The 117632-nt window shown below is 38.2% G+C and overlaps 8 protein-coding genes across 14 annotated transcripts; 4 read left to right on the top strand and 4 right to left on the bottom strand.

The window, feature by feature from the left end:
- Positions 1-6722: 6722 nt before the first annotated feature.
- On the top strand, positions 6723-13475 carry hnf1a (HNF1 homeobox a). Its single transcript, XM_084727849.1, has 10 exons — positions 6723-7524; positions 10075-10274; positions 10376-10556; positions 10706-10908; positions 11289-11431; positions 11528-11669; positions 11763-11951; positions 12304-12419; positions 12519-12603; positions 12855-13475. Exons 1-10 carry the CDS (start codon positions 7220-7222, stop codon positions 12986-12988), a joined length of 1698 nt encoding a protein of 565 aa, XP_084583975.1. The 5' UTR covers positions 6723-7219; the 3' UTR covers positions 12989-13475.
- On the bottom strand, positions 13232-16927 carry c10h12orf43 (chromosome 10 C12orf43 homolog). The gene is made up of 6 exons (XM_084727850.1): positions 16772-16927; positions 15341-15371; positions 15067-15165; positions 14917-14987; positions 13981-14068; positions 13232-13892 (listed from the first exon to the last, which is right to left on the bottom strand). The coding sequence occupies exons 1-6, from the start codon at positions 16890-16892 to the stop codon at positions 13541-13543; spliced, it is 762 nt and encodes a 253-aa protein (XP_084583976.1). The 5' UTR covers positions 16893-16927; the 3' UTR covers positions 13232-13540.
- A 3551-nt stretch (positions 16928-20478) lies between these two features.
- Positions 20479-28373, bottom strand: unc119b (unc-119 lipid binding chaperone B). Its single transcript, XM_084727848.1, has 5 exons — positions 27951-28373; positions 24868-24981; positions 23454-23562; positions 23161-23333; positions 20479-21879 (listed from the first exon to the last, which is right to left on the bottom strand). Exons 1-5 carry the CDS (start codon positions 28150-28152, stop codon positions 21767-21769), a joined length of 711 nt encoding a protein of 236 aa, XP_084583974.1. The 5' UTR covers positions 28153-28373; the 3' UTR covers positions 20479-21766.
- A 479-nt stretch (positions 28374-28852) lies between these two features.
- LOC146319800 (uncharacterized) lies at positions 28853-32865 on the top strand. Of its 2 annotated transcripts, none has more exons than XM_084729422.1 (7): positions 28853-29277; positions 30287-30461; positions 30580-30650; positions 31120-31275; positions 31367-31464; positions 32515-32586; positions 32679-32865. In XM_084729422.1, the coding sequence occupies exons 1-7, from the start codon at positions 29262-29264 to the stop codon at positions 32820-32822; spliced, it is 732 nt and encodes a 243-aa protein (XP_084585548.1). In that variant the 5' UTR covers positions 28853-29261; the 3' UTR covers positions 32823-32865. The 2 variants fall into 2 exon arrangements, with proteins under 2 accessions (XP_084585548.1, XP_084585547.1); XM_084729421.1 differs by having other exon boundaries at positions 28857-29310.
- Positions 32866-37776: 4911 nt separating this feature from the next.
- On the top strand, positions 37777-66560 carry hps4 (HPS4 biogenesis of lysosomal organelles complex 3 subunit 2). Of its 2 annotated transcripts, XM_084727846.1 has the most exons (12): positions 37777-38106; positions 50375-50465; positions 50934-51077; positions 51180-51287; positions 52606-52722; positions 53129-53223; positions 54774-54846; positions 55789-55916; positions 56655-57294; positions 58439-58565; positions 58891-59002; positions 59873-60118. In XM_084727846.1, the coding sequence occupies exons 1-12, from the start codon at positions 38075-38077 to the stop codon at positions 60042-60044; spliced, it is 1839 nt and encodes a 612-aa protein (XP_084583972.1). In that variant the 5' UTR covers positions 37777-38074; the 3' UTR covers positions 60045-60118. The 2 variants fall into 2 exon arrangements, with proteins under 2 accessions (XP_084583972.1, XP_084583971.1); XM_084727845.1 differs by lacking the exons at positions 37777-38106; positions 50375-50465; positions 50934-51077 and adding an exon at positions 66429-66560 and having other exon boundaries at positions 51132-51287; positions 59873-60086.
- Positions 63669-67661, top strand: LOC146319798 (uncharacterized). The gene is made up of 3 exons (XM_084727847.1): positions 63669-64504; positions 66429-66573; positions 67245-67661. Exons 1-3 carry the CDS (start codon positions 64087-64089, stop codon positions 67591-67593), a joined length of 912 nt encoding a protein of 303 aa, XP_084583973.1. The 5' UTR covers positions 63669-64086; the 3' UTR covers positions 67594-67661.
- Positions 67662-75164: 7503 nt separating this feature from the next.
- On the bottom strand, positions 75165-87846 carry mlec (malectin). Of its 2 annotated transcripts, none has more exons than XM_084729418.1 (6): positions 87474-87846; positions 86360-86580; positions 82414-82592; positions 80305-80481; positions 77003-77060; positions 75165-76011 (listed from the first exon to the last, which is right to left on the bottom strand). In XM_084729418.1, the coding sequence occupies exons 2-6, from the start codon at positions 86559-86561 to the stop codon at positions 75767-75769; spliced, it is 861 nt and encodes a 286-aa protein (XP_084585544.1). In that variant the 5' UTR covers positions 86562-86580; positions 87474-87846; the 3' UTR covers positions 75165-75766. The 2 variants fall into 2 exon arrangements, with proteins under 2 accessions (XP_084585544.1, XP_084585546.1); XM_084729420.1 differs by lacking the exon at positions 87474-87846 and adding an exon at positions 86935-87074.
- Positions 87847-93576: 5730 nt separating this feature from the next.
- On the bottom strand, positions 93577-109518 carry cabp1a (calcium binding protein 1a). Of its 4 annotated transcripts, XM_084729417.1 has the most exons (8): positions 108651-109518; positions 99883-100068; positions 96976-97006; positions 95650-95793; positions 95433-95542; positions 95255-95329; positions 94540-94612; positions 93577-94452 (listed from the first exon to the last, which is right to left on the bottom strand). In XM_084729417.1, the coding sequence occupies exons 1-8, from the start codon at positions 109404-109406 to the stop codon at positions 94427-94429; spliced, it is 1401 nt and encodes a 466-aa protein (XP_084585543.1). In that variant the 5' UTR covers positions 109407-109518; the 3' UTR covers positions 93577-94426. The 4 variants fall into 4 exon arrangements, with proteins under 4 accessions (XP_084585543.1, XP_084585540.1, XP_084585541.1 ...); XM_084729414.1 differs by lacking the exon at positions 99883-100068; XM_084729415.1 differs by lacking the exons at positions 99883-100068; positions 108651-109518 and adding an exon at positions 101843-102066.
- Between the last annotated feature and the right edge of the window lie 8114 nt (positions 109519-117632).

Here is a 117632-nt window from a genome sequence, read left to right as displayed (position 1 = left end):
TATATATATATATATATATATATATATATATATATATATATATATACACACACATATATATATACATATGTATATGTGTGTACAAAAATTACATTTACATTATTTGTTATTTTCATTGTTAATAACATTTGCTTTTTCATTTATTTCTGTGAAATTTCTGTGTAAAATTTTTATAAATGCTCATAACTACACTTTTTAACTATTATTTGTCTTTGTATTTCCACATTTATTTCTCTTTCATTTGTCTTTTTCTCTCCAGAAGTATAGAAGTAATATTCTTTAGTATCAACAAAATGTTATGATAATATATCATGAAAAAAAGTAGCTTTTTATATACATTAAAAACATACTTTAAAAAGATTTTGTGTTATATTATGAACTTTTTTCTATTCTAAACATGTACAATCCAGCTTTCCACCCCAGTGTAGGGTACACACAACACAAAGAGCTTTACTTGGATGGAAACATAAGTAATTTAAAACTGAATTTGACATCAAAGTAATTTAAAACTGAATTTGAGAGCAAGTTTTTTTCCTGACAAATATTAACCTTTTATTGTGAAGGCAAAATCTCAGAACTTCCTGTCATATTCTGGTTCATTTCGACTAACTTGACATGATTTCCGCCCGACAGTAGTTGAGATAAAGCGTAAGAGTCACAATTTACAGTAACAAGAACTAACCTTCAATCTGTGTCTATTAAACTGTTTAAATCTCAGCTGTAACAGGTGATCACAGTGAAATCTATGACACACTGTGACCACATGTACATGCAAATTATTTTTTTTAATCAGGATAATATCAATCAATCAGATTTTATTTTAAAAAAGTCATATTTCAGTCATAGCAGGCTGTGTTGAGAGCAGCCTGCTGTACAGATGATGTGTTGTCCTCACAGAAAAGTCACAAAATGAATCAGTTTCATAACTGCTGGCCGGTTCAGAGTAAAGAAATTAGTCATCAATCCTGATTCCCAGGGGCCAGTTTAAATAACACAATACAATGCTTCTACAAGTTAGTGGTGGAAAGTAACTAAGTACAGTTACTCAAGTATTTAAATATAAATTTGAAGTATCATTACTTAAGTTTTTCCACAGTGTATGCCTCTACACCATATTTCAGACAGAAATATTTTACCTTTACTCCATTACATTTATCCGACAGCTACAGTTACGAGTAACTTTACAAATTAAGACTTGACATAACCCATAACATACATAACACACGAAGAACTTTTAAAATATGATGTAAAAAATTTTATTTATATGAAATTTTACCTAACAGAACAGGCTGTGCTTTCAGACTGTTGGTTGGAAAAAAATAAAACAAGATTTGAAGGCATCGCTTTTACGTCACCTATACACCAGTAATTTTGTAAGTATTAAGGAGGTGTTCTTAATTTAATTTAATTTAATTCAATTTAATTTTAATTTTAATTTTAATTTTAATTTTAGAGTTTGTCATTTCCTGGAAAATTATTAAAAACACTTGATGATTCATCCTGCATTCAGGGATGTGCACTAAATGCATCTGCTAACTGGAGCAGACTGAAGTGTTTCTTTATAACTTCATGCACTGACTTATGGGAAACTAGATCATATTGTTTATGGATAAACTATTTCCTGGTTTTCCCCTCTGATGTCATTCAGCTGCTCAGCTTCAGAGGTGAGAAGTAGCTAAATACAAATATTTGGTTGCTATACTTTAGCAGAGTTTTCAGTTAACTGTACTTTTAATTGTTCAATTATTTTTTCTAATGTTTTACTTTTACTCCCTACATTTTAAAACAATATCTGTACTTTCTACTCCTTACATTTTAAAACAGGCTCATTACTTTATGTTTAATGTATTTCAGGGGAATTACTGATTATTTTTCATTTGCATCATTGTACATCGCCTTCCAAACATCAAGACTCATTTCACCCTAAATGGACGGATTGATAACGCATAGAAGAGACGATTCTGTGACAGACACACTGTGTTCATCAGTGCGTATCATCGACAACAGACTAGATGAAAATGACTCAACAAGACAAAAGAGAAGTAACACAATGACAAATGTCTAACAAGATAAAAAAAAACTATGTGCAAAGGCGAAAATGATGTAAAAGATCTAACAAGCACAAAACGAAACAAGACGTAACAAAACAAAAAGACATAAGATGAAAAACAATCTAAAAGTGTATGTAGCTAACATTAGCGGTTGTATTGTGTAGCTAACGTCAGCTGTTGGTCGTCCCTGTAAATATTTCAATCAGATGTTGAGTATGTAATCACGTTACATGAAATCTATTACTCACCCAGTCTGCTAGTAATAGACTTCTTTACATTGTGCTATTAATATTTACTAAAGGGTCTGAATATTTCCTCCAGCACAGCTCACACCACTCCTTTAATACACCCACTCATTCTGACTCTCTGTGTGTGAGATGCTTACATGACAACTTATGTTTTGTAACATAACTCCTCTGTTATGTTCGAGTCTTTGTTCGAGTCACTAATATTAACTAAACTTAGTACCAGCTCTGAATATCTGCATCAGTGTGTGTCTGTCTGTCTTCATACACCGTCTTTACTGCAGGCCAGCTTATGCAGTGCGTTATAACAGGAGGTTTGTGTGCTGTGTGCTCATTCATTGCTGGGGTTTAAGTATTTAATTAGTACCAAAGCCAGCTCCAGCTAATCTTCTCAACACTGACTCAACATGTGACCTGCTGCTAACCAATGTGACGGCCAATCAGCAGCCTGAGACACTCGGAGACAACGACAGCTCTGACTTACGCCGGGCGGGTGGGAAACGGATGCATGCTGGAGTTTGGTGCAAAGTTAAGTGCAAATGAACTTAAAATTGACAGCACCTGCCTAATGATCAGTGATTTCCTCTAATATAAAGCAGCACAGATGAGAGTTTACTCTGCAATATTCAAGGACCAAAAGAGAAAATCAAACTTTTTATAAGACAACATCAAGACAAGACCTGAATCATTAACAATAATTAGGGTAGGAACTAATAAAAATGGGTCAAACGGTGAATTTTAGAGAAATAAAGGTGAACGTGAACGATGTTCATTCAACTTTGTTTCACTCTTTATTTCTTCTTTCTCTTCCTGCAGTGGTTCTCCGCCCCCCCAGGGGGCCTCGCCCCGCAGTTTGGGAACCACTGAACTAAATATTGTCCTGTAGATGTGTTTAGGCTGGGTATCTTATCAATCACGTGAAGTTAAGGGCGGATTTGACCATGAAGGAGAAAGTTTCAACAACTTCCTGTGTTATGACGAAACAGCGCAAAACAATTTGTTGAAACATTACAATCTTTGAAATACAGAATTATGAAGGTGTTTTCGGCTTTTCTGCCCTGATCTGACCTTGATATGATCGACCTGCTGGGAGCAGAACTTCAAAGTCTAAGACATGTAATTTCCTGTTGCCAGTAGGTGGCGCTATGACTGATGGGACAGGTAAGTTGTAAAGTCGATGTGTTCAGGCTGGGACTCTTATCAAATACGTGAAGTTTAGTACAAATTGGACCATTTTCACTAAAGTTCTAGCATCCTGTTTCATGCCATGTAACGGCAGCTGAATATAGCTAAATGTTTTATAAACTTTTACAGAGGAGGATCTTTCCTCTCTCTTCTTTTCAGTTAAAATGAAGTAAACTAATAACACACTTGAATAAACTTCTTTTCTGTAAAGTTAAGTTCAAACAAATACTTTATTTTTACTGTGTGTCTCTCAAACTGAGATGACTTCTACATCAAAGTGAGGTTTTATAAATAACTACATGAACACGAGTTACACATAGTTTTCTCTGCAAGTCAAAATTTATCATAAGTCCATTTTAAAAGTGTCTCACACATATGTGCAGCTGAGTGCTGCAGTCGCTCAGAGGCCTGCACTCTGTCCTCGAGATGAACAGATGAAGCTCTGGAAGAGGGACAGGGGCTATTTGGACAGGAATTAAGGGGTGTGTTAAATTTCTGCATGCATGATCAATGGGGTTGAATGGCGGGGATGGGGATGTGGTGGAGGGGGGGGTGTGGTGGTGGTGGAGGCAGTAGGCAGAGACAGAGAGCGAGCGAGCGAGCGGCGAGAACACAGACAGAAGCAGCCAGCAATGGCTCACTAATGAGAGATGGACAGTGTGGACTGTATCTCATTACCAATCAACAGAGCTTTGAGTCCTCTGGAGACGCAAAATGTGCTGCTGCATGTGGTCCATTTTGATAAACCAGCCTGTGTGGTGGAGCATTCGTCACAGCGGTATCTGAACACACACACTCAGACACACACACACACACACACACACACACACACACACACTCTGCCCTGTGTCCGTTTTGGTGAGGACTTTTCTCTGAATGGTACAATGGGACTTAATTACAGGTCAGTGGCATGTCTCAGGGAGATAGAGGGAGCTCTGTTACCCTTCCAAATACAGTATAATGCCATCTTCCCAGGGGTGGGGTGGGGTAACAAGAGCTCCACACAAAAAGGTGCTGATAGGCTGAACCTGAGAGCCGTATAAGGTGATCCAGGCACAGAAAGTGAGCGTTTTACACTGAAAGAGAGAGAAAAGATAAAGGACTACATTAACTCTCAAAGGTTTTCTCCCATTCAGGTTGCCCTCTTTCCTTCTCCAGTCGGCCTCCAACTTTTATCATTCCAAACGCAGAAAAACAAGAGGAGGGCGGAGCAAAGGCAAAGAAACACTGAATTTGGAAAGCAAATAAATCACATTCGACACAGAGAAGTTTAAAGAGTTAGAAAAGTTAGAAAACTTAAGAGTTTAATACCACCTGTGGAGACGGTTGAGAAAAACAGCTTTTTACTTAAAAGAATTAAGTCAGACAGACACTGGGCCTCATTCACCAACGTGAGTAGAAATGTTCTTACTGTGCGCACAAAATGAGTTCCCATGCAAAGTCACCGACACCTGTAATAACTCCTTGGGCGGCAATAACCAAAGCGGTGCATGTTGTGTTGTGTCCAATGAGTTACATCTTTTTCAGAGACGTCCCTGCTTATTTCATCAAGACAATGCCAGGACACACTGTGGACATGTTCCAACAGTGTGTCTTCATAGTAAGAGTTCAGGTACTAGACTGAGCTGCCTGCAGTCCAGACCTGTCTCCCATTGAAAATGTGTGGTGCTTTATGAAGCACAAAATACGACAACAGAGACTGTGGACTGTTGAACAGCTGAAGTCGAATATCAAGAAAGAATGAGGAAGATTTTTACTTTGAAAAGTTGTCAAATGAAAAGCTGATGCATCACAGTGGTAAACATGTTCCCTCCCAACAAAATGACTTACAAAAAACAATAAAGTTTATCAATTTGAACATTAAATATCTTGTCTTTGTTCCGTATTCTATTGAATATAGGTCAAAAAGTTTTTACAAATCATTGCATTCTGTTTTTATTTACATTTTACAGTGTCCCATTTTTTTAAATCAGGGTTGTAATAGAGCCTCAGGAACCAAAAATGGTTCTCCTATGGAGACAAGCTGAAGAACCCTATATGGTTCTAGTTAGCAGCTTTATTTCTAAGGGTGTATCTAACGCTGTCAGAGAACATGTTGATGTGAAATCAAACTTTGATTGAGGGGAAAAATGTATTGCTTTGTTTAGTAAATGCAACATTTTTAAGATTTTAAGTATGATTAATTGATCGTTAATTTTACCAATGATCGATTAAGGAAAAAGCTGTCAATTTGCAGCCCTAGTTCAGGGACACGTCCTGAAACTGGGCCATTCAGATGTGAGTGGACGGCGCCCTCTGGTGGCGGACACATCAAGCACGTTTCTGCTCACTTCATCTGATGTGGCTCCGAGTCTTTATTTTTCACGACATGCTACAACATTAAGGTTTGGTACATCTATAATTCAAACACACGAGGAAGAAATCAGAACAGAGGCGGGAGTTTCAACATCTGTACTTTCTGCTGCCCTTAGTTTTAACACATCTGAGGTAGACATGCAATAATCAATTAGTCGTCAAATATTAAACTAATCACCAGCTGTTTTGATAATTGATTAATTGGTTTGAGAAGTTTTTAGAAAAGTCCAAGTTCTATGATTTCAGCCTCTTAAATGTGAATATTTTCTGGTTTCTTTACTCCTCCCTGACATCTTGAGGAAACACTGATCAACATTTTTCACCATTTTCTGACATTTTATGGAGCAAACAACTAATCGATTACTCGAGAAAACAATCGGCAGGTTAATCGGCAGTGAAAATAATTGTCAGTTGCATAATATGTTAATTTAAAGGGAATTATTAATTATATTTATTTTGCAACATTGTGCGCCGCCAAGACACAGATTCAACCTCATGTCATAAAAAATGAAGAAATCTGTAAAACAATAAGAGAATAACTGTGGAAATATAAAGAGAAATAAATCAAAGAATAAAGAGATGTCAAAATATTTGCATATAAAATTTAAATAAACACACAATGTAAAACAAAATTAAAGTCCATCTAATTACTATTTTATGTTCATCTTTCTTTTTTTATTTAGTTCTCTTTATATCTCCACATATTCATATTAAAATAAATAGATAAAATAAGTAGAATGGATGCTGTCTGTCCGACCCGAGGCTCAGAGTTTGATGAAAAGTTTTAGGAGAGCGACATTAGAGATGCCTTTAAGAGAAAAACTTTTTTACTTTTACACTTTGAGGACATTTCAGAGCCTGTACTTCTTCACTTTTACTGCAGTAAATAAGTTGAATCAGTAAATAAGTTGAACCAGAGTGTTTTTTTACACAAATATCTGTACTTCTACTGCAGTAAAGAACATGTGGACTGCTCTAAAATATCTAAACACACAGGACAACGTCTCTGTTCTGTTTTCTTTCCTTGTCTACACTGAGAGGTGATCTCCTGCTCTGTAAGGTCCCCTGACTTTTATTTATTGTTTTTAAACTGTACTTTGGTCAGGGTTGGGGACTGAGGGAGTGGGGACAAAGTTCACAGGGCGCATGTAAGGAGGAGGGGGTGAAGAGGAGGAAGGTTAAAAAAAAAAGAAAATTGACCTTTGAAAGCAAAACAGCAGGTGGAGAGCTAAAACCAGGCAGCTCGGGACACATCGGAGAGAATTCAACACGGGGAAAATGAAAGTATACGCTGTGTTGAACTGAGGAAGGACTGCAGGTAATAATGAGGCCCGGCGCTGTTTGACTGAGAGCAGTGTTTGTTTGAGGTAAGCCATCAGAGTCATGGAGGACAGGACAGAGGAGAGGGCCGGGGCCGACAAGGCGAGGCCGAGCCGTCTCACCGCCCTCCAGGAGCAGCTCATCTGGGCCCTGCTGGGGTCCGGACTGTCCAGGGATGTCCTGGTCCAGGCCATCGGGGAGCTGGAGCGGGACAGGGCGGGCGCCGGCGCCGAGAAGGCAGAGAGGGGGGATGGAGAGAGCTCCGAGGAGGGAGAGATGGATTTCCCACCGCCTATATTCAGAGAGCTGGAGAAGCTTACACCGGAGGAAGCAGCCAAGCTGAGGGCTGAAGTCGACCAGCTCCTGCAGTGAGTAAAACCTCTCTGGAAGCTCCGCGAAAACAGAAAGATCACTTTAACCTCTAAATACCTGCTACTCTCGCCTCTCCTGATCTGACCTGATTAGTTAAAATTAGAAAATGCCTGTTTTTTAACCCCACTCTTACCTTTTCCCTGAAAACTTTAACATTGATTTTAAGAGCAGTTTTACCTGTGAACATTATTCTCCTCTCTTAATTCCTCCCTCCTTCTCTCCTTCTGCGTCTCTGTCTGTCTCTCTCTCTGCAATCTGGTTCCTGAGGCGAATTTAAAGAGGGTTCCTCCTTTGCTAGTTACTAATTACCCACCCCCATCATTCATTATTCTCTGACCATTTCTTAATAAATAAGCTACATGCATACTGTAGGTGAAGATTAATGGAGTCATGTGAGGCTGTGTTTACATAACGCATGAGTGAGATTTCCACATGCATTTTTAGGCCTCTTTTCTCATATTTAGAAGCCACTGTGCACGATTTATCAAACACTTTACTGAGTTAATAGTATTAAAACGTGAAGCAGCTGTTTAAAAATATATTTAATGTAAATTTATGGTTGAAACAGTATAAAATCTGAATTTATTCTGATAAAATCAAGGGTTTTTTAAAGTGTGTGTGTTTTACGTGCTGCTGAACTGACAGTTAGAAAGCGTTAAATTAGGCTTCATAAACCTTTTACACGTTTTTCCCCTCCACTGACCTGAGCAGGTTGGACTTTGCTCCTGTGTGCTCTCCCTTATCTCTCTCTGTCAATAAGCCTCTCTTTACTTCCCTCTGAGTGGACACACTTTATGTCGCATGCTGGGACAGACTGTATCTCTCATAAGCACTCTTATAGAAAGAGTTTAAAGGACCAGTGTGTCAGATTTAGGGGGCTGTATTAGCAGAATATATCAGAAATGAAGTATGGTTTTCATCAGTGTGTTTTCATTAATGTGTAATCACCTACAAACAAGACTTGTTGTGTTTTTGTTAGCTTAGAATGAGCTCTTATCTTTATATCAACTGTGCAGGTCCATTTTGTTCTGCCGAGTCCTGGCCTACTGTGCTGTGATTGGCTACTACTACTGAGCTCCAATTGGCTGTAAGATTTCAGCAGTTTGGAGAAATTTAGCAAGGTGGTTGAATGGATCAGACACAGGACTCTCGGCAGAGGCTTGGAGAGGAGAGCTGTCAAAATCGCACAATTTATACACAGGGGTTCCTCAAGGGTCAGTGCTCGGCCCTCTTCTCTTCTCAATATACACCACCCTGCTGGGCGCAACAACCCACTCCCATGGTTTCTCATACCACTGCTATGCCGACGATACCCAGCTCTTCCTGTCATTCCTTCTGGGAGACCACATAGTTTCACATCTCGTCATGCCTAGCCGATGTCTCAACATGGATGAAAGAACGTCCTGTCAGACCTGATCTTTGCTAAGTGGCACTTACTCATGTTGTTCTCTTCTGACTAGATCCTTGCCTGTGTTGTATCAGCTCTCAGACGTGCGCTCTCGTTCTCCCGAGTGTTTAAAATGGTCAAAACATCAGAATCACTTGCACCCAGCAGAGGCTGAAAAAACAGTCGACTTTGGGTTTTTGAAGACGTCGTGCAAAAGGGGAACCCTGATCTGAAGCTAATGCAATCTGGAGGGCCTCTGTATGGAGATTATTGAGAGAATTACTCTCAGTTTGCAATTGCAGTTTGGTTAGGTCCGGGCACAAAAACAATTTGGGTCGGATTAGGAATAAAAAAATCAAGATTAATAGACCCTTGGTTTTGAAAGGCTGTGTTGTCAAGGCAGTGAGTACCAGCACAGCAGTGGTAGCCAATCACAGCTCAGTAAGGTGGAACTAGATGGAAAAGGTTACCATGTTGCACCGCTATACACTGGTTCTACATTCAGCCTTTAGTGCTTTGTGCAAGTTTTGCAGCCACCATAGGTTCTCCTACACCAGGCTAATTCAACAAGCGGCCCGTGGGCCAGATGTGGCCCCTTTGAATTATTCTATGGCCGCAGAAGGCTGCCTTCAAATTAGGCTGGAATAAATCCTAAAAATGTGTCGCTCAAAGCTGAAGAGACAAAAAGTCGAATGTGAAAATCACCAATTCCAGAGCAAATGTACTGAAAATATTTATTTACTTTGCCAGCTGCAGCGAGTAATAAACTGGTTGTGTTTATTGTGCGACGTGATGTGATGAAAGAATACAGTGTGAAGAAGCACAAGTCAGATCATGGCTCATTTTCTGCCAGGTTTCCTGACGGCTCACAGGACTACATTAACATTCTACTGTCAGTTATTTTGAGTATTCAGTATTCTGTGTGTCCCACAAATGATTCTTCCTGTTTGGCCCACTTGCTATTGAAGCTGAGTATCCCTGTCCTGTATGCTTGGAAAGGGAGGGAGAGATAAGCTCACTAAATTCTTCACACTGGCCCTTTAACTGTTAAAATAAACTGATAGGGGAAATAAAAAGGGTTAGACGTCTGTCATAGGAAGAAATACACAAGAGTATGGCGGAGTCAAGTAAACACAAACATGCTGTCTTTGTCTGACAGGGGCGACCCATGGCATGTTGCAAAAATGGTGAAAAGCTACATGCAGCAGCACAACCTGCCCCAGAGGGAGGTGGTGGAGTCCACAGGACTGAACCAGTCCCACCTCTCCCAGCACCTCAACAAAGGAACGCCCATGAAGAACCAGAAGAGAGCTGCTCTGTACACCTGGTACGTCAAGAAGCAGTGCGAGATCAGCCAGCGTGAGTACACCAGCCGCTCATTTCTGCTCTCAAACAGGCATCGAATATCAGCTCTACTGAAAGAGAGAGAGGAAAATAAAAACATTACCTTTCCCTATCAGAATTCACCAACGCCAAACACGGCCTCACAGCTGCAGAGGAGCCAGGAGAGGACACCAGGAAGGGACGGAGGAACAGGTTCAAATGGGGTCCAGCGTCCCTGCAGATCCTGTTCCACGCCTACGAGCGACAGAAGAACCCCAGCAAGGAGGAGAGAGAGGGCTTAGTGGAGGAGTGCAACAGGTGAGACACACAGTGATGGCACCAGGACAGAACAATCTTATTTCTACAGATTCACTGTGTCACTCTGACCCAACCAGACCCAAATCATGGGCTGGATTACTGAAGTCAACCTGTCAACCGTGTCTAATTTGTGACTCTTCTTCCTTCAGGGCAGAGTGTATCCAGAGGGGGGTGTCTCCCTCCCAGCTCGCCGGCCTGGGCTCCAACCTGGTTACTGAGGTCCGGGTCTACAACTGGTTCGCCAACCGGCGCAAAGAGGAGGCCTTCCGCCACAAACTGGCTCTGGACACACCTTTCACCAACCAGTCTGCCTCCTCTTCCCACCCCACCCTCCCACCCAGTCCTGAGCACAGTAAGACAAGCCTGAAGACAGTGAAATCGAAACAGCCTCTTAAAATAGGGAGTGTTGAGACAGAGTTGGATCCGTGCTGGATCGGGTATCACTAGTATGAGTCATCCTGAAAATTATTTGCTACTTCTCAGGAGCATCCCATACGGCAAATTTGTTAAGGCTCAGTTATGCCCCCTTCACATTAGAAAATAGGCACGTCTGTTTCAAAAACTGCAGCGGAAACTAGGGATGATAATTAATCGATGATCAATTAATCAGTTGTTAAGAATCTGCTTGTGTAAAATTTGTCTTCCAGTTTGGGAACCACTGGTGTGAGGTATGAAGCCTGTTAGTATTGTGAGGCCTGATTTGTTGTTGTTGTTGTTGTTGTTGTTGTTCAGGTGTGAAATACAGCCAGCAGATTCTGTGTGAAACCATGAGCTCAGCCAGAGGGAGCGGAGGGGAGCGAGTGGGACGTCTTGTGGCCAGTCCGATCCAGCTGGAGCCCAGTCACACACTCCTCGAGACACAAAACCCCAAACAGGTGAGAGGTCATGTCATGGTCCCTCCATAGTTTATATACTGTAAGGCTACTTGCATGTACTGCTGCCATCATGACCATGTTGTCCTCTGGTCTCAGGCGTCCAGCGGCGGCCCACTGCCACCAGTAAGCACTCTGACCTCTCTGCACAGCCTGTCCGCCTCCCCCGCCTCCTCACAGAGCCTCATCATGGCGTCACTGCCCAGTGTCATGAGCCTGGGCGAGTCCTCGCTTCTCATTGGTAACGTCGGCTCTGTAGTTCCCTGTCTTTTTTTTTTTTACGTAAGAATAAAAAGAAGCAAATTCAGAGAACAATAATGTGTTTGATTGACAGGTTTGGCCTCCACGCAGCCTCAGACTGTGCCTGTTATCAATAACGTGGGGGGAGGGTTCACCACTCTCCAGCCAATCTCATTCCAGCAGCAGCTTCACGCCTCTCCACAACAGCCAATAGCACAGCAGCTCCAGGGTCACATGGGTGCCAGTCCCTTCATGGCGACCATGGCCCAGCTGCCATGTCACAGTAAGACTATAGCATGAGTTCAACATCTTACATGGAAACTGCTTGTTATTAATGACACCAGTCATCGTCCTGAGCATCAGACAAAACAGCGAGGTGACAAACACGAAACATGAACACTAGAGAATAAATTACAATCATATTTAGAATTAAAAAGACACTCAGAGAGCACAGACCTTCGTCAAGGACAAATTACCCATCTCATAATAAATAAAATGAAAAATATTTGTGCATCCACTCTGGAGTTCAGATCTGCTCCCAAATTTAATGGTTGCCTGTTGTATGTTAATTACTTCACATTCTTACATATTTGACCTTTAAGTTGAGTAAACGTTAATTCATTTCCTCACTGCAGTGTACAACAAGTCGGATTCACCACAGTACCATTCGTCCAGTCTGCTGTCTCAGGCCATGGTGATCGCTGACAGCAGCAGTCTGGGGACACTGACCAGCCTCGCTGCCGTCAGACAGGTAACTGAATCTGATGGGTGGGTTGGTCTGTTCGTAACACGATGAATAAAACTATTTTTTTTTTTTAGAAGAACTGTTCTTGATTTTTATTTTGTTTAGATTCTAACAGCAGATCCTGATGAGCAGACAGACTCGCCTTTACAAGACGACTCTCTACACCTGCAGCCACACACACCTGTGCCAGGTACACCGCTGAAAATACACCACAGCTTTACAGGCAATATATCCCATGCACGTATCATCAAATGATCAAAGCCAGGTTAGGAACCAATGCATTAGGGTGTTCAGTGAGCCCCTGAAACAACGCAAACTGCACCCATAGATACTGGTAACGGTACTGGAACAACCCCGCTGAAACTCCTACTACACACTACATACATTAACTATTGTTCTCGGCAAAATAATGAAGTCTAAACTCTGTTTTTGTGTCGACAGCTTCTTCTGAGAGCCTCGAGCTGTATCCTGCTTCTTCCCAGACAACAGACAGTCACCAGTCTCACCTCCTCTCACCTTCACCCACAGACATGAGCCCCTACATCCCTTCACAGATGGTGTCAACTGCTCAGTAACAGTTTCTCCTCACCTTCACCTGGACTGTGTTGGATTGACAGCTACCTCTGGTGTAAAAGACTTGCAGGAGTCTGCAGGAATCTACAGGAGTCTGCAGGAATCTACAGGAGTCTGCAGGAATCTACAGGGGGCTACGGGGACGAATCAGCTCTGAAGTTTCAAAGACTCTCTGAAACTCTGAACCGCTGAAACATGAACAAGAATCCACATTAGAGAAGATTCACTTTTATACAACAATCAACTGAAAATCAACACCAAAATGTATTTTTATTATTAAAATGTTTAAAAATATACATAAATTGTGTATTAAGTTGAAACATGTAAACTGCATGTTACCTGCCTTTTTTTTATATCACATCCTTGGAATTGTTTTTTTTTTTCACACTCTGAATGAGAAGCTTTCATGACAAACTAAAGACTATTTCTGGATCTGTTGTGTATTTGCTGTATTTTCATTTTAAAATATACTCAAAATGTTTTGGAAAATGGCGTTCAATCATTTAAAATTTGTGACAGACTGGAGAAAAGACAAACATCCCATAATGAAAGATTCAGTTCTCTTCTTCTTCTTCCTCTGTGTTTCCTTCTCGCTTCTTTTTCTTTTTCCGTTTGACTTTGGCCTGTGTGTGTTCCTGCTCCGAGACGTTCCCTCCGTTCTTTTGGGCATTTACAGGTGAACCTGCAGAGTCATTGTCTTCTTTATTCTGTTTCCTCTTTTTCTTCTTCTTAACAACACAGCTGTCCTCTCCTTCTGCCGCTGTCTTCTTTTTCTTTTTCTTGATTTTCTCGGAGCAGGGAGGCTCTGCGGAGGGAGCGGAGACCGTAGAGCACGATGAAGGTAAGAGATCTTTGACGGACACCGCTGCCTCCCGCAGCCTCATTTCCATGTCACTGTCGCTGTCACTGTCAACAAAATACAAGCGCATCTTGTTAAAATTAAGAGACACACAAACTAATCAAGTTCTTGTTAACAACTCGAAAGAAGTGAAACCTTGAACTGGGAACAGGTCGACGCCTCACAGGAGCTGGAGGATCATCAGCTGTCTGTCCAGGGACCGACGTGGAAAACAGACGAAATCCTGAAAAAGAACAAGAAAAATGGAGAAGATTTAAACTGTTAATTGTTGGTATTATCGTGTGACTTCAGTGAAACCTATGGAATCATGTAACTAAACCAGAAAAAGAAAAAGTTCACAAAGAAGCAAACCCCTTTTGTCGATAACAATGATAAACCAAAACAAAATAAACAGAAATAAAGAAATAAAATAAAAATAAAACAAAGGCCGAGTCTTTTCATTGAGAAGTACATCTATGATTTTAGCGTGGGGGACTGCTGTGATTGCTGGAACTCGCCGGAAACAACGATTGATAAAATTTGCAGAAAAGTTGCAAGGTTGTGCAGAATTCACAAGGATTGGTTGAATGTGCATTAATTGTTGCGATCAGAACTTCCTGGACGGACTGTACTTCACTTCTGGCCGGAGAGGAGAGGGGACACTGAGATTTACTGGGAATTCTGGGTTGTCCGTTTAACTTTTCCTCTCTGGTCGACGCAGGGTGCTAAAATAATCCATTGATGGGCTGAAATCTCATGTTTTTAGTAAGATACAGTCACTTTGTTCACATTTAATCAACCTGCCTGCACTCTGTCTCAATAAGAAAATAATAAATGGAAACGCTCGCCTGAAAGTCTGAGCTCACATGTCAATTTATCAGATAATATATTATTATTAAGATAATATTACAGCGATCATGATGCTAATTTCTGTTAGCGCATTAATGGGAATTCCACAGGAAAAAAAAAATCAATTCAGCGGGAAAAAAATTGATTCAGAAATTTAAAAAATCTGAATTATTTATTAATTAAAGAGCAGACAGCAGAATCCTCATGAAAACATCTGGGTTCCAAAATAAAGAGAAACTTTACCTTCATCATCATCATCACATTCTGCTGATCCCATACAGGATAAAGATCCAGTCTGTGTCTCTGCAATACAACTGACAGGAACAGACAGCTGTTATTAGTACACGTTTTCTTCTTCACATTAAAACACTAAACCTGTCTGCAGAAACTCACCTGTCGAGGAAACTCCCTAACTTTTTAGCGACGTGTGTTCGAAACCCCTCGCTGACCTGCAGCTCGTTGCCGTCATGTTCGTGGGCAGCGACGACAACACTGCGACGCAGCGAGACAAAATTCAAACATTTCTGATTCATCTTCACTGCAGCACCATTTATTTATTATACAGCTGTAACTGGGATACATGCACAGACACGCTGTACAAAGCTGAAAAATAAACGACAGCGTGGAGATACAGAAACTATTTTACACTCTCTTCCCTTCCTCTTACCGTTTTGACTGCTGCACACTGGAGTCTCCATCTACAACACACAAAGACAGCAGACAGTCATCAACAGGCAAAATGCATTTAATAAAATATGAAACTGAAGTTAGCCTCCCTTCGCTAAGCCCCGCCCTCTTTAGTTACAGCTGCTACACCTGCCAAGTTTTCCACTCTGCTGCATTTATGCAGGTTACGTTGATAAAAGTTGAAAATTTAACATCAATATTGGGAGTGACTGTTGGAACACGAGGTCCGTGATTCTTTATAGATGGAAATAAAGCAGCTTCTCATTTGTATAAATTTTTTGTTTGTAAAATTGTTGTGGTGCTGCAGAGACGTGCACGTCAGATTCTACAGACTGAAGAAAACATCTTTGTCAAGCTGCAACTGACGATTATTTTCATCATCACCTAATCTGTCAATCACTTTTAGGATTAACTGATTAGTTGTTCGGTCCATAAAATGTCAGAAAATGTTGATCAGTGTTTTCCAAAGTCCAAGATGATGTCATCAAATGTCTTGATTTGTTCAAAATGTTCAGATCACTGTCAGAGAGAAGTAAAGAAACCAGAAAATATTCACATTTAAGAAGATGGAATCAGAGAAGTTTGACATTTTTCTTAAAAAAAAAAAAAAAGATCCAAACTGATTAATCGATTACCAAAAAAGCTACCAAGTAATTTAACAACAACAAATCATTGCAACAATCATAATGTAAAAAATACCATTCTCTCTAATATTCCAAATCAAATTGCAACTGCATTATCAGTAAAAATAAATGCACTTTTAAAATGTGAGGACCTAAAATTAAAGTTTCACACGTGTCATAAACCAGTGGTCCCCACATTTTCTGGCTCTTCAAAGCCTGAAAAAGGTTCAAACCAAACAACTCAGATTTTTTTTTTTTAAATCAATCATTAAAGAGCTACAACAATTAATCGATTATGAACTGACTACTAAATTACTCAGTTACTTTGATTATCAATTAATCGTTTTGTGTTTTTCTTTAAGAAAACTGTCAAAGTTCTCTGATTTCAGCTTCTTCAGTGTGAATATTTCCTGGTTTCTTTACTCCTCTCTGACAGTGATCTGAACATTTTGGACAAATCAAGACATTTGATGACGTCATCTTGGACACTGATCAACATTTTTCACCGTTTTCTGACATTTTAGTTTCTTCAGTTTCCCGAAGTTAAACTCGGCAGGAGATCAAAACGAACCACTGAGCTCTGAGGTCCAGTACTGAGGACAGACCTGAAACACGTGCAGCTGTTTGTGTGTCATTAACTTTAACTAAAGTTTCATTACAGTCACTTTCTGTGTGCGTGAATGAGACGCTGCGCAGGTGAACCTCTGCACAGGCTCGTGCGTTTCTGCTGCGGTTTGTGTGTCTGTGCAGAAATATTAATCATCACCAGCTGAACAGAAAATCTTCACCTTTCTTGTTTCTGTCGCTTCGTGTCTCCCAAACAGCCTCCTGACATCTTCTCAGCGCTTCATCATCACTGCTGGAGGAGTCTTCACCAGCGACGAGCATCTTTACACCGGGGGCCGCCATGATGGAACACGTGCTGCTGGTGTTGATGTCTGTTTGCAGCTGAGGATTCTGGGTAATGTAGTCTGTTCAGTCAAATGCAACTTCTTTTACTAAATTTTGAAGAATGAACAGGCACTATAAGAAATAAACATTTATACAGACAGTAGAATATGAAAAAAGTGAAAAAATAAATTACCTACAGCGCACTTCTCCAAGTGTCGAACTGAGAAAAATGACTTAAGTTTTCTTGTTGTCGAGCCAAAATAGTTGCAGGCAGATAATTGTGTATGTGTCAGTTTTACTTTTTTATATCAGGTTATTGTTTCTACATATAAATCCTGACCTCTGATTTGACCTTTGACCTTATTTGGAAGTTCCTGGATTCTGCCTTTGCAGAACGTATTAAAAAATATTGGGTCATACCAAAGCAAAAGGCAGAAACTTCCATTTTACCTGATCACTTTAGCTTTAAAAAGCAAAATAATGACAAATATGATCAAATCCTCAGTCTGATAATGGTTATTCTTTACATTATTTAGTTACATTTATTATAATGGTATTATATAAAATCAAATATTTAAATGTTTTTTTGTTTTAGACACCATTAAAAATTGATATCAGTTTAAGAGTGCACTATTTTTAGAATATTTTCACCACTTTACCTTGCTGTCAGACACTTTTCTGAAAGGGAAAGGGAAACTGGACTCATATAATGGTGGTTTCCTGTCAAAAAAAGGTGGTCTGACAATGAAATAGAGCGGTGAAAATATTCTGCAGGTAGATCATTCACTGATAAATAACTCATGCAATCACATGTAAAATAAATGTTACTATTCCTTTAAGTATGTTGGTGAAATTGTTTTCTAATAATATATTTTTGACAGATTTAGATTTGATTAATTCTGCAGATATTCTGTATGGACAGAAACAGGCTCTTTACTCAGATATGTGCTTTTATTCATCACTGTCTTCATACAGTGTTGAGAGACAAACTGAACAAATCAAAAACAAAGTCAAAATCAAAGAGGTTTTAGGTAGTTCTAATAAATCCTGACTGTTCTTACAGAGGAAGTCAAAAGATCTTGAAAAACAAGAGCTGTGCAAAAATATTGTTCCTTAAAAAAAGTAAAATCAATGTCACAGATTTAGACTTCCTGTTTTACATTTCAAACACAGAGCAGTGGAGATCAGAATTAAATGGAAATGTAAAAACCAAACAAACCTGATGCCACATTCATGCATATCAAAAATATTCAGCTCGAAACAACTTGTGGGTTTAAGATCACCTGCTGTTTTAATAATTAACTAATTAAAATAAAAAAAAAAATACAGAAAATCCCTGATGATCTGCTTTTAATGAGCACCAGGTCTACAACGACAATGTTTTGCAGACATTTTTATTATTTACAATAAATCTGATACGACATGAATGCATCATTTGTAAAATCAGTCAATATGAAAAGGAGTCCAAACAACAGGTCACAGAAAGGATCCAGACATTTTCTGGGCTTGCTGTCGTGTTTTTGTGCAGAAGTAAAAGCGTTGAAGGCATTTTGATAATGAGATTTTAAGATAACAGACCACTGACTGATATCGTCTGTACGCCCAAACAGCGTACAGTCTCCCCAGCTACTACAACACCAGCAGAAACTACTGAGACACATCGATCAAGTCCAAAAACATGAGGTTTTAGAAGGTGATGGAGCAAAGCCTACAGCTGTCCAAGTGTGTGTGTCTGATATCAAACTTGTTGAGGTTCTTAAGAAGCTACAGAATGAGTCCGAACTTTAAAAATGACAAATTTTATAAGAGTACATAAACACCCCCATCACACAAGGCAGCACTGCATGATGTTATTATATGCAACATGTGAGGGGGTTTCCAGCAGTTCCTCTTACAGTCGAGTAAATCCTCTAATGAAAACAAGAAAACAGTGAAAGCTTGGATATATTAAGGCACCTGGAGTCCATGTTACAATGTACAGTAAAAGGAAGCTCAGATCATGTGTGTAGAAAAAACTATTTAGACTATTCCAGTGGCTTTGCACGATTTAAATGCTAATTACATACAGAGGCAGGAAGTAACTAAGTACAAATAATTTGTTACTTTCCTGAAAACTTTTTACTTTTACTTCCTACATTTGAAAACAGACGTCTCTTCTGTCTCGTCCGTACATTTTCAAAACAGGCTCGTCACTTTAATTTTAATGCATTTGAGGGGAAATTACTGATTTTTATTTTGCATCCTCATGCGCCGCCTTTCCAAAACCAACAAGATGAAAAGGATGTAACAAGAAAAAAAAATGGTACAAATGAAAACGACATAATAGACAGGAAGTAACAAGATGAGAAAATACAGACATGACAGAAACAACGTAACGAGACATAAGACACAAGATGAAAATGATTTCAGCTTCAATGGATGGAACAATAACACACAGAAAAGATGATTCTTTGGTGTGTCCTTCAGTGCATATCACACACAAGCATGACTAGACGATGAAAGATGTAACTAACAGAAAATGACATAAGACGAAAAAGACAAAATATGTAACAAGATGAAAATGACAGAAGTGTTAAGAAGATGGAGGGACAAAAATATTATTGATTTTGGAGCGCGCAGTCCCTTTAAATAAATGTTACTGATTGTCCTGATGAGATCCAGGACAGGCGGAAATCAGTCTGAAATGGACAGCGGCCAGATGTTTCTGTCACAGCAAATGAAACTGGAGTTTGCAGATTCATCTGGTTTCCAGGCTACAGTTGTACCCAACAGACCAATTAAAACTTTACACAATTTGTATTGCATGGGTTAAAATATGCAAAACCACCAGTATAGTCCTTAAAACAGGTCTTCCATGAACAGAGAAAGAACATCTGTATCTTCTCCACTGCCTCATTAAAGATGAGATCAAATGAAAAATAAAATTTTTAACCTGTTTAGACCACAGGCCATACTGTGCACCTATTTAAAGGACCATTGTGTAGGATTTAGTGGCATCTAGCGGTGAGCTCGCCAAGCTCACAGAAAACAGGGTCTTATAGTGCCTTAAATGGTCTTAAAAAGTCTTAAATGAAGGGGTGATGAACAGGTCAAACACACGACTTTAAACCTGGAGTCTAGGATTCATGTCAGTTTAACTTGCTGAAACACTGGATTAACCCTTTAAAACACAAGATAACAGACTGAGGTGGCGGCTGACCAGCAACTCCCGTGTTCTGTGAGGTAAAATGAAATGGAGTTTGGTCAAGATTCCCAAGATGACATCCTAAAACGTCTTATTTTGTCCACAACTCATGATAGGGTTAATTGATTAATCATTGCATCTCCAGTACAGACAACAGCTGGGTTACAAACCAGTAATAATAGAAAATCAATTAATCATTTCAAATCAATTTTCTGGTCTGATATCTATTCATAAAATCCAGAATTGATCTTTTAATATATGTCTTTTCTCCTGCAGATTTGTGGTACAGCCTGCAGTTTTAACCCTGTCAGTTTAGCATGACCAGCCTTTGGCACGAGATCTTGTAGTGAAAGATCTTGTGGTGTGAGATTTCACTTATTTTACCGTGTTGTTCAAGCCATGTTTGATAAAAATACATGATCAATGTTACTGGTTTGGGGTCAATTCTTAATGTAAACATTAATATTTTTAACAATGCAGCAGGTTAGAAGGTTCCTTGTACAATTTACAGCATTAGTTCTCTGAGAATCTCTTTCATATCCAAGCAAAATTGGTATTGTAACTGAAAGAACCCCAACCAAACTGACATCGAATTACATCGACTTGAATCAGGACCTTCTGAGTTGTATCAAATCGATTTGGGAAATCTGAATCGATGCCCAGCCCCAGTGCAGTTTCAATCCTGGTTTTTTTTCCCAGTGAAAATGAAAATTGTGATGTAAAAATGATGAAATATTTGAACCACTTGGTGCCAAAGTGTAATGGTATGTTGCCGACAAAGTATTGGGCTAAATCCCAGAAAATGATGCCCGACACTTGTTGTGAGGCGCTTTAAGTCAAATTCGGTTTGGAGAAAAAGTTATTTGACTAACAGAGGTTTTCAGTCAGAAAAGTCTGTCTGACAGCAAGGTAAAGTGGTGATAAAGTTCTAGTTTACACTTGAACTGTGACTGACCTTTTTGGTTGTCTAAAATACATTTTGCTGCTGACCCTGTCCACAGCAGTGCTCCTGCTGCTTCTCCAAACGAGGGGCGTGTCGACCGCCATCAACTGTAGATAACACACTGACTGTGGGTAAGTACCTCATACAACCACACTTCAAAAAAACCTGAACTATCCCTTTAAGTATCTGACACAAACAGCCCCAATGACTCACAACTGACAATAGATATTTACGGAAGAATGAAACTCAAACAACTTGTGCTACATGATCATCTATGACTAACAATACTGTAAAACGTCTAGTTAATGCTCGCTTTTCCAAACAGGAAACACAATTGTCGACTGCAGAAGGTAGTTCAAACAAACATCAACTGATAAACTCAATGAAAGAAGTTATGACTAACAGTCTATGAGAGGTCTGTGACTCAATGTGTCCCTTTCCAGCAGAGACGGCAAGAAAATTTAAGGCAAAAGTGTTCGAGCAGTAACATGAAACTCATCTAACAAACAGAGAGACAGAACCAAAAGGTTTCAGTCACATTTAACAGAAATATTCAAGCGAACGTTCCTCTGAGTCCCAGGAACTGAGCTCTGTGAGGTCCTGATAAATGGATCCAAGGCAGACATGGTCGCAGGTTCTGAAGAATTTTGTGACGTTTGTAGGAATGTCGAATACTTCTGTCCCCCAGAAAGAAGCTTCTGGATGGTTATAAACCAGGAAGTCAGTCTCCTGTGGAAGTACTGCACTCATTCTTCCCTTCAGGCGTTACAGGCCGCCGTTGTAGGCGTAGTCTGCCTTGTTGTGCATGATGAGTTTGTTGTCCACAAAGTAGAAACTGTCTGATCTGGTCTCATACGGGTGAGCCACCATTTGGCGAACTGGAAGAGGAGACGGAGGGAAGAATGGACAGATGAGACATAAAGGAAACAAAGAAGAAGATGTGAATTATTGTGTGAAAATAGGACCAGACTTTAAAAGGCAACTTTGGTGTTTTTCAACCTGGAGCCTGTGCAGCTACTCAAACCATAACCTGCCCAGGCCGTGTATTAATGGGCATATAGACTGCAAAGACAAGTAATTTTGAAATTGATAGACGTGTGCTTGCATTCAAATTTGTATCCTGAGCAAATAATTGAGAAGAAAACCTTCCCAACTGGTTGGGTTTCCTCTCCTCCCACTCATCAAAGCTATAATTGATCACCTGTGTTTTCCTGTCCTTTACAGCAGCTAGCTAACCAGTGACACGTGAAGTGAGACAGCCGTTGTGATGGATACAAGCCCTGTTAAGTGACTCAGACAAACCCTGGCTGCACCAAACCGGTGTGGACAAAGTGGCTGAGTGGAGTGACAACAACGCTCTCGAGATAAACACAAAGGAAACGGAAGAGATTGTATTTGTCTCACCATCTGACTCTCAGAAAGCTCTGATTGTTATCCATCATGAAAAAAAATAAGCAGATATTTTCATACAAATACTCAGGTGTCATGATCGATCATCAGTTATCATGGAAAGATCACACTGAGCTTGTCTGAAAAAAGACAAAACAAAGAATGTATTTTCTCTGCAGCCTCAGGTCTTTTGGGGCGAGTAAATGAATACTGTTTTTTTTCCGGCTCCAGAGAAGTCGCATTAAAACTTACTGCTGATTAAAACATTTCCTGATTTGCTGCTTCATAATAAAAGCTTTTAGATAACAAACAGGAAATATGAGCGCTTCATCACTAAAGCACACACCTTCAAGCTGCTGCAAACTGTGCTGTGTTGGGCTGCAGGACCGAGTCAAACTGAGTCAAGCAGCACAAGTGAATGAAAAAAAGAGTAAAAGAGGTGCAAGGCCTTCATCGTCTCTGCTGAATCAGGCTGGAAACAGTGTGTTCACAAGGACCCAGATGATAAATACCCGTGTCTACAACAGAGTCATCTGACCCAGGACTGAAGGCCAACTCTACCCTTTCCCATGAAGAAAAAAGCCGAGTGTTAAGAGCGTGTTAGTGGTTATTTGTCCCCCGCCCCTCCATTATTATTAGCATTAGCATAATAAGTCTCCTTTAAGACAGGACAAGCACTTAGGAAGGTTTTCTGTGATGAGGCCCAGGGTGGAAAAATACCAAAATTGCCCTTTAACATTAGTGGTTGACCAAACTAGACTAGAACTCACTGAGGTCGTCTGGAAGCTGTGGAAACTCATAAATGTGTTCACATGTGTTGCGGCTGTTGGGGATGCAGAAACCGAAGTCAAAGTCAAAGTTCTTGAGAAGACGTCCCTGGAAGTAATGTCGCTCGATCATACGGAAACTGTTAATGGGCCGGTCGCCAACCGTGAACTCCACTCTGAGGGTCAGAAGCAGGAACAACATTTACAAGTCAGTTGTAACAAAAAGTTAAACAACAAATTACATTTTTTATCCTTATGCTCTCATACAGTTTCAGACTACTGGTCTGTTTACTTACGTTGCACCAACAGTACACAGTTTTAGGAAGGCTGGTGTGAACTGATATCGCACAAAACGCCCCGCACTGGAGTCTACATCTCCACTCTCCTCTTCACCCTCCACAGGACCTGACACACAAAACATGTCCAATATTCACAGGACAGGCACTCATTATACTTATTAGCAGCATTTTCATTTGTTAAAATAAAAGGTGTAAGCAGTCTGAAAAGTTTATTAATGTGTTTTCATGTTTTTCTTTTCAAAGAAAAATTTAAGATGATTATTTAGCAGATTTTTTATTTTTTTTTTAAAGCTGCAATTAAACCGAATGCATTCATAAGGATGTTTTGTATGTGCATGTGATATGAGTACCATGCACAAATTCACAATGCCTACAACAACATAAGCACATGAATCAACATGTTCATGCATTCTCACACACACAGCCTCACAAACACTAAAAAACACATGTTCCTACCATAAAACACCTGTTTTTACAATGGAGTTTGGTTCAGCAGCACCAAATCAGCAAGGTAAAGTCTTAATGATCCAAAAAAGTGACAATGTCTGAAATACACCATGTGAAGATTCAGTAAGGTTCCTGTACATCAGGTTGGTCCACTGTGATGGAGACAGACTAAAAGGACTCCTACTTCTTTCATTTTGTTCTAAGTAACAACGCCAATTATTGGCAAAGACATTACATATTTGCTCACCTGACTGGCCAGAGGATTTGGGCTCCTAATAGCGAAACAGTGATATGGTTTTCTTATTTTATATGTTTAAACTGGCCTCAGAATTTGTACTGACCACCAGTCAAATCAGAGTGACTGTTTTTCGCCAAACAGGGGTGGGGGCATGACACAAGAGCAAAGTACCCAGGTGGCAGGTACACCTTCACAAATGCAGACACCTGACCTCCATTTCAGCAACTGTGGCCACCAAAGAGTGGGAAAATTTTTATCAACCACCCAACAGACCAAAGTGAGCTATGAACTGCTGATCACAGCTAACAAAGCGCTGCTTCAAAGTGCGGAACTTTCTGTTCTCTTGTACACATATTTCTGGAGAGATGGAGTATATGACAATGAGATGAGAGATACACACAGAACCTCTCTGGTAAAGACTGCTGATCTCATGTTTGATGATACTGAGCTTTGCAGACTGTACAAGACCTGAGGGTTATCACTAAACATCATCTCTGTGTCTGTATATATGCATCTTCAAGGTTTAGCTTTCCAGTGAAAACACAGACAGAACAGTCAGTCAGGCCGCAAAAGTGTAAGCTGGTAACTTCACAGAAAATTGACTCAACAAGAAAACATGTCATGTTGAATGAAATCATTTTTTAAAGAAAAACTTAATCATTTTAACATTGAATCTGCTCTATATGTTAAAGTTATTGGAGTGACCAAAGCTAATCTGTCACTTACCGCTATTTGGAGGTTTGGCGATTTCAAACAGAACTGTTCCCGTCTCCAGATCTCTGATTTTGAAACGTGTGAAGTCGATGTTGTAGATGTTGTCCTCAGGTTTGCAGAGATAGTCTGGAATGTGACACAACAGTGAGAGTTTATGTGAAGACAAACACTAACATGTGACATGGCAGCCATTAGCAAACAGAGATCCTTCTGTCCAATTCACAGAAAATAAGTCTTTGATATTTAATTAGATTTTCCAACACCTCACAGAATAATTAGTCTCAGCTGTACTTATAGAACTAAGATGGCACATCAATGACTGACTGGGGTTTGTTTCAGTGTGTGTTTTCTGGCTCCTGCACCTTGCAGTAATGCTGCAGCTTGCAGCTTTTCACCAGAGAGTAGTGTGAGAGAAGGGAAGTAACACCATTGTTGTCTGCTCCGGGAAAAGACCAGAAACAATGGGGGGCATTAAGCATTAGCTGCTACTATGGTAGACTCAGACTGGGTGTCTGATGACAGAGCCCGGGGTTTGACTCACAGCACAGGATTCAAACAGAGCAGCTACAAACAGTCGGGTAGAAAGAAGGGATAATTTCAGAGGACCAAAGGGAAAGAGGATAGAAATCAAATTAAATTACTTAAAACTACACTAACATCAGTTTTAACACTAACATATGGATCAAATGACTCTGTGTAATTTGAAAGGAGACACTTATAGTAACAAATCCTCAGAGAATCACCTGACTCTGCAGCCCTCTCTCAGTACTAGGGGTGTCACAATTTCAATACTCAGTCAAATACTGATCAAAATCAAAAGGCAGAATCTAAATTCTGCCAGTGTTTTTTTTTTCTCTATCCACTTCTGCTTTCTAACAGCATTTGACAACACTTCAAAGACAACACAGCATAGCTTACCAATCATTATATATATACCATATTGATATTTTTAATGAAGAATTTGAAAATGAAAATGACAGTTGTCATGGCATAAAACCAACAATCGATCGTTGATCTTTACAAATCAAGACTCAATAGTAGTTTTCCAGCTCAGTGTTCTGCTCCTATCCACCTCATTTCCAGCAGCAGCTAAAGCTGTTCAGAGAATAAGCTCTGATAAACCCACTGATAACATTTGGAAAGTCAAGAGGAGCCACGCAATTAAATCATTTTATGCCAAGTCAAGTTAGCGGAGAGCTAAAATGAAGTCAGAAGGCAGTCTCTACTGCACTTACTCTATGGGCTGCATAATGTGCAAGCTTCAGCATGGAAATAGGCTTCATCCATGGCCTACGCAAGCTTCGAGGCTGCCAGATGACTTGCAGCTTCTTCTATAGTCTATGACTCACAGTACCATTTTAGACAGCTTAGCTTTCTTTAATATTGAGCACCGAGTTTAGCTCTTTGTCAGAAAATATTTTGCAAAAAAAATGTGGTTTTCAACATTGTCGGGAATAACTCAGAAATATGAAATATAATATAAATGCCAAAATACTTGAGTGAGACTTTAATGGAGCGTTTCATTTACCACAGAGGTCAGAACCCAGAGCTGAGAATGATATCACACCCACGTTAACTGAATTCCAGTCAGAGACCTACAGTAGAACGAGACAGGACATTGCTGCTCAGTCTCGCTGCCAATTTTTCCCAGTGGCCGCTCACAGCATTGCAGCAAAAAAAATCCACTCTGGCCCAAAAAACATTTTCCCCCATAAGCCACCATTATTCAAGAGACGTCTGTAAAACTGTTGAACTGCAAACAAGCTCAGTTATGACTCTTTGTTATGATTTTTTTTTTTTATCCATAGGGGTTTTATATTTTTAAAATTTTCCTTGAGCCGAAAAAGGCAATCTAAAAATCTGTGACAACGTCATCACAGTGTAAAGCCTGTTTCACATATTCAGTGAGCGAAATAACCAGGAAGTAAACCTGGAAGCTAGAAAACTTTTTTTGGGTTATGAGCCAATCAAGCAACTCTCAGTGAACTGAGTGGGCGTGATCTTAGCATTCACTCACTAGTTCCTAACAATACATCTATGGTTCCACTATAACACGTCTTTCTGACTTGTTAATGACATATTATGATGTATTTTGCAAATAAAAACACTGTGGCACAAGGTCTACAATACTATAACTGAGACACAATAAACTATGACAACCCTTGCTATGAATACCATGACCTGGATAACTGAGAATCTTCACAGACAAGAAACAAAAAGCTTTCACTACGATTGATGCACGGAGCAGATTTTGAGTTCGGGGTTGGTGATTTTACTCCAACATTCGGACATCCCAGTTGAAATGGAACGCACCATAATAGTGCATCCATGTGATCCTAGTGTCTGAGATGGGAAATCGTTATTCCGACTTTGGTGAGTTCTTTTATGTCATAAACTGAAAAATACATGGATGCTACTTTGAATAGAGGTTACTAAGAGTAGAGTAGGGGACTTGTTATCAGGATTCATGGTGATGCATAACATTTCTGATTAAGCTTGGTCAATCCATGTTGACAGCAATTAACTTTACACTATATAACAAATTAAATGTGAGCAAAAATGCTCTTCAATACCTGAATTAATAAGAAGTTATCAACAAAATATTTACTCTCATCCAACATGTTTCTGCATATCTATAAACAACTCTGCAACTTGTGTAGACAAAATTATCTCAGGTTATAAATTGATGTTCTGACATGAAGGGCGCTCACATAAATATTTACCTGTCAATCATTTTTCCAACATCACATGAAAGCACTATAAGGAAGGGGGGGTGGCTGTCTGTCTGGGTGGCCCAAATTTCTCGCTACACCCCTGGGTACATCCTCCTCCTCAAGTTAAAGCCAAATAATTAAAGATGTAGGACTAAAGATTGAGATATACACTATAACGTTTAGTATACCAGCATAGCTTCCAGTTTGCACACTTTAACACAGTTACTCGGTGATTTAATTACAATTAATGCACTTATTGGTGAACCGCTCTAATAACTCGTCACTTAGCCACCGTTAGCATACCCGTTAGAGTCAACGGTGCCCGTCAAACGGAGATATTTACCGACTCGAACAAAGACCGTTAACGTTACCGTGACTCACCCTCAGTGACAGCCCGCAGACCGAGGACATGGTCCGGGGTGATATCTGCTCCCAGAGCCCGGAGCTCATCCTCGGTGACCGCAGGCCACTTCTCCGTCTGACTGCGCCTCGACTTCAGCTTCTTCAGCATCCCTCCTCCGGTCCTTCTCTCCCGGTAGTTCGTGTCCGTGTCCGGCTGAGCTTTGTTCCGTGAACCGTTCATACCAGACAGACACTGTGGTGATAACGACGACTGTTGTTGTGTTTCTGAATTCAGCAGCGACTGTTAATAAACTGCGGGTGTAATTTCAAGATGGCGTACAACGTGCGTGAGAGACGGAAAAGTCCCACTGTGATTGGCTGAGAACGATGGAGTTGTCATAGTTACCGAAGGGGTACGAATGGTTTTAATCCCAGGCCTTCCCGTTTACTCTTCAACTGAGTGTACCGTGTTCCTTCTAATGGGAGTGACTATTTCTCCAGTCCTCCATCCCGTCTAGGTTCAGTAAATGTTTGGTGTATGAAGCTTGACATTCAGTACAAAATAAAATAAATGAATAACTTTAGTTGATATGTATCAAGTATTTTGTTGCTCTTCTGGCTTTCAGCTTGAACAGAGTTGTGTCATTATTGGTTAAATTACAAAAAAGTCTAAGTCTAAGGTGATGCCTTTAAATGTCTCGTTTCATCAGTGCAAAATCCAAAGATATTTAGTTTGATGTTGGTAATAAATGGGGGGAAAAAAGCAGTAAATCTCAGTTTCTGAGAGCCTGAAAACAGCATTTTTTGCCATTTTGCATGAAAATTACTTTAACAATGAATCTATTATCAAAATATTTTAGTAGTTTGATTCTCTTGCAGATTATCTGGACTTTACTTAATCAATCATTGGGAATAATAACAATCAATTAATCGATTAATGGTTTTATATATGTAGTTGTGTCATTAACTGTTTATTTTTTTTCTCTCCCTTATTTCTTATAAAGAACTTACATGTTCACGTGACTCTTTGTTCCAGACTCCGCCTCTGTCACGTGAACGCGCCTTAAGCCGAATTAGTAAATCCAGGGTTAACAAAGCTGCTGATATTCTGCGTTAAAACACTGGATATCTTCAGTCGGTTCACGTCGCGCGCACAGTTATCGATCACCTGACACGTGCCGTAACTACCGGTCCGATCGATTAACGCTCGTCTTCGTTCCGTCTCGCGGCTGAATGTTACGATTTGATTAGTAAATCTAGCATTGAAACATCTCGGATAACTGCGCGCTCCCGCTCCCACACAAAGGGGAAAGTAATCGAACTCCGAAACCCGGATCGTCATCAGAGTCCATGAATCCCGACAGAGGTGAGGAGACCATGTTCAAGATCCACACACAGGGTTTGTACAAAGTCTTTAAGTTTGGAAAATGTTTAATTTTAACAGTTATGCTCTCAAGGTCAGAATTATGTTTAATTTTGAATAAAATCTTTTAAAGTGATTTATTTTTTAACATAATCTGGTGTTTCATTCAGTGTTTCCCAACCTGTTTAATTTAAGGAGCCCTTTTCTATCATTGAGTAAAGTGACAACCTGTGACCTTTAACATTGACAGAGTGAACAGCAGGAAGTTTGTGTCAAACTAGTGATTTGGATTTAATTTGAGCAGATTTCCTGTGAATGTTGCATCATAGTTTTACTGTACAACATTTTATACAATTAGTACTTAAAAGTCAGTCCCTCCAGGATTTTGCAGACTCTTCTGGGGATTGTTGTGGCTCAAAATGTCTGATCTTGCAGTAGCTTTTCTAAAAAAAAAAAAAAAAAAAAAAAAGCAATGTTTTCAGGTTTTCCTCTGAGTGTAAGTAAACTCACCAAAAAGGTTCAGGATTACAAAAAAGTGCATCTGGAGATATTCCACAAAGAAAGCAAATTATAAAATATAAAAGTGCGAGTGGGTTCACTGGGATGTACATGTATGATGTTTGCGCAGATGACTGCTATGATCGGTGGAACTCGCAGGAAGCTATGATGATTGGTCAAAGTTGCGGAGAAGTTGTGGAGTTTGGACAGAAGTGCAAGGTTGCACAGAATTCATTGGGATTGGTTGAATTTGCGTGCAACTGTTGCGGTCATCACAACTTCCTGGAGGGACTGACTTTGACAGTGTGGTATTAGTACTTTCATAAGTAAAGGACCTCCATACTTCCTCCACCTCTACATTTATAGTAACAATTTAGAAAGACTTAAAGGGAGACAAAGACTTGAATTTAACTTTTATTAAAAAGTTGTTTGTATCCTGAAAACATTTTCTTGTATGTTTTTTTTTTCCTTTTGACTCATTCATTTACAGCTCCTTTGTTTTATGTTTTTCTAGATTTCCAGATGATGAAAAAAAATGAGCGGGCTCATTTTTTTAGCTCTAAAGAGCAGGAGCTCATTTTGAAACTGTATGAAGAAGAGAGAGAGATCCTGACGGCCAAATCCAACACGACCAGCGCCTCAAAACTCAGAGAGGAGGCCTGGCAGAGGATCGCTGATAAAATCAACGCGTAAGTAGACGACTCAGTCACAATGATCTTCATTTAAAATATTGTTACCCCAGTATTTGGACTTGAACTTTACAATAATGTCACCACAAAAGTATTAACATTTGTCATGTCTTGTCAGGGTGTCGGACAGCGGATACAAACGAACGTGGCAGCAGGTGAAAGTCAAACATAAAAACATTGTGCAAACAGGTAATTTTATTATAGTAAATCTACATTCTCAATTAGATAATCAGGGTTTCTGATGAGATGTAATAAATGAAAGTTGTTGTTGTAAAATTGTCCACGTTCAGTGAGATCTGGCTTGAGAACAGGACATTTCTTGCTTAGATCAAGACAAGGAAAAATGACAAAGTTGAAGTGGAAATTAGGAACTTTGGTGTTAATGCATTAGAGTCTTATCAGAAGTCAGAAGAAAGATAAAAAGCAGATGAAAAAACATCAGCTGTATGCAGCCACCACGCAGTGATCCACTCTGCACTCACAGTGTTCTGGGACTCTGATTTTCATGCATATCCTTCATACATTTTTTTGCCAGCGTGGACATGAAACAGGTCTTAAATTGCATTCATAATGGTCTTAAAAAGTCACGTTGAAACCTGCAGAAACCTTGCATAATGCCCAGTTGAGTGTTTAACCTCTCAGATTTATCCTCTTGCAGCTAAAAGAAGAAGAGCAGAGGTGATGAGGAATGAGGGGGGGTCAGCTACTCCGTCTCTGACCTCTGCAGAGGAAGACACCCGGCTGAGGGTGGAGGTCCTCCCCGGAGGCGCCTGTATCGAGCCCCTGACCGGACCGGACAGCTCGTTCATTAGTGGTAGGTGGTCTAAATCTCTGGCTCAGACCAGACCAGGTCAGGAGCTTCACATGATCTAATTTAATGTTGGAACCCCACCCACCCCCTCCAGTGTCAGGCCATCCTGTCCTCCTGCTGCCAGTAACAAAGACAGAACCAGAGAGTCTGAGCAGTGATGAGACGGACGTCAGTGACACTCAGTTTGAAGGGGTAAGTGTGTCCGAAAACTAAAACTAAACTAACATTAAAGCCTCTGCAAACTCGGCTTGAAATAGTTAAAATGCATATATTATATACAAGTTTAGTTTCTCATTAAGCATCTGCAAATATTTGAATTAGAATAAATGTTCATGACTATTAGAAAACCTGGATTAGGAGAAAATGAAATGGAGTTTTGTGGCTGTGATGAGAGCACAGACGGCGGCTTCAGTTCACCGTCAGTAAAAGCTGCCTAACAGATAAGTAAAGTGGAGAAAATGTTCAGAATTTAGCGTACCCTTCAAATCACTGTTTGTTTTTTAAAGAAGTGATATAACAGCTTCAGCTCATGTTTGAGTTAGCTCAAGGCAAGTTGAAAAGAAGTGAGGCTGCACAATATCGTAAAAAAAAAAAAAAAAAAGTGATTTCTTGACTGATATTGCGATTGTGATATGCAAAACAATTGGTGGGAATGGTCATTTTTGCACAAACATGTTTTCTTTCATCTGGAGAACGATTCTTAGATCAGTACCTTATTATAATGCTGTTTTCTCACATTTCTGCTTTTTCAAAAAAATTCGATTTGGTTCTGATTGTGTGATTTTGTATTGGAGTTCGTATTTATTTTTAAATGTATTTCTTGTCTGACAGCATCCAATCAAGTTGCAGGAGAGAACCATGAAGAACTGATGTTGCTTTGGACCTGCATGTTCTTCATACTGCAATTCTTTTTTTTTTTTTTTACCACCTCATAGTTTTTGTATGCAAATGTAACACAACATCAGTTCTTCATGGTATTTGCATACAAAAACTATGAGGTGGTAAAAAAAAAAAAATTGCAGTAAGAAAAACATGCAGGTCCAAATTTACATATTAACTTCATTCAGTATTTGAAGTTGCACAAAGAACAGTAAGTTGAGGCTGTGTTGTTAAAATAGCATTAGGTGAAGAGACATTATGACTTGGGACTAAGTGCAAAGTCTAGTAAAACAATGACTCGTCCCACCTCTAATCTTTGAGGAATTTGTCTCTAAATACTAAACATGTGGATTTTTATTGCAGGACGTGCACAGCAGCAGCTTCCAGGACAGGACCAACTCAGCTTGTGCTCCGTCTGGCATCAGAAGTGCAGAGGTGAGCTTCATGTGTCGGCAGCGAGCTGCATGTTGATGACACAGAATAAGAACGATGTGAACGTGTGACGTGTTGTTGGATTTGTTCCCCAGAGGCAGACGGACGACATCAGAGCTCTTTACTGCAGCTACCTCAGAAAGGAGATCGAGAACCGTGAGCAGCAGATGGCCTTCAGAGCTCTGAAGATGAAGAAGCTGGAGAAAGAAATCTTATTACTTGATAAACAGCTGATGTGACTGTGAAAAGAAAACGTTTTTATTATAATAGGTTCAGACAATATTTGATTTATTTAAGGTCACATAATTCAGTCAGATAAACTCATGTTGCCTTTACTGCAGCACACATGGAGAGATGCGCGTGTGTCGGAAAGTTAACTGCAATGCTGGGCAGCGATTGACCCTCCACTAAGCCCCGCCCTCCTACGCCTGCCAAACCAGTAATGACTCCCAGGCAGATTTTATAAGTGTAGCTGGGTGATGTAAGCTAACTCGACTTGAGTCAGCTGAGAAGTCTGCAGCTGACGTTTTAATGTTTCCATCTGACACATTTTAAAACGAGGATCCTGTGAAAGTGTTTTTGTAAAGTTAGCTAACAGCTGCACACATGATGTAACATTAATGCTATAAGACTGAGGCTAAAGCTAGCTTACACCTCAGCAAACACTGGTCGATGGTGAAATAGCGAGCCAGAACGAGACGCACTGTCATCGATCCACACTGATTCTTCATCAGCCCACATCCTCCTCCTCAAACCCCAGAGAAAAGCTTGACAGGCCTTGTTACGGTTGCTGTTCTGTTATTGGACAGGTACTGTTCAGAGGTTGGGATTAGAAAAGGGTCAGTTCTGAGGTTGGTCACGTTTGCTCCGGTACGTGTCGGACCCTTTCTTATTGTTGCAGTGTTGCACAACGCAACTCTGCACTTGCATCATTTACTGCAGTCCTCAGACTTGTCTTCAGTTGCCCCAAAGGTCATTTCAGTCATTTCATTGTATCTGGAAGAGACGCTCCAAACGGAGCTCGAGGGTTCAGAGTAGGATGGTGATGAAGACGGAGCCCCTGCGGAGCTGCTGCGTAACCCCGTTGCCTCAGGTGGATTCCATTATCACATGAGTTACAGTGCAGAGTCACACTTGAACACTGGAATCAATGAATGAAACAGTTGATGTATGTTTTAGTCTGAAGGCACTTAAATCCACATCAGATGAGTTGTAAAAGATTGAAGCTCTTTTATACTTCTGCACTTGTATGAAGTGAATATCTTTGGGTTGTGAGTAAAACGCAACATTTAAGGACGTCATCTGAGGTTTTGGGAAACACTGATCGACATTTTTCACCATTTTCTGATATTTTAAATCAAACAACTGTTCATTGATTAATTGAGAAAATACTCATTAGTTGCAGCCCTAATATGGACCGAGGAAGCTGAGTTCTTCTGCTGCAAAATCTGTTGTTCTTCCTGCATCCAGTGATGTCACAGTGATGTCACTGGTGTTCAGGAAGAACTACAGACTGTTTCAGTTTGGATTTCTAGTCTCCTCCTCTGGGTAACTAGGAGGCTCTTTATCACCTAATGCTGTGATTCAGCCAACAAAGTGACAGCTGAGGCTTACCCACAATGCATCCTGGTACATCTAGGCCAGGGGTCTGCAACCTGCGGCTCTGGAGCCACATACGGTGGCTTTGGCAAAAAAAAAAAAAAAAGGAAATGAATGGTTTCTTTTTACATTTTAATTTTCATTTGTCAAAAAAGTTGAAAAAACTTAAAACAGGTTTTTGAGTTTTGAGCCCAACTTGAAATGAAAAAGTTTTACCAACTATTGATCTTTTGTTGAGATCATTTACTTTTCTTCTTTAGGTAAACTTGAATCTTCGAGTTTTAGAAACCCCAAAAATTGTATTTAAAAAAATACTGAGTAAATGCATTGAAGTGTAAGTGGATAATGTTTAAAAATTCAAGTTTATCTAAAGAAGAAAAGTAAATCATCAAACTAAAGATCAAAGGTTGGTTAAACTTTTTGAAGTTTATTTCAAAAGTCAAAAAGTTTGAGTTATGATTGAAACTTTTTGCAGTATGTGGCCTTAAAATTTTGAGTTGTCTCAACTTTTTTTTCTTGCAGTGTAAAGTGATTCTTACTTTCTCCAACTGTAAACATACGTATCTTATACGCCAAATGTTTAGAAAAGTTTTAATATTTTGTCAACTAAAATGTGTCATAGCTTATTTCGATGGCTCGGTGCCTGGTTTTCTTGACTTTCTATGGATGCCAAATAAAAAAAATGTTTGGCTAAAAATGTTTCTTTTGATCATACAGGTTGCAGATCCCTGATCTAGGTTCTGCTGTCACGACTCCATGAACTGTCACTGAAACTGACTGCATTTAGCATCAACACTGACTGGACATTCACATGAAAAAGTGCAGAATTTTCCTTTTAATATTGTCCCTGTCCATGCTGCTGCCATCTTCACTTCCTGCTTATGTTGGATGCTTTTTCGTGGAGTTGAAACATTCAGGTTGGCTTGTCAGCAGCACTTTTTGGTTTCCTTGTGTGTGAGATTCGGACACACTGTGGAGTCACAGTTTAAACTGAATTCTGCCACCAGCAGCAGCAGCAGAGGCGACTTTATTCTCTGTATTAGAAATGTAATTATTGCTCTGAGTTCTGACACCAGACTACCTGCACATTTACTACATTTACACTGTGGAAGGTCTTCCTATAATTACGTCTCTCCATGTCATATTTATTTTTAAATGTATTCATTTTAATTATCTCTTTTTTCTAAATGTTTTCAACTGTGTCATAGTTTTATTTTAGTTTAAATGTATCGTCCAAAAACAGCCTTTTGTCATGTTTGTTAAATTGTTTTTTGTTTGTTTGTTTGTTTGTTTCATTCTTATATTTTATTTATTTTTGTATGTATCCAGATCCAGCAGGCTACATGATCATTTGTGGGATGTAAAACAAGATAATATCTCAAAGTTCTCAAACTTCCAGAACACTACGATGATAATAATAATAATAAAAAAATATATATTACTAATTATTCTTGTACTTGAGTATTTCTACTTTTTACTTCTTCTCCACTACATTTCACTCTACTCTGTTACATTTATTTGACATTTATTGCTACTTTTCTCAACAATAAAAAAGGATATGCTTATATGATGACACAGTACTGTAATCTATCCAATGGTATACAAAATTATCTAAAGTTACATAATAGTAATAATAGGATAACAGAATATTCTATAATAACACCACACTTCTAAAGGTGCCATTTTTCATTGTTCATAGTTTAAGTACATTTTGCTAATAGTTTTATAGTTTATAAAAACTAAAAACTCCTGATCTTGCAGCCATGATAAATTCTTGTATGCTAGCTGGCAACATTAGCATAGTTTATTGTTAATAATGTTAATTTTTAACCAATAACCTCAAAATAAAAGTTTAAACTCACAGCCATTTAACCTTGAAACAACAGAAGAAACACACTGAACATCCAAAAAGTAACTTTCATACCTGAAAATCATATTTTTATTGAAACAATCAAAGTGAAATGATCCAATCCTGTTCCACAGAGAGAGTCCTACTGAGCATGTGCAGACTGGGTCATCACTCTACCTTGTTTCTGATTCGAAAGAACTGACTGTGTTACAACTGTCCCCAGTCTCCCCTACACTTTGCTAATAATACCACTGTAACATTTTAAATTCAGGATTTTTGTTTTAGAGAATAGCAGGTCTATTTCCGCTTTAAAAAAAAAAAAATATATATATATATATATATTTTCAGTAAGTATTTATTAAGTCATTTCAGTAATTCCTCTGCCACTGGTTGATTTTAAGAACATTTTAAGAATTGTTGACTTTTTATCCAAATATTCAGGGTATTAAACTGTTCTTTCTGGTCAGACTATTAGAAAAAGTCGCCTGTGTTGTTGTAAACAGACAAACACGGGTTTAATCCGTCAGTGTTCACAGCTGCTGCTCGGCTCATGAACGGAGCTTCGGACAAAATCAAGATGGCGGATCTGTCAGGGTCTCATCGGGAACAGTCCTCCTCCGCCGGTTCACACTCGACCTGGGACAGAATTAACTTTAATCCCGACTTGATAACAGGTGAGACATGTCCTCATGTCTGCTCCTGTCGGAGGGTTCATTCATCTCCGATCATCGAGTTTTAATCCCACCGTTGGTTGACAGAGCCGCGCGCGCTCACGGTCCTCTTCTCCAGACAGCCTCAGTCGAGCGAAGAAAACAGGATTCATCGCCGCTTCAAAGGGACTGAACAGTTACGGTAAAGATGAATTATTAACGCAGCCCAATGCTCATTAATGGTGACATATGTAGGTAATTAAGCACATGACACATTCACTGAACGTGACATGGTTGCCTGTGCGTCCTTTTCTGTTGGAATAGTTTAAATTAATCTCATTTAATCTCTATTTGAAGCAAAAATAATATCTAAAAACAGAATTTAACAATCTAGATTATTCTAGTTTTTTTTTTTTCTGTTCAGGGTTTTTTGCCTTTATTCCCATTTGTTTTTATATGGTTACATTTTTATTTTGTTGCTTTGTTTTTATTTGCTACAATGTTGTGTTTTTGCTATATTCTTCTTCTTCTTCTTCTTCTTCTTCTTCTTCTTCTTCTTCTCCTCATTATTATTATTATTATTATTATTATTATTATTATTATTATTATTACAGTTCACATACATACATTGCCAAAGCAAGTATAAAATAAAACAACAACAAAAAGTAGATGAATAGAAGAAATACATACATAAATAAATATGTGGGCCATACAAATAAGTAAAAGTAAAATAAAAGTAGAAAATGTAGATTTAAGGCTGAAAAAGGAAAAACTATCAAAAACTTGCACTTCTACTCCACTTCATTTCAAAAACATTTTGCTTTTTACTAAATGTTGTTGTTTTTGTTGCACTTTGAATATTTTTATAATTCGTCCTTTATTTCTCTTTAGGTACAAATCCTAACTGAAATATCAGTCGGTCCGTGGGGACATACAATGACATCATTTTTTAAATTTATTTTTTTTTAACATTTCCCCAAAACCGTTGAATTACTGGGCAGTCTCAAACGGTATGCGCGTGGATTAAAAATGATCAGCACTAGTTTGTCCCTGTGAACTTGCCGTACTTTCACATGACTTTTGCTGCGTGTGACTGATCCGCATTCCTCCAGTGAGTCTGCAGCCTGTCAGACTGGAGGAAACAAACAGAGACTTAAACTTCGTGCTGTGATATTTATCATGTATAAAACAGACTCCGTGTTTTTATGATGTGTCCTTCCGTGTGCTGCTGCGGTGTCCTGGATGATTTTTGACACATCTGTCTCCGAGTCTAAACTGAACTCTTCAGTTCTTCTTTCTGTCCTCAGTCTGCCTGCTTGAATTAATCCGCGGACAGACAGAAGACAGCTGATGACTGACGGACACTCTGCTGTCTGTGGGCTTCGTGTCGGTGATGGCTGAACTTCTGCCGCCAGACTCCAGGAGGTAAGACCCAGAGCTGCAAAGGATAAGATGTTTCCTTAATCAATCATGAGTAAAAACCAATTATCAATGAATCGATTAATCATGCTTACAAAATCTTTAAAAAATGCATTTACCAAACAATACTAAAAGCTGCAGCGTGTTGCACGTTCTCTGACGGCATTGTAGGAGAACCCTTCTCGGTTCTTGTTAAAAGCTTTTGGAACCCTTTCATAGAGTTCTGCCTAGAACACAACAGAGAGGGTCATACCCAGAACCATCTGTGAAAGGTTTCACCTAGAACCCCCTGTGAGAGGTTCTACAGGGAACACTTTTATGGTGCAGCGGCTCCACTTAGAACCCTCTCTAGGGGTTCTATCCAGAAACTTTCTACCTCTCTAAGGGTGCTAACAAGCACCCAACCAGGAGGTTCTACTGAGAATCATTTTGACCCTCTATGGTACACATTATGATGCCAGTGAGGGAAAAAATGTTTGGAGTGTTTTTATGTCTCAAAATAGACTAAATAAACATAATCTGAAGAAATTTTATTTTTATTTTTATTTTTGGAAGTTTTTGGGGTTCGTTGCCTGTAGGCAACATTGTACCATAATGGTGCATAAGTGAAAAAGAATGTTCCTTTTCCAATTTGAACATTGTTTATTTCATAAACATATGCAAAAATATTCAATAACATCAAGAAGTCACAATTCATTTTAAATTTTAAATTAAAAAGAATTATGAAAAGAATTTAAATATATATGTATGTATGTATGTATGGTCATATGTATGTATGTATGGTCATATGTATGTATGTATGCTCATATGTATGTATGCATGGTCATATGTATGTATGTATTCTCATATGTATGTATGTATGTATGGTCATATGTATGTATGTATGTATATATGCTCATATGTATGTATTCTCATATGTATGTATGTATGTATGTATGGTCACATGTATGTATGTATGCATGGTCATATGTATGTATGTATGTATGCATGTATGCTCATATGTATGTATGCATGGTCATATGTATGACAATATGTATGTATGTATGTGTGTATGTATGTATGGTTATATGAATGTATGCATGGTCATATGTATGTATGGTCATATGTATGTATGTATGTATGTATGTATGTATGTATATATGTATGGTCATATGTATGTATGTATGTATGCATGGTCATATGTATGTATGTATGTATGTATGTATGTATGTATGTATGGTCATATGTATGTATGTTTGTATGCATGGTCATATGTTTGGCCATATGTATGAATGTATGCTCATATATATATATGCTCATATGTATGTACGTATGTATGTATGTATGCTCATATGTATGTATGTATGTGTGCTCATGTGTATGTATGTATGTATGTATGTATGTGTATGTATGTATGGTCATATGTATGTATGTATGTATGTATGGTCATATCCCTCTATGGTACACATTATGATGCCAGTGAGGGAAATGTGTTTTTATGTCTCAAAATAGACTAAATAAACATAATCTGAAGAAATTTTATTTTTATTTTTGGAAGTTTTTGGAAGTTTTTGGGGTTCATTACCTGTAGGCAACATTGTACCATAATGGTGCATAAGTGAAAAAGAACGTTCCTTTTCCAATTTGAACATTGTTTATTTCATAAACATATGCAAAAATATTCAATAACATCAAGAAGTCACAATTCATTTTAAATGTTAAATTAAAAAGAATTATTAAAAGAATTTATATATATATGTATGTATGTATATATGTATGTATGTATGGTCATATATATGTATGTATGTATGTATGTATGTATGTATGTATGCTCATATGTGTGTATGTATGCTCATATGTATGTATGCATGGTCATATGTATGTATGTATGCTCATATGTATGTATGCATGGTCAGATGTATGTATGTATTCTCATGTATGTATGTATGTATGTATGTATGTATGTATGCATGGTCATATGTATATATGTATGTATGTATGTATGCTCATATGTATGTATGTATGTATGTATGCATGGTCATATGTATGACCATATGTATGTATGTATGTATGTGTGTATGTATGTATGGTCATATGAATGTATGCATGGTCATATGTATGTATGGTCATATGTATATATGTATGTATATATGTATGGTCGTATGTATGCGTGTATGGTCATAAGTATGTATGTATGTATGTATGTATGTATGGTCATATGTATGTATATATGCATGTATGGTCATATCCCTCTATGGTACACATTATGATGCCAGTGAGGGAAATGTGTTTTTATGTCTCAAAATAGACTAAATAAACATAATCTGAAGAAATTTTATTTTTATTTTTATTTTTGGAAGTTTTTGGGGTTCGTTGCCTGTAGGCAACATTGTACCATAATGGTGCATAAGTGAAAAAGAATGTTCCTTTTCCAATTTGAACATTGTTTATTTCATAAACATATGCAAAAATATTCAATAACATCAAGAAGTCACAATTCATTTTAAATTTTAAATTAAAAAGAATTATGAAAAGAATTTAAATATATATGTATGTATGTATGTATGGTAATATGTATGTATGTATGTATGTATGTATGTATGGTCATATGTATGTATGTATGCTCATATGTATGTATGTATGCTCATATGTATGTATGCATGGTCATATGTATGTATGTATTCTCATATGTATGTATGTATGCTCATATGTATGTATGCATGGTCATATGTATGTATGTATTCTCATGTGTATGTATGTATGTATGTATGTATGGTCACATGTATGTATGTATGCATGGTCATATGTATGTATGTATGTATGCATGTATGCTCATATGTATGTATGGTCATATGTATGTATGTATGTATGGTTATATGAATGTATGCATGGTCATATGTATGTATGGTCATATGTATGTATGTATGTATGTATGTATGTATATATGTATGGTCATATGTATGTATGGTCATATGTATGTATGTATGTATGTATGTATGTATGTATGTATGTATGTATGGTCATATGTATGTATGTTTGTATGCATGGTCATATGTTTGGCCATATGTATGAATGTATGCTCATATATATATATGCTCATATGTATGTACGTATGTATGTATGTATGCTCATATGTATGTATGTATGCTCATATGTATGTATGTATGTATGTATGTATGTATGTATATATGTATGCTCATATGTATGTATGTATGCTCATATGTATGTATGCATGGTCATATGTATGTATGTATTCTCATATGTATGTATGTATGTATGGTCATATGTATGTATGTATGTATATATGCTCATATGTATGTATGCTCATATGTATGTATGTATGTATGTATGCATGTATGCTCATATGTATGTATGCATGGTCATATGTATGACCATATGTATGTATGGTTATATGAATGTATGCATGGTCATATGTATGTATGGTCATATGTATGTATGTATGTATGTATGTATGTATATATGTATGGTCATATGTATGTATGTATGCATGGTCATATGTATGTATGGTCATATGTATGTATGTATGTATGTATGTATGTATGTATGTATGTATGGTCATATGTATGTATGTTTGTATGCATGGTCATATGTTTGGCCATATGTATGAATGTATGCTCATATATATATATGCTCATATGTATGTACGTATGTATGTATGTATGCTCATATGTATGTATGTATGTATGTATGTATGTATGTATGCTCATATGTATGTATGTATGTATGTATGTATGTATGTATGTATGCATGCATGCATGTATGGTCATATGTATGTATGTATGTATGCTCATATGTATGTATGTATGTATGTATGTGTATGTATGTATGGTCATATGTATGTATGTATGTATGTATGTGTGTATGTATGTATGGTCATATGAATGTATGCATGGTCATATGTATGTATGGTCATATGTATATATGTATGTATATATGTATGGTCGTATGTATGCATGTTTGGTCATAAGTATGTATGTATGTATGTATGTATGTATGGTCCTATGTATGTATGTATGTATGTATGTATGTATGTATGCATACATGCATGTATGGTCATATGTATGTATGTATGTATGCTCATATGTATGTATGTATGTATATATGCATGGTCATATGTATGACCATATGTATGTATGTATGTATGTGTGTATGTATGTATGGTCATATGAATGTATGCATGGTCATATGTATGTATGGTCATATGTATATATGTATGTATATATGTATGGTCGTATGTATGCGTGTATGGTCATAAGTATGTATGTATGTATGTATGTATGTATGGTCATATGTATGTATGTATGCATGTATGGTCATATCCCTCTATGGTACACATTATGATGCCAGTGAGGGAAATGTGTTTTTATGTCTCAAAATAGACTAAATAAACATAATCTGAAGAAATTTTATTTTTATTTTTATTTTTGGAAGTTTTTGGGGTTCGTTGCCTGTAGGCAACATTGTACCATAATGGTGCGTAAGTGAAAAAGAACGTTCCTTTTCCAATTTGAACATTGTTTATTTCATAAACATATGCAAAAATATTCAATAACATCAAGAAGTCACAATTCATTTTAAATTTTAAATTAAAAAGAATTATAAAAAAGAATTTATATATATATGTATGTATGTATGTATGGTCATATATATGTATGTATGTATGGTCATATGTATGTATGTATGTATGTATAGTCATATGTATGTATGTATGCTCATATGTATGTATGCATGGTGATATATATGTATGTATGCTCATATGTATGTGTGCATGGTCATATGTATGTATGTATTCTCATATGTATGTATGTATGTGTGTATGTATGTATGTATGTATGTATGTATGTATGGTCACATGTATCTATGTATGCATGGTCATATGTATGTATGTATGCATGTATGGTCATATGTATGTATGTATGTATGTATGTATGCATGGTCATATGTATGACCATATGTATGTATGTATGTGTGTATGTATGTATGGTCATATGAATGTATGCATGGTCATATGTATGTATGGTCATATGTATGTATGTATGTGTGTATGGTCATATGTATGTATGTATGTATGTATATATGGTCATATCCCTCTATGGTACACATTATGATGCCAGTGAGCGAAATGTGTTTTTATGTCTCAAAATAGACTAAATAAACATAATCTGAAGAAATTTTATTTATTTTTATTTTTATTTTTTGAAGTTTTTGGGGTTCATTGCCTGTAGGCAACATTGTACCATAATGGTGCATAAGTGAAAAAGAATGTTCCTTTTCCAATTTGAACATTGTTTATTTCAGAAACATATGCAAAAATATTCAATAACATCAAGAAGTCACAATTCATTTTAAATGTTAACTTAAAAATAATTATAAAAAGAATTCATATATATATCTGTATGTATGTATGTATGTATGTATGTATGGTCATATATATGTATGTATGTATGTATGTATGTATGTATGGTCATATGTATGTATGTATGCTCATATGTATGTATGTATGCTCATATGTATGTATGCATGGTCATATGTATGTATGTATGCTCATATGTATGTATGCATGGTCATATGTATGTATGTATTCTCATATGTATGTATGTATGTATGTATGGTCATATGGATGTATACATACATATGTATACATCCATATGACTGTTTATTTAGTCTATTATGAGACATAAAAACACATTTCCCTCACTGGCATCATAATGTGTACCATAGAGGGATATGACCATACATACATACATACATACATACATACATACATACATATGACCATACATACATATGACCATGCATACATTCATATGACCATACATACATACACACATACATACATACATACATATGGTCCTACATGTGACCATGCATACATACATACATACATACATACATATGAGCATACATGCATACATACATAATATGACCATGCATACATAGATACATGTGACCATACATACATACATACATACATACATACATATGACCATACATACATACATACACACATACATACATACATACATATGAGAATACATACATACATATGACCATACATATGATCATGCATACATACATATGAGCATACATACATACATATGACCATGCATACATACATATGAGTATACATACATACATATATATGACCATACTTACATACATACATATATATATATAAATTCTTTTTATAATTCTTTTTAATTTAAAATTTAAAATGAATTGTGACTTCTTGATGTATGTAATATGTATGTATGTATGTATGTATGTATGTATGTATGTATGTATGTATGGTCGTATGTATGTATGCATGGTCATATGTATGTATGGTCTTATGTATGTATGTATGTATGTATGTATGTATGTATGCATGGTCATATGTATGTATGGTCATATGTATGTATGTATGTATGGTCATATGTATGTATGTATGTATGTATGTATGTATGTATGTATGCTCATATGTATGTATGTATGGTCACATGTATGTATGTATGTATGCATGTATGGTCATATGTATGTATGTATGTATGTATGTATATATGGTCATATCCCTCTATGGTACACATTATGATGCCAGTGGGGGAAATGTGTTTTTATGTCTCAAAATAGACTAAATAAACATAATCTGAAGAAATTTTATTTTTATTTTTATTTTTGGAAGTTTTGGGGTTCGTTGCCTGTAGGCAACATTGTACCATAATGGTGCATAAGTGAAAAAGAATGTTCCTTTTCCAATTTGAACATTGTTTATTTCATAAACATATGCAAAAATATTCAATAACATCAAGAAGTCACAATTCATTTTAAATTTTCAATTAAAAAGAATTATAAAAATAATTTATATATATATATGTATATATCTATGTATGTATGTATGGTCATATATATGTATGTATGTATGTATGGTCATATGTATGTATGTATGTATGTATGTATGTATGGTCATATGTATGTATGTTTGTATGCATGGTCATATGTATGTATGGTCATATGTATGTGTGCATGGTCATATGTATGTATGTATGTATGCATGGTCATATGTTTGGCCATATGTATGAATGTATGGTCATATGTATGTATGCTCATATGTATGTACGTATGTATGTTTGTATGCTCATATGTATGTATGCTCATATGTATGTATGCTCATATGTATGTATGTATGTATACTCATATGCATATGCAAAAATATTTAATAACATCAAGAAGTCACAATTCATTTTAAATTTTAAATTAAAAAGAATTATAAAAAGAATTTATATATATGTATGTATGTATGTATGTATGTATGGTCATATGTATGTATGTATGTATGTATGTATGTATGTATGTATGTATGTATGTATGTATGGTCATATGTATGTATGTATGTATGTATGCTCATATGTATGTATGCATAGTCATATGTATGTATGTATGCTCATATGTATGTATGCATGGTCATATGTATGACCATTTGTATGTATGTATGTATGTGTGTATGTATGTATGGTAATTTGAATGTATGCATGGTCATATGTATGTATGGTCATATGTATGTATGTATGTATGTATGTATGTATGTATGTATGGTCGTATGTATGTATGGTCATATGTATGCATGTATGGTCATAAGTATGTATGTATGTATGTATGTACGTATGTATGTATGTATGCTCATATGTATGTATGTATGTATGTATTTATGTATGTATGTATGGTCATATGTATGTATGTTTGTATGCATGGTCATATGTTTGGCCATATGTATGAATGTATGCTCATATGTATGTATGCTTATATGTATGTACGTATGTATGTATGTATGCTCATATGTATGTATGTATGTATGCTCATATGTATGTATGTATGTATTTATGCTCATATGTATGTATGTATTTATGCTCATATGTATGTATGTATGTATGCTCATATGTATATATGTATGTATGTATGCATGTATGGTCATATGTATGTATGCTCATATGTATGTATGTGTATGTATGTATGTACGGTCATATGTATGTATGTATGTATGTATGTATGTATGTATGTATGTATGTATGGTCATATCCCTCTATGGTACACATTATGATGCCAGTGAGGGAAATGTGTTTTTATGTCTCAAAATAGACTAAATAGTCATAATCTGAAGAAATTTTATTTTCATTTTTATTTTTATTTTTGGAAGTTTTTGGGGTTTGTTGCCTGTAGGCAACATTGTACCATAATGGTGCATAAGTGAAAAAGAACGTTCCTTTTCCAATTTGAACATTGTTTATTTCATAAACATATGCAAAAATATTCAATAACATCAAGAAGTCACAATTCATTTTAAATTTTAAATTAAAAAGAATTATAAAAATAATTTATATATATATGTATGTATGTATGTATGTATGTATGGTCATATGTTTGTATGTATGTATGTATGTATGTATGTATCGTCATATGTATGTATGTATGGTCATATGTATGTATGCATAGTCATATGTATGTATGTATGGTCATATGTATGTATGCATGGTCATATGTATGTATGTATTCTCATATGTATGTATGTATGTATGTATGGTCATATGTATGTATGTATATATGCTCATATGTATGTATGCTCATATGTATGTATGTATGTATGCATGGTCATATGTATGTATGTATGTATGCATGTATGCTCATATGTATGTATGTATGTATGTATGTATGCATGGTCATATGTATGACCATATGTATGTATGTATGTGTGTATGTATGTATGGTCATATGAATGTATGCATGGTCATATGTATGTATGGTCATATGTATGTATGTATGTATGGTCATATGTATGTATGTATGGTTATATGTATGCATGTATGGTCATAAGTATGTATTATGTATGTATGTATGCATGGTCATATGTATGTATGTTTGTATGCATGGTCATATGTATGTATGTTTGTATGCATGGTCATATGTTTGGCCATATGTATGAATGTATGCTCATATGTATGTATGCTCATATGTATGTACGTATGTATGTATGTATGCTCATATGTATGTATGCATAGTCATATGTATGTATGTATGGTCATATGTATGTATGCATGGTCATATGTATGTATGTATTCTCATATGTATGTATGTATGTATGTATGTATGTATGTATGTATGAATGGTCATATGTATGTATGTTTGTATGCATGGTCATATGTTTGGCCATATGTATGAATGTATGCTCATATGTATGTACGCTCATATGTATGTACGTATGTATGTATGTATGCTCATATGTATGTATGTATGTATGTATGTATGCTCATATGTATGTATGTATTTATGCTCATATGTATGTATGTATGTATTTATGCTCATATGTATGTATGCATGTATGGTCATATGTATGTATGTATGTATGCTCATATGTATGTATGTGTATGTATGTATGTACGGTCATATGTATGTATGTATGTATGTATGTATGTATGTATGTATGGTCATATCCCTCTATGGTACACATTATGATGCCCGTGAGGGAAATGTGTTTTTATGTCTCAAAATAGACTAAATAAACATAATCTGAAGAAATTTTATTTTTATTTTTATTTTTATTTTTGGAAGTTTTTGGGGTTTGTTGCCTGTAGGCAACATTGTACCATAATGGTGCGTAAGTGAAAAAGAACGTTCCTTTTCCAATTTGAACATTGTTTATTTCATAAACATATGCAAAAATATTCAGTAACATCAAGAAGTCACAATTCATTTTAAATTTTAAATTAAAAAGAATTATAAAAATAATTTATATATATATGTATGTATGTATGTATGTATGGTCATATGTTTGTATGTATGTATGTATGTATGTATGTATGGTCATATGTATGTATGTATGCATGTATGGTCATATGTATGTATGTATGCTCATATGTATGTATGCATAGTCATATGTATGTATGTATGGTCATATGTATGTATGCATGGTCATATGTATGTATGTATTCTCATATGTATGTATGTATGTATGTATGTATGTATGGTCATATGTATGTATGTATGTATGTATGTATATATGCTCATATGTATGTATGCTCATATGTATGTATGTATGTATGTATGTATGTATGTATGGTCACATGTATGTATGCATGCATGGTCATATGTATGTATGTATGTATGCATGTATGCTCATATGTATGTATGTATGTATGCATGTATGCTCATATGTATGTATGTATGTATGTATGTATGTATGTATGTATGTATGCATGGTCATATGTATGACCATATGTATGTATGTATGTGTGTATGTATGTATGGTCATATGAATGTATGCATGGTCATATGTATGTATGGTCATATGTATGTATGTATGTATGTATGTATGTATGTATGTATGGTCATATGTATGCATGTATGGTCATAAGTATGTATGTATGTATGTATGGTCATATGTATGTATGTATGTATGTATGCATGGTCATATGTATGTATGGTCATATGTATGTATGTATGTATGTATGTATGGTCATATGTATGTATGTATGTATGCATGGTCATATGTTTGGCCATATGTATGAATGTATGCTCATATGTATGTATGCTCATATGTATGTATGTACGTATGTATGTATGTATGCTCATATGTATGTATGTATGTATGCTCATATGTATGTATGTATGTATTTATGCTCATATGTATGTATGTATGTATGTATGCTCATATGTATGTATGTACCATAATGGTGCATAAGTGAAAAAGAATGTTCCTTTTCCAATTTGAACATTGTTTTTTTCATAAACATATGCAAAAATATTCAATAACATCAAGAAGTCACAATTCATTTTAAATTTTAAATTAAAAAGAATTTTAAAAAGAATTTAAAAAGTTTCTTGGCTAAATGTTGCCTGTAGGCAACATTGTACTATTTAGGAACAACCCATTGAAATAAATGTGTAAAGTATAAAACTTTAAACTACTTAAATCAACAAAGATAACCATTACCATAACCATTTGAAAAACAAAAACAACAAATTCCAGTGTTTGATCATCACTGCTTCATTTCAGTGCATGTTTTGTGTCAGTCCCCTGTGTCTTTCCTGACATGTGTTGCCATCACTTGTGGTGTTGCTGCTCAGTGCTTATGGAACTCCATGAAGCAGTTTTTTTCAGGAGTGAAGCACAGGCAGGTGACACATTTTGTGCACTGTGATTTCACTATACCCTTACATCCAGGGTATCTGCATCTGCCCTTTTTCCCACCCAAATAGGCCAGTGGTCAGTGTTGTGTTTGCTATAGTGATTCCATAATGGTTCACTGCTGCAGGCAACATTGCAACTTTCCATGATGGCACGTTGTTGCCTCAGGGCAACAGCTGCATTACCAAGAGCCTTTTTATATTAAAAGGGTTTGCGCTGGGTTCTAGCTAAAACCCTTGGAGTATAAAAAGGTTCTCGCTCAGGGGGTTCTACTGAGAGCCTTTTTAAAATTCATAGGTTTTATCTAGAACCACAGAACTCTTTTATATTATGATACAAAGAACCCTTGTTGGAGGAACTATTCCTTTTGAAAAAAGTTCTTTGGATAAAAAGAGTTCTTAACAGAAACCTTATACCTAGAAAGAACCCTTGACAAACCCTCTCTTCCAAAAAGGGTTCCTCAGTAGCAGATTGTTCTGGAACCCCTTTGGAACCCTTATTTCTAAAAGTGTAGCCTATGAAACATATAAAGGTTCTACATATTAAACACATATCAGGTAACATGCAGAGTGCAGCCATAAAAATAATCTCCAATGTTTTTCAGATGTTTATTTGATGACAAATTGATTAAATTTGACACGATCGATCAAATTCTTAACGCGACAAAACCAAACAAGACGTTTGAGGACGTTATCTTGAACTTTGGGAAACACTGATCAATATTTTCTGACATTTTAAAGACCAAACAACACAGATTTATCAACAATGAAAATAATCATTAGTTGCAGCCATAGTGCAGTATGATGGTTATTTAAATGAAGGAGCTGCACACTTTAAAGCAGGAATGTGGAAAATATTGTCCAGAGATTGTGCAAAGTTTACAGTGTTAATGTGCAAAATAGAGTCAAAGATGTGCATTAATGCAATGTGTTTCATAAACCAAACATGTATTTATTTTTGCATGAAACCTGACATCATGCACATTACAGTAAACAGGCTGCCAGTCACATGTTCAGATGTTTCTGTTACAGCTGGAGCATCATCTGTGCAGCTGCAGCATCACAACAGCAGCTGAAATACACACATTTAGACATGTCTCTGTGTGTGTTTATGTCGCAGGTGCACTTATTTCTTCCTGTACGATGGGTCAAAGGTCAAAGGAGAGGGCGACCCGACAAGAGAGGGGATCTGCTACTTCTACCCTGAAGAGGTCTGACTCTCACAAACTGCAGCATGTTACAAGTTTGGTTATATTATATTAAACTGATGCATCGGGTTGTCAGGGTGCTGAACTCTCTCCCCTTGTCCTCCAAAAAGTCACTCAGTAAATATTTAAATGTATTTTTCTCAGTGCTTCTGTAGTATTTAGTATTTACTTTGTAGTTTTAGTACTTGTATGTACACCAACACCAGAGTCTGAGAGAAACAGCATCTCATTCCTCTGTGGTTTGCAGGAAAAAACCCAGAGGTCCTTGGCACTCTGCTGAATCTGCTTTCAGATTTATTGATTTAAATGATTTTTTTTTTGGTTGGAGCTGGCTCTCTCTGCAGGGACGTACACAAGCGAACCTGTGGACGTGTAGCTCAGTTAGTAGAACTTGAACCTGTGCTGTATGTGTCCTGTACATGTGACAGAATTGACTTTGAGTTTGGTTTTATTTGTGTGTGTTTGTGTCAGACCCCTTTAGACAGACAGGAGCTGATCTGTGGTCAGCTGGCCGGAGTTGGTCGCTGCGTCTCTGAACTGTCCTTCTCTCCCGTTCGTATACTGAGGCTGAGACGCAACAAGTTCGCCATCCACATGAAAGACGACTTCTTCTGGGTGAGTCAGAGCACAGCTGGTCAACATGTTTCTGACTTCGTTTTTTTCCTGGCAGTTCTTTTTGTTTAATATATGAATATATATGTTTGTTTTGTCTCTCAGGCCCTGGGTTGCTCAGTGGACGTCCCCACCGTCAGCGTCTGTGAGCTCCTCGATCAGCTGATTAACCTCTTCTGTTTCTACAACGGCTCCGTCAGACAGAGCTACCAGGTGAGTCTGCAGCTGTCCAGTAGTCTTACATTGTTGTACTGTTGTGTCTTTGATGGACAGTTCACCCCAAAGTCAAAAATGCATTTGAAAAACTCAAGACATGATTTGGCACATCTGGCCAAGCTGCAGTACACGATATTTTCATCACCTGATGAAGGTCTGAGGGCCAAAACATTGTGTATCTTTACTTGCTATAAGCTTTATTAAAAGTGTGCAGGAGTTCTCTCTTCTCTTGCCCATAGATTTTGAACATATTTGTCATTGTTATTGACATCAATTAATTAATTATTTAATTAAGTTTGAGCTCCAGAAAAGTTCTGCTTCTTTGTGGAATGCTCCGCTGGTGCACTTCTTCATTTACAAATAAAGCGAATTTTTATATTTTTTTGTTATTCTGAGCCTTTTTGATATAAGGCTAGTTAGAACACTCAGAGCAGAGTGCAGTTTTGTTGTCCATGGAACAAGTTGTCTTCAATATGTAATGAGTTATACCAAGAAAATTGCAATTTTCCTTTGCAGTTTTCATTCGCTTAAAAGCATCACAACATGCATCACCATTTTTTGGACAAACATGAAGTCAGGCATTTTAGGCTGCAAAAAAAGTCTTGAGTTAGTCAGGTTACTCAGCATCAGTGTTACCAGATGTACGATAACTGTATGATATACGATCAGTAATCCCAAAAAAGGTCAGTTGTACAATAATCTTGACATTTTTATAAAACTGCAACAAGACCGTGCAACCAATCACATCAGCGCTGCACTGATCAAGCAGCTGGTAGAGCAGTGACACAGTCTGGGGCTTTTATTTTGACGGGTAAGAGCAGAGTGATTGTGTGATGAGCTGCGGTCGATTCTTTGTGAAGTGGTAAACTTGTTGCTGACTTGTTCAGGTGACGGAGCCTCCCTGTAATACGGGGCACATGGGATAGTTTTGCCATTCGGTGGAGCATCCTGACCCCTTCCCAGGTTGTTTCTGTGTGTGCGATAATTTTTGTTAAAATATGATAAATTCAAAGCAGCACAGAGTCACCCTTCTGTAGAATTCTTTCATCAATCATAATATGTCACGATAACCCCTGACTTAATGTGAGGAAAAAGGGAATGAGTGCATATACAGTATGTATGTAAAAATGTAATTTACCACAGCTGTGAAGGTGCTGGAAAAACTGTGCTTGAATTCAACATTGAAACAAGGTGGAGGAACCCTCTATCAAACCAGAAGGGGATTCGGTTCAGTTTTTGTCATTTTAAGGGGAATTGATTCTAAATTTTAGTTGCATCCTGTCATTTGAGCTTCGTTTCTGGTCTGTTTTTGTAGCTGAACACTCAGGAAATGTTGGCAGCTCGCTGGGCTCAGTACCTCTCACACCTGCAGTCAGGATCCTCTGAGCTTCATCACATCTTCAGCTGCCTGAAAACCATCGACTCCACTAACGTACGTACAACATGCCGTGAAGAGTTCATCTGTTCACCTGGAGCAGCTTCTCTGACGCTGCTGCACAGGCAGACAGGATGTGAGTGTGTCACAATGTCCTATGGTGTTGTGTAAGACTCCTTACAAACACTCAACAGGGAAGTTTCTGCACATTTATTGTAGCTGTGCACAAGCTGCCAACCAAACAGCAGTAAAACCTGGATGATTCTGTCCTCATACTGGGAGCTGCCAGCTCGGTCACATGACACAATATATAACATGCTAAAAACATGAAATTCAAACATGAACACAAGTGTCTTTATGTAACATTTGAACGGATAAAGATATGATCTTATAAACTGTACATTTATCACCACTCAGTTTATGTGTGTGTGTGTGTAACAGCTGTAATTCTTCTTATCTTCAGGTTGACCCACTTCTGCTTCTCAAAGCTGCCCTCATTCTGCAGGCGTGTCAGCGCTGCCCTCTGGTGTTGGCAGGCTGTATTCTCTTCAGAGGACGGTGAGCGGCTGACATGTTGACAACCTCCAGGGGCCATTATTCCAGAACCTTTTAATCTGGATCATTGCAGTTTTGCTGCTGGGGAAAAAATGTTCTTGTAGGTTTTGTCCCGGTTATTCAAAGGTTTTTCAGATTCCACAAGATCAGGATTACACAGTCTAGTTTTGCAGTGTTTGGATCGGCCACCATCTGTTGGTCGGAATAACGTTTCATTAACACAGACACGTGAAAATGTTGGGAGGTACGTTATCATTGTTAATTAAATGTCTCGCTGAATAAAGAAAAACTGTAAAACACAAAGCCCTGACTGGTTTTATCGGTCAGAAGACCCTCAGTAAAATAATGTCAGGGCTTCCAGCACAGCGAGCAGCGCTGCGTCATTTAGTGATGTTATCAAACACGATGCAGGTCAGAATTATTTTGCACTTTTGGAGGATGAAATGTGAAATTCTTGTTTTTGTACCTCCCCATTTTTACATGACAACTTGAGTTTTCTGGTGTTCTAACTGAAAATATTGGTTTATTGGTCAGTTGTTTACTTTAGACTGGATATAGTCTTGACTACAGCTGCATTGATCATTGGTAAAATTAACAATCAATTATTATAATATCAATTATTATTATTAAGTTTTATTTCCATGGCAACATGTTGCACGTTCTCTGACAGCATCATAGGAGAAACATTTTTGGTTCCAGTTAGAGCTAGAACTAGAAAAGTTCACTTGGAACCCTTTCAGAGAGTTCTGCCTAGAACCCAACATAAAGAGTTATACCCAGAACCATCTGTTCCACAGAGAACCCTTTTGTGGTGCAGTGGTTCACCAAGAATCCACTCAGGGGGTTCTACCAGGACTCACTTTAATATGCCAAGTATTTTAGCTAGAACCCAGCCAGGGGGTTCTACCAAGAACCTTCTTATATGTCATGGGTTTTACCCAGAACCCTTTTATATTATGGTTGATGAAAGAACTTGTTCTTTCTAGAATAAAAATGTTCTTAGCAGAAACCTTAGTCTAACAAAGAGTCCTTGACAAACCCTTTCTCTCAAAAGCGGGTTCTTCAGAAGGAAATTGTTTTGGAACCCTTGTGGAACCCTTATTTCTAAGAGTGAACTAACTTATGAAACATATAAAGTCTCTATATATTAAACATATGTAAGATAACATGCAGAGTGCACTCATAAAAATAATCAAATATATTTCAGATGTTTTTTTTGAGAGCAGATTTATTACATTTACATGATTGATCAAATTCTTAACAGCTGATTAGTCAATCATCAATTAATTGTTATCACCCCTAGTTCTGACATGTTCTGTGTTATTTTATTATGCAAGAAATGAATAAAATAACATCCTCCTTTATGTGTCTCTACATCCACCTTGAATCTGTGCTGAATCGCCCTGATTTTTAGAATTAAAACTAATCTGCAGAGTTTTGAAGTAACCAAATTTGAGATTTAATCCTGTCTGGATAATTCTGATCTGGATTAAGAGTTTTGAAAAGACTGACCCCAGCTGTCTGTAACTTTTTGGCCTTTTTTTCCTCCACAGGATTGTGAGCACGCAGATGTTTCCAGAACTCACCATGAAGGTGATGGTTCACGAGAGTGAAACGTACACAAAGGTAGGACGCGATGCCGTCTGTCCTAAAGCACTAATCGCCGATCACCGAAATTCAGTTCATTCTGTTCATTTTGACCGGTCAGGATAGATTTCAGATTTCTAAAATTACATTTATGATATGATAGTTCATATCTACATCTGACATCTTCACAGGTACGATTTGAGTTGTAGGCATCTTTAATTAGATTTTCAAATAGTCAACATTACATTACTGATATGTGACCTTACATTAAAACTGAATTTTAGATGAATGTAAGTCAGTGGTAACAGTTGACTACAGATATCTCAAATTAATTGTTGATATCAGTCAAAATTACATGATGGATATATTGACCTGTAATTCTTAATAAGGCTGCAAATAACGATTATTTTCATTATCGATTAATCTGTTGATTATTTTCTCAATTAATTAATTAGTTGTTTGGTCCATAAAATCTCATAGTATGTGACATTCATCATATGAATATGGTGAAAAAATGTTTAATTTGTTTTCCAAATCTCAAGATGACGTCTTCAGATGTTTTGTTTTGTCCAGAACACAGTTCGCTGTCAGAGAGGAACAAAGAAACCAGAAAATGTTCACATTTAAGAAGCTGAAATCAGACAATTTGGACATTTGACTCAGAGTGATTAATCAATTATCAAAATAGGTGGTGATTAATTTATTGGTCGATCAATAATTGATTAATTGTCGCAGCTCTAATTCTAATCAGTCAAAAAGCAAGTGTTGATATATACAAATACTCTTACTGCCGCTGATTAAATGTTAAAAGTGTTGGCGTTGTTTCCTTTGGATAACACCAGGCTAACTGCTCCCTGTTTTATGCTAAGCTAAGATAACTGACTGCGGGCTCCAGAGACACACTCACAATGCAGACATGACAGTGGTGTCTACTCCTTTATGAGAAAGAAATGGAAAGTCAGAGTTTTGATTCTGATTTAGGTCCAGCAGGGGACAAATGGACCGAGTACCTCCAGTCCGTTCGGCGGTGCTGTCAGCTCCACGACTGTGTTCCTCACCCTGTCTGAACTCCAGTACCTGCAGTCCGTCCCCGTCGACAAAGACTTCAGGTAACATCTTCTCTTACTGAGTGACCTGAGTGATTCCCAAAAGATATTTAACATACACAAGCTTCTTAAAGGGACACTTCATGTTGTTTTTGAAGTGTGGTTTTGAAATGAGGCACATTTATCTAAGGTAGATGGTGGTCGACATGCAGGAAGCTACACAAAGACCTGCTGTGGACCGGAGCAGCAGCAAAATGTACTTTAGACACTTAAAAAAAATCAATCTCAGTTTAAGTGTACGGTATATTTAGAATATTTTCTTGATGACAAACGACAAAAAAGAACATAACAGGAGAAAAAGATGAAACAATAAAGAATGGATGTAACAAGACAAAAAAAAGACATGATGAGATGAGATGTGAGAAGACAATAAAAACATAAAAGACATAAATGAGAAGACAGAGAGAGACTCTGGTGGAGAAAAGTTGAGGTTCAGTTTGCTTTGAACAGAAACCGTCAGTAGAAATGTCCTCCAGAGGACGACTTTTTACTTTTATACTTTGAGGACATTTCAGAGCCTGTAGTTTTTCACTTTTACTGCAGTAAACAAGTTGAATCAGTACTTCTACTTTTACCAGAGTCTTTTTTTTTTACTCACTTATCTGCAGTAAAGAATGTGTGGACCACTGACTGACCATGGATAAGTACCTCATACAACCACACTTGAAAAAATTTGAACTATCCCTTTAAAGCAGCAGATTTGTATTCTGAGTGTCTCAGACGGTTTCTTCTTCCCTCCAGTTCTCACTCCACTCCTCACAAAGACACTCCTCCAGTGAAGACCCGTCTGTCGCGGACGTTGTCTGACATGCCGTCCACTGAGTCGGATCAGTCTGATCCGGGTTCCTGTCAGTCTCCTCAGAACGCGTCCTTCAGTCCTCACCTGTCCGACGTGTTCAGTCCGAGTCCGTCACAGAGCGCCGAGCCCCCGACTCCGTCCCTCCACCCTCCTGTCTCCAACGGACGACATGAAGCAGAGGAGGAGGTGCTGGACGAGTCCTATTATCACAGTTTCCATAGCAACGGAGGAGGAGACAGTCAGATGCATCATGAAGGAGACTCCTCGGTGTTTGAAGAGGACTCCCATCTAAATGGAGGCGGAGGAGACCCGGCCTGTGGGACAGTATTTGACTTCAGAGGGGCGGAGTCCGGGAACGACGAATCACATGACAGCAGAGGTGGCTGTGGGAGCGCCGGAGGTCACAGGGTCACAGAGACACAACACCTTCCTCTTCCTCCTCCTCCTCCTGGTGCGTTTGACAGTCCAGAGGAGTCTCCTCTGATCCCCATGTCTCTTTACCTGCACCGGGTCAAAGGTCTCGTCCTCGCTCTGCTGGTGGAGCCGCACTTCCTGAGCGACACGGCGTCCATGGAGGAAGTGGTGAGAAACAACAACTGAGATTTATCTCTTTTCTGTCACATTATAATATTTTTAAAATCTGTGAGCACAAAACTAAACCTTAACATAGAGTGTCATAAAAAAAGAATTTAAATTTAAAATGTTTAAAATATAAAAGAGAAACAAATAAGATAATAAATCAGTGTGGAAGTCTATTAAAACAAATAACAAAATATATTAGAATAATTATAAACATTTTCATTAATTTTCACATTTATTTGTTCATATATTCCTATAAATATTTATTTCTATATTTTTTAAAAATATGGCATATAAATTACTGTACCTGTATATTAAAAAGATATTTTTTACATCATGTCATTAATTTTTTATCCCTTTACGTTTCCTCCTCCTGAGGTATTTATTCTTTTTGCAATAAATAAATACATAAATCTGTATTTTTATATATAAAGAAATGAATATGAAATGAGATTAAAAATATTATTTTATATTATTATTTTTTCACATTTGTTATATTTATTATTATTGGTTTTTATTTATTTCTCTGTATATTATAGATATTTGCTCTATTATTATTACAGATTTATTTTTCTTTATGGATGTCCTATGACTATATATAATAGAGATGCCATAAAAAAGAATAATTTTCACATGTATTTGTTCTTATATTAAAAATATATATTTAAAATATATTATAGAAATATTTTTTAAAATGATAAGTACTTCTGTACAGAAATAAATGAAGAAATAAATGTGAAAATAAGTGAAAATGTTTAAAATAATTCTTTTATATTTTGTTACTTCTTATGGAAGCCTATCGGTGCCGCATCAATAAAAGAAAAACGGATCAGTATCACATTATAGTGTGAAAAAGTTTATTATTATATCGTGATAACTTCATAATGTTAAGATGTGACGTTATAGGTTATAATGTTAAAACATGAATGTGATATGTTTGTTTGAAAATATCTTATTATGTGAAACATTTTGTTTTATAACAATAAACTTTTCACTTTCTATAATAATACTGATCCTTTTCTTCCTGTTGTTACAGAAATATGCTGCCATTCTTAATATTTCCACATTTATTTCTTTATTTCTCTTTATATGTCATCAACCTTTAGAGATTTTTTTTACACTGACATGTGAACTGATTTGTGTCCAGTATCACAGCAGCCTGGCGTCACTCAACGGACTGGAGGCCCATTTGAGGACCATCTCTCCGGGGCCCCCGGGTGCTCCGGGCCCCTACATGTTTGCCCATTTTGACTGCATTCAGAGCACGCTGACGAGTGAGACTCCCAGAATCCTCCTCTCACACCCTGTTTCTCCTCCTCCTCACGCTCGCTCTGACTCTGTGCGTGTTCGCTCTGCAGCTTGTTTCTCTTCTCTCTGGTGATTCTGTCTTTTCCGGTTTTCACTCTTCTTCTGCAGTGAGTATAAACTCTCCTGCTGTCCATCTCTACCTGGGGAGGGGGGTGGGTTGTTGGTTTATATTTGTCTTTGCATGAGCTAACGGCTAATTAGTGTAACTGTGATCAGCCTTCCTTTGTGCAGCGTGTCCAGGTTGACGTGCCGCTGTGGGACTCAGGCTCTTCTCATTGTGTGTCTCTGCAGCCAACCTGTCTGCTCGACCAGTTGGAGCCCCGGAGCGGCCTTTTGTCAGAGCCACATCGCTGCTTCACTCGCATTTCTGTAACACTGAGACTCTGCAGGAGGCTATTATCAGGTCAGTACGGCAGTGACCTGGAGGAGCTGGAGGTGGGAGGAGGGGGGTTCACGGACTTTTCATGGCTCCTCAGGTCGGGGGTGGGGGTCAGATCTGTCAGTTCATCGTGTTTATCATCAAGTTTAGCCAAATCTCAAACTTAACGGTCGACCACAGAAACCGTGCCACCTGCTGCATTCTGTTGTTAGGATGTAAAATGTTTCCCTAACTCGACTGTCCTCCTCATATTATAAAAAATAATGACCGATAAGGGTTCATGCATATTTACATCACAAAAAAATAATAAAACCACAAAATCAGCCATTTATATTAGACATTTTTTAATTAAACTTATTTTTTTCTCTAAAAACACATGATGGAATCTTATGGCGGTCCAACTTTGGCCCACAGGCCTCACTTTGGGCAGCCCTTATTTAGACTAGTATTACTTTTGTTATTGCAATAACCTGATGATTATTTTCTGATTTAATTGATTAATCGTTTGGCCCATCAAATGTCAGAAAATATTGAACAAAGTCCATCTCAGTTCTCCAAAGTCTTCAGATACCTTAGTTTGTTTGACGGCTGTTCAAAATCCAAAGATTTTCAAATTAATATCAAAGAAAAGCTGAAGTATTTTTCAATTAAATTGATTATTGCAAATACATTTTATGACTAGATTCTAGAAAATATGACAGTTTCATGGTCTCAGTGTATTACACAACCATTATTATCTGTTAATTAATTTAATGTTCTTCCTCCACGTGCATAAAACATGTTCCACAGAAGAAAACATGTTTTATTGTTTTATTTCTTTATTATTGCTGTCTTCTGTTGCGTGTCTTCATACCAGATGTTGAGATGTAAATGTGAGGACGTTTTCTCCCGCAGGAGTGCCGGAGCTGCCGTGTACGGGACCCGCAGCGTGGCTCAGGAGACGTACTTCCAGCAGCACGGGGGATCGCTGAGGAACTCGGGCATCCCGAACCACCAGGACAGCGCGTTCTCGCTGCCCAGCAAGGCCCGACACAGACTGCTGAAACACGGAGTGAACCTGCTCTGACAGGACGCAGTCAGGAGGAGGAGTTAATCAAAGAACTGTTCTGTGAGTGACCTTCAGATCAACAGAGAACATGTGAGGATTGTAGCATAAGAAACGTTATATACGTCATATTCCCAGAAGAGTTTAGTTTGTTTTAAATTTGTGTCAAACTTTGAATTTTCTATGACAGAGAGGATGGCTGGTTAAGTTTACAAAGAGATTTTAATTTCCATGTTTTCATGTCTGATTGTCCGCATTTCTGTTAAATGTGCTAAAACACACAACTTTTTTATATCCAGAGCTTCAGTTACCGTGCACACATGAGGGGAGACGCTAGAGGTGAACAGAAGGAACGATAACAAATAATCAATTAATCGATCTACTATCAAATAAACATGCAGCTCTTTATATGTTTCACAGGCTACACTCTTAGAAATAATGGTTCCAGAAGGGTTTTTCCTGAAGGGCTGTGGTTCTACCTAGAACAATTTGCTTCTGAGGAACCGTTTTTGGAAGAAAGGGTTTGTCAAGGGTTCTTTGTATCGTAATATAAAACGGTTCATGATAGAACCCCCTGGGTTTAGATTAAACTCTTAGAGTATAAAAATGTTCTCGGTAGAACCTCTTGGTTGGATTCTTGTTAGCATGCTTAAAAAGACAGCAGATAGAACCTCCAGAGAGGGCTCTAAGTGGAACCACAGTGCTGTAAAAGGGGTTCTCTGTAGATATCTCTGTAGGTATAACCTTTTGTGTTTGTTTCTCAGTAGAACTCTTTGAAAGGGTTCCAATTGAACTTTCATAAATAGTTCTGATAGGAACCCAAAGTAGTTCTCCTATGGGGACAAGCTGTAGAACCCTATATGGTTCTAGTTAGCAGCTTTGTTTCTAAGGGTGTTGCTGTGGAAATAAAACTCCGATTGAGGAGACAAATCATTTAATTGATCGTTAATTTTTACCAATGATCGATTAAGGAAAGAGGGAATTCTGGATATCTCTGTTTTTTTAAATCATTCCAAATCAGAAAATACTGTCAACATCCATCAATAAATCCGTAGTTCTATAAAGGTTATATAAATGAAGATATGAATGATATGAACAGACGCCTTTGTAAAAAGAGGAATGAAACTGGACAGTTTTGTGTTAAGAGCTGTTGAAGCGAGAAAACAGACGAGTTCTAGAAAATCCCAGCAGACTCTACAGGTGAACTCAGTTAGTTACGAAACTTCTCCAGCTGAATACAATACAACATAAATATTTTTTGTTTTCTGACATTTTATGTTGAAATATGGAAATGATCAGTTATTATTAAAACTAATGTTTGATGCATTTTAGAGAAATCTTCAGACAAAAATAAGTGCAGTTAAAGAAACACCTAAATGTACATTTGGGACATTTTCTTTCCTCTTGAAATGAAATAAGACGAGATGTTATTAAGATGTTATTTTTGCCTTTAGTGTCTCACCTGTACATGTAATTCTGTTCAGTCACATCCTGAATGCAGCAAATGCAATAACTCCTTTTATTTGTATTCATTTAGTAGAAAAGAGAAAATCTAGAGAAAAAAATCTTTATATTACTTAGTATATTTGTACAGAATCATGTTTTTCTTGCTGCACATGCTGTGAAACTGTTGGTTTATTACACAAATTTCTAAAATAGATTTTATATTAAAAAAAGGTCTATTTATTTCAAATCAGCTCAAAAAAGTCTTATTTAACTGTTCAGCTGTCGGTTCTGCTGTCGAAGCGAAGTGTCATTTGTAGGGCTGCAAGTAAACAATTATTGTCGTCATCGTTTAATCTGACGATTATTTTCTTGATTAATCGATTAGTTGTCAGAAAATCGTGAAAAATGTCATCAATCAGTGTTTCCCAAAACCTGAGGTGGCGTCTGGTTTTACCCACAACCCAAACATTTTCAGTTTTACTGTCAGAGAGGAGTAAAGAAACCAGAAAATATTCACATTTAAAGGGACAGTTCAACCCAAAATGAAAAAAAAACATATTTTTCCTCTTATCTGTAGTGCTCTTTATACCGATATATATCTAGATGGTATGTTTTCATTCTTTCTGCAGAAAAATCTACCGGAAATACTTTTGTTCTGCTAGACAGAAAATAGTTCCTATGTGTAACTGCTCACAACAAGGTCTGTGGATTATCTTGAATAACCAGGTCATGATTTTTTTTTTTGAGTTTTTCAAATGTATTTTTCTAGCACATTGAGTACAATCAAGTTCAATTATATTAGAGAGAAGGCAGACATCTCTACAGCTGATATCTCCATAACTCTGCAACTCACACCAGAAACTGTCTAGGTGGACAAACAGAACTACAGGTGAGAGGAAAAATATGCATTTTTGATTTCAGGTGAACTGTCCCTTTAGGAAACTTGAATCGGAGAATTCTGACCTTTTTTTTTTTGGTTAAGAAAACAAAAACCGCTGATCTATTTTCAAAACAAATTGAGATTAATGTAATAGTTGACAGCTAACTGGTTAATCGTTGCAGCTCTACTCATTTGTAAAAAAAAAAGTTTGTATTTGAAGTTGTTTTGTGTTTTATTAGTTGAAATTAAATGAATATCTGATCCTGTCAGTGTCGAGTCTTGTGTGAGTGACTTTTCTAAATGCTGGTTTAAACCACAGGAGCCACACAGCCTGATAACAGCACTCAAATAGTAAAAAAATGGAAGTTGATGGAAATCTGGGACACCACTTTAAAAGGACAGTCTTTTCATTAAAAAATGTGTGTGTAACCAGTAGATACTGTTAGTTTGTGATTTTGGAGGCTTTTAAAACATTTTCTGTCTGAGGTTGTGAATTCTTGGCTGCTTTCTGGCACAGAGCAAGTTTAGAAATTTAAAAAAATCAATGCAAACCAAAAATTTCATAATTTAAGAGCTCGTTAAAGTCCACACATTTTGTACTCAAGTAGAGTCAACTTGTTTACTGCAGTAAAAGTGAAAAAGCACAGGCTCCAAAATGTTCTCTAAGTATAAAAGTAAAAAATAGCTGTTTTACGTTGCTTTTCATCTTTTTTTGTCTTGTTCCATCTTTTACATTGTTTAGTCTCCTTACGTCTCCCTGGACTTCTGTCTTTAATGTTGTTTTTCATCTTGTTTGGTTATTTTTTAGTTTTATGACATCTTTTTCGTGTTTACATCTTTTATGACATTTTATGTTTTGTTATGTAATTTTTGCCGTTATGTTTTTCTAAGTCTCGTTATGTCTGTCTTGGTTTAAGTCTTTTATGTTTTGTTTGTTATTTTAGTTTTATCACATCTTTTATGTGTTGTTACGTCTTTTTCTCTTTGTCTCGATGTTGGAAAATCCAACAATGAGCCAGTTTTGAAAATGCAAGGAGTAGAAAGTACAGACACTTTGTGTTCAAATGTTTGGAGTGAGAGTAGAAAGTTGTCAGAAAAACAAATACTAAACAAGTCGAGCACAGATACTTGAAAAATCTATGTACACACAATAATGAAGTATTTGTACTTAGTTACTTCCTACCTGTGCATAAATTACATATATTGGATAAGAATACATTTTGACCAAATTTGGAGTTAGAGTGGTGTTTTGAATGTTTTGTAGCCATGATTTGTTCCAGTTGTCCTGACTGGGTGAGAGCCGGTGAGACCTGCAGTCTCCGCCTCGGGCTCCAGCTGCCGGGGGGACGTGTGCAGGCAGTATGTAAAACCAAACATGCTCATATAAAATGTGATTATTCTTGTTGTGACTGTGTGAACGTTTCTGCGCTGTGCGTGCTGTAAATAATCTGCTTCTTGATGATCCGAACACGGAGTGATTAGAGCGATTAGCTGAGGACTGAATGTGAATGGACGGGGGTCGCCGCTCCTCGGGGCGCCTCATTATGCACGCGCATTAAAAGAAAGCAGCGGGGGGGTAAATGGGTGGTTAAAACAAAAAGAGGGGCAGGGTCTGAGAGGAGGGCCAGGATTCAAATTCTAAGAGGTTAGAGGTGTCTATTGTCAGAGGGGTTTATAGCAGGAGGGTCGGGGAGCTGGAGCACAGAGGAGCTGCTGAAGATCCCAAAAAACACCACCATGTTCTCCTCGTTCTCCATCCGGATTGTTCTGTTTGTCCTCGCGGTGGTGACACGTGACACTGGAGTATCTGGTCGCGCGGTAGGCACGCGGGGATTTCTGTTTAAATCCGCGCATGAATCCTCCGGAGAGGTTTTACGCACGGGCGCGTTGAGGCGGTGGAGGCGCGGGGTGGCGGAGACGCACCGGGAGCGGTGCGCGGAGCTGGCGGCGCCCTGGCAGGAGAACTCACAACAAGCTCCCGGGGATGATACGACCCTGCTGCAGCTCCGGATCCGGCCCTTCACACAGGGAGCCTCTCAGGGCCTGGTGTTCCCCGGAAAGTCTCTGTTCAGCTTCGTGCGGCGGGTTTATCACTGCTGTCAGGAGGGACTGGACTGCAGGAGCGTCAAAGGAATACAAGGCCGCCTTAGAGGAGGTGAGACAGATCCAGATAAAACATCTTTTATCACAGTGATAGCAGGGAGCAAAATTTGCTTTTCTTGTCCCCAGGTCAAATGTCCAGTCAATGTTGATTTTTAACATTGTTTTTTTGGCTGCTGAGTGAAGACAATCAAGCAGCCACTTGAATATTTTAGCAGCATTTGGTGGGTGGATGGTGCTAATTTTGTGCCCTTGCTTGTGGGCATTAAAGGGACCCCTGATGGGCCGTAGAGCACCACGAGAACAACTGAAGATCGGATTTATTTTCCACTAAATGTTAAGGAGCCCTATGTGTTATTTTTATTTTATTTTGTCTTGAACGCACAAGTTATTCTCTAATTAAAGTGTTGAACCTTTTGACAAAATTGACCATCTAAGCTCTGTTCTGATGTATTTAAACGCAAATGAGTGTCTTTTCACAGGAATAATATTTTTTTATGACTGTCAGTGGCTGTTTAAAAGACTTAAATGTCCTAGACTTGTAAATAGGCCTAACAATATAATTAACTTCAGGTAAAAAGGCTATTTTGTGTGCACAAGATCCATATTTTGTCCACAATGGATGGTAACTTATGACCAAAAGAATTTTAAAAAAGCATCTTTTCTGAATATGTAGCTCACTGTAACACATAAAAGAAGCTGTTATAAGGGCAGGAGCTGGTGACTCTCTGTAGGCCTCAACCAAACCTGTTCACTGTTCATTTACATTTACTTTTTATACATTTTATATTTTTGTGTTACTGTAATTTTGGAGCAAGATTTTTTTATTATTTTAGATGACTTTTTTTGGCTTGTATGTGAGCTGTGATCAACCAGCCACTTCCATAATTTACCAACGTTTGGCTGCTAACCTTCTGTCCTGCGCTCACAGGGCCAGCCCCAAACGCAGTTTTTGTTTGTGGCCCCAAAACTCTCCCAGCGCAACCACCAACTCACACACACGCTTGGTCTGTTAGCTACGTTACCTGCCAATGTTTTCTTGCAACATTAAAAGGTTCTTGCATCTTTTATGTTGGTTTTTGTCTTATTACATTTTTTTCATCTTAAGTTGTTTTTAGTCTCCTTATGTCTGTCTTTACTTGTTATGTCTTTTATGTTGTTTTTCATCTTGTTTTGTTATTTTTAGTTTTAGTCTTATTACATTTTTTTGTGTTTACATCTTTTACACCTTTTGTTGTCTTGATCTGCAATTTTTTACTTTTTTTTAGTCAAAATTCACTTTTTTTGTCCACTGGCCAAATGGCATATGTTTGTTCAGATTTTACCAGCCATTACTACTTTGTTGGCTTAATTTAGTACTTAACTACTTCTGCTGTTACTCTCAGGCACTGTTTCTTTGCATTTACTTTGTAAACTCTGCAATGTTTTCTTGCAGCGGTAAAGTTGTGCTTTCATTCTGAATTAATTAAATTAAAGTAAGCCACAATCATTTTAATCTGGCTTGGAAGTAAGGATTAAATTATTAGTTTCATGGTTTCTTGCAATTTGCTTGCCTGCTAACCTACATTATCACAGCTTCACACTGAGTTGTTAAAGTCATCAAGTCAGTTTAGCTCTGAACAAAGTGCCTGCATCAGGTAGCGATAAAGTTGCCTGATAAACAGCTTTCAGCAGCCACATGAAAACACACCTGATGTAGAAAGAGTGACACTGTGCAGGAGCTGGAGGAGTGAGAGCTGATGTGCCTGAGCAGCAGTTAATGGCTCGATTAATGCAGATGTATAGAGAAGCATGTTATCTGCATACAAATGAGCCTCAGATGGCTTAATGTGCCCTCCAACAATGGTCGTGAAGTCCTGCTGACAGATTAACGAGGTATTAGGAGTGAAAACATCACCTCTGTGGAGGAGATCCTCCTCTGATCCCTGACATGACTGTGTTCTCTGCTCGGTTTTAAACTCACCTCCTCTCCTCCTCAGATGCAGATGTGGAGTTTCTCCTCACCGGGGACATTTTCTCATTGACAGTCATGAGAGCCGAGCTTCACCTCCAACTTTCAAACCCTCAACATCTGGACATCCATCCTGTGCTCTCATCTATGGCAAAGCGGGGCCTCCCTACAAGGTAAAAACTCACAAAAACACTTCATTTCAGTCAACAGCCTGAGAGTATGGACGCACATTTCTGCCAACGTGATGAAAAAAGCATCCTGTAAGTTATTAGAATGAGAAACTTTCAAAATAAGAGCTTAGCATCTCAAAATAATGAGAAAGGATCTCGAAATAATGAGGAATTTTCAAAATAATGGCTTAGTATCTCAAAATAATGAGGAACCTTCAAAATAAAGACTTAGCATTTCAAAATAATGAGGAACTTTCAAAATAAAGACTTAGCATTTCAAAATAATGAGAAACGTTCTCAAAATAATGAGGATTTTTCAAAATAATGGCTTAGCATCTCCAAATAATAAGGACCTTTCTCAGAAATATTAAGCAACTTTCAAAGAAAAGGCTTAGTATCTCAAAATAAGGAGAAACTTTGAAAGGCTTAACATCTCAAAATAATGAGCAACTTATTATCAATTTAGATATTAAAACGTAATTTGAAATATTAAGTCATTATTTTGAGATATGATGTACTTCAGTTTCTCTCATTGTAATCACATAGAGAATCGTTTTCCCATCACAGTGGCAGTGATGGTCTTCCATATAAAAGCCACAAACTGATTGTTGGACTTGTGTCCTCTGTGATTTTTTGGCCTGATTGTAATCCTGTTTGTCTCTCACCTCCTTCAGGTACAGTCTGTGGTCGCGGGGCAACACGGTGGAGCTGAGAGTGGATCTGCTGTTCCTCCTCCAGAGTCTGCAGGAGGCAGCAGGTGGTGCCAGAGGGGGTCACAGCCTGGTGAACATCCGGCGGGTGGCGTTTTCTTCCTGGGGGGATCCACCGGGAGAAAAGCCCACTTCAGGGGCTCCGCAGGACACTGATGGAGATGTTGTGTGGGGGGATGGGGTCACCGACACGCTGCCTGCCCTGGAGCTGGGCCTCGTCCTGGGCTGCAGTCAGAGTGGATCCAGGATGTCCTGTGGAGGAGGCGGTGTTCACCTCTCACACACACCTTTCATGGCCGTGTACTACAGATGAAGACAGACTGAGACCGGACTGTGCTCTGCATGGACACATTCAACATCTGGTGGATAACACAACTGCTTCAAAGCAGTACACAGTGCACAAAGTTATACACACACATTTACAGGAAACTACACAGTAGAGATAAATTATTTCCACAATTCAAATATAATAATCAAGAGCAGATTGTCTGAAGAGTCAAAAAGCAATGAAAGGATCTAAAAGTGAACTGAGCAGGTAGGAAGAAGGACAGTTGAAGAAAATGCATTTAAAAATAAAGTTCAACAAGTGAAAATGTCTTCCAGCTTAAAAGGAAATTATGCACTTCAGTGTTAAATCTATTAATTTATAAATGTTTTGTGAATATATATGTAAATAGTGAATATGATATACTTAATTTTATGGAGCCTTTTTTTTTTTTTTTGGTTATTAAAGCTCAATCTAAGTGTGTGGCCACTTCAGTTTACTTTGTTCAGCTGTGTCTTCCTGTGTGCTTCTATTTAAAGATGTTTTCACAGTTGGTGGGAAAAGGTGGAGAAAACAACACCTAGACAAGCAAAGGGACTATACATATATACATATATATATATGTACTGTGACCCTGCTGAACTTAGCTCTCTTGAAGGGTAACGTTGGTATTTTTCACCCTGGACCATATTCTCCCATGTTTGTGTGTCTAAGTGAGTAATGGCGACAACAGTTTTTGAAATTTGGTCCAGTGTTGAGTGAGATCACTGCAGCTGTCAGCTGTGAAACGGGCTGCAGCGTAACGGACAACTGTGCAGAGTGCATCCAGCAGAAGTGCTAATTTTTATCACTAATGGACTCAGATTGTAATTCTGTGTCTGAAAACATGGAAATGTTAGAGATTTTTGTTAGAGTAAACTTTCAAAATAAAGGCTTAGCATCTCAAAATAATGAGGAATTTTCTCAAACTATTGAGGAACTTCAGCTAGTTATTAAAACAGTTACAACCACATGTGGAAAAGTGTTATCCTTAAGTTAGGGAGTTTAAGAATTTGTGAAGTTTGGAGGCTTGTTTAATACACAATTCTTATCTTAAGTTAGAATGAGAACATTAACAAAGAACTGTTCATCTGCAATGGCTTTTCCACCCTAAATTAAAACCTTCCTCTTAAGCAGCAAAGATAAGTTGTGCTAGTTAGGAAGTTTGTGTAATACGGCCCCTGGAGACGTATCACAGAATATTAAAAAAAAAAAAAAAAAAAAAAATTAAAAAGGGTGGAAAAAATCCAAGTTACTGTAATATAGCTCTCGTACCTACATTATCCATTTTTTCCAGGAAATATTGTTAGACTTTCACATTCAAGTTTTAAGGTATTTGGGCATTAACAAATGTTGCATAATTCCTTAATGTTTCACACGTTAGATGTGGATTATCAAGCACAGGAGACTCCTGTTAAAATACCAAACAACCTCACAAAAGCCTCAACTGCACATCAGGGATGTCTGGTGGAAAAACAGCAGCAACACATTCTGATAAAATAGCACATTTATTAAAAAGAGACAGCATTTATCAGCATTTCCCATTTTGCAGATATATGCCACATCTGAGTCAGATCAGGGGTCTCAAATACATTTCTCAGTCCACCTGCTGCTGCTGCCTACGGCCCTCAGAGGAGCATTTATTTATCCGACACATGTATATCTGTACAGTAGGACTCATTTAAGCGTGCACACACATGTGCACACACACACACACGTGGACACGCACACACACTCACGCTGTGTGACCGGTGGCAGACCTCTGTGGATGTGGTCTGCTGCCTGGACGATGTTTTGCTGTTCAAATTTGTCTCAGTTTAAATTCATCTCACATGTTTTTCAGTTGCATCGAAAATGAGAAATGAGGAAAAAAAAAGGAGCAACATGCAGAAAAAAAAAGATCATCTCAAACAAATTTACATTAATTACAGAGAAATTAAAATCACTCTTTTAGGATGAGATTGGGAGTCATGGCAGGGGAATAATTAATTAGTGGTGACGATAAATTTGATGACCTCGTCTGGTTTATTCTCTGCTTCACCAGGCGAGACATTAAAAAAGGAAGAGATAAATGAAGAACCTTGAGCGTCATGTTAAGACACCGCGTTTAAGAATTTGGATGGAATGACGAGAATTCTTTGGTTCTCATGTGAAAAAAAAAAAACAACAGAGCAGATCTTCATTCCACTCCAGGTCATTTAACTGTGAGACGACGTGACTTAAACAGGTCTGAAAAAATGTTGGTGAGGTGCTTTTGTGTTGCTATTTTTCCGTTACCAGTGTCGGAAATTTCTTGGACACTGCCTTAAATTATGGATCAGGTATCCGAGTATTGGAGGAAATATCTGATACTGGTATCAGTCTCAGAACAACCCCAATCAGAACCTCTCTAGATAGGGTTGTTCCAATACCTGAACCTCGCATATCAGCTAATACCAAGTACTAATCCAAAACTTATGCCTTAAAAAGTCATATACATTATTATTAAACGGCTGTATACTATGAGTCAGGTTAAAAGAATTTGCCTCACGGGACGCTGTAATCGTACAGAACACAGCTGTTAAAATATATTTTAATTCACTGGTATCGGATTGGCTCTGACTAATACACAATGTTCAGGTATCGAAGATCGATAAAGAAAAAAATATCGGAACATCTGTAGTTGCTAAAAACCTAAGGGATAATTTTTTAACAGGTGCTGGATATATACATTTCACACAGTTCTCTTAATAACCTTGTTTTCTGTTTTTGATTGGCTTTGCTCCTAGAAAAGTTGAGGTTAACGACAGACTCGAAAATAAATTACATCAACTGACAGATGTCCGTTTCTCCTAATTTGTGGGGAATGAAAATCTGAGCCTGTAAAATGTGTTTAACAGAGATGAGAAGGGGGAAAAAAGGAGGCGAGTGTGCCAACAAAAGAGCGACCTCAAGGCAAATGATGATAAAGCACAATGTATTCAATAATTCAAGGCAACAAAGACAAACACACAAACAAAAAAAAAATGACAGGATTTTAAAATACATGAGGCAGTGCAAAATGTCACACCAATAAAATATCACGTTTTAAAAACTCAAAACAAAACAGATCCTGAGGAAAAAATTCAAACATACAAATCCAAGCGTATTATAAAATATCTCCAGATCAGCCCCACTCTGATTTAAATTATATAGAATAGAATGGAAGATCCCACATTTTCAGACAATCTCATTTATTTGACTTCCTGACAGTCAGTTCACCCGGCTGCCTATTAAAATTTATTACTCTATACTCTGTACCAACAGCCATTCGTCCCCAGAAGAAAGGCCACAAAGTCTTCCTCAGGAGAAAATTAAAAGAACCCCGAACACCTCAGCTAGAACACAAAAGTGATGAGAACAAAACTGTCACCACACGATAAAACATGTGATCTTGTACCTTATATACACACGCAGCTGTGTAGACTTGCAGAGGAACAGAACACGGTGACTTTGGTGCTGAATCAAATGAACTTTTTGCAACTTTTCAGAGGAAAGAAAGGTGCCTATATGGTCTTAAATATAAGATTAAAAAAAAAATTAAAAAAGAAAAACAACAAAACCCCCAAAACCACCAACGACTGACCAAATATTTTCTGGCACTATACTTCTTGCCCACCAATCAATCAAAATGGGAGGGAGAATCGAAGAGTGAGGAAGGATCCACAGCACCTGAATTTTTAACCATTTCTTCTTCAAGTACTGCATATGGCAACAGCAATACTGGCAGGGAGGGGACAGGGGACACTTAAGACGCATTAGTGAAACAGGCAAAGTTACAAAAATCGTCCTCGGAGTAGAGCTAAGCACTTAAGGGAGGTAACTAGATACATAAATAGGAGGGTTCACAACACAACGCCACACAAAATGAAGAACAAAGCTGCTTTTCAGTCCACATGGAAAGCAAAAAAAAGAGAGGATATCATGACTAAAACACAGTCCAGGTGGACGCTGATCATGTGGCAATGCAGAAAGAAAAAAAAAAAGCTCAAAGATGAAATTTCGTTCCCAGTTTGCACCATCAGCTCAAAGACCAGAACAAGAAGCAGAACTGCACTCCAAGTCCACATGAAAAGGTTTTAAGACAACAGACTGGAAAAGGCTCAGTGAAGAAATGTGGAAAATGCAACAAATGTAGATTCATAAACATCTAGTAAACATTTGATTTTCTGCTGATGTTGTGCTTTTTCATCTCTTACTGCAGGTAGATGAACTGTGGTTAGGGCTGGGTATCGGTACAAAGTAACACTGAAACTTCACCAGTCAAATGATACCTGCATTAGATCCTATTTGTGCTCAGATGTACAAAAAAAAACCACTATCTGTACGGTTTTGCTCGCAGCCAATCACTGCAAGTTTTCAGTTTAACGTGACGTTTAATTGGCCCACTACTGCAGCAGCTACGACACATGAGAGTCTGTGGTGTGGTGAAGTTGAGCAGCGTGTTTCAGTTCAACGTGCCAGAATGCCAACAAAAGTTTCAGAAGTCTGGCTTTACTACACACCTGGGCTGTCTGTTACAAAATAAGCGCACACACACACACACACACACACACACACACACACACACACACACACACACACACACACACACACACACACACACACACACACACACACACACACACACACACACACACACACACACACACACACACACACACAAACATGGTAAATCATAATTATGAGCTAAAAAAAAAATCTGAAATGAAAAGCTGAAATTATGAGATAAAGTCATAATTATGTAATAATTTCACATTTTTATCTCAGGATTTTTTTTTTATCTTATAAGAATTTTTATGTCCTAATTCTGACTTTCTAATCTCAATTTTGACTTTTGAACCTCATAATTATGATTTTTAATCATAATTTTAAAAAAATTAACCCACAAGGACACAGTCTTGTTTCAGTTCAAGCACTGAATTTTCAACCGTTTGGAGCATTTCCACCCAAATTTAATTGGGTTGAAACCTGAAAATTTGGTTCCCAGCTGGAAACCAAAAAATGTCAGGTCTTCCTCAGGAACCAAAGTCTTATTCTATAGGTTGTTGTGTATCATGCAGCGCCTGTTGATGACATCATTGATTACAAGGCTTCGGCTCAAAACTGGTGGAAATGCGGGCTGGTTCACTTGACAGCATCAAGGTTCCAAGGATCTTAAACAGAACTGGTCCAAGACTCTGGTCCTTACTTGGTGAAAAAAAGGCCCTATTAGACCTTTTTGAACCAAAATTTTGAACCATTCTGAGCAATTCCACAAAGAGTCAACTGGTTTGAAACCCGTAAGTTCCCAGCTAGAACCAAAAAATTGCAGGTTTTCCTTGAGGACCAAAGTGGGCATGTCTTATTCTAGAGCTTGCAGCGCCCTCTGTTGATGACATCTTTGATTACAATGGCTCCAAAACAAGCGACTTGTTCACTAGATGGCACCAAGGTTCAGAGAATCTTGAAAGGAAAGAATTATTTGGCGGAAAAGGGCCTTGTACTGTTATCGGTACTTGTATCATTACTTTTTAAATGATACCCAGCCCTAATTGTGGTACTTAGAGAACAACTTTGGGGACAAAATTATTAGCCCCCCCAAAATTAAATGTAAAGTTTTTTTCAAAAAATTCCCAAGTGCTTTTTTAACAGAGCAAGGAATTTTCAACACAGCGTTTCTAAACATACTAGTTTTCTTTAGAAAGCATAAATTATTTCTATTTGCACACAATAACAGAATTATTTACCAAAAAAAACTAAAATTACCAGGGTCAACATTATTAGCCCCCTTAAGAACTGACCTTTTTATTGAGCCATAGCACAAACCACTGCTGAGCAATGATGTGCTTTAACTTTGTAATACCTGTGTGCAAAGTAAAATAATGTAAGCATCCAAAATAAAACTAGGATGTTTGGAAAAGCTGTGTTAAAAATTCCTTGCTCTGTTTAACAGCACTTGGGAAATACTTTCTAAAAAAAAAAATTTTTTTCATAGTGGGGCTAATAATTTCATCCTCATCTGTACTATCATGGAGGACTTCTGCTTAGTGTCAAATCAGCATTCGGTTTTAAATCAAAAACACACAAATTCGTGACAAAATAGTGAAGGTACTGTAGGTCCAAACACACCTAATTTGCCACAGAAGCATCACAGAATTGTATTTTGTGAATCATTTGTCAAATTAAACAGACCACCAAATTCTACTCTTCTAACAACATAAAAAAGACATTCTTTGGTGAAACAAAAAAGGCAGGCATGCATAATGAGTGAGTGAATAGAAAAGGCAAAGATCACAGAAAATACAGTGATGTAAAGATCCTGACTCACTTGAGCTGAAGCGTTTCACAGCATAAACTTTGCCTCCCACTAAATGCAACTGTGGTGTCTCTTATTGAAAGAAACTGTTAAAGGTTCAACATTCTCATCTGAGTTTTGAGTTTAAGGGCCTTTTCACACCTGAAGGTCTGAACCAAAGTTTGTGTGTTTGTTGATACAGTTAGTTTTTGTTTCACAATGCAACTACGTGATGACACTAAAGAAGTACAGACGACATACTGACATCCTGTCATCATCACTCGGGGGTTGGGCCAATGGACGATGCCATAGAGTTGTTGCTGAAGTTACATTTCAGAGACATGGGAGAGAAAATAAAAGGAAGCTGTTGCTGCTGGTCATTGCACTACGTCTCCATGTCCCCTTTATTTATTTGTTTTTTGTTTTAAAACAACTAAGTTACAGACACGTGAAGCAGAAATGAAGACCCCTATAAAGCCAGCAACAGCTTCATCTTCCACCACAACTGCATGTTTCATGGTTGACGTCATCTGCCAATTCAGCAGACATCGCCCAGACCTGATCATCACCTACATGAGCTGCGTCTCTCTACACTGCAGCTGATTGGTTTGTTGGCAGGCCCAAGTGTGACGGTGGCATGTTATCAGTTCAGTTCCCCCTCTCTTTCATTCTCTCAGAAAATTAAAAAGTGTGAAAAAGTGTTGGTGAGTTTCTTCCAACTGACTCTTTATAAAATCACCATGGGTGACTACAGCTGATGATGACTGGCCTGTACTTCCTCTGTTTGGTCCAAGAGTTGGGCTATCCAAAAAAAATAAAAAATAAAAAATAAAAAATTTACTCTAGGAACACACAAAACCCTGGTTTAATTTGATATGAACCAAGACCACCTCTTTTCGTTGGACCGAAGTTTGGCTGTTTGGTCTGGAGGAGGTGTCAGGGCCGCAATTTTTTTTGTCCAGATCAAAGTGAAAAGTCTGGAAGTCCGGACCGAAAGGAGGACGGTGTGAAAGGGCCCTTAAAATGGATCCATCCTTGAAAAAAAAAGAAACTGAATATTTGATCGCTGTTGAAGACACTTTTCATGGCTCCAAAACAGTAAAAAGCCAAAGAAGTCTATTATGCATCACCTATCACCTATGTTTATGAAAAGGCAAACTGACTTTGACAGCGAATAATCCCGCCATCTGGTTCAAGAACAATTATTTTCTTCTTTCAACAACTTGCAGCAGGTAGATGATGGCACGTCAACAATGGACTAACGAGATGTGAGTGGAAAGACACAAAAATGTGAGAAGTTGAGAAAAATGGAGCCTCTCAAATGGCAACTGTCTGACTCCTGGTTTCTAATCTATTTAACCATCATTTCCAATTTGCAGGTAACATGTCTGACCAGACGCTGAGCAGGAGTGTTAAACAGAGTGTGCTTCCTGGCTACACCCAGTACAAAACAATGCTTTTAGTTTAAAAAAACGGGCCCAGACCGATCACTCCTGAGCACCCTCAGCTGCTGAAATGTGGTTACAAACCATGAAGACTGGCATTTGTAAAACCCTGCCCAGTCTCTGAGTGGAAATGACTAACATTGTTCAACAGGGTCAGCAGAGGTGGATGCGAAACACATTCACAAAGAAGCGCACAGCACTCACGTCCTACAGCTCCTCCCCCTCCTCTCCTCAGAACGGTAGAATCTGACAGCAGCGTTCGCTTCACCTCTCAGTGGCTTTCCGAAAAGTTCTTGTCTCTTTTTGTCCTCCGAGCTCTCTCCGGTGAACGTATGCTTTTTACCTGTGCTGCTGTTGTCACCCTGACCCCTCCTACCCCTCCTCCCCCCCTTCCCTCCCCCTCTCTTCATAAGTCTCACGTCCGTCTCGTCTGTGTGAGGTCTCACAGCCGACAGAGGCAGAACAGTGTGGGGATGAACACCCCGAACGCCACCAGGATGGGAAACATTAGGCTGCTGTTGTCGGCTGCGTATGGGTTTGGTGTTCGGGGGCCCGACTGGACCCTGTACTTGGAACCTGCTGGGACCTTTTTCTTCCCACCTTCCTCGCCTCCCTCACTGTCCTCTTCTTCTTCCTCCTCTTCCTCAGGCTTCTCCAAGCCAGGGTGAGGCTGAAGCTTTGGCACATCTGTCAAATTAGAAAGTGTGAGTTCAGTCTAAATCTCACAGTCTGGATGTATTGAGAGACTTGGGTAAAAAGCTGCTCCAACTTGGGCCTTGTTCACACCTGGTACTAACATGAGTCTTGGGCACAGACCATATATTAATGGGCGACTACATTTCATTTGTGGGTTTTTGAGGTTTTCATATCATTCTGTAGCTTCCCAGTTATAATCCTCGTGTATTCAATGCCCCTGAAACATTCAGATTTTGATAGAAATACAGACGTTTTTGGGTTAGAATGCTATTTTTCCAAGCAATTCTATAAACCTTTTCCCACATGACATGACGTAGATTTCTGTAGGATGATGGTGCTATATAAACCACTCCCTCTAGGATTTCTTGCGCTGTCTTTGAGATAGTTGCCGCCTACAATGTCACTTTTCTAAAACAATTGCGATGCATGTTGCAATGTTATTAGGCTTTTTTTTCTGCAAGTAAATTGTGCGAGAAAGTGAAAATTGCAAAAGAAAGTTGTTTTTTTTGTGTGTAATTCATTAAAAGTTTTAAGTAACCTCACCAAAAAGGCTCATGATTACAAAAACTCGAACAAAATCTGTTTTATTTACAGATGAAGATGTGCACCTGGGGGTGTATTCCACAAAAAGGCAAAATCTTTCTGGAGTTCAACTCAGTTAAAACAACAAAGCACAAAATTATAAAATAAAAGTGGACGGTGCATTGATTAATGTATAGCAGATGTTTCTATTTGATTTCACATTTGAACTAGTAACCACAATATCCCCAGCTGAAATTTGCTTAATTTTGAGAGTCAAAAGTGAGATCTGATCACAAGTGGTCACTGGAGACACATTCTAATGCCAGATGTAAACAGGCTTCAAGTCTACAACTACTGTACTAATGTGCTTATATCTAGTTGAGCAAACATTGTAATCTATACAATACTGTGGGTGCAAATGCAAAACACTCAAGGTAATGTTTGCAGTGTGAGGACTCACCTTCTAATGTCCCCTTCATTACATAGAGAGCACAAACCTTCGGGTTGTCGTAATAACCCTGAAAAACAGAACACATGAGTAAAAAAGCAACAGCAATGATTCATAATCTTTCATGCATTAAGGAGACATCTTATTAATGGCTGCAGCACCTTTATCTTAGTATGATGCTCAGCTTGACACAAACACAACCATTAACAAAATCCTTCTTTGTTTTCATTCTAAAATTATCACACCAACTGTGTGATACTGAAAAAAGAAAGAACAAACATTCGGTGCAGGTGGCTTTCTGCTGGACAGGCAGAGAGTGCAAAACAAAAATGCTCGTGTTAGGGAGATTTTGTCATTTCATTGTTTGAATAGTTTTAACATTGCAAAAAGAGTGAACAGCGTGTCCCACTTTTATCTGCAGATTTAAATGCAGACAGGGCCAGTGTTACACAAAAAATACAAAGAAAGAGGTCACTGCAGAAAAAGACTTCTGGAGTATGCCACCCAACAGACACATGGTCTACAAACCCACTGCCAAAATCTTTCATTCATTAGAGCCAAGGTCTTAAGGGAATACTAATCATGTTAGAAGGGAAAAAACATCTCTACAGCCTTTAGCAACCTCATCAGTATTTGTGAGAAACTACAGAATCAAAGCTGATCTCTGTGACGTCCTGCACTACTGAAGTACTGCAGTGATGCAAATGCGAGCTAATTAAACAAGTAGATGTTCAACAAATGTTGACAAGATGATTCCAAGTGAAAGTCATTCTGTGGCAAAAACTACACTTAAATCTGGACTCAGACTTATAAGATCCTGACTGATTAGAGCCAGGTGCCACAGTTGTTGACCACTTGTTTTCAAGTTCCTGGCTATCACCTGAACAACGAGCTGGCAGGCTCTGATTGGCTCTTAATTTCATATAAAATACTAATTTTCAGTGTAATTGTAATATTTAATGCTAGATATATTAGTCTTACGTTGTGCAATGATCTCTTCTATTTAAACTTCTATCAGCGATCGAGAACACACTTTATCTCTTCAGCTATGAACGTGGTCTGCAGACTACAGGTAGCCAACAGGTGATCTACCAGTTAATGTTAGTGTCATTTCCTGTTTCTGCTGGAAACTGGCCGATTTGACTGCAGCTTTTTGTCACCGCCTCCTGCTGCGGCCGCTTGATCTCGTCTACTTTGAAAAGCACAATTCATCTCAAACAAGCCTATTGTGGCATGAATTTTCATTTTTGGGTGAACTATCCCTTTAATAACACATTTCAGTTCAGTTTTAAATTATTTTTGAATATAGTTATGGGCATTCTTGCTAAGCTCTGCAGCAGCAGATTGAATTTGACCAACACAGATACACAAACATTCCACCATTTGACAAGCCTCTCCTCACAACAACGTTTAGCCTGTCAGTCAATAAAAAGTTATGACTTCAGATGAGAAGTGAACTGCAATACATGAGGTTGTACGAAGTGTGAAGGGGAGACACTCAAACCAAATTACCAAACACTACTGCTGCTGCCAGCCTATGGCAGGAAATGACTGATATATGACCAGACAGTAAAATATGACGAGAGGTGGCAGAGTTACTAACCTCATCAGAGACAGCGAGCAATAAGAGTCCATTTTTATTGGTGATGAATTCATGGTCCTCATAACTTTATTTAGAGGCAGACTACAGACTCCAGAGTCATCCAGGCTTAACAGCACAACTGTGTATATGACCCACAACAGCTTTTTGTATTGTAATGACTTTTTCTAAATCACAGTAAGCAGCTGTTTTATCTCTGAGAAGTGAAAATGAAACTAACTTGAGTTAAAGGAGGACAAACTGGAGTTGAACTAGTGAGTAAAATTAATCACTGCGCTCTGCGATGACAGGTATACAAATATGATGAAGGCAGAACAGATGTTGGCCTGTTGTCAGTTATTTGCATGACACACACACACTCCAACTGGCTCCTTTCAAACATGTTCATGATGCAAATTTGCTGATTTTACATATCGGTCTCATATTTGAATGAGTCCAAAGTGTCACGTTCCAATATAAGTTACGATGACGGCAATATTCCACAAGGCTCAGGTCTGAAATGAATTCTGTCATTTTAAAGGAACAGTTCAACATTTTGGTAAATACTTGTATTAACTTTATTATATCTTGTTTGTTTCATATACAAAAGCCAAACTATAAAAAACTAAACTTTTTTTACACAGAATAAACTTAAATTAACTTGCATCAGTACAGTTGTATCATCAGAGTTAATTTACTTAAATGTAATGACATTTTCAATGATAAAGTAACTTATATTTATAACATTTCTTTAAGGGAATCAGCTGTTGTGCGTCATGGTGGCCCTTGTAGGCAAACGTTCTGCACTTTACTGCCTTTCCAATATGGTGGTGTTTACACACACGCTGTTGTTGATTGGGCACCATGCACCAAATGAGAGAAAACATATCTCAAAGCCTGTTGCACACCACAGCTCACTGTTTTGAGCAGGGATGATAACAATTAATCGATGATCAATTCATCAGTTGTTATGAATTTGATCGATCATGTAAAATTTAATTTAAAAAAATAAAAATAATTTAATTTAATAATACTATCGGACTATGTAGCCCTTTATATTATGTTTTATAGGCTACATTCTTGGAAATAAGGGTTCTTCCTGAAGGGCTGTAGTTCTACCCAGAGCAATGTGCTTCTGAGGAACACTTTTTGGAACAAAAGGTTTGTCAAGGGTTCTTTGTCAGACTAAGGTTTCCAATAATAGTGCTACTAGCACTGCAAACGTTAGCCACGTTCGGCAAACCAATATGACATCATTTATGGAGTGTTTTCTTATTTTGAGACTAGTCGACTGTCTAAATTTAATGTTTAATTGACAGGGAAATTACTCATTACAACATCCCTGAAATGAATAAATTACATAAATAACTCAGACACCACTTTAACACATGTTGGGAAGAATAAACAGTGCGATACAAAAAATTATATAATGCTCATCTGTCATCTTCAGAACTCTTAACACTTGAATATCTCCACCAGTGTGACCATCACAGTTAACATAGATAAGAGCAAACAGCCTGTTAATAACACTGCAATAGTATATATATATTTTCACATAATCTGTTCCTGCATTATGTTTAACCTCAACCTGTTTCAACAAGCTTGACAAATCAAAGAGAAAGCTGTCAAAATCTTAGTAAGTGTTGTGGTAAAATATGTACACTGACACTCCCCTCTAGCAGACAATAATATCCAGAAACATCTCAGATAATTCTAATTAAAAAGAGCTTCTCACCTTTACAAACTCCACAGTGAGCTTGCCGTTGAAAGTCGACACCTCTCCCTGCACGCTCAGCTTCCCACGTCGAATAGAGAAGGGGACAATCTCATCATGAGCGGTGCTGTGACCCACTCGATCAAAGATGTCCAGGTCCTTCACCACCACATGGCCATTTAGACGGACGTCAAACACCTGGAAAAACATCAAATCAGTGATGATGAACAGCCTAACACACACCTCTGTTGAGGACCACAGTGCACATGCTTCAAATTCACACCCATACTGAAGCTCTAAACTACACCAGCTCTGGTTTTTCAGAAATGGTCACTGTTTGTGATCTTTTCCTAAACCAAACCAAGTAGTTTTGTTGCCTAAACTGCAACAGAAAGTTGCAAATAAGTAGCTAAGTCTGAAACTAAAAAGGCAACTTGACTTTTGGTTTCACATGAGACATAAACCCCAGGCTCCACCATAACATCCTCCCTGACATCCAAAATCCTGTGCTGAATCAATGTGAGAGTTTCACAAATCTAGGGTTACCATCTAGACACGACCCAAAGCTTTAGTTGATCTTGTTGGCAATGATAATCCCACCCCCAGCCAGACAGTTCTTTGTTCTAGACCAGCAAAGTCTTGGTGCTGCTCTATAACCAGTTTTCCTTGTTCTTTGGCTGTCAAAACAGGAAGAACCAGGCCAAGATTAGGCCCTCGAACCGCCCTGGTGGAAAAGGGGCAACACACACACACACACACACACACACCGCCTAGTAGTCGTAGTGCAGTCAATCAATCAAAACAGCCATATTGGTAGGTAGAATAGTTGGGACTCTGTAAAATGTAAATAACAACAGAATGCCACCATTTTCAACTTGTATAAAAGTGAACATGATAAAATGACAAGTTACTTAATGTTCAAACTCATTAACTTAATTGTTTTTGTAAATATACACTCATATTGAATTTGATGTCTGCAACTCAATTCAAAGTTAGAATGGGAGCAACAAAAGACTGAGAGCTGTGAAATGCTTAAAAAACATGTTTAGAACATCCCATAGATAAACAGGTGAATTAATAACAGGTGACAGTATCACGATCAGGTATTAAAGGGGTGTGCTTGAAAGGCTCAGTCATTCACAAGCATGTGTGAGGTTAACTACTTTGTGAAAAACTGTGTGCAACAGTTGAAGAACATTTGTCAACACAAAACTGCAGGAATTTAGAGATTTTACCATCTCTGGACCCGAACTCATCTGAGACGGACTGACGCAAAGTGGGAAAGTGGTCTGTGGTCTGACGAGTCCACATTTCAGATTGTTTTCACAAATCATGGACATCGTGTCCTCTGGGCTAAAGAGGAAAAGGACCATGCAGATTGTTACCAGCACCAACTTCATAAAACAGCAACATATGCTGCCATCCAGACATCTTTTTCAGAGATGTCACTGCTTATTTCAGCGAGATGATGTCAGGACACATTGTGGGCGTGTTCCAATAGTGTGTCTTCATAGTAAAAGTTCAGGTACTAGACTGACCTGCCTGCAATCCAGACCTGTCTCCCAGTGAAAATGTGTGGTGCATTACGAAGCACAAAATACGACAGAGACCACGGACTGTTAAGCAGCTGAACTCGTATATCAAGCAAGAATGAGAAAAAATTTCACTTTCAAAACTTCAACAAAAACTGACTGAGTGTCATTAAATGAAAAGCTCATGCATCACAGTGATAAACACGATCCTGTGTGTAGTGTGTATTTACAAAAAACAATAAAGTTTCAGACTTTGAACATTAAATATCTTGTCTTTATACTGTATTTAAGTTAATATAGGTAGAAAAGTATCTGCATTCTGTTTTTATTTATGTTTTACACAGAGTCTCAACTTTTCTGGAATCAGGGTTATAATAGGGTAAACAGATTTTATCAATTATACTAATTAAGGTGCTGTTTCATTTAGCGTAGTCTTTCTAGTGAGCCAACATGCACAATAGCAGCATCCAGACTCTGTTGGATTTGAATGGAGCCTTGATTAGTAACATTTATAAAACTTTTGTTTACCCTAATATTTCATGTCAATATGGCTTCTGTGAAAAAGATAGTTAAAGTTAAAGTCAGTTAACTGACGTACCTTTTGCTGTGACTGGGCGAAGTAAACTTCTGCATACTTCATGACTAGTATATAGTCTCCTTCCTCTCGAATGGGAATATCATATCCAAAGGTGTCCTCATTGTAGCGCTCTGTCTGATAGAGGATCTGGTCCTCTGGACTGGAGCGCAGGATTGGCAGACGCACCCCATAATCAGATGCTGCAACGAAGAACACAGCGTAAGGTTCAGTGTGTTCACAAGACCACATTAACAGCTGCATTACTGGAAAACTGATCAGGTTTTACGTGAAGCAAAGCACCAAACTGCAAGCTGCACAAGCACTGACCTTTCCCTGCACTCAGCGAAACACAGAACTCTTCTGTCTCAAATGGCATGTTACCACACTGTGTTCACTCCAACTTGCAATTACAGTATCTTTAACCCCTTTCAAATATGCAGTTTATTTCTTAAATGTCCAGGAACATTTTCTACATGGGGTCAGCCTCTTTCACACACACTTCCTGGTAAATTACTGCGATGACCTTTCAGGCACTGCTAGTGGTTTTCACTGGTCACACATGCAGCTACAGTCAAGCACATTTTCTTCTTACAGAGGCAGGAATAAGTCACAAGCAAGCCTGAAGGCTCAACCTTCAAGTTTCAAACAAGTCCCAAGTTATCAAGAAAGTTTAGTCAAGTCCCTACTATAATGGTGCATTCCATTTTAACTGGGAAGTCAGAATATCTGAGTTCCCAGTTGGGAATTTCAACTGGAAAACCCCTGATTCAGATGATTCAAAAAGTCGAAGGAACCTCACCAATCCCGCCCTCAAAATCTAATATGGCTTCTCCACACATCAACAATAGTGAAAACTCTTTGTCAGCACTTGTGTCTCATTAAATCAGTTGTACTCACAGTTCTGTCCTTGGACATGTTGCCACAGTGTTTTTATTCACAAACTACAGCAGAATGCGTTCCTATCAAGGACAATCAGGTTTTTTTCCCCTGACTTGTTGTATTTGAATGTACCATAAGTCAAGTACGTCACGAGTCATATGAAATTCTGATCTCTTCTAGTTTCCACATTTACATCAGTTACAAAACAGTGGCCATGAAAAGTTTAATTTTCAACGTTAATGAAAACTATTGCAGCCTGATTACACTTATAAATCTGACTAATATTTGACATTGCGTGGGGATCAGTAAAAAAGGACTGTGAGACTTTTACAGAAACAATATGCATGAGCATGCAACTGTGTTAGCTAGTAACATGTCTGCATAGTTTAACTGGTTATCAATCACATTTCAAAAACAAAATATAACTTCCGAATATCTAGAATAATGCAAATATTTGTTGTTTTTTTTTTAAAAATCAAGTATTTTTGAGTCGTCTACCTAAAGTCAAGTCTCAAGTCACAAATATAGAGTCAAAGTCACATTCAGTCTTATCAGTCAGTCAAATCTCGAGTCCTCACCTTTGCGACTTAAGCCTGACTCGAGTCAAGTCATGTGACTCAAGACCCCGACCTCACACATGTCACGGCAATGCTAGAATGCATGGGGTAAGAGACAGTCCAGTAGATGGCAGAAATGCAACACCTATGGATGGTAACTGCTAAATTGGGCGATATGTTAAAAATTTCCAATTGGCAATCAGCACATCAATTGGCCCCCTCCCACCTCCTCCTGAATCTCAGCTGGGAGATGTGTGCAAGCAGTGAACTCACTACATTACATACATTCACTATGTCCACTAAACAAAATAAACTCATTAAGTGTCAAGAAATTAAACATTCTTAGACATATTTTCCACATGAAATACAACCATGCAACTTCTGAATTCAAGCTTCTCTCTTTCACTGATAAAAGACGAGCTTAATTGGCTCGTTAACGCCTCATAAAACACACTTCATTCAAACTTGACAGAAAAAACATGGAAACTCACCCAAACTATCTTTGTTAGTCTTTACACTGTCCCAACAACCACCAACTCTGATTTGGTTATTATAAATCCTTAACTCACAGTGTTGGATGTTTTTAAGGGTCTGGCTCTGCAGGCTATTTTCGTCTCACTCCTCACTCAGCTCAGTGCACTTGACAACGCCAGTAACTGCTATAAAACTAAGATGTAGAGGATGGGGCAAAGTTGGATGTACATGTACGCGATAGAATATGTCTCTTATAACTGCCAGGAACATGGCAGTCAAAGAACTGTTTATGTAATCATTAATCTATGTCACAATGCAGGAACAACATACACAAAGACAAGAGTTTCGCAAATCAAGAGTTCCCTTCCAGACATGACAGAGGAAAAGTGTTTCAGGGTTTGCCAAACTCTTTGAGATTTGTGAAGCATATAGTTTATGAACTTAGCTAAATCCAGTGCTACAGTGATCTAAGGCAATTGTGTACCAGGCTGTAAAGATGCAGTGGTTGTAGCACTGTGCTTTGTCTCTAAGGGACCCACCTTGCAGTGAGTCCAAGACAAATTTCTTATCATGTGGAGGTTCCTTATTCACAATCGTAGCTGCAGCGCTTTATATGAACTTTATAGTGAAAGAGCAGCTTAATTAGTCATCATCGAAGGCTCTATATAGTAGGAAGTGGCACTTTATGGTGAAGATGTTCCAATACCAGTTGTCCTTCTCGTGACCTGAATGAATCAGCTGATACAGAGTACCAATCTGACACCTGTACATTAAAGTCTCAAGAGGTCAATCAACTTGGTACAGAGTCCATTTTATTTTCCCCACAACCCCAAAACAGTTCAGTCCAATCCAATTTACAATCACAAAATAAAGGCAGTTCAAAAAGTCAGCACCTGTCCGCACCAAACCAAATTAAATCAAATTAGCAACTAAAGATTGAAATCAGCATCCATATTTGCAGTTGACTAACATAGATTATGTACAATATTGTCTATGCATTGGGTTATGGTACCGTTAATCAGTTAGTCACGTTTGCAGCGTCTGCCACAACTCTGCTTAAAGACTGGCAACTCCTGGAGAAACTCTGACTAGGCAACACACAATCCACCAGATTATTCTTTCTCCTAACCCAGACTCCAGAGACCTTCTAAATAACACAAACTGGCTGCAATAAAACAGAATTTGCAGTACTGAGGTAACACTGCCATTTCTCTCCTCCACTGTCCAGAAAATTTGGTGAAAAAGACACTGCTGCAGGAAGTAGCAAGGTCCTGTTTCAGGGCCAGTATATTATATGGTATCGGACTGGTGCATAAACTACCTGACTATACCCAATGCCGCATTTTACGCTGTATCGGTGGCATTTTCCAATACTCAAATCGGAACAACCCTTCTTTCAGGTGCTAATGAAGTGAAAATTTTCTTTTCCCCTTGTTTGCCACTAATTTTGCACTACCACTTTTAAACATAACTAGATGCCCATGATTTCAATCATCTGCTAGACTGTCCTTTGCCCAGCAGTGAAAAGGTGCAAGACTGAAATGTTCCTGACAGGGTGGGAAATTAACTTTGTAAAATGCAAGACAGATAAATGTTCAAATTCACCAGCCACTCAATAGTAAATGATTTATTTTGTGTCTGATTTCTACCAGCCACTTTCATATTTCACCAGCATTTGGCTGGAGGCTGTTGTAAATTTCCCATAACAGTTCCTGAATGAAGTTGCATGTGTGAATAGTGAAAACCACCAGCGGTGCTGAAAGATTATCCCCGTAATTTACTGGAGACTGTGTGAAAAAGGCTTCTGTCTCACAACTGGAGCCAAGAATGACTCTGTACAGTTAATCTGATCATATCACACCTGCTTCCTCTTCATGCTGACAGGGGCGGAGCTGTGCTCCTCTATGCTGACTCCTCATTAGTTTGTGGTTACATGCGGAAGCCAGATCATGCAGAGGTTTGTGCTCTAAATGTCTGCAGCTTCTACCTTCATAATGTCACTCATAGCAGGTGAAGCCCACACAGACTAATATTAGCAGTTGATAACATGCACTCACCTTTGCCAACCTTCCCTTCCAACGGGTCCTTTTTGAAGTGAATACCGTGCACGTCTACATGTGCTTCACCCCCGGCATTCACAGCCCAGATTACCCGTTCAGCGAGGCTGGGGCCCCCGCCGTCCGCCCAGCACTGCTCGGCCAGCAGCGACAGCACCGCTGCGAGCAGCCCGACGACGAGCCGCGCCGTGACCCGCTGCATCTCCACACACAGCCCGGTCCTATACCCAGAAATACAGACAGACATACAGACAGACAAGAGCACGGACTCGGTCACTGTGCGGCTGTAACATTAACCACATAAGGTTAGCTGGACCGAGGAGCTAGCCAGCCTGTCTTCATGACATGCAACATGATATCTGAGAGTTAGCCTGTATGCTAATGGTACAGCACCAATACCGGCAGTAGCATTAGCATAAAAGCACACACAGAGCCAGAATATGACACCGAAATTATAAAACTATCCTAGTTTAACAATTTCATGACATACAACCTGTGTAATAATCAGGCAAACGCTTAAATATGACAAGAAATTTCCAAAGAGTAATGTTAGAGACGCTAGCTAGCTAACCTACCTGTCTAACCAGAAATACTGGTCGTGTCTACAAGGGAACTCTTAATTTGTGACGCTCTCGCGAGACTTGTACGTGATATCGCTTCGTTGTACAAACTAATAGTTCTACAACGTGATTATATTGTGGTGAAAAACTTATTAATGTCGGAAACAACATCCATTTAGGTACGGTTAGGAAAAGGTTGTGTTTTGGGTTAAAATAGTAACTCTCGCGAGATCTTTCGAGGGTCTGGGGTTCCCTTCTAGACACGACCTGAAATACTTGGTCTATGGGAGCCCGGCTAGGTCGTATCAACAAGGGAACGCCAGAGCCGCGATAGATCTCGCGAGAGTGATCATTTTAATCCAGAAAATGATCTTTTATTAAACCTAACGAAGTATTTTTTGTCTCTACACTTAATGGGATCTTAACCACAGTGTTGATAAACTATAACACGTAATTATTGTACAAACAAGAGACAATACCTACAAATCTCACGAGAGTTTCTGAAATCTAGGGTTCCCACTTAGACAGAGCCCAGCTAACGTGAATTCTCTTACCTTCCTCTTCCACAAATGTCTCCAACCCGTCCTTTCCCGAAGTGTGAGCTCGTCCCTGCTGGTTCAGCCTCACCAGGTGCCTTCACACTGCCAGATACCTTCACCAAGGGCGAATATTATGAGCTGCTGGTGGTCACAGCCAGCTGCTACTCTGACTTTCATTCAATGTGTGCATCAAACTAACATTTGCGATGCTGCTGCTGCTGCTAGCTGCTCCTATAGCCGCTGCCTGGCAGTTTGCAGGAGGCGGAGCAGAGCTACCTAACCTTAGATCTCCATTGGCCAGTGAGTGACAGACACTCTGTCGAATCTCACCCTCCTGTTAAAGGTTCCCTCAAACATCAAACATCATCTGTGACTCAGAGCCAATCACATCATACTTTGTTATAACACTGAACAAATGACAATCACATAATAAGTCACGTCTATTGAGGGCTGAAAAGAATTTGTGTTCATATTTAGCCTTGATTGACAGAAACGAGAGGACGGAAGCCCTGTGACTTTTTTCCACGTCAAGTCAAGTGAGATGTAAAATGATTTTGTTCCCTGAGTTTTGCCTGTCAGGCAGCAGGCTCAGTTTGTGAACACACCCCATACTTTATAATGTCAGACCTAATATTAATAAGCCAACCATAAAAAATAACATCTGTATTGCAGAGCTGGTTCAGTTTTAACGGGATGGGGGTTTTTTTTGGCGCTTTGGAGCAACACAAGCATCTCTAAAGCTGATATTTCCAAAACCTGACAACTCACACCAAAACAAACTGGATAGGTAAACAGGCCTAGCACTACAGGCCAGAGGAGATATATGCATTTTTGATTTCAGGGTGAAGTGTCTTTTTAAGTTAAAGGACCAGTGGATTTAACAACATTAATTAATGATTAATGACTGAATTAATTACATTTGGTGGGTGTGCCAATCAGCAGCAATATATATATATATATATATAAACCCAACGGTATTAAAAAAGGTGTTGCAGTGCAGTGCGCTTGTGTACACAACAGGGTGTTCAACACACCACCGTTTCTGTTTTGTATGTTTTGTCAAGGCTGAACACAACCATCGTCTCATTCTCCCCTTCCTAGAGTATAGGACTTGGGTCTTCAACAGGGGGGTCCGCGACTAAAAGGGGCACCATCTTTGCTGACTGTATCCAGTTCATTATATCATCTATGATTTGTCCATTCCCAGCTATGATAAAAACATGGCCGCTGCATAGGATTTGCTACCTCTGTAAATATCTGTATATATCCACAGAGGTAACAAATCCTATTCTGTCCTGTCCATCCTATATACATGTATATATATATATATATATATATATATATATATATATATATATATATATATATATATATATATATATATATGGAACCCTAAAACAATGAAACGCTAATAGGCTACAGAAAGAGAAGTTTACAGTGTTAAAAACGACAATTTCACTTCTATTTATTATTCTTATTTATAATTTTCTTTACATTGTTGTTATAAAATGATTTTCCTTTGCCCTCCAGTTTAATCAGTGACAACACCAAACATACAAGAGAGGATTTGTATTAGTGACTAGGGTCAAGTGCACACAACCACATATGACACTAAAATGTGTTTCTTGTAGTCAATATAGGACACGTGTTCTTTAAGAAAGCTCCCCGCCCCCCTCCTTCCGGTATGGTATGGCCCGAGTCTCGTCCAATCAGGAGAGTCCAACGCAGCGCGCACACGGTGCGTTCGAGAGTCGACCGAGAGGAATGAATGGAGATAGTTGCTATGGCAACAGCAATACCTCTACGGCTGACAGGTGTTTTATTAAGGTGTGTTTTTTTATACTTAACCCAGCGCTGGAGAACATACGCTGAAGTATCCTTAAAATGAAGCACACATACACACTCGTGTCGTTAGAGGAGATGGATCCTGGTGGTGTAGGTTTGTCAGTATTTGTAATAATTATTTTTTACAGTAATCTCGTACACACTCATAATGTTTCCACTGTACGCTCTCCACAAGCACATGTTCAAACATTTGTTGTGTTTGTGCAGCAGACACGTGGCCCAGAGGCAGCATGTGATCGTGTAGTTGTCTCGTGGGTGTTGCTGAGCCTGCCTGCAAAAATCTCCTCCATTCTGTCCAGATGAAATAAAACTCTTCTACTGAACATGTTATTGTTTTTACAGATGTGCACATGTTACCAAGTAGTTTCTCTGCAGCGACAGTGAAATAAAGTGACTACAGCTGCTCGGTATCCCTGTTTTTATGTTTATTCTGTCTGTGTATGATGTGCAGATGCATTCTTATCAGCTCTTAATCAATGACTGGTAAAATTTACAATCAATTCATAAATTAATCATATTTACAAAATCTTAAAAATTTTGCATATATCAAACACTACCACCACATGTTCCACATTCTATGACAGCGTTACATACACCCTTAGAAATAAAGCTGCTAACTAGAACCATATAGGGTTCTTCAGCAAGAATCATTTTTGGTTCCTGTTTGAACCTTTTATAAAAGTTCCCTTGGAGCCCTTCCAAAGAGTTCTACTGAGAACCCAACATAAAGGGTTATACCTAGAACCATCTATGAAAGGTTTCATGAAGAACACAGAGCTTCTACAGAGAACCCGTTTAGGGTGCAACGGTTCCACTTAGAACTCTTTCAGGAGGTTCTATCTGGAACTATTCTACCTTTCTAAGGGTGCTAACAAGAATCCAACCAGGGTGTTCTACCAAGAACATCTTTATATTCTTTATATCCTTGAAGAACTCTTTCTTCTAAAAAAGAAAAAGAAAGTTTCTTTTGATGAAAAAGGTTCTTATAACCTTAGTCTGACAAAGAACTTTTGACACACCCTTTCTTCCAAAAAGGGTTCCTCAGAAGCAAATCGTTCTGGGTAGAACCACAGCCCTTCAGGAAGAACCCTTTTGGAACCCTTATTTCTAAGAGTGTAACCTGTGAAACATATGAAGAGCTGCATGTTTATTTGATAGTAGATCGATTAAATTTTACATGATCAATCAAATATATTATCTTTTAATATGTTATTATTATTTTGAGTCATTTTTTCAGATAAAAAGTCAAAATTCTCAGATTTCAGTAAATGTGAATATTTTGTAGTTCTCAGTGAACTGAATGTCTGAGCTGTGGACGTCATCTTGGACTTTGATCAACATTTTTCACCGTTTTCTGATATTTAGTGGGCCAAACAACTAATTGATTAATTGAGGAAATAATCAACCAATTAACTGATGGTGAAAATAATCATTAGTTGCAGCCCTAAACACACTATGCCAGGCTGAACAAACTGATATGTCTTCAGTAATTTATGTTTGTAGAATAAATCAGAGCAGTAAGTCAAAGGTCACACAGTGATTTACAGATCTGATGATTTGCAGTGATGGTTCAGTTCTGCAGGGTTGCTGCAGGTGAAGTTCTTCCCGCAGCCTCAGACACGTATGAATAATAGATATCATGAGGAGGTTTGTCCTCGAGACATGCAGTGACAGCAGGCAGAGCTACGCTAATACACTGATAATAACATGTTGACACAGGCCTCACAGGCAAACAGTAAAGACTACAACTGCAACAAATAATTCATCGCCAACTATTTGTAATTTTTTTTTAAAAAAGCAAAAATTCTTTCATTTCAGCTTCTCAGATGTGAATGTTTTTTTGTTTCTTTGCTCCTTTTTGACAGTATCATTTTGTGGGCAAAATGAGAGATTTGAGGATAATTTTCAACATTTTCTTACCAAACAACTAATCAATTAACAGAGAACATAACTGACAGGTTAATTGACAATAAAAGTTATCGCAAGTTGCAGCCTGAATAAAGATTAGGAAGCATAGCATTCAATGTTTTGTTCCCTGTACGAGGTGTGGTGCAGGACAGATACAGTACAGGTATGTGTAATAACTAATGTTTGTGTTAACTGCTGAATTACAAACTGCCGTCAGTGTTTTCTTTGGTAACATCACCACAGTAAAAAAAAAACAAAAAAAAACAAAAAAAAAAACAGCTCAAATGTAAACTCCTTTTATTTTTTTTTTCTACATTATAACTTGGCGAAATATTTTGTTGACTTTGTTAGACAAAAGAATGCAAATGTGCATACTGAATTTAATAAATTTCTCTCTTTGGCATGCATAAAAATTGCTTCGACAACACAGATGTGTGGAACTTTACCACAACTACAATCATAGTGACACTGACATACAGTACAGGTACAACAAAATCACAACAGGTCACATGTGTCACTCCTACTGTGATGAACTCAGGCAGGCTAAAGACTCTGGGAAATCAAACCTGTGAGCATTAGAAGACAGTCTGGAGATGCTTCATTAACACAGTTTCTGTAAACCACAGCAGGCCAGTGTCAGTGTGTACTTTGGTTCTCTGGTTTTAAGCTTTAAAAGATAACTACGGAAGCCCTGACAGACAAAAAAGATCAGTTTTCTGAGTCTGATCTAAATAATTTTCTCTCTGTTTTTATGACTCAAAGTGTCTGTCAGAGACTGTAGTAGGCTAGTTAGCTCACTTGCTGGTATCATGTAAAACTTAAAGACCACTGGTGTCAAACATGTCATGCTAGCTTGTTTTAAAGTTGGTTAAATAATGCTCCAGAGTTAAACTAAAGCTCAAGATAACTGACATGCCCCCTTGACTCTAATCCCACGCAGTATACCTCAAAACCCATGCAGTTATTTGCATGCAGTAAAAATGTGTTATTTTGCCTAATATTTCCACATACCAGGGTCCTTAAACAGTGTCGAATATCATAGATTGGGTCTGACTGGAAAGAAGAGACTCTTGTGGATTTAATAATCATTGGTTTTAAATTTGATCTCTCTGTGGAAAATGACCTGTAGTGACCTCTACGACAATCAAAGCCTCATGAAACTTCACAGCCACAAATTAGAGACCTGCAGGATGGATTTTGTACATATAGTGACAATAAGGAATCTCCAGAACAGAAGCGCACGCCATCCGATCGGCAAAAAGTGCAATTCTTGCAGAAATCTCCAAATGTCAAAAGTTTTTGAAATCAAGTCTTTCTATGGCGTTCCTAAAGGTCTTGGTGTCTTCATGTGGTATTTTGGATGAATTTTTAACCATTTTATCAATTCTCCAGTGGTCAAAAAATGTTGCGCTGAATCTGTGTAATAAATTATATCAACCCCAAAAACTGCTGCAACAAGAGACATGGCCAGGGCTGTTATTTACTTACTTTTTGGGGGGGCCTATTTTTTGCAACTATATTGAGGGGAATTCCAAACCCTCTAAAGTGGTCTATGGCCATGCATTTAACATTTAAGTGGAGCACTGACTTATGCAGAGGTTGCATAAAGTAAGTGCATGTGCAGGTAAAAACACATGTGTGTATATGCATCACATTAGCATTCTTTTTTTTAATTAATTAATTTACATTTCTCATGCTTAACAATTCAGTATTATTCAGGTTCCTATATTCCTGGGTTTAAAATATTTAATTAAAAGATAAATAGTCCTTAGCACCTTACAAATATGATATAAAGCTTCCATACTTAAGTCCTCAAAAATAAATTATATCTCCATTGTACCTCTTTCCTCAGCATTCTACAATGAAAAATAGTTTTATTTTTATAATTCGTTTTTTTTTTAACCATTTGTGGTAAATATTTTTTTTGTGAGCACCAAAGGGATCTACAACATTTTATTGTACAATCCTGTTGTAAAATGATCCATAATTTTAATTAATCTTATATTAAAAAAAATTAAACAGGCTACATACAAAAGAAAACAAAGCACATTTATAAATACACAGTCGGTTCAAACTGAGGTCCCGCCTCTCACTGGACAAATAGCCAATCATAGTTGAGTATAAGGGGGTGGCACACAAATTAGTGTGTCCACCTGGGCTTCATGTTTCTGTCACTGCACACTGCAGCTGGAGACGATAAAACCTCCAACTACTGCAGAGTCATTTCACCCGGGAGTGACTGTTGATTGCACCCTTTGCCACTAAAGACAGATGTCAGTGGGTTTTCTTTGTCCAACATTTTTTTTTATCTGTGAAACAGGTGGGGAAAAGTTTTCAATTTATTAATTTAGAAACTTAGCAAATATTTTTTTAACCTTTTCCTAAGTCAGTAGAGAAAACATTTTAGATCAGAAAATTAGAGCATTGATCACCAGTATTTCTTTTTTCTTACTTGTCTCTCAGGGTTTCCACAGATAGCTGTGCATCTTTGTAAATAATGTTGAACTGCCCTTCATCTAAGACTGTAGTGAATGACATATATGAAATGTATTCAGAGTGCTGTTTCTCATTAATATCAGAGATCTGCTTCTTCGTCTTCTTCTTCTTTGTTACATGTCAGACTGTGACGCTTTTATAGGACTGGACCGGCACAGTGAAACATCACAGATGGTCACACAGTTACAATACAGGTGTTATATTGCCACACGGGCTCCTGGGTGGAGCACCAAAGTCACACAGAGGACGTTCCACTGACAGTTTCTAATATAACACAGACCGCGTGAAAACATTCAACACTGCACTGACCTCTAACATCGTCTCTACAGGAAGTCACGCTCTCATCCTGACTCTGTTGTACATCAAAGGCGACATTTTGCAAGACACTTATTTTAACCACGTAGAGTTTAAGACGAGACACCGACGACCTATCCACACAGGAAGTTATTTAGTGAGAATTAAAGTGCAAAAACATAAGTTGGACAATCATCAGCTAGGCTACAGCAAGTTCTGCCTCAGTTGAACTGGAGACGTTTTCAGGAAGAACACTTATTGATTGAAAGTGTGAGGTGACTCCTCGCTCCATAACATTCAAGGAGGTTTGATTCCAGTGTCATTCAGATTCAGGTGGCTCAGAGATCTCGGCGCGTCCTCTGCTGTACTCTGTCGAGTGTGGACGAAGACACGGCTTCACATTCAGGACTGATCATTTGATGATCTTAGCGAGACATCATCCGTACAAACTCTGTGAGACAAGAGGAGAACGATGACAGAACGCATAAAACTCTACAAACTCTGCCTTTAAATAACTGCTTTGTATCAGGTGATTTACCTTCAAAGTCTACCAGCCCGTCACCGTTTAAGTCAACATCCCTCAGGATGTCTTCTACTTCCTTCAGACCAACCTGAGAACAAAAGGTTAACATGAGTTTTTCGCACAAGAATGGTTTATGCTGTGTTCAGACTACGAGATATTTTTGTTAGTTTTGATCATCACTGTCTTGTGATGCTGTTGAATATCTTGAATATTCCCTGAGATTGTAAAATTGTAAATTTCGAGACAAAAAAACCCCAGAAATCCTTTGAGATTTAAGGGGTAAATTCAAAAGAAAAATGTGGATATTCTCTGAGATAAAACTGGAATGTTAATGAGAAAAAAAACTCAGAAAACTGTGTTGTTGTTTTCACTTTGATTTTAAAGCATCTCAGCTAAGAGACAGGACAGACTGCATGTTGCTTTCTGACCGGTCTGTGCTTGCCGTCCCTGTCAAACACTGTTGTCACTTTGAACTTATAATACATTATGTCCGCCACTTATAACACTTTGCAATAAGTTACACTGCATGATTATAAACATTTAAAAAGTGTTTTACAAAGCGTTCTAATGTCTTATAAATGTGCTTATAAAGCATTATATTGATGACCTCCACAGAACGTGGTACCAAAGATTCTAAGATGGTAGTCTTTTTGTGAGGATGTACCAGATGTGGGGTCGGTTGTCATTCATTATGACAAAAGATCTGACTGTCTCTGATATGAATTCTTACCTGTTGGCCCAACAGTTTCCTCATTGCATCTCGGAGCTCAGACGTGCTTATGGCTCCGTCTCCATTAGTATCAAACTGAGAACAGAAAGCAAAAGAACAACTTTAAACTGTAAAAATCTTACGACAAGACCGGAGCAACAGAAACCAATCACCTACATGCGAACCCAGAGATTCTCACCTCTCTGAACGCGTCTTTTAGCTCCTTTATTCCGATCATGTCTGCAGTTTCGGCGAGGAGTTTTGGGCCCATCAACTCTACAAAATCCTCAAAATCAACATGACCTCCCACTTAAGAAAAAGAGATTTTGGCACAAAGTTTCAAACCAAAATAAACACACACAGGATACAGATATATGTCATGACATGTAGATGCACGAGAGAGTTAAAATCCTTACAGTTCATGTTTATCTGCTGACTCAGTTCAATCAGCTCCATCTCAGTGGGCATGTATCCCATCGTCCTCATACAGTTTCCAAGGTCTTTACAGCTGATGAAACCGTCCTTGTCCTTGTCAAACTCTTTGAAAGCGTCCCGCAACTCTGTAGAGCAAAAACAGAAATAGCGTAATTTAGTTTGACTCCTTAAAGGGACAGTTCAGATTATTTGAAGTGTTGTTCTATGAGGTACTTATCCATCATCAGTGTATTAACTGCAGTAGATGGTGGTTGACAGGCTGTATGTGTACGTTACATTTAGAATATTTTCACCACTTTACATTGCTGTCAGACATAACATGTAATTTAGATTACATAATTACAAGTCTGTCAAGGATTACTTTATTACATTTTTGATTATCTTTATAATACTTATCTTTAAAATATGGAAATTCTGAAATTATGAAAACGTTATTCATGAGAAATAATGCTTTGTTATCTCATGAAAACCAAGTCTGACACAAAAGAAAAAGGACTCTTTGCAAAAATGCATTTTATTTGCACAGAATATGTTCGGAAATGTTTAAATAAAAACTGAATTTACTCATATATTTGTGGCTGCGTCCAGTTTATTAATATAAGGTGCAATATTTTGTATTGTTTTGAAGTAGTTCAGAAGTACTAAAATTAGTTTATATTGCTTTGTAATCCAATTGATTTTGTTACTAATAACAAAAGTTGTGACGTATTAACTACATTTTAATGTAATCTGACCCAACCTTGCTGATTAGAACCACTATTTTATAAACCAAATATCGCTCTCTCCAAAGCCACCAGACTCCATTGGAAAAATCTCACAGAACACAGCAGTTGCTGGTCTGCAGCTGCTTTGAGCTTTTTTGTTTATTTGTGATGTTGAGTGACTCTGTGAATCCTAACCAACCCTTTAAAACACTGAAGTCACACAATAAAGCAAACAAACTAACAGATCAAGGAAGCAGAAGACCAGCAGCTCCTCTGTTCTGTGAGGTAAAATGACTGATTTTGTCAATGGAGTTTGGTTGGTTTGGAGAGAGTGATACTTCTCTTATATAATGGCTGTTTCCCATCAGAAAAGTCTGTCTGACAGCAAGACAAAGAGGTGAAAATACTCGAAATATAACACACTCAAACTGATTTTTTTTTTTTTTTTAGGTTCATTACTTAGCTTCCTACGCTGGTACTCCTGCTGCTTCTCCAAACTGGGGGTGTGTCGACCATCATCTACTGTAGATAACACACTGACACATTGACTGTGGAGAAGATCTGAACTGTGCCTTTAACTTCAGTAAAGAAAGAGGAACTTACCGTCCATCTCTTCTGGTCGCAGCTCTCTGTCCTGTTAAGAGAAAACATTTATTCATCAGTCAGTACTAATTCAGGATACATGAAAAAAGCATCATCACGCATCATAACAAACACACCTCTGACAGCGCTGTGAGTCGAACAATGCCCAAACTTAAATCAGAGACCTTCTCCATCATAATCCTTTGACTGAACGAACAGTGAAAGATGTTCACAGACTGAAACTATCTCACATCTTCATGACAAAACCTCCCTCTATAAATAGTCTGATTCCTATCAAAGCCTGACTGGGAACCATAACCGCAGAGTTCACAGAAGAATGTGGCTGTTTCTATTTTTTTCAAGCGCTCGCTTACAATGAATGCAACCTTTAAAGGGCAGAGAGAGAGAGGCAGACATATCCCAGAACCCTCAGGGGTTAACAGCAGGAGCAGCGAGAAGTCTAAACACAACAGAGTGTTGACGTCAGGCCCCCGAGAACTGAGGCGTCTGACCGGAACCGCTGACATGAAGAACACGGGATGAACATGATGAGCCCAAGGACACGTAACGATCAGCGCTTCACCCTGTCCGTCCATCACTGTCAGTTCATCAAACATCATCATCTGCATCACTGACGTGTCACAGAACTCATCAGTTCACTCGTAATCCTCCATCACAGTAAACTCCACAGTGCAGACATGGAGCGGACTGTGCAGACAGGGTTGTACCTGAGTGATGGAAGTTCTTCTTAAAGGAATAGTTTGGGAAAAACATTCACTTTCCACTACCACTTGCCTCTCTTGTCTGCATGGTGAAGATGAAGCTACAGCTAGCAGTCTGTTAGCTTAGTTTAGCACAAAGAGTGGAAACCAATACCCCTTTTCCGCACACAAGTGCTGGCTTGGCTCAGCCCAGCATCTCCACCACAACAGGGCGTCTCGTATGGAGGTGTGTCTTAAAACCGTGGATAAACACTTCATTTCCTTCTTAACAATAAAAGTCCCCCATTATTTTATAATTGAAAAGCTTTTATTATGAAGCAGCAAAACCAGGAAATGCAGTAAGTTAACATGACTCTTATTAGCTGAAAGTGAACATGAAACAGTAAAATAAAGCAGATTCCTGATTTGAAAGTTCAAAGCTGAACACACAAACACTCATTTCTCTCTGCTCTTCTGCACACACTGCGGTGGCTGTGGTGGACAAGACGTTGTGAAAGAAGCTGCTGTAAAACTGAGCATCACAGTGACGATGAAATGACTCATTTCAATATCAGGATTCTGTCCAAAAACATTTGGAAAGTCCAGAAGAGTTGCAGAGTTAAATCTTTTTATCTTTATTCAAGTGAAGGTTAGGCGCTCTGCCAAAGGAAGTTTCTCACGCGCTTGTTCTCTTGCTGCAAGATATGGAAGCATATGCAGAAGATCCAGGTAGTTTTATACCTGAATTTGGGTTAACGCACCACTGCAGCTCTCACAGAAATGAATGGAGGCTGTCCTGTACTGAACTGTAGCCAGTTCTCCTTAATACACCCAGGGAGGAAGCAGGGGGAAACACCTGCCCTGACTCTTTCAGGTAGCAGCGCTGTGCAGCGTGCTCGTGTTTTGGTGAAAGTATCTGTTTGCAACTAATGAACGTGAACATGAGTGTTGCTAACATGCACTTTGTTTTACTGCACCTGGCATGTCATAACTGACAATGAGTAGGTTACAGACTACAGCCAAAAAAATCACACGCTTTCAGGAAAATTACGAACATCAGCCACATCTGCAAAGAATTTGCAACAACACATCAAATTAAAGCATCTGACCAGTCTCCTCAGAAAATATCTGCATGTCAATAATGAGGGGTCAGACCACGAGCAAACAGCCACAGAGTTCCTCCAGGCAAGTCAAAAGGTCCAGTTACCTTTGTTTCCCAACAAGCAGTCAGATTTGTACTCAACTATATTGTTGGAGACAATGGAAGAAAGGAACGTGAACTAGTTTATTTTATTCTCTGTGAACTGAACCTTGAGCTAGCTTACATTTGGAGTTACCTTTGCCCTTATTTCTAGTCTTGGCGCTAAGCTAACCAGCTGCATGTTCAGCTGACAGACATGAGAGCAATATCAATCCTCTCCTCTAACTCTTGGCAAGGAAGCAAACAACTGTATTTCCCAAAGTGTCTAAATATTCCTTTCATATTTTTTGCATCCACTGTACAAAATGCAGATATGCAGACGTGTGAGAGGCAGAACAAAGCAGAGCTGCAGGTAGCGACACCTGTCTCACCCTGGACCTTTATTAGCGCGAGTGGTTGGAAACTGGTGCTCTGAAGTGAACGACAAAATGTAATGGAAGTTGTTGTATTCATAAGAAGTGCAGATATGAGTAAGCTCCAAACACTCTTGTAGAGCTGCAATGATTAGTTGATTAATCGATTAAAACAAAATTGACAACTATTTTGATGATCAAGTCATTTTTCATTCAGATTTGTCAAACATTGTCTGATTCCAGCTTTTTAAATGTGAGGATTTTCTGCTTTTCTTTGTCCTTTATAACAGATGAATAAATGAATTCAATTTGAAGAAGCCACTTTGGGATCTGGGAAGTTGTGATGAGCATATTTTAACATATATAGACTAAATGATTAATCAATTAATCGTGAAAATAATTGGCAGATTAATTGATGATGAAAATAAGCGTTTGTTGCAGCTGGTCATTTTCCAAACCTGTGTGTTCCCTGCAGACAGCTGGCGACAGAACAGTCAAAAGCAGCAGGAGTGGAAATATTAAAATATTAAGATAGAAAGTAATTGAAAGAGTCTGAACAGCTGAGCGGTGGTTGAAGCTGTGGCAGCTTGTTTGATGCTGATAGAACTCCTTAATCCTGATATAGATGCTGACAGATGTAAATAAAGACAGATGTTTGTGCAGACTTACGTACAGCCTGCCTGCACGTGGCCATGCCTTTACTCAGGAAGACACAGGTTTGTCCCAGTATGTTGCTCACGAGAACGCAGTTTTGTGTCACGGAAACAATGGACTCCTGATACGGCCTCAGATACCCCGCCCGGCCCCCCTCCTCACAGGACAGCACCCCTCTGAACCTCCTCTCAGCATCCTGGAGCATCTTTCGGAGGGGTGCAGAGACAGCAGACAAACAGGCAGCAGATTAGACTGAACTGTTCCTCTCTGTGGAGGTATTATGTAACTGTGCCTGTGTGTTGTGTGTATGTGTGTGTGTGTGTGTGTGTGTGTGTGTGTGTGTGTGTGTGTACATGAGACAGAAACAATGTTGGAAATATGAAAACATGGCAGAAAGGTAAACGCATCAATAAAACAGCATGTTGCCAACTTTCCACTCATCCTTCATAACAGTTTACTTGTCACGTTGTAGGGACTGGCACCTCACTCCTATACACTGTCACAGGAACAGTAAACATATACAGGAGCAGAGAAAAGATGAGTGAACGCACCAGAGAACAGGATGGATGCATGTGATCACAAAAGACATTATCCTCTAAAGACACTGGGAACACATTTTCTTCATGCTGAAGTTTTTAGTTTCTGATGTTCTGCAGGTGATCCAACAATCCTTCCCATTAACTTCTGTTGATATCAGATGCGTTCAAACACCATGCATAAAAAATAAAAAATGTCAGGTGGTGTAGAATAAAGTCTTTGTTTGGTGGAGGAGGCGGGGCGGATGGACATTACACGTGTCACTAATGTCACATAATGTACTAATTTTAAAAAACATCCAGTACATTTCTTTAGTTTTAGTTTTTGTCAATTTGGTCAAATTTGTGAAACACTGACAACAGGCATGAGGAGGCGTTGGTGTACATAATGCAACACAACCTCAAAATGACCTCCAAAACAACATATATAACCAGTACGAGCACCAACAACAGGCGTACCGGACGTGACATTAAACACGTGGTCACTGTTGTGAAAAAAGCGGTTTGGTGAAGTTTATGCAACAAAACTACTTGGTTAGTTTAGGAAAAGATTGAAATTTGGGTTAAAATAAGTATGCTACGTTTGTCCCATGACAAAAATCATGATTTAACATAAGTTACATAAAACAAAATAATTCAACAGTGACTTGAGCCCCAGTCTCCTGAGTAAAAGGGTTGTGCTTGTACAGATGACTTATACGTCCATTTTTTTCTGTCGTCATGTCTTCATGAAGTGCTGCTTTTGTATTGTAATATCTATTCTGAACTTCTTAAATCTGCCCCTGATAAATATCCCCTGAAACTAATACTGAAACTAATAAAAGTCAAGTAAAATTAAACATTTAAAAAAAAAAAAAAAAAAAAAATTACTCTGGAAACTAACTGAAAGTAAACTGAATTAAAAATCAATAAAAATAAAAAGTTGTGGAAAAGACTAAACTATACAGTTATAACTCTAATCCAAACTGAGTCTAGTACAATGGTAAAAAAAAAAAACTAAAACCCAAAGACTCTTAAATCCTCACATTTAAAACACTGGATTATTTTCATTGTCAATTATCAATTAATAATTGATTAATCGTTGCTGCTCTTATAAATGACAAAGAAATGCAGCAAATCTTCACATTTAAGAAGCTGGACCCAGACAACATCTGACATTTTTGTTGGAAATTTGACTAAAACTAATTTTCTTTTGATCACCTGATTGATTTCAGCTCTAATCATGACACATGCTGATTTTGTTTGCTTTTGTAAAGACGTCTTGAACGTCTCCACTGTACTGATATCATGAAAAACATATATAAATAAACATACATGAATCTTTGCGGTGTGTCGTCTGACTCAATCAACATCTATTTGCAAGTTTTAGCAGGAAGAAGAAATGCAGCTGCACACAACTATGAAAAATTATTATCTTAAAAATTCAGGTGAAAGCAGTCCTACCGCTCTGAGAGGCCAGTCTACGCAGTTTCCCATTCCAAAGGAGAACAGAGGCACTAAAAAGGACCATGAGGACTTTCTCTTTGTTAAGTTTGCAGTTTGGTTTTTTAGAGGAGAGCAAACTCTGGTTACAGCAAGACCCATGAAGACCTACAGCTGACCCACAGACGGTGGACAAAAAACAGAGAAGTGCACGGAGCTGCTGCACGATCAGGAATAAACGAGAGTAAGACAGAGAGGGGGAGAGAAAAGAGCCACGGTGAGAAACTAAGTGAGAGAGCGGGAAGTGGACCAAGAATTATGCCTATTAAAGGAAAAGAGGGTGAAGCGCTGCTCGTGTGTGATATATATCACCCAACTGTCACACTGACCGAACTGTTATAACAACACAGACAGTTCAGCACAGATTCACAGGCACCAAACATGAGAATAAACAAGAGAATAATAGGATGCAGGCTGCCAGCTCTCCCGCAGGAAAATATACTGTTACAGAAACAACAGCGCACCTGACAGGTAACCTCGGCCTCACACACACACACGCACACACACGCACACACACGCACACAGAGTGAGGTGTTTGCTCTTTGTAAGCTGTGAAAATCTGTAGCAGCAAGTTTACAAGAACACCGTGTGATGACCTATTTCCAGTCCCTCTCAGCTGCACGCTCACTCTCAACTGCTGGAATCATTTGTCAATTTGCAACTTCAAGATTATATTTGAGCAATATGCAAAAAAAAAAAAAATAGTGCAATTAGGGTTGCAAATTGTCACCTCTTTCCTTTATTTATCATTGGTAAAATTAATGATCAATTAATTGATTAATCAGACTTACAAAATCTAAAAAATGTTGCATTTATTAAACAGCAACATGTTCCATGTTCTCTAACAGCGTTACACACGCCCTTAGAAATAAAGCTGCTAATCAGAACCAGTTTTGGTTCCTGTTAGAACTTTTATAAAAAGTTCACTTGGAACCCTTTCAAAGAGTTGTACTGAGAACCCAACATAAAGGGTTAGATCTAGAACCATCTGTGAAAGGTTTCACCTAGAACCCCCTATGAGAGGTTCAACGGAGAACCCTTTTATGGTGCAATGGTTCCACTTAGAAGCCTCTCAGGGGGTTCTATCCAGAATCTTTCTAGCTTTCTTAGGGTGCTAAGAAGAACCACTGTCTACTGTAGGATTATGCTTTTATTTTTTAATATCATGTCTTACTTTTACATCTGATGCAATACAATTCACAATATCACTGCCAGTATTTACTCATCTCACTTCTATTGTTTTTCTATCAGGTACTGTTTCTTTGAATTTACTCCTTATACAATTTATATTTTATATTTCCCTTATATTTGGTACCTTATTGTTGTTACTCTTATGTTACTGTAATTTTGGAGCACATTTCAACTAACTCTATTATTATTATCGTGACTGTCTGAGTTTATTCTCATATCTTCTGTCATAAGTCCATCACTGTTTGAATCCACAGTTGTTAAAAAAATATTTTAAAATGTAATAAATAAGATGTGAAAAAGGTAACTTTGATTTAAAATTTCTCTAAAATATAACACCTTAAAAATATTCTTAGTTAAAAAATGTACAGCTCTTTATGTCAGGTTTATTTTGAGGGTAACAGGTCACATGACCAGAGTTCAGTCAGGGGCACACCTGTTGCATCATGGGTCAGAGGCAACATGGCTGCAGGGGAAAACATACAGCTCCAAACTACCCATGTTCTGCACGGTCCGACAGGCGGTAATTTGTGATTCTGCACTTTCACTTGTTTTGTATCTGTACATTTTAAATGTTGAAGTGCCTTTAAATGGACAATTTGATGCATTTTCTGTTGTTGTGCTGAAATGATGAGACCTTTCTAATACTGGATATTTGCCTGAGAAACTTTAAAATAATTAAGAGAGGTGTTTTTTTATATCTTTTATTTTTTGTAGCTTTTTCAGTGTTTGATGAGCATAAGTGTGAAAATAAAACTTCAAAAGACATTTGTATGATGCGTGGCCAGTGTAGTTAATTATCATTATTATTATTATCATTATTATTATTATTATTATTATTATTATTATTATTGTCATAGCAGCACCAAATGGTAAGTTTTTTGGGGCTGCACAATATGGTAAAAAAAATCATATTGTGTTTAGTTTTTGCAGATATGATTCAATATTAGTGGGAATGACAATTTTTACATCATAAATTTCATTTCAATGTGATGTGACATTTGTTGGGATCTGTATCAAATAAACATGTTTTCTTTACATCTGAAGAACGAGATTTGTAGCTCAGAACATCTCTGCAGCTCTTCAGAACTGCTTTATAATCATGTTTGTTTTTCTTCATCAAAAAGCAGCTCCTGCACTTTGGATATTGCACTTGACTCAGTAATATTTTGATTAATTGTGCAGCCCTTATTTGAATTCATCTATGACACAGTCAGTTATATGTCTGCATGTGCCTTTGTTTTTCTCGCCTCACACCCCCACACATCGTCCTCTGCCCTCTGCAGGGAAACACAAGGTCACTGTGACCTCCAGCAGCCAACATACAGACGGTGTGAAGAATACAGTCGCTGGATCTGTTACACTGACATTTTTATCTGCACGCCTGTACGTATCTGCAGAAGAACGAGTGTAAAAATCAGAATACAGAGAGCTAGTGTGGGAATCTGCTTCTGTGCACAGAAACGAGGATTTGGTTCCTTTCATGAAAGATTTCAAACAATTCTCGTCCCCAGGTACCTGATCACCATCTGTTCACATGTATTTCCATCCTGGCTCAGAGCAGTAAAAAACATCTAGTTTACTTTGACTGCATTGTTGAGACAAAATCCCCAAAAACACACAGTGTGTGTATTTCTCAGAGCATGTGTAACATTTCTGCCTGTCACTGAACTCCTCTCCATCTCGCTGTCTCATCAAAGACCTTTTTCAGGTCACGCTAATGTTTTCACAGAGCCGCTCACTCACTGACTCATGGGTTATTTGTAGAATAGGCTTTCATACTATAAGTACTACAAGATTTTTCTCTTGGAGCCACAATGGATGATCTCCATGTTCCCAAACTGAGCCCATTTTACGACTGAGAGCTTCCTGATACAGCAGGTTACATAAATCACTTCCTGATTCATGATCCGATTCAAATACAAACACCCTACATGGAAAACTCTGACTTCTGAGGAAGAGACGAGAAAAATGCTCCCAGTAAACAACATCTTATCAGCAGCGAGGTGGAGCTGTGTGAGGATTTGTAATGTAGAAGTGAAACTGGTTGCTTTAAAGGGACAGTTCACCTAAAAAAAACCCCAAAAAAAACCACATATATTCCTCCTGGCCCGCTGTTTATCCATCTAGGTAGTTTTGGTGTGACTTGCACAGTTTTTAGGGCTGAACATTAATCAAAATTTGATCAAAATCACAATATGGCCTATTTTCAAATCATAGGAGTGTTAAACGTGTCAAACTAGCATTTTAAATAAAATATTGTGCTGCAGAAATGTCTTGGCCTATACATCATATTTTTACAGACCTAAGAAAATATCACATCCCTAATGATATGTTTTAAATGAAAATGAGAATGACACAAAAATTAGCTTTCCCTCTGATATCACAATTGCAGTATCAGACAAAATAATTGCAATTAGATATTTTTTTCTAAATTGCTCAGCCACATGTCTGCCTTCTCTCCAAGATAATGGAACTAAATGGCACCTGGCTTAACAAGGTATTATAGTACATTGTGGTATTAAGAAATCCCACAGCTATGAGCTTCAGTCCCACCAAAAAAACAGACTCCTCTTTCTGTTAAACTCATATGAAGATGCTGTATTAAGGTGATGTATTGTTGCGGACAGCATGCGCCAAACTATTTATCAATATTTTATTCATGTACAATGCCAGTTAACTGTTGCCTCTAAGATGTTATGCAGCCGCCTGCAACTAGTCGGTGCTGCAGCCCCTCTCGCCCAACGCAAATGCCCTGATGTCCCACCTTACCCCAGACACTGTTATCAGCAAAATCAGGCAGATCACATAAACCTGCAAGCAGAGCAGCTGCTGCTGCTGTTAGCACTGCTAACATTAGCCACACTGTGTGACAGGCTGGCAGCTAACGTCAGCTCCGCAGACTCAGTGATCCTGTTCGGTCTGAAAAGGTGAAGCATTTACTGAGTTGTTCTTATGTTTTGTTGGTTAATGTGCAAAGTGACACACATTTCAGTGGGATTTAGAATACGATTTGGTGATTGCACACTGAGAATAACTACACAGAAGGAAATGTGCACCTACTCATAGACGAGCGGCTCGTACTTGTGACAGCAAGCATCTCCTCAGCTGAGCTGTAACATTAGCAACACTGAGCTAGCTAGCATGTTGATTCAGTTGGCAGGTGTAGTTTGATAGAAAGAAAGTAGTTTATTAGATTATCTTGAACAACCAAGTCATGATTTCATGAGTTCATAACCTCAAAAATTAAAAACTTCAATATTTGGGGTTAGCGTTACATGTGCACCTTTATTACAGTTAAATTAAAATGACTGATTAAACAAGAGGTTCCCAAACTTTTTCTGGCATGCCCAACTTTCAGAAGCTGAAAAAAGTTTGTGACCATCAACCCACAATTTTTATCAATTATTAACAAGAATTAGAGATGGAACTGAAAAAAAGGATTCAAATGTTGAATATTAGTGAAATAAAGATCAGCAGGATAGCGTCAACAAACTCTGTTTATTTCCCCTATTTCTATTTGGTTCCACACTATATTTCTCCCGCGGTCTTCCACGCCCCCCTGCAGTGGCTCCGCCCCCCACTTTGGGAACCTCTGGATTAAGCCAATGCAAACATTTTAAGTATAAAATTTGAAGTATAAAACTCCATTATTTCTTAAGATATTTGTATTTTTGGGACATATTTAGCAACCCTATTTTCTTCATTAAGCAAAATTAAACAGAAAATTCTAATTACCCTTAACATTTTTAGTTAGTACAACTTCTAAACAAATTTTAAGTTTTCATTACTTATCACAAATAATTAATTTGAGCATTCAGTTTTTCAATGTTCCATTACACTGGAGAAAAGGCAGACATCCCTACAGCTTTACAACTGACACCAAAACTATTTAGATGGGTAAACAGCACAACAGGTAAGAGGAAAATGTATTTTTGACTTTGAGGTGAACTGTCCCTTTAACAGACTTGCAGGATCAGCACACTACTGATGAGAATCTGAGCTTTTCTTTTATGGTAATAGGTTTAAGGCTGAAAATAGAAGCTCCATCAGCAGCAGGAGCTTCAAACACAAACAATCAGTGCAGGATCATGAATATGTTTCATATCTTTGTCTCCGAGCAGATACACATTAGCACATCAGAGATGTCTACCTCTTTCTCTCTCTCTCTCTCTCTCTCTCTCTCTGTGTGTGTGTGTGTGTGTGTGTGTAGTAGAACATTTCATGTGGCCCAGCAGAAGCAGAGAGGACTAGCTGATTGAGCAGGTCTGTAGGAGGGAGCAGCTCCTGTATTTACAACTTACATAAGAAATGAATGTGTAGAGGAAGCGTTTCCCTCTATAGTCTGTCCAGAAATGACAGTGTTTGCAGACTGCATCACACAGCACATTAGTGTATATTGATTGTAAACAGGACGTCAGTGGGGCCAGAAGCCGCAGTTTAACCACTTCATGTCTGAGCGGAAATACTGAAAACAAAACACTGATATCTGCACGGAAAGATGAAGTAGATTTAACACATTTTATTTTTGTTTGGATGAAGCCTCATGACAGACGCTGACGTGGTGTCATCCAGAAAAACTATCCTCTGACAAACCTTCTGCACTCTCAGAAATAAGGGTTCTTCCTGAGGTTCTACCCAGAACCATTTACTTCCTATTCTTGAAGACAGGAGTTGTCAAGGGTTCTTTGTAAGACTAATGGTTCCACTAATGAAGAAAGAGTTCTTTGTTAAGGATTGATGAAATCCTTGACCAACTCTTTATTCAAGCATTCTTTTACCTAAAATATTAAAGGGTTCTCGGTAGAACCCCCTAAGTGTGTTCTAGATAGAGCCCTTGGAATATAAAAGAGTTCTTGATAGATCCTTGTGGGTGGGTTCTACATAAAACCCTAGTCATATAAAAATGTTCTCTGTAGAACCCACAGAGTGTGTTCCAGGAAAAAACCCTTGGAATATAAAACAGTTCCTGCAGAACCCCTCAAGTGTCTTCTAGAGAAAATTACTGGAATATAACAGGGTTCTGAGTATAACCCTCTTGGTAGGTTCTAGATAAACCCCCTTGGAATATGAAACAGTTCTCTGTGGAACCCCACAGATAAAACCTTTGAAATATGAGTGTTCTCAGTAGAATCTACTGGGTGGGATTTAGATAAAACCATAGGAATATAAGAATGTTCTTTGTAGAACCTATGGAGTGTGTTCTAAAAATGTTCTTTGTAGAACCCTCTGTGTGCTTGATAAAACCAACTTTAAAGATCCAGTATTTTCAGAATAAAATATGTTAAAACAAAGATGAATATTATAGAATATTTTACTCTGTTGTCAGTAGTTATCATTAGTTTTAGATTTTAAAGGCTTTTAACCTCATTAAATAATAAATTTGCACCAAATTAAATTGAATTAGAGTGTTGGTATTAATTTTTTATTAAAGTATTTTTATGGTAGGACATGATTTGCCCTAATTCTCAAGATTAGGTCACAGTTTGTCCAGCAGCAGCTTCACTTCACAACAAAACGCACTAATTTAACAAACTGCCTGATGTCATTCAGGTGATGTTAATGAAGTCAGGTTGCTCACCTGTCCGAACAGAGAGTTGAGGATGGTCCGTAAGTTGATATCTGTAGTAGAGGAAGCAGCGCTGGACCTCCGGGAGCGGCGGGACGACCTGCTGGACAGCGGGACCAGAGAGCAGGAGGACGGGGACGGACTGCTGACCTGCCCGCCGCTGCTGTTGGCGCCTCCCCTGCGCCTCGGGTTGCAGAGCGGGGCCCGGTCATCGGTGCTGTCCGACAGAGAGGGCACCCTGCTGGGCATCCTGCTGGCCACCGGGCGGGAGTGCGAGTGTCCGGGCCGGTGGTGGTGGTGCTCGGGTTCGGGTGGAGCTGCTGCAGGCGGCCGGTCCCGCTCCTCCCGGTGGTGCTTCCTGCGGTGGTGGTGTCTGTGTGCGGGTTTGGAGGACCTGCGGGGCTCCCTCACCCCTCGGCCCGCCTCGCCATTGGGCTCGGGCGGGTCGGCGACTTGGCTGTGTGGGGCATGTGACTTGGACTTGGCCCGGGTCGTGGCTGCAGGGTGGCCGTCCTGGCCGGAAAGGAGGGCCGGGTGGCACAGGGGTCTCCGGGCGCTGATGTCGCACTCGGCCGACCAGAAGGAGTCCTCGGTGGCTCTGGGACGGTGGTGGTGCTGGTGCTGATGCTGCTGCTGCTGCTGCTGCTGACTCCTCCGGCTCTCCGCGGTGCGTTCAGGGACCTGTGCTGCTGTCCTCACCGCCGCCGCTGAGGAGGAGGATTTCAGTAAGGAGGTGGTGGACTCAGATTTGGGGAAGGAGGAGCTCATCGCTGCGGATCAGGTCTCGTCTGAGTCGGTCGGTTGATCATCGACATCATCGCACACCGTCTCCTCTCCATCGTAGACTCATATCATCATCAGCAGCATCGCAGCAGAGGCTGGTGGGAGCCGCGGTGGGTTCAGCTACATCTCTTCTCTCCACCTGACTCCGAGTCTGTGCGGCAGCGCGGCGGAGCGGCGGAGCGCGCTCACAGCGGGGCACACACGTCTGCAGCGCGCGTCACCTTTTCATTGATGGACTGTGGCAGCGTGACAGCGACGTGGGCGTGGACGGTAGTAAAGATACACTAAAGTTTACCTTCACAAACACAGAGCAGCCTGCACAACACGGATCCCCAATATGTGTAAATATAAGAATAATAATATCAGAAACTATAGTCTTTTTGGATGTAGAGACACTACATCAATCAATCAATCAATCAATCAATCAATCAATCAATCAATCAATCAATCAATGCACTTCAAAGTCAAAGATGACTGACAAACCGCCGTGAAAAACTATCATAGAGTGAAGTTTCCATGCTGTCCTACAAAGGAAAAAGGCAGTAACTTCATTTTTTGTCAAAAATTAGCTATCTTTTAGACATACTTTGTCATGTGGACAAATATTTTCTCTCAAATGTGTTTTATTTTGGAGAAAATAGGGGGTCGAAATGACAGAAACTGCAAAAATCCGCAGAGAAACCGCAGCAAACCAGCGTAACATCAGTTCCTGTATTCTAACATGTAAAATATCTGCAAGAAAATGAAGAAGTTTGTGAACTATGTGCATTAAACGACTATATATGAGAACAGCATAGAAAAATATTAAAAATAATTAGATTTAAAATTATTTCATTAGAATATAAATATTAGTAGCTTCAAATGCTCAGAAACTTCCCAAAACCACGGAAATAATTTCATATTTAAAAGTTACTTGCATACCGTAATATAATAATAAATCCTTCATTCATTCCTTTTCTGTAACCACTTATTCCGTAAGGGTTATAATAATAAATGTTGTACATAAATAATGATAATAACAATAATGTAAATAATAACAGTAAAAGGTGTAATTTCATTTTCCATCACTATCACACTTTAGGATTTGATCATATTTGTTATTATTTTGCTTTTTAAAACTAAAGTGATCAGATAAAATGGAAGTTTCTGACTTTTGCTTTGGTATGACCCAATATTTTTTTGTAAACTCTGCAAAGACTTCCAAATAAGGTCAAAGGTCAAATCAGAGGTCAGGATTAATATGTAGAAACAATAACCTGATATAAGACTGGCACATATCCAATTATCTGCCTGCAAGTATTTTGGCTCGACAACAAAAAAACTGTAAAGTAATTTTTCTCAGTTCTGCACTCGGAGAAACCTTTGTATGGCAGAATATACTGTATTTCAAATAGAAAGCAAAAAACAAGAAATAAAACTATTACACAATAAAATATATTTAACCTAGACTTAGAAAAAAGAGACAAAACAAAAACTAAACACAAATAAAACTGATTTTAAAAAAAGGTAAAAATGATGATAATGAAATAAGCGATAATGTTGAATAAGAGTAAGTAAAATCTGACCTGATGGCAGCATTAAGAATATCATATAGGACAGAAACAGCCAATGTTCTTGCAGATGGTGTTGTTTGCTTATGCAGGTCATATAGAGGCATCAATATTAAAAAGAGACAGTTTCATAACCAGTTAAAAACTCCTTGTAGCAGCTTTAAAATTCCAGTGTGTCCTGAACAGACAAATCAAACACTGGATGCAGCCTTTGCATGTTTCTCGTGGTCACTGTAGGTTCTCCTGCATGCTTGGAAGGGGAGGATGAGGCGAGTTGGTTGCAGTCTGCAGGGTGACTGATGTCACTAAGTCCTACACATTGGTTCTTTAAACTTGTTTAAAGATATCCACCATGCAAGCTTAATATCAACATTAATATGAATGTTGTTTGACTGTAGGTGTTCAGCACATTACTAAAATATTCTGTAACTTATCAAATCATCACAAAGTAATTGTCACACAGACAACCCGGGGCTGTAGGGGACCTGCAGGTCTGGGGTCGGGTCGGGTCAGGTCAGTTGGTGGTTGAGCTCTGATCATAGACGTGTGCTAACATTTTAAAGGGCTGTTGCTCTCTAACCTGACAATATACAGCATAAAAAGAGCTAGCTCAAAGTTCAGTTAAAATCTTAGAATTGTGGTCCAGACTTTTGCTTTTTGCATTTTAATTAAATTAAACTATTCTTCACCATGTCGCAGACAAAAAGGACCTGATCAGCTCCACCTAGAGGTCCCTGGAACCCGCTGCAGCTCATCGTCCCACTGGAGAGACACATTTTATTCCATTTCTATGTGCCTGCAGTGTTACTATTTCAGATTCAGAGAGTTAATGATGTCTGTGCATATTTCTCAAAGGATAATCCTCGTGCTTGTGCGCCTGCATGAGCTTTAAATTGTCCCAGTTCTCCCCCCTCTCTCAAAAACACCCGTCTAATTAATGAGCAATATTCTAGCTGTATTCAACTGTAATAATTCACTGAAACAAAACACTTCTGTGCCCAGAAAATATGCAGCTTATGAATGCCTGCACTAAAATCTTTCTAAATGAATTGTGTGTTATTATTGGTGATTATTGGCATTATCCTCACGTGAACATGTGCCTCCATCCATCAAAGCTGTAGGAACACCTGTGAACTCACATGTGATCAGAAGAGGAGATCTTACCAGTGAAGGATGATGGTTTGTGTTGGGAATCCTTTTCCCCCGACTGCGGAGACAAATGTAGCGTAATTTATACAGTATATAAGATTATTTAATATCTATCAGGGATGATAACAATGAATTAATGATCAATTAATCGGTTGTTAAGAACTTGGTTGATCATGTCAAATTTAATTGATTTACTATCAAATAAACATCTGAAACATGTAGCTCTTTATATGTTTCATAGGCTGTGCTCTTAGAAATAATGGTTCCAAAAGAGTTCTTCCTGAAGGGCTGAGGTTCTACCCAGAACAATTTGCTTCTGAGGAACCATTTTTGGAAGAAAGGGTTTGTCAAGGGTTCTTTGTAAGACTAAGGTATCCATTAAGAACGCTTGTCAAAGAACCTTTTTTAGAAGAAAGAGTTCTTCAAGTATTGTTGAAATCCTTGAAGAACACTTTCATCAAGGGTTTGTCAAAGGTTCTTTGTAACATAATGTAAATCAGTTCTCTATAGAACCTCCTGGGTTTATTCTAGATGAAACCCTTGGAATATAAAAAGGTTCTCAGTAGAAACCTCAGTTTGGTTCTAGATAAAGCCCTTAGAATACTAAAAGGTTCTCAGTAGATCCCCCTTTGTGAGTTCTGGATAAAACCCTTGGAATATGAAAAGGTTTTTAGTAGAACCCCCTGTGTGTTCTAGTTCTAAGATTCTTGGAATATAAAAAGGTTCTTGGTAGAACCCCTTTACTGCATTCTAGATATTCCAGATAAACCCATTAGAATATAAAAATGTTGTCAGTAGAACCCCCTGGTTGGATTCTTCGAACCTCCAGAGAGGGTTCTAAGTAGAACCATTGCACCATAAAAGGGTTCTCTGTAAAACATCTCACAGGGAGTTCGAGGTGAAACCTTTCACAGATGGTTCTTGGTATAACCCTTTATGTTTGGTTCTCGATAGAACTCTTTGAAAGGGTTCCAAGGGTTCCTAACAGGAGGCAAAAATGCTTATCCTACAGGGACATGCTGAAGTACCCTACATGGTTCTAGTTAGCACCTTTATTTCTAAGGGTGTATGTCACGTTATCAGAGAACGTGGAACATGTGGTAGTGCTGTTTGGTAATTGCAACATTTTTAAGATTCTGTAAGTATGATAAATTGATTGATTGGTTATTAATTAATTAATTGCAAACAATTTCCAGCCCTAACATATATCTAATATTGTTTGCTGATTTTATCTACCATGTTATTATTCAGCATTTTAGTGCGTCTGTCTTCAGACCCTCCAGAGGAGCTCTGCAGCTCCGACAAGAAATAACTGCTGAGTGAAAATCACTGCATGCAGACGCCTCCTTGTGCCCCTTCTGTAACACTGCATCTGCTGAAAAGAGACAACACAATTGGTTTTGTCCCCTTGCATCAGATCGTAGAGTGTGTTATCATCAAGTCCAGCAGAGGATTTTATTCTTCTGGACCACTGAGCTGTTCAGCTCTGCAGTGTGTTTTAGTCCGTACCTCAGATTTAGTGTGAGGCAGCAGTTTAATAATTAATGAGATGCTTGATTCAGCAGAATGGACTGGAGAACATGAAGCTGAGATGTGGACTTTAGTCACAAGTTTGATGATTTTAGACTTGACAAAATCAAAAGGACTTAGAACTGGATTTGGACTTTAACTCCAAAGACTCGTGACTTGACTTGGACTTGAGCTTTTTGGTTTGAAAATACTTGATACCTTCCCACAAAGTCCGAAGATTAATAAGTCTGTTATTTAAAGACACAATTTATTCTCAGAACGTCGACGCTTCAGTCACCACTTCTACTTTGTTTGAACCACTGACATATATTAAAAGATTAATCACATGACAAGTCCAGAACATCTTGATCGCCCCCTGCTGGCTGGCTGCAGTATAAATCATAAACCCCACCCCCTACATGTTAGCAGATGAGACATGGGCCAAACTAAAATAAATAAATAAAAGTACATATCAAATAAATGTTCCCCATAATACATAAATTTTTGTTCATTTTCTGGTCAGTTTGTTTTTAATTACTCTGGCTCCAAATAACATCACTTGAACAAGATGAAAACTAACATTATGTTACCTAGCAGTTTGAAAAATGTTATTTTACAATATTAATGACTGTGACATTAACAACTGCAGTATGCAAAAGACAAAACTTGGTCTGATAATTAAATTTGCAGAAAGAAGAATGGTAAGTCAAGGCTGCTATTAACATGGTTAGCAAGCTAATGCTCAGCTAATGTTATTTTCAGCATTGGGGAAGTTACTTTCAAAAAGGACTTTATTACATTACTAGTAACTTTAAGTTGAAAGTAACAACTTACTGTGCAATATGACTGTCTGTTTAGTTGGGATGTAACAATACCAATATCTGAGGGTACAGAAACAACATGATAAAACTGCCTCTATCAAACACTACATTTCTTCTAAAAACACTGTTGAATGTAAAACCTATGTGAGCTTTAAAAGATATTCATTCAAGTCTTTATATTTTAGCTTTATTAAAATTACAATCTTTGATCCCCCTAGCGTGTTTGTGATTGTAGACTCCAGTGATGCGCACACACACGGTGCTGTAAACTTGTATCTGTTTCTCTTTTTTTTTTTTTAAAGCTTGTGAGCAAAGACGTGAGACTTACTTGTGACTTGGTCCCACCTCTGGTGTGAAGTCTGTCTCATTTCAGATCTGTGAAGTCTGTGTAAAAGTGACAATTCTGACAACAGCTGGTTAAATAAGATACTCGACCATTTATTAAATGTACAGAAATACTGTTCAAAATCCACACAAGAATGTGTTAAAGGACAAATCCTTCATCAAATGTAAACAAAATGGCTGCCCCACCGTATATACTGTATATGTAAAGCTAATGCTTTGGGAATGACAGTTTTCAGACTGTTGACTTTAATCCTAATTATGGACAGCTCAATGTGAGTGTCGATGTTTCTCATGTTGTAAACAGCTTGTAAATAATCATACCTCTGTAAACATTAGAATTGAATAGATGTGTATCTTGAATGTAAAGCTGCTGCAGATTAAGTTTCACTACCTTTTAGACTGTGCACATTTATCCATGAAGTGCTGTTGAAGAATTAAGGTTTGTGGCTTTAATATTAAATATGGCGCTGCAAAATTACAGAGTGGTCAAAAAGAAAATACATCACAGAACAACAGAGAGAGTACTTCATAAACATTTTACAGAATCTACAAATTGAATCTATCAAAATGATTCCATTGTTGGCTGTTGGAGAACGGAGGATGAAATGCTTTTCGCTGTAGCTGTAAATCAAGACAACACAATAGTTATAGCATTGAAGACAATCATCTCAAAACATCTCAGACCGTTCAGTTTGTTTTACCTCCACCCTATTTACAGAAATACAAACCTGATATCAAATACAACCAAATTACAAGAGTGTAGTAAAACTTTTTTTTTTTTTTTTTTTACCAAAAACGTTTCATCTCTCCAGTGTCGCAGCACAATCTGAGCGAAAAATGTGCTTATCTAACCATGTCTCGTGAAAGCAGGGCTGATTTCTCAAAGGGGAGCACAATAAACCACCACACCGGCAGGAGTCATGACAGAGACATTAGCTGCGTCTGTAAACATTCATGTCATGATCGACATTGGACCTCAGATATCAAGAACACACGTGGAGGATCGCTTCAGTAGTTTCCTGGTTAATGACAGACAACATGAGAAATTTCTGATCACACTGTTGCAGGACTTAGACGTCTATCAGTGTTTGCCAGATTAGTCATTAAGGCCCAGTTGTACTTCCTGTTAGTTACTCGGCTAAAATTAGATTGACATGAAACAGTCAGTTTCGATAAAGCCAGAATACGTAACATCACCGTTATTCAAATGATCCGTCTGAATGTGTTGAACAGTAGGCTTGTAGCCCTGCAGCAGAGACCCTTTAGCTGTGATCTGATGTAAATAACCACTTCAATCTCTGAAAATGTGTCGCCATTTTGCAAAGAAAGAGGATTTCCACTCATTCATAAAAATTCAAACAGTCTGAAGTTTGTCTCACATTTGAAAGTGGGTGTTTTTGAAGTAAAATGTTCTGGCCCACTGATAATCGTGACAAAAGTCTGACTGGATGCGTTGACTAATATCAGAAGTTGAATGGTCAAATTTTTTAGCCCTTGTGGAAAAGTACGTAGGTGTTAGAGAAAGTGTCGATGAATTGGTGATATGTCTTGGATGTTAAGCGTAAATGAAAACCACCAACACTTTACACAAAATGTTTTGTAAGTGTTGATGTATGGAAGAACATTTCTGACAACGTGATGAAAAAATAAGATCTGTAAGGCAAGTGAATGTGTAACTAAAGTATAAAACTATTAAGATTAATGATGGATAGTTTATAGTTAAAGTTATTTTTTCTGTAAAAATGCTGTTTTCAGCTTCTCAAATATGGAGATTTCCTGCTTTCCACCATTATTGATCATAATCAGCTGAACCTCTTTGGGTTTTGGACTGACAAAACTTGACATTTAAAGAAACAGTTAATCCAGGACTGCAATGTCTATAAAATGAATGACAAATGTCCATCACAATGACAGTTAACTTTATTTTAGCTGTTATTTGACAACTGCTAATAAATAATCATCTGTACAGGGGGAAGTAAAAACTGACTTCAAAAACATTAGAACTGAATCCTGATGATGCAAAACCTTCTCAAACTACTGCATTAGTATTTCAAATCCTCTGAAAACCACGTCCACTGGAGGAGAAAACAGCTGGCGCCACTTTATGCAACCGAGGCTGAAGTTAACTAAGAGAACAACTCTTAATTAATCATAAGTAAGTTTTGGCATAACATGCGTCAAACCAATCAGAGCGTCGTCCTCCATTTCCTTCAACAGCCAGGTGCACCTGGTGCAGACTGGACTTGGAGAAGTGAACGGTTTCTGCTGAGGAGACGGATCAGGACGTGCATGAACCAGATTAACACAGTCCCTCCAGGATTTCACAGGCTTTCGTTGGGATTGTTGTAAATTAAAATGTCAATAATAATCACAAACCTTGTGTTCTTTTCAGAACCCATGAAAAATAACAAACAACATATCAAAAAATAGTAAATGATAAAAGATTGAGTCAATTCACTGAGACGTCCATGAATGACATGTGGCGTGGTGAAGAGTTATGATTGGAACCTGCAGGGAGCTACAATGATTGGTCAAATATGCATAAAAGTTGCAGTGATTGGTCAAAATTGCAGAATTCACAGAGATTGGTTGAATTTGAGAGAACTGCTGTGATCAGAACATTACTACTTCCTGGAGGGGCTGGTAATAATTTTGTATTTTTAAATTAGATTTTCTTTTTTCTTTTTTGTTTTCAGTTCAGTATAGTTTCAGTTAATTTCCAGAGTGGGTTTGCTCATTTCAGTTTAGTTTTTATCACTGAAAAATGTTCATTTTTTGTTCATTTTTTAGTAGTTTCAGCATTAGTTGTCATTTTTGTCCTATTATAATGTGGTGAG

The sequence above is a fragment of the Lutjanus erythropterus genome, chromosome 10, assembly GCF_056507025.1.
Source record: "Lutjanus erythropterus isolate fLutEry1 chromosome 10, fLutEry1.hap2, whole genome shotgun sequence".
NCBI lineage: Eukaryota > Metazoa > Chordata > Actinopteri > Lutjaniformes > Lutjanidae > Lutjanus > Lutjanus erythropterus.
Note: the sequence above shows the minus strand (reverse complement) of the source record. Positions and strands in the feature narration are given on the sequence as shown.

What these genes read in the sequence shown, in the direction of transcription:
- hnf1a (XM_084727849.1), top strand. Translation starts at nt 7,220, where the DNA reads ATGGAGGACAGGACAGAGGAGAGGGCCGGGGCCGACAAGGCGAGGCCG. An exon ending in GCAGTGCGAGATCAGCCAGC is followed by an intron (nt 10,275 to 10,375) that starts GTGAGTACACCA and finishes TTTCCCTATCAG; the next exon opens with AATTCACCAACGCCAAACAC. An exon ending in CGAGTCCTCGCTTCTCATTG is followed by an intron (nt 11,670 to 11,762) that starts GTAACGTCGGCT and finishes TTTGATTGACAG; the next exon opens with GTTTGGCCTCCACGCAGCCT.
- c10h12orf43 (XM_084727850.1), bottom strand. Translation starts at nt 16,892, where the DNA reads ATGGCGGCCCCCGGTGTAAAGATGCTCGTCGCTGGTGAAGACTCCTCC. An exon ending in TTAGGGAGTTTCCTCGACAG is followed by an intron (nt 14,988 to 15,066) that starts GTGAGTTTCTGC and finishes TGTTCCTGTCAG; the next exon opens with TTGTATTGCAGAGACACAGA. An exon ending in ATGTGATGATGATGATGAAG is followed by an intron (nt 14,069 to 14,916) that starts GTAAAGTTTCTC and finishes GTTCTTTTTCAG; the next exon opens with GATTTCGTCTGTTTTCCACG.
- unc119b (XM_084727848.1), bottom strand. Translation starts at nt 28,152, where the DNA reads ATGAACGGTTCACGGAACAAAGCTCAGCCGGACACGGACACGAACTAC. An exon ending in TCTGCGGGCTGTCACTGAGG is followed by an intron (nt 24,982 to 27,950) that starts GTGAGTCACGGT and finishes GTCACATTCCAG; the next exon opens with ACTATCTCTGCAAACCTGAG. An exon ending in ACAGCTTCCAGACGACCTCA is followed by an intron (nt 21,880 to 23,160) that starts GTGAGTTCTAGT and finishes CTCCTCTTCCAG; the next exon opens with TTCGCCAAATGGTGGCTCAC.
- LOC146319800 (XM_084729421.1), top strand. Translation starts at nt 29,262, where the DNA reads ATGAATCCCGACAGAGGTGAGGAGACCATGTTCAAGATCCACACACAG. An exon ending in ATCGCTGATAAAATCAACGC is followed by an intron (nt 30,462 to 30,579) that starts GTAAGTAGACGA and finishes ATGTCTTGTCAG; the next exon opens with GGTGTCGGACAGCGGATACA. An exon ending in GGACAGCTCGTTCATTAGTG is followed by an intron (nt 31,276 to 31,366) that starts GTAGGTGGTCTA and finishes CACCCCCTCCAG; the next exon opens with TGTCAGGCCATCCTGTCCTC.
- hps4 (XM_084727846.1), top strand. Translation starts at nt 38,075, where the DNA reads ATGGCTGAACTTCTGCCGCCAGACTCCAGGAG. An exon ending in GCTACTTCTACCCTGAAGAG is followed by an intron (nt 50,466 to 50,933) that starts GTCTGACTCTCA and finishes TGTTTGTGTCAG; the next exon opens with ACCCCTTTAGACAGACAGGA. An exon ending in CTGCAGGAGGCTATTATCAG is followed by an intron (nt 59,003 to 59,872) that starts GTCAGTACGGCA and finishes TTTCTCCCGCAG; the next exon opens with GAGTGCCGGAGCTGCCGTGT.
- LOC146319798 (XM_084727847.1), top strand. Translation starts at nt 64,087, where the DNA reads ATGTTCTCCTCGTTCTCCATCCGGATTGTTCTGTTTGTCCTCGCGGTG. An exon ending in ACAAGGCCGCCTTAGAGGAG is followed by an intron (nt 64,505 to 66,428) that starts GTGAGACAGATC and finishes TCTCCTCCTCAG; the next exon opens with ATGCAGATGTGGAGTTTCTC. An exon ending in AAGCGGGGCCTCCCTACAAG is followed by an intron (nt 66,574 to 67,244) that starts GTAAAAACTCAC and finishes CACCTCCTTCAG; the next exon opens with GTACAGTCTGTGGTCGCGGG.
- mlec (XM_084729418.1), bottom strand. Translation starts at nt 86,561, where the DNA reads ATGCAGCGGGTCACGGCGCGGCTCGTCGTCGGGCTGCTCGCAGCGGTG. An exon ending in TCGCCCAGTCACAGCAAAAG is followed by an intron (nt 80,482 to 82,413) that starts GTACGTCAGTTA and finishes ATGTTTTTCCAG; the next exon opens with GTGTTTGACGTCCGTCTAAA. An exon ending in AATGAAGGGGACATTAGAAG is followed by an intron (nt 76,012 to 77,002) that starts GTGAGTCCTCAC and finishes CTAATTTGACAG; the next exon opens with ATGTGCCAAAGCTTCAGCCT.
- cabp1a (XM_084729417.1), bottom strand. Translation starts at nt 109,406, where the DNA reads ATGAGCTCCTCCTTCCCCAAATCTGAGTCCACCACCTCCTTACTGAAA. An exon ending in TCAACTCTCTGTTCGGACAG is followed by an intron (nt 100,069 to 108,650) that starts GTGAGCAACCTG and finishes CCCCTCCGAAAG; the next exon opens with ATGCTCCAGGATGCTGAGAG. An exon ending in TCAGCAGATAAACATGAACT is followed by an intron (nt 95,543 to 95,649) that starts GTAAGGATTTTA and finishes CTTTTTCTTAAG; the next exon opens with TGGGAGGTCATGTTGATTTT.